Source organism: Somniosus microcephalus, chromosome 29 (assembly GCF_052327205.1).
Source record: "Somniosus microcephalus isolate GS21.2 chromosome 29, FLI_Smic_1.0, whole genome shotgun sequence".
Lineage (NCBI taxonomy): Eukaryota > Metazoa > Chordata > Chondrichthyes > Squaliformes > Somniosidae > Somniosus > Somniosus microcephalus.
This window is the reverse complement of record NC_141015.1, coordinates 3460876-3581987: the sequence shown is the minus strand read 5'-3', so window position 1 is coordinate 3581987 and position 121112 is coordinate 3460876. Positions and strand designations below refer to the sequence as shown.

Genomic DNA, 121112 nt, shown 5'->3' with positions numbered 1-121112 from the left:
CAGTATTAATTTAAACATTCGTTGACCCTCGTTGGGTGCATTCAGTGTTAATTTAAAACAGTCATTGGGTACATTCGGTATTGATTTAAACATTTTTAGCGTATATATGCTATGGGTGTGCTCGTTAGTCACTCAATGTTCCTCAGGTTGTGACATGTTGTTACATATTGGGCACCAAGATATGGTCTGTCTCCCTCCCCCAGGACTATTCTTAATTTTGACAGGTCATCCAATTCTTTGAAATCTGGTGTTGTAAGGCTGAGCTTGTCAAAATATATGTTCTCTCTCTCTCTCTCTTCCAACAACAACATGCCCTCAAAAAAAGCCTCGGCACCGCTGTGCACTTCAGCTAGTATACTTATAAAACACCTTGGGATTTTCCTTAATTTTGCCCGGCAGTGTTTTTTCATGCCCCCTCTTCGCTCTCCGAACTTATTTTTTAAGTAACCCCCTGCACTTTCTATACTCCTCTAGGTCTTTCACTGTGTTAATTATTTTGTATCTGTCAAAAGCGTGCCTGTTTTCCTAATCCATTCTTGTATATCCCTTGACATCCAGGGTTCCCTTGGATTGTTGGTCCCACCCTTGACATTTATGGGAACATGTTGGCGTTGTACACTCTCAATTTAATTTCTGAAAGAATCCTACTACTCTGATGTGGATTTTCCTAGAAGTAGCTGACCCCAGTCCACGTTGGCCAGATCCTGCCTTATCATATTAAAATCATCCTTTCCCCAATTTAGAACCTTTATTTCCGGTGCATCTTTACCCTTTTCCATGACTACCTTAAATCTCACCGAATTATGATCAATTTCACCCAAATGCTCTCGAACTGACACTTCTCCCACTTGCCTGGCTACATTCCCTAGAATTAGGTCCAATGCTGCCCCCTCTCTTGTAAGACTTTCTACATGCTGGGTCAAAAAGCTGCCCTGGATGCAATTTGAGAATTCCACACCTTCTAAGCCTTTCACACTCTGACTATCCCAGATAATCTTTTGGAAGTTGAACTCCCCTACTACTATTACACTATTTTTTCTGCACTTCTCTGAGATTTGCCTACATATCTGTTCCTCTATCTCCCCTGATTGTTTGGGGGCGTATAATGCACTCCCAGCAATATGCTTGCCCCCTTTTTCTTTTTAAGTTCTACCCATATGGCCTCATTAGCGGAACCTGCTAAGATATCGTCCCTCCTTACAGCAGTAATTGACTCCTTGATTAATATTGCGACATCCCCTTTTACACCCCCCTTTGTCTCGCCTAAATATTCTAAACCCCGGAATGTTGAGCTGCCAGTCCTGCACCTTCCTCAACCATTCCTTTCTGATAGCAAAAATATCTTACTTCCATGTGTTCATCAACAGCTTCAATTCATCTGCCTTTCTCGCAAGACTCCTTGCATTAAAATAAGTGCCATTCAGCCTTGCCATACACCATTCTGCCGTTACATACTTGCTCTGCCTTCCAGGCTGACTTGTATTTGCCTCTATATTTGTCTGTGCCTCACCCCCTACTGCAGCTCCACTCCTTATCTATTAAACCTGACAAGTTAGCTTAAACTCCCGCCCCCCCACCCAACAGTATGAGCAAACCTCCCCACAGGATGTTGGTCCCATTCCGGTTCAGGTGCAACCACTCCAACTTGTACAGGTCTCACCTTCCCCAGAAGCAGACCCAGTGATCCTGGAAACTAAAGCCCTCCCTCCTGCAACAACTCTTTAGCCACGCTGATAAGTTAAATTAATCACATACGGCCGTACAAATGCCTTGCAAAGCATGATGGACTAGTTGACATGGGTTAAAAGTTTAAATGTAAAAAAAACTGATGCAGGACTATTGGACTGCAGTAGAAGTAGATAACCACACTCAAGGTGACATAAGATAACTGGTGTAGCAGTCTCATGGTCACTATCTGTTGAAAGTTCGCCCACTTATGTCTAAATAAAATGTGAAACTTAAGCAAAACTCTGTAAAAAAACAAGTAACTCACGGAACGCGTGATTGTCTAGTTTAATGTTTTCCCATGACTTGCAATGTATGAAAATGTATAAATGTTGTAACTCCGTGGGTCTCGGGGCTCACTCTTGGGGAGGCATACTTGTGTGCAGACACAAAGGGTTTCTCAGAGTGAGTCCAGGTACCGGATTACCTTAATAAAACTTTACTTATTTTACAGTTTCTGACTTTGTGTATTATTGAGAAAGTGATAGACTGACCGGCGTGTTTAGTCTCCTAAAGCATCGAACCCTGATCCCCAAGGTAGGGGTAGATCCTCCTCATTGACGGCGAGGAGTTAACAATTCTGGCGACGAGGATGGGATTCCAAAGGACTGCGGTCTAAATCACAGCGGTCTAGGCTGACGAGTCGCTTTCAGACGACTGAGCAGAAGTGGCCACAGGTAAGATTTTTACCTTTTTGCTCTGTCTGTTACGAAGTGACTTGGTGCAGTCGCTTGTGATCCTGGTCTTGTGCCGACGGAATCCTTTAGGTAGGAATTCGGGAGATAACACTTTCTCAAAGTCAGACTAAATGTTAGGTTAAAGTCCTTTGGGTTTGAGTCCCATAAATAAAGAAGGTTCGAGTCCTTCGAGGAAAGGGTTAGGCACATTAAACCAGTTCGAGTCCGGAGAACTAAATCAAGTACGTGCTAAGGGCGGGAATATGGGGGCAGGAAATAGTAAATTGACGGAGATCGGGGGTCCCAGTTTGCCTCTTGGCAAAGTAACGCCCAAGCGAAGGGAATATTGGGCCAGAAATTCCAGGCCAGAAGCGTGAGTGCGGTCGGCTTACTCACGCTTCTGGCCGTTGGAAATGCCGGCGTTCAGCATGAACAGCGCATGCGGGGAACGCCGGCATTTCCAGACCTCGAGCGCGTGCGACTGCACAGGCAGCGCTTGCGCAGTGAACTTCGTAGATTTCATTCATGAAATCCGTGAGGGTAAGTCCTCAGAAGTTACACTTGAAAAAAGCAAGTGTAAAGTGGTTCATTGGCTGCGGAGGAAGATATATTTTATCGTGGAGCTTTTGAAATGCAATATTTTTGTTTGGGAAAGGGAGGGAAGTTATTTTAAGAAATTTTAAGTAAGTTTAAAAGTTTAAATTTTTTTTTTTAAAAGGGTTTTCAGAACGGTAGGTAGAAGGAGCAATTGTGGCTGTGTGAATGGAATGTGAGAATGAGTTATGTATGTATGTCCACATATATTCCTTTACGTATATGTATGTATGTTTTATATTCCTTTACTAGTGTGTATGAATGTATGTTTTTAATTATGATTTTCCAATAAGTTACTTTCTCTGAAAGTCATAATTAAATAATACATTCATACACATAAGTAAAGGAATATATACATAACACGCAAAGGAATATATACAGACATACATACTTTCAGAAGCTCCACGATAAGAAATATCTTCCTCCGCAGCCTCTGTAGCAACTGTACCCATGCTTTTTTCATGTGTAAGTTGTAATGACTGGACCTCACTGAAAGCATTAATGAAAGCGGCGAATTATACTGCGCACGCGCTGCCTGTGCAGTCGCACGCGTTCTGCCTCTGAACCCCTTCGTTCAGAGGACAGGAAATGCCGGTTTTCCCCACATGCACTGTGCATGCTGAAAACCGGCATTTCATCCGGCCAGATGCGTAAGTACCCCGACCGTACCAGCGCATTTGGAAGGGAATTACTGGGCCAACATTTTACATGTCAATAAAATAAAAAATTTAACAATTGCACGACTTGCCCCCTCGCATCTGCGACTGAGGGTCCAAGGAGGTGCATTGCGCAAGAGGTCATCATCGGACGTATCCTCACACTGTTCCCTTTGGGGAGCTGTATGAAGCGGTGTAAGGATTTATGGCCGTGATTAACGCTCATTCCGTGACCGTAACCATCTTTGAACCAGCCATTAGGGTGGTTAGTCCTATGGCGGGAGGGTTTTACGGGCTCCCACAACCCATCTGAGGGGGGGGGTGCCACCAACACCCACGGACGCAAGTATCCCGCTGGATGTCCACCCAAAATTTAAAGTTGGAGCTCCGACTCCACTTGCCGGGACTGTCTGGAGTGGGGTTCAAAACCCTACTCCTTCTGGCCCAGCGGCGGGGATGCTTACTGCTACGCAAAAGGCCCACTCCGCACAAAAGGTGACACCCATACGTTTCCTGCGCCTTTTCCCTCCCCGTGACTGGAGCCCTATGCTGCCATTTCACGTTGCTAATCAGATTGGGCCTTTGTCATAGCGGTAGGATCCCCGCCGTTGGGCCAGATCAGGGTAGGGTTTCGAACCCCGCTCCAGACAGTCCCGGCAAGTGGAGTCGGAGCTCCGGCTCTAAATTCTGGGTTGACATCCAATGGGATATTTGCGTCCGTGGGTGTGGGTGGCCCCCCCTCCTTGTATAGCTTGTGGGAGCCCGTAAAACCCTCCCGCCATAGGACTAACCGCCCTAATGGCTGGTTCAAAGATGGTTACGGTCACGGAATGAGCGTTAATCACGGCCATAAATCCTTCCACCACTTCATACAGTTCCCCAAAGGGAACAGTGTGAAGACACGTATGACGACGACATTGCTAAATAAATAAATGGAATTAAAAAAATTCTTTTAGGGCTTTTAAAAGTCTTTAAATTGCTTTAATTCTCTTTAAAACTACTTCAGATTACTCAAAATAATGTAAACATTTAAAAAAGTTTATAAAAGTTATCAAAATCTTCAAAAAACTTCCAAAAACCTATTTAAACTGCTGCTTTGCATGTAAAAAAGCAAAGCAGCTTGACAGAAACATTGGGGGCGTGTCCAGTGAAACTGAGACCTCAAGGGGCGTGTCTCACTTGCACTGCACGCTCCTAGCTCCGCGCTGGCTGCACTCCTGGGCGGCGTGACGTCATACGCTGCCCGGGATTCTTCTTTCAGTTTCTGGAAGTGCAGGCGTCCCTGGAGCTGATTGGCAGGAGCGCGGGGTAAGTGCAAATACGGGGCTTGCACGCGCTGCAAGCCCCGTTCTGGAATTTCTGGCCCATTATTGCAAGATGAGTTTGGTGCAAAAATCCCCAGACAGGCTTAAAGCAGAATGTAAAGCCGACAATTTAAAACTGAAACAAGATCGTGAAAAACAAAAATTAGAAAAAGGTATAGAAGATCGAAAGGAAGGAATGTACCCGATGGCTGAGAAATCGGCTAAAGCCACGAAGGCAGCTGCGGATAAAGTAGAGCAGGATATGTTAACTATGAAACAAGCTTTTGAACAACTGCCATACGATGAAGCATCAGAGGATGATGAAATTATTACCCAAACGTTGGTAAAATTGGGGGGGTTATTGGTTTCAGCTCAGCCTCGGCAACAACAGCAACCCCAACCATCTTCACCAGCACAGTCACTGTCGGTGCAGTCACCTCGGCAACCACTTCCCCCACCATACAGTCACCCTCCACTACCCAACAAATCAAATAATCCATTTCTTGGGTTATCTAATTTACCGACCCCACCAGTGTCAGCAGGACAAACGATCCCATTAGGAGGCCATTTTCCATTACCACAAGCTCAAGCCACCCCCTACTTAAACTCTCAAAATTTAGGGTCTGACCCTCATGTGACCCCACAGAGGCATGCTCCCCGTGATGTTAGTTCCCCTTTGATCCCACAATTTTCACCCTATGTAACTCCTACTGCATTGGCTCCAGGAGTCAATCTTTCCCCTGGATCTCCACAATATGATCCCTCACGTTATACGGACCCTAATGATTCCACCAATCCCGCTCCTCCCTTTGCTCTCTTGGCACCCTCAGGAGCTCAAATGGCCCCTACTGGTGGAACCCCAACTGGTACTCCTAACCACGGGTCCCCAGCGACACCATGAGGACGGTCCCGAGGACACGGAGACCCTACAATGGTCCCCATTAGGGAATACCCTAATGGATTGGGGCGTACGGTAGAACTGTATAAACCAAGGTCACCAGGAGAATTGTGTGCTCTCAGAAAGGACTGCCCAAATTTAGAAACCGAGGGAGCAGAAAGAACATGGGATTGGTTACAACAAACGGTTGTAGCTTATCAGGGAAATGCAAAAGATATGTGGGACTTGATCGCACATTGCCTAACTTGACCACAATTTAATGCTGTTAAGATGGAATTAGGAGACACCTCATGGACAGACTTTGAAATAAGTCATTCAACAAGTGCGGTTACAGACCGACAGAGAATTGATTATTTGGGAGATGCATTTAGGGATGGATTGAAGATGAAGATGAACTATTCTAAAATAATAAATATTAAACAGAAGAAAGAGGAACGGATAGAGGACTTTGTTCAGCGATTCTCTCAGGTCTATAGCAAGTACTCAGGAGATGCCGATTTTGATGAAGACGAAAACTCTCCTCAGTATAATGCCTTGATTCTGTCTTGCCTTAAACCTGAAATTGCCTCTGCCTATAAATTAACCACTGAAAATTGGGAGGAGAGAACTACAAATGCAATTCATAAACGGCTTGTACAGGTTGAAGAAAGTTTGGGAAAAGAGGAAAAAGAGGAGAAAGACAGTAAGGGAGAGAATAAAGAGACAATGTTTGCCCAGGTTCCCAAGCAACAGGGCCCCCAGACGAATGCGGCATGGGTTCCCCCAGCCAACTCTGGATGTTTCACTTGTGGTGGTCCTCATCATTGGCAAAGGAATTGCCCGTCCCGACCACAAAACGAATGGTCATTTCAAGGGGCAAGACCACATTTTAATCCAGGCCAGAGAGGCAGGGGCAGGGGAGGTTTCAGAGGACGTGGCGGACATAGGGGCAGAGGAGGTTACACTCAGGATGATCAGGCCTGGCAATCTCGACAGGAATGTTGGAATGGCGGTCAGTCCACACAGGAACCATTGCCACCCCCACCACCACCGGCGACCCCACATTATGAGGGAGGTGCGTGGTATCACCATAATAATCAGTTTTGACAACCCACACCCTCGGGAACCTCGAGTGATACTGACGCCACATCACTAATAGGCAAACAATTTCTCCAACTTACAGCGAATGCCAAGTTGGAGCCATATGTATTTTTACGGATCGAAGGACAAGGTTTGTCCTTTTTAGTGGATACCGGAGCCACATACTCATCCATCTCAGGGAAGGATTTGGATATCCCTGGTACAGGAAAAGTTAAAAATCTTTGGGGCTTCTCAGGAACTATGGTTACTAATGAAATCTCAAAAGAAGTAAAGGTGGAAGCAGCAGGCATCGTCACCCCCCACCAATTCCTAAAAACAAAGGGTATAGGCCTAGAAATTGGGTTTTGGCTTAGCCAGGGCTTTAGCGCCGGAAGTTAGTGCCGGCGCTAAGTCCCCCTGCGCGCGCCAAAAATTCAGTAGCGCCGCGCCCAAACGGCTGCCGGCGCTACTGAAGGGTGTTAGCGCCTGGAAAAGGGCGCTCACTGCCGTTTAGCGCCGCAATTCCGGCGCTGCGGCACCCGATGCGGTGCGGCAAGCTGGGGAAGTGCAGGCCTCCTCCTTCCATTAAGGAGGAGCTGCCTGCACCCGGCCGCGGCCCGCGCAAATCTGTTTAAAAATGAGCCCGGCACCTCGGACAAGTGCCGGGCTTGCATCTGTTCCGGGGGGCGGGGGGGGAGAAGTCCGGGGAGGGAGCTGCGGGCAGGCGGCCGGCGGGAAAGCGGCCGGCCGCCGCGGGGCCTTTAATGCGCCGGCGCAAACACATGTTGGACTCTGTTGCCAGAGTCTTAGTTGCGGCTGCCACGGGCGAGGCGGCCGCAACTGAATTTCGGCGCTGGGGCCCGTCGGCATGGCAACCGGGACGCTGCGCACACCGATGACGTCATCGGTGCCGGCGCAGCGCTACCGGTGCAACGCCGCTTTAGGGCCCCAGGGAATTTTTCAACTGGCCATAACTCTGGCGCTAGTCCCTCTAGCGCCTCAAAAGCGGCGCTAAGGCGAGTGAATTTCTAGGCCATAGAGTTTAATGTCCTCGGCCGGGACCTGTTGTGTAAATTGGGAGTACTGATTAAATGTAATAAGGAAGGATTATCAATTGATCAGGAGGAAAGGAGTCCTATGCTTTCCCAAACGGAAAGGTATTCTCCGCAATGGTGGGCTTTGGACTTAGGAGAGGATGAGAAAGAAACGCTTGTCCTGTCCCTTGGAGCACTGTGGTGTAAAACTAATTAGTCACAAGTTTTTACGGAACAAATAAACCCGAGATCACCTTTATATTGTACGCTAGCATATGATAAAACTGGGAAGGATCAGGTTCTGGAAGATTTTTTCAAGCCTTTCATTGAAACACAGCATATTCTTGAAATCTGGGGATACTTTGTGGGAAGGGAAGGAACTGCCGCCTGGGTTCAGCTAGCATCAGGAGATACGAGTCTTTACCAGCAAGATTGTAATAGGGCCCCCCATATCACCCTGCATGTCAACCTAGGTTTTTCAGCCAAAGATCTCGGGCCTATGGTTCAAAGAGTTCTGTCGAAACTACCAATCGATGCTGAACCAGGATTTCACCGGCTAGATGAGCACACTTTCGTTTGGTTATGCGATTGGCCCTACTCCTTGCATCGATCCTCTCTCATTACCCGGATCGATCCACGGTGTGGTAAACCACCTTTATCGTTCACTATCGTTACACTATGGTTATCACTGTTATATCGTTACACTATGGTTATCACTGTTTACACTGTTGTATCACTACACGAGGTCGCCTCTTGTCACACTGTTATACCTGGGCTGACCACTGCTGACTCCGCCCATGGCTCCACCTACCTGCCCAGGTATAAAGGTGGTCGACTGGCTGGTATTCCTCCTTGTTGGATCCGATCACCCACGAGGGTGGGCTCTGTTATTTAGCCAATAAAAACCTATAGTTACTTTCTTAACTCGTCGCTTTTCATTGGATGAATTGATAGGTATATCAATTTTATTAGCTAAATTTTAAAATGTCGTTACCTGAGCAGCCAAACGACCAGTCAACGGAGCAGCCAAACGACCAGTCAGATGCCCAGCTACAACAGCCACAGCAGCCGGCCTGGCTGCGAGCCCTCCGACCACCGTACCTGGATCTAAACCCACAGGCAGCAAACTCAGCCCTCGACTTCGAACACTGGCTGAGCTGTTTCGAATCCTACCTGGGAGAATCCGGCGTGCCTCAGAGATCCAAGCTAAGAGTTCTGACCGCCCAAGTGAGCCCTAAAGTATTCGCACTCATCCGGGACCTTACTACATACGAGACCGCCATCAACCTGCTGAAACAACAGTACCGGAGCCCGGTAAATTCCATGTATGCCAGACATCTCCTAAGATCCCGCCCGCAACAGCCAGGAGAGTCTGTAGATGAATTTTTACGGGCGCTACAAACACTCGGCAGGGACTGTGACTTTAAAGCGGTAACGGCGGCAGAAAATACTGAAGATAATATCCGCGATGCCTTCGTGAAAGGCCTGCGGTCCGACTACTCACGGCAAAGACTGCTTGAAGCAAAGGACCTCAACCTGAACACAGCTGCAGCCCTCGCTCGCTCCCGAGAAGTGGCCCATCGGGACCTCGAGGCGTACTCCAGGTACTGTAATTCGCGACCCTGGGACTCGGGACCGACCCCGACCGCAATACCCCTCGCAGCACCGCCCCTGGGACCTACCTCAGCGTCGGCGTCCCGGACCCGATCGGGACCGCCACCCCCGGTACCGGCTGCAACATCGGACCCCCGCGATCGGGCCGCCGGCTGCTTCTTCTGCGGCCAGGCGAAACACCCGAGGTCGCGCTGCCCTGCGAGAAACGCGACTTGCTCCAGTTGCCAGAAGAAAGGCCACTTCGCTAAGGCCTGCAGAGGGAGAGCCACAGACACCAGCAGTGCCTCATGCGAGCTGTGGGGGCGGCCATCTTTCATCAAGGCCACAGATGCCAGTATCCCCTCGTGTGAGTCGTGGGGGTGGCCATCTTTGATCAAGGCCACCAACACCAAAACTCTGATGCACCCCACACACCTCATTGTAACATGCTGATATTCCCCACACCCCTCACTGTAACACTCTGATATACCCCACACCCCTCACTGTAACACTCTGATATACCCCACACCCCTTAATGTAACACACTGATATATCAAACACCCCACACTGTAACACACTGATATATCCCACACCCCTCCATGTTATGCACTGATATACACCACAACCCTCACTGTCATACTCTGATATATCCCACACACCCCTCAATGTAATACTCTTATATACCCCACATCCCTCACTGTAACACAGTGATTTATCCCACACCCCTCAATGTAACACACTGACACATCCCACTGTTACACACTGATATACCCCACACTCCTCACTGTAACATTCTGATATACCCCACATCCCTTAATGTAACACAGTGATATATCTAACACCCCACACTGTAACACACTGACATATCCCAACCCCTCCATGTTACACACTGATATACACCACAACCCTCACTGAAACACACTGATATACCTCAAACCCCTCACTGTAACACTCTGATATAACCCACACCCCTCACTGTAACACTCTGATATAGCGCATATCCCTCACTTTAAAATTCTGTTATAAAATACTCCCCTCAAAGAAACACTTTTGCAAAAACCTCCCCCACTGTAACACTCTGATATTCCCCAGATCCCACACAGTATTACTCTGACATTCCCCACACCCCTCACTGTAACACTCTGATATTCCACACACACCTCAGTGAATGACTGATATGCACCACACACCTCACTGTAACACTCTGATATACTGCACACCCCTCAATGTAACACTGTGATGTACCCCTCAACCCAGAATGTAACACTCTGTGGTACCCAACACCCCTCACTCTAACACATTGATATACCTCACACGCCTCAATGTATCACTCCGATGTACCATACACCCCTCAGTGTTGCTCTCTGATATGGCCCACAATCCTCATTGTTACACACTGCTATAACCTACACCCCTATCTTTAACACTGATAAACCCAACAACACTCACTGGTAGACTCCGATACATAGAAACATAGAAACATAGAAGATAGGAGCAGGAGTAGGCCACTCGGCCCCTCGAGCCTGCTCCGCCGTACAATGAGATCATGGCTGATCATCCAAATTCAGTACCCTGTCCCTGCCTTCTCCCCATATCCCTTGATCCCCCTAGCCTTAAGAAATATATCCAACTCCTTCTTGGATATATTTAATGAATTGGCCTCTATTGCCTTCTTTGGTAGAGAATTCCACAGGTTCACCACTCTCTGGGTGAAGAAATTCCTCCTCATCTCTGTCCTAAATGGCTTACCCCTTATCCGTAGACTGTGACCCCTGGTTCTGGACTCCCCGACCATCGGGAACATCCTTCCAGCATCTAGTCTGTCTAGTCCTGTTAGAATTTTATAATTTATGATGAGATCCCCTCTCATTCTTCTAAACTCCAGTGAGTACAAGCCCAATCGACCCAATATCCCCTCGTACATCATTCCTGCCATCCCAGGTATCAGCCTGGTGAATCTTCGCTGCACTCCTTCCATGGCAAGCACATCCTTCCTCAGATAAGGCGACCAAAACTGCACACAATACTCAAGATGTGGTCTCACCAAGGCCCTGTACAACTGCAGCAAGACATCCTTGTTCCTGTACTCAAACCCTCTCGCTACGAAGGCCAAAATACCATTTGCCTTCTTAACCGCCTGCTGCACATGCATGCTTACCTTCAGCGACTGGTGCACAAGAACACCCAGGTCTCTTTGCACTTCCCCTTCTCCCAATCTATTGCCATTCAGATTATACTCTGCCTTCCTATTTTTGACACCAAAGTGGATAACCTCACATTTATGCATGTTATATTACATCTGCCATGCTTCTGCCCAATCACCCAACCTGTCCAAATCATACTGGAGTTTCTCGGCATCCTCCTCACAGCACACACTCCCACCCAACTTTGTGTCATCTGTAAACGTGGAGATATTACATCTAGTTCCCTCATCCAGATCATTAATATATATTGTGACTAGCTGGGGTCCAAGGACCAATCCCTGCGGTACCCCACTAGTCTCTGCCTGCCACTCAGAAAAAGAGCCGTTTATTCCAACTCTTTTCTTCCTGTCTGCCAACCAGTTCTCTATCCAAGTCAATACCTTGCCCCCAATCCCATGTGCCTTAATTTTAAACTCTAAACTCTTATGCGGGACCTTATCAAAAGCCTTTTGAAAATCCAAATACACCACATCCACTGGTTCTCCCTTATCTATTTTACCAGTTACATCCTCAAAAAATTCCAGTAGATTAGTCAAGCATGATTTACCTTTTGTAAATCCATGTTGACTTTGTCCAATCCGGTCACTTTTTTCCAAGTGCTCTGCTATTACATCCTTTATAATGGACTCTAACATTTTCCCCACTACCGATGTCAGGCTTGCCGGTCTGTAATTCCCTGTTTTCTCTCTACCACCCTTTTTGAACAGTGGGGTAACGTTAGCTACCCGCCAATCCATGGGTACTGTTCCAGAGTCTATCGAATTCTGGAAGATTACCAGCAATGCATCTACTATTTCTAGGGCCACTTCCTTAAGTACCCTAGGATGTCGATTATCAGGCCCTGGGGATTTATCGGCCTTCAATCCCATCAATTTCCCTAACACCATTTCCCTACGAATATTGATTTCTATCAGTTCCTCCCTTTCATTAGACCCTATCCCCGACCTCTTTGGGAGGTTATTTGTGTCCTCCTTTGTGAAGACAGAACCAAAGTATGTATTTAATTGGTCTGCCATTTCTTTGTTCCCCATTATAAATTCCCTAGACTCTGACTGCAAGGGACCTACGCTTGACTTCACCAATCTTTTTCTCTTCACATATCTATAAAAGCTTTTACAGTCAGTTTTTATGTTTGCTGCAAGCTTACTCTCATTCTCTATTTTCCCCCTCTTAATTAATACCTTTGTCCCGCTTTGCTGAATCCTAAACTGCTCCCAATCCTCAGGTTTACTGCTTTTTCTGGCCAATTTATATGTCCTCTCCTTGGATCTTATGCTATCCCTAATTTCCCTTGTTAGCCACGGTTGAGTCACCTTTTTTGTTTTATTTTCATGCCAAACTGGGATGAACAAATTCTGTAGTTCATCCATGTGATCTTTGAATGTTTGCCATTGCCTATCCACCGTCAACCCTTTGAGTGACATTCCCCAATCAATCCTACCCAACTCGCACCTCATACCATCGTAGTCTCCTTCATTTAAATTCAGGACCCTAGTTTCTGAGTCAACTATTTCACTCTCCATCTTCATGTTACCCCCTACACTCCTCACTGTAACAGTCTGATATAACCCACAATCCTCACTGTAACTCTCTGATATGCCCATACCACTCACGGTAATACACTGACATACCACACACCACTCACTGTAACAGCTTGATATACCACACACCCCTCAATGTAATACTGTGATATACCCCACCCCCTCACTGTAACACTCTAATATTCCCCAGACCCCTCACAGTAACACTCCGACATTCCCCACACCCCTCACTGTAACAGACTATTATACTTCACACCCCTCAATTTAACACTCTGATATACCACACATCCCTCAATGTAACACCTTGACTTATCCGATACCCCTCACTGTATCACACTGATATTCCCCACACACCTCACTGTAACATTCTGATATTCCCCACACCACTCACTGTAACACTGATATTCCCCATATGCCTCACTTTAACACTCTGATTTACCACACACCCATCCATGTAACACACTGATATACCCCACATCCCTCACTGTAACACAGTGATATATCCCACACCCCTTCCTGTAACACACTGACATATCCCACTGTAACACACTGATATACCCCACACTCCTCATTGTAACACTGATATACCACGCACCCCTCACTGAAACACACTGATATACCTCACACCCCACACTGTAACACTCTGATGTACACCACACCACTCACTGGAACACTCTGATATTCACCACTCCCCTCACTGTAATTCTGATATTCCCCACACCCATCAGTGTAGCACTCTGCTATACCACACACCCCTCAATGTAACACTGTGATGGAACCCACACCCCTGACAGTATAACACTGATATACCCCACACGCCTGAATGTAACACACTGATATACTTCACATCCTCAGTGTAACATTCTGATATACCCCACACGCCTCACAGTCACACTCTGATATACCACAGAACCCTCAATTTAATACTCTGAAATACCTCACTCCACTAACTGTAACACTCTGATATACACCACACCCCTTACTGCAACACACTCCAGTACCCAAACCCCTCACTGTAAAACTGATATATCCAATAACACTCACTGGTAAACTCTGATATACCCCACACCCCTCACTGTAACACTCTGATATTCCCCACACCCCTCACTGGAACACTCTGATATTCCCCAGACCACTCACTTCATCACTCTGATATTCTCCACACCCCTCACTGGAACGCTCTGATATTCCCCAGACCCCTCACTGTATCACTCTGATATTCCCCACCCCCTCACTGGAACACTCTGATATTCCCCAGACCCCTCACTGTATCACTCTGATATTCCCCACACCTCTCACTGTAACACACTGATATATCACACACCCCTCAAAGTATCATACTGTTATATCCCACACCAGAGACTGTAACACTGTGGTTTACACCACACCCCTCACTGTAAAACTCTGATATACCCCACAACCCTCACTTTAACACTCAGTCATACCACACACCCCTCAATATAATACTTTGATACACAACACCACCTTACTGTAACACTCTGATATAACCCACACCCCTCACTGTAATACTCTGATATACTCCACACACCTCAATGTAACACTCTGTTATACCACAGATAACTTCAATGAAACACATTGATATACCACACCCCCTCACTGTAACACTCTGATATACCCCACACCGCTCAGTGCAACACACTACTATAACCACACCCTTCACTGTAACACTGATATACGCAAGAACACTCACTGTTAAATTCTGATATACACCACCCCTCACTTTAAAACTCTGATATACCCCACACCACTCACTGTAACTCTCTGATATACCGCACATCCCTCACTTCAACATTCTGTTGTACCACACACCCCTCAATGAAACACTTTGATACACCCCACCCCCTCACTGGAACACAATTTCACAATTCACAATTCAAATCGCTTTATTGGCATGATAAGTTACATCTTATGTTGCCAAAGCATCAAAATACATTTATGGTTTAGCACATAAACGCAGTTCTATTCATACAGTGTATAAACAGGTATATCCCTGAGTGTATAAATATACATTCGCATTGTTTATATATATTCTTTTCTTAGTTTACTGGTTGTCCCTCTGTTCATGGCAAGCTGTAACATCGTGTGCCACCAGTGTTATACAGCTTCTCTCCTCTCCCAGTAGGAATGGGAGTTTTTGGTTGTCATTCAGATTTCTGAAATCAGGGCATATTTGTGAGAATTTTTGGTAGAAATTCTCCCTGATGCCCTGATATTTTCCACAAGCTGTGAGGAAGTGCATCTCTGTCTCCACCACTCCCTGACTGCAGTGAGAGCATATCCTGTCCTCTCTTGGCAGCCTGGTCTGCCTGTGTCTGCCTTTTTCGATCGCTAGGCTATGTTCGCTAAGTCTGTACCTTGTCAAGGTTCTTCTCAGTTTGTTATCCTTTACCATGGTCAGGTAATCAGCTATGTTGTATTGTCTGTTTAGGGCCAAGTAGCAATTGAGTTTGCTTTGGGTTTTTGTTGTTTCTGCCCAATGTGTCAGATATTTTTCCTTTTGCTTAGCGACGATTGTGTTGGGTCGAATTCTTTGTGTTACCCTGTCACTGTCCTGGGGCTGGTTATTGTTAGTATTGTTAGTAGTTACTTCACTGAGTCCCAGGACTAGTTGACTGAGGGTATTCTTCTTTATGGTCAGCTCTTGGCATTTCAGGGCGTCGTAGTGATAGCATTGGGAATTGCTCATTTGTAGGTGATTCCAAAATTTGGTGGCTCTTTTTTGGATAGTGATTATTAATGGATATTGGCCTAGTTCTGCCCTGCATGCATTGTTTACTGTTTTCCTTTGAGTCCGGAGGATACTTTTACAGAGTTCTGCATGTAGGATCTCAATTGGGTGTTTGTCCCATTTTGCAAATTCTTGTTGAGTTAGCGGTCCCCATACCTCACTGCCATAGAGTGCAATTGGTTCAATTACTGATTTGAAAATTTTGAGCCAAATGCTAATTGGGATTTCTATTTGGATTGATTTTTTGATGGCATAGAAAGCCCTTCTTGCTTTCTCTTTCAGTTCATTCACAGCCAGTTTGAAGTTTCCCGTAGAACTGATTTTTAAGCCCAAGTATGTGTAGTTAGTGGTTTGTTCAATTTTGGTTGTTCCTACTGTGAAATTTATTTTGGGTCCCTGATGTTTGGATCTTTGCTGGAACACAAGGACTTTGGTTTTTTGGGGATTTATTGTCAGGGCCCAAGTCTGGCAGTACGACTCCAGCAGGTCCAGGTTTTGCTGTAGCCCCTCTTTAGTAGGTGACAGCAGAACCAGGTCGTCTGCATAGAGGAGGAATTTAACCTTGGATTCATATAGGGTGAGGCCGGGTGCTGTAGATTGTTCAAGTAGTTTTGCCAATCCATTTATGTAAATATTAAAGAGTGTCGGTGAGATTGGCGAGCCCTGCGTCACCCCCCGCCCCTGTGGGAAGTATTTTGTTTGTTTGTCTCCAATTTTAACTGCACATTTGTTGTTTGTATACATTGATTTAATTACATCATATGTTTTCCCTCCTACCCCACTTTCGATAAGTTTCAGGAATAAACCGTCATGCCAGATGGAGTCGAAAGCCTTCTGGAAATCTACAAAGCATGCATAGATTTTGCTTTTGTTATGGTGAACGTGTTTGTCAATTAGGGTCTGTAGGGTGAAGATATGATCGGATGTTCTATAGTTTGGCAGGAATCCAATTTGGCTTTTACTCAAGACATTGTGCTCCTCAAGGAAGTTTATAAGTCTTTTGTTTATGATGCTACAGAATACCTTCCCCAGGTTGCTGTTTACACAGATGCCTCGATAGTTGTGTGGGTCGATTTTGTCCCCACTTTTGTATATGGGCGTTATGAGTCCTTTGTTCCAGATATCAGGGAAATAACCGACACTCAGAACCAAGTTGAAGAGTTTTAGGATAGCCAGTTTCATTTTGTTGTCTGTGTGTTTAATCATCTCGTTTAGTATGCCGTCTGTCCCGCAGGCTTTTCCTGGTCGCAGGTCCTTGAGTTTTTCAAGAAGTTCTTTTTCTGTTATTATGGCGTCCAGCGGGTTTTGGTTATCTTTTATGGCCATTTCTAGCTTTTCCAGTTTTTTGCATATTTGGTGTTGCTCTGGTCTTAGTGTGTTTTTCTGGTATAATTTTTCAAAGTGGTTTACCCATGTGTCCCCATTTTGAATGGCCAAATCGTCGTGTTGTTTTTTGTGTAGTGTTTTCAAGTTTTCCCAGAAACAATTGGAATCAATGGATTCCTCCATGGAGCTGAGTGTATTCTTAATATATTGCTCTTTTTTGGTTCTGAGTGTGTTTCTGTTATTGTGTTAGTGTCTGACAATAAGTAAGGCGTAGTTCCTCGTTTTCTGGATGTCTGTGTTTTTGGTTTGATATTTTTCTAAGTTTTTTCCTCATGTTATGGCAATCTCGGTCAAACCATTTTTCATAGTTTTTTGTTTTGGGTTTGTTCTTGCGAGCTTTCAAGTTTGCATTTGTTGCCAAATTATCAAAAATATTGTTTAGTTTACTAACTGCCCGGTTTACGCCTTCTTTATTGTGAGTGTATATGTTATCCAGAAAGGTGTCTAAGAGAGCTTGAGTTGATGCATTGCTAATTGTTTTCTGGTATTTTTCCGTGTCGTTTTTGGCCCATCTGTACGATTTTTTGGTGTTGTACAGTTTACTGGGTTGTGTTTCTATGTTGTTTGTTTCTGTCTTTTTGAGGAACATAGTAATTTGACTGTGGTTTGTGGTTTGACTGTGAATGCTCTGAAAGAGGATGGGTCTAAGTCTGTAATCATATAGTCTACTGTGCTGCAGCCAAGAGGTGAGCAATAGGTCGATCTTCCTAGGAGGTCTCCTATGAACCTACCATTGACAATGTACAGACCCAGGTTTCGACAGAGCTGTAGTAGCTGTTTTCCGTTGGTATTTGACTGCTTGTCGCAGTTATGCCTGTATGGAAGGGAAGGGATGTCAAAGTGGTTATTCCCAAAAACGTAATTGTTTCCCTGATTATTGGTGAAGTCTGGTTCTTCGCCCGTTCTTGAATTGAGGTCCCCACAGATCAACACGTTCCCCTGGGCCTGGTATTGGATAATTTCCCCCTCCATGTTGGAGAAGGTGTCCTCTTTAAAGTACGGGGAATCGATTGGAGGGATATAAAGTGCGCAAATGTAAACATCTTGGGTGTTTGAGATAATCTCCCTCTCAAGTTTGAGCCACATATGGTTTTCGCCCTTTTTTATAAATTTGATGTAATTCTTAAGTTCTGTTTTAAACCAGATCAGTATGCCTCCGGAGTCTCTGCCTTGGGTTACACTTGGTAATTTATTGGAGGGGACCACCAGCTCAGTGTACCCTTGGGGACAGCCAGTGTGTCCTTTTCCTTTATACCAAGTTTCCTGTAAAATGATAATATCTAGGTCTTTAGTTTCATCTATGAACTCTGGGGTCCTACTTTTCACTTCTCGCAGTGAAGAGCGTAGACCTTGGATATTCCAGGTCGAAATATATAAGGATTTCATGTTAAGTTTGATCTTTTACTATGATAGGTTAAAGAGTGGTACGTGTTTGTCGTGTCTAAGTGTGGGAAAAAAAAGATCACATCAGTTGTCTACAAAAGTTAATACAATTTGGTTACAGTTCTTTCTATTAATTAGTCCTTGATCCATAAGGCGGAAGTAGATGCTGCTGCACATCTGCTTATTGTCTCTTAATGGATTGTTTCTGTCTGAGGTATTGCGTACGTCCTGTGCATCTCTCCCTCTGTCTGGCTGGGAGCAGTCCTATTCCCCTGTGGGACAGGAGTGGTGCAGGTCTGATATTGTTGTTTTGCATGGGGATCCTCTCTGGTCTCGGTTGGTGTGTTGGTGGTCCTTGTAGTGTTCCTGATATGTACCCCGCTGATCTCTGGTGGTCGGGGGGGGTCCTCTTGGAGTCTGGGTATGGACCCGGTTAAAAGCGACGTCCTTCAGGGCTTTAGCAAAGATCGATATTCTTTGCCTTTGGATGTGGACGTGGTCGTAAAGACATTCCTCATCGAGGGTGGGATGTTGGGCCAGGTGTACGTTGTGGTTTGATTCGCAGTCTCTTGCTATGCTGGCATTTATCTCATGAATTGTGTTGTTGTTGAAGTCTGTTCTCGGCAATATTGTGGAAACAGTGATTCTAGTGTTTGGAAATGTACTGCTTGCTTTCCTAATCATTGCTCTGAGCGATGTTGCTACTTCTTTCTGTTGGGTCTTTAGGTCATTTGTGCCCGTGTGTATTATTATGTGTTGGGGGGAGCCTAATCTGGCTTTGGTCAGCCATCCCATGGCTCTGTTTGTTGTTGGGCACCAGATCTTTTCTACTTTACTTCTAGGGAATAGCTTTTTCTCCCATAGAAATTTCCCATTTGAGTCTATGAGTATTACGACGTCAGCCTTGTTTGTGTTTACTGTCTGGTGGCTTTCGCTTGGACTCATAGTGTGTGTGCTGGGCTGGGGTGTCTGGTGTGTGCGTACCTCTTGTGAGCAGCCCGCTTGTGGTTCCACGGTGGTGGGGGAAGATTGCGAATCAGTATGCTGGTCGGTCTGTGTGGCACCCCTTGTATTGTGTGTCTGTTGCTTTTGTTCTGTGTGGGAGTGCAGCCGTTCCGTCCGGCTCTGTCTTGTCTTATCTCTAGCCTCTGGTTGCTGGTCTAATGGTGTTATCTCTCCTCTATGGCTCTCTTCTTTTTCCTGCAGCTCTTTCACCTGATTCCTAAGTAGATTCACCTGGTTCTCAAGTAGCTTCAGCTCTCTCTTGTGTCTCTCCCTCTCCTGATTTTGATCGTCATTCATTTTGAGGAAGTCCTCTCTAAGTTTAACCATCTCTATCTCTAATTGATTAAATTTATCTTTTGGTTGTATCTGGCTGTGTGATCCCGGGGTATGTGTCTGGTCGGCCCTGGAAGGCTCACTCACTTCCTGGCTAGGCTGGTCGGCGTTGGAGGGCTCACTCACTTCCTGGCTATGCTGCTCTTCTCTTGGTGAGCTGGGAATGGTAGGGGGACTATGTGTGGCTTCCTCCCTGGTAGTTATGCTGGGGTTTGTCAGTTGTATCGTGTGGCTGTGGTTCCCCGGGGTTAGTGTCTGGTTTGAACTGTGTGGCTCGTTCACCTCCTGACCAGGCAGATTTTCTCCTGGTAAGTTGTCAATGTTGGGGGGAGTGCGGGCCACTCTGGGGCTGTTCCTTCCCCCCTTAGTTAATTTTTTCAGTGTCCTGAAGGCCGTTGCAAATTTGTCGAGGTTGCCTTGCACTAATATTGTTCCGGTATTGTACGCGTTGACCGTCGTAGTTGAACTGTCTCCTGGTGTGTTAATTTTCATTATGGACCCATTTGCGGTATTATCTAGCTTAACATTGGTATAGTGTGATTTTATTGCTGTGATCCAAGCCACTGGCTGATCTGAGTAGAAAATGAGGTTACTTTTTGTCCCATTGTTGTAACAGTCAGCAAAAAGTGTTTCTGGTTTTTCTCTCATCTGCTCATGCTTGATCGCTTTTATAGCTTTTTTTGCGGTGTTGGGGGGAATCTGGAAGCGGGGCTGTTGTGGATCTTCTGATTCGCTCATTTTTGGTAAAGTATTGTTGATCTTAGAATAAGCTTTTCTGGGGCCCCGGGTTTGGTGTTTCCCTCTCCCTGTTCGCGAACTTTCCCGGTCCCCCTCTCCGACCCCGTGGTCCCTAGGCGTCTGCTTCTGGGTTCACTCTTCTCAGGTCTGGATCTGTGAGCCGCTGTTTCCCGGTGCCTTCGGGCTGTTCCCCTCCCCCTCAGAGGTCTCTGTGCCTCTGTCTCGGCCTGGCTCCTCGGGCCTTTCCCTGGCTTCAGTCTCCCTCCCTGGGCCCTGTACTCACAGTCTTGGTTTGCTTCTGGAAGCCTTCTGGTTGCTCCCCTTCTCCTCAGAGGTCTCTGGGCCTGGCTCCTCGGGCCTTTCCCGGGCTTTCTAGCCCAGCCGCCGCTCGGGCTGTGCCTCGTTCGCCGTTCGGGTGCTGGACTGCGGTCGTCGCTCGGGTGCTGGACTGCGGCCGTCGCTCGGGTGTTGGACTGCGGTCGTCGCTCGGGTGCTGGACTGCGGCCGCCGATCGGGCCGTGTCTCGTTCGCCGCTCGGGCTCCCCGAGGCACCTTGTTCCGGCTGCCGCTGCGTCTCCGTGCGGCCTCCCCGATTCACCTCGTTTCCCGAAGCGGCCTCCCCGAGTCTCCTCGCTCCGGCTGCCGCTGCGTCTCCGTGCGGCCTTCGCGCCTCGGTTCCCGATGCGGCCGAGTCACCTCGCTTCTGCTGCTGCTGTGGCCCCGTGCGGCCGCTGTTCTTTGGTTTGTATATTTTTTTTTTCCCTTATTTCTTTTTTTTCTTTGGCTTTTTTTTTCTAATTTCCTCTTTTTTTTTCCTTTGGTGGTCTCTTTGGTGGTCTTTTCCTTCCTTACTTAATCTTGACTAAACTAAACTTAAACTTAACTAAACAAACTAAACTAACTTAACTAGAACTAAATTTAACTTTAAAACCTTTTTAAACTTGAAATGAACCTTTTTTTCCCCCACTTTAAACACTAAAAACACTAAAAATTCAGCAGCCCATCTTCAGCGTGTGTATTCACTCTGTCTGGCTGTCTGGCACACTCTGATATTCCCCAGACCCCTCACTGTATCACTCTGATATTCTCCACACCCCTCACTGTAACACATTGATATACCACACACCCCTCAAAGTATAATCCTGTTATATCCCACACCAGAGACTGTAACACTGTAGTTTACACCACACCCCTCACTGTAAAACACTGATATACCCCACACTCCTCACTGTAACACTTTGATATATCACACACCCGTCGATGTAACACTCTGATAGTCCCCACACCCCTCACTTTTGCTCTTTGATATACCCCACACCCCTCATTGTTACACATCGCTATAACCCACACCCCTCACTGTAAAACTCTGATATTCCCCAGGCCGCTCACGGAAAAACTCCGCTATTACCCTCACCCCTCGCTGTTACACACTAATATACTTCACACCCCTCAATGTAACACCCTGATATATCTGACACACCTCAATGTAACACTGTGATGTACTCCACACCCCTGAAAGTTAAACACTGATAAACCACACACCCAGGAATGTAAAACACTGATATACCTCACACGCTCAGAGTAACACTCGGATATACACCACACCACTCAATGTGACACTCTGATATAAAACACATCCCTCAAAGTAACACTGTAAAACTCTGATACACACCACACCCCTCAATGTAAAACTCTGCTATTCCCCACACCCTTCACTGTAACACATTGATATATCCCACACCCCTCATTGTAAAACACTGACAAAACTCACTGTTACACATTGATATACCCCACACTCCTCTCTGTCAGATTCTAATATACCCCACACCTGTTACTGCAACACACTCAAATACGCACACCCCTCACTGCAACACTGATATACACAAGAACACTCACTGTAAAATTCTAATATACCCCACACCCCTCACTGTAACACTCTGATATTCCCCACAGCACTCACTATAACTCTCTGATATACCATACACCCCTCAAAGTAATACTCTGATATAACCCACTCCCCACACTGTAACACACTGATATACCCCCACCCCTCACTATAACACACTGACATATTCCACTGTTATGCACAGATATACCCCACACTCCTCACTGCAACACTGTGATATACCCCACACCCCTAACCGCAACACACTGCTATGACCCACACCCCTCACTGTAACATGATATAAGGAAGAACACTCACTGTTAAATTTTGATATACCCCACACCACTCACGGTAACACTCTGATATACCCCACACCACTCACTGTAACTCTCTGATATATCCAAGATCCCTCACTGTTGCATGCTGATAAACCCACCCCCCTCAATGTAACACACTGATATACACCACAGCTCTCACTGTAACAATCGGATATAATACACACCCCTCACTGTAACACTCTGATGTACCGCAAATCCCTGACTGTAACACGCTGTTATATCACACACCCCTGAATGAAACATTTTGATATACTCCACCCACTCACTGTAACATTCTGATATTCCCCAGACACCTCACTGTAACACACTGGTATTCCCCAAATCTCTCACTGTAACACACTGATATACCACATACCCACACTGTAACACCAAGATATACCACACACCCCTCAATGTAACACCCTGATATATCCCACACCTCTCATTGTAACACTCTGAAATAGACCACACCCCTCAATGTAACATTCTGATATTCCACACACACCTCAGTGTAACACTGATATGCACCACACGCCTCACTGTAACACTCTGATATACCACAAACCTCTCAATGTAACACAGTGATATATCCCACACCCCAGACTGTAACACTCTATGGTAACCCACACCCCTTACACTCACATACTGATATACATCACACCCCTCGCTGTAACACTCTGATATGCCCAACACCCCTCAATGTAACACTCTGATATACCCCACGCCTCTCACTGTAACACTCTGATATGCCCAACACCCCTCATTGTAACATTCTGATATTCCACACACACCTCAGTGTAACACTGATATACACCACACGCCTCACTGTAAACACTCTGATATACTTCACACCCCTCACTGTAACACTGATATTCCCCACACCCTATAATATAACACTCTGATATACACCACACGCCTCACTATAAACACTCTGATATACTTCACACCCCTCACTGTAACACTGATATTCCCCACACCCCATAATATAACACTCTGATATACACCACACGCCTCACTGTAACACTTTCATATATCCCACACCCCTCACTGTAACACACTGATATATCCCACTGTTACACACTGATATATCCCACACTCCTCATTGTAACAAATTGATATATCCCACACCCCTCACTGTTGCACATGGTATATTCCACACCCCTTATTGTAACACACTGTTAAATCCAACACCGCTCACTGTTACACATGGTATACCCCAGACACCTCACTGTAAAACTCTGTTAATACCAACAGCACTCACTGTAACAGTCTGATACATCCCACACCACTCACTATTACACTCTGATAGACACCACAACCATCTGTCATAACACAAACAGCTCACTGCAACTCTCGGATATATCCCACAGCACACTATAACACTGATATTCCCCACACCCCTCGCTGTAACACTGATGTACCCCAATCTCCTCACTGTAACACTCTGAAATACCCCGCACCCCTCACGGTAACACACTGACATACCACACGCACCTCACTGTAACAGCCTGATCTACCCCACACCCCTCACTGTAACTCACTGATATATCCGTCATTCCTCACATTTGCACTCTGATATACCCCACACCCCTCAATTTAACACTCTGATATTCCCCACAACACTCACTGAATCACTGATATAACCCACACCCCTCACTTTAACACTGATATACCCAACAACACTCACTGTTAAACTCTGATAGTAATAATCTGATATACCCCACATACATCCCTGTAACACTGATATTTTTCATAGCACCCTGATATATCGCACACCCCTCAATGTAACACTGTAATGTAACCCACACCCCTGACTGTAACACTCTGATATTACCCACATCGCTGACTGTAACACACTGATATACCTCACACCCCTCACTTTTACACTCTGATGTACACCACACCCCTCAATGTAACACCCTGATATATCACACACTCCTCGCTGCAACACTCTGATGCACCCAAGACCCCTTACTGTAACACTGATATGCCCGAATCACATCAATGTTACAATCTGAAATACCCCGCACGCCTCATTGTAACTCACTGATATACCCGATACTCCTCCTTGTAGCAGCCTGATCTACCCACACTAATCACTCTAACAGTCTGATTTATCCCACACCGCTAGTTGTAACACTCTGATATAGCCCACAGTTTTCACGGTAACACCCTGATATAGCCCACACCCCTCACAGTATCACGCTGTTATATGCCACGCCCCTCACGATAACGATCTGATATACCCCATACCCATCACTGTAACACACTGATATAAATCGCACCCCTCACTGTAACACTCAGGTATTCCCCACACCCCTCAGTGTAACAAACTGATATACCCCACATCTCTCACTGTCACAATCTGATATACCACTCACCCCTCAATGTAACACTCTGATATACCCCACACTCCTCGTTGTAACGCACTGATATATCATCCATCCCTCACTGTAGCACACTGCTATACCCCACACACCTCACTGTAACAATCTGATGTACCTCACACCCCTCACTGTAACACTCACATATACCACACACACACGAACTGTAACACTCTGATAGTCCCCACACTTCTCACTGTAACATTGTAATGTAACCCACATACCTGACTGTAACACTCTGATATAATCAACACCCCTGACTGTAACACTCTGATATACCCCACACCCCTCACTGTAACAAACAGATTTTCCACGCACCCCTCACAGTAACACTCTGATATGCCACACGCCCCTCAATGTAATACTCTGATATAGTCCATGTCCCTCACTGTAATACTCATATTTACACACACATTTCACTGCAACACTCTGATATATTCCACACCACTCACTGTAACACATTTATATCCAACAACACTAACTGTTTAGATCTGATATACCTCACTCCCCTCAATGTAAAACTCTGATATACCTCACACCCCTCACTGTAACACTCTAATGTACCGCACATCCCTCATTGTCACTCTCTGACATACTACACACACCTCAATGTAACACTCTCATATTCTCCATACGCCACGTTGTCACACACTGAAGCACACTGGTATACACCACACCCTTCACTCTAAATTCTGATATACCCTTCACCCCTCTTTGTAACACTCTGATATACATCAAACCCCTCATTATAACCCTCTGATATAAATCACACCCCTCAATGTAACACGCTGATATTCCCCACACCCCTGACTGTAACGCATTGACATACCTCACACCCCTCACTGTAACATTCTGATATTCCACACACACCTCAGTGTAACACTGATATACAACACACATACTCACTGTAACACTCTGATATTTCCCACACCCCTCCATGTAACACTCTGATATACATCACCCCCTCACTGTAATACTCTGATATGCCACACACAACTCGCTGTAACACTCTGATATACCCCTCACTGTAACACTGTGATATACCCCACACCCCTGACAGTAACACAATGATATACCTCACACACATCAATGTAATAATCTGATATACCCCATATCCCTCACTGTAACACTCAGATAAACCCCACACCTCTGACTGTATCACTCCCACACCCCTGTCTGCTGCACTCTGGTATACACCACACCCCTCAATTTAACACTCTGATATTCTCCACAGCCCTAACTGTATCATTGATGTAAGCCACACCCATCACTGTAAAACTCTGATATTCCCCACACCCCTCACTGTTACTCTCTGATATACCTCACACCCCTCACTGTAAGACACTGCTATTACCCACACCACTCACTGTAACACTGATGTACCCGAGACACTTCACTTTTAACCTCTGATATACCCCACACCCCTCACTGTAACTCTCTGATATATCCCACACCCCTCACTGTTACACTCTTGTATACCCCAGCCCCATCACAATAACAGCACAGCCCTCAATGTAACGCTGTGATATACCTCACAACGTTCTCTGTAACACTTTCATATAACCTACATCCCTCACTGTAACACTTTGATATTCCCCAGACCCCTTACCTTAACACGTTTATATTCCCCACACACCTAACTGTAACACACTGATACATCCTCACACCCCTCACTGTAACACTCTTATATATTCCACACCCCTCACTGTAACACAATGATGTAGCTCACATCCCTTTATGTAACACTCAGATATTCCCACACCTCTGCCTGTAACACTCTGATATTCCCCACTCCCCTCACTGTTACACTGATATTCCACACATCCCTCACTCTAACACTCGGATATTCCCCACACCCCTCACTGTAACACACTGATATACCTCACAACCCTCACTGTAACACTCTGAAATACCCCACAATCCTCACTGTAATCTTCTCATATACATCACACCCATCACTGTAACACTCTGATATACCCCAATCTCCTCACTGTAATACTCTGATATACCCACAAACCTCACTGTCACACTCTGATGTACCAAACAACCCTCAATGTAATACCTTGATTTATCCCACACCCCTCACTGTAACACACTGATATACCCCACACCTCTAACTGTGGCGCAGGGATATACCTCACACCCCTTTCTGTAACATTCGGATATTCCCCACACACCTCACTGTAACACTGATTTTCCCCACATCCCTCACTGTATCACTCTGATATACCACACACCCTCAATGTAACACTCTGATATAACCCACACCCCTCATTGTAACACACTGAAATATTCCACACCACTCACTGTCACACTCTGATATACCCTACACCCCTCATTGTAACAGTCTGATATTCCCCACATCCATCACTGTAACACACTTATATAAATTACACCCCTGAATGTAACACTCTGATATACCCCACATCCCTCAATGTAACACTGCGCTGTACCCCACACCCCTCAGTGTAACCATCTGATATACACCACACCCATCACTGTAACACACTGATAAATCCCACGCTCCTCACTGTAACTCATTGATATATCCCACTGTTACACACTGATTTTCCCCACACCCCTCACTGTATCACTCTGACATACCAAACACCCTCAATGTAACACTCTGATATAACCCACACCCCTCATTGTAACACACTGAAATATTCCACACCACTCACTGTAACACTATGATATACCCCACACTCCTCACTGTACCACTCTGATATATCCCACACATCCTCACTGTAACAGTCTGATATTCCCCATACCCATCACTGTAACACTCGGATATACATCACACCCTCACTGCATCACTCTGATATACCATACACCCCTCAATGTAACACTCTCATATGCCCCACCCCCTCACTGCCGCTCTCTGATATACCACACATACCTCAAAGTAACACTATGATGTACCCGACACCCCTGAGTGTAACATTCTGATATACCCCACACCCCTCAATGTAACACTGCGCTGTACTCCACACCCCTCAGTGTAACCATCTGATATAGACCACACCCATCGCTTTAACACACTGATGTACGCCACACTCCTCACTTTAACGCTCTGATATACCCACACCCCTCAATGTAACACAGATATACCCCACTCCCCTCATTGTATTACACTGACATATTCCACACCCCACACTGTTACAAACTGATATACCACACACTTCGCAAAGTAAAACTCTGATATAACCACACCCCTCATTGTAGCAGCCTGATATATCCCTCACTCCTCACTGTAACACTCTGATATATCCTACACCCCACACTGTAATACACCGATATATCCCACACCCCTCACTGTTAAAAACTGATATACCATACACCTCTCAAAGTAACACTCTGATGTAACCACACCCCTCATTGTAGCAGCCTGATATATCCCACACCACTCACTGTTACACTCTGATAGACGCCACAACCCTAATGAAACACTCTGTTCTACCACTCACTGATCACTGTGATACACGGATGTACCCCACACCCCAAAATATAACACTTAAAACCTCCACAGCCCTCAAATTAACACTAATATATAACAATCTCCTCACTGTTACACTCTGATATGCCCCACACCCCGCACTTTAACACACTGATATACCCTACAACCATCACTGTTACAACCTGATATACCCCACATCCCTCACTGTAACACTCTGATATACAACACACCCCTCAATGTAACACGCTGATATAGCGCACAACCCTCACTTTAAAACTCTGATTTTCCCCACACCACTCCCTGTAACACTCTGATATTGACCACACCCGTCGCTGTAACACACTTAGATACCTCAGACCCCTCACTGTAACACTTTGATATACCACACACCCCTCAATGTAACACCCTGATTTATCCCACACCCCTCACTGTAACACACTGATACACCCTTACTGTAACACTCTGAAATTCCCCACACCCTTCACTCTAACACTGATATTGCCCATAACCCACGCTGTATCACTCTAAAATACCACACACCCCTCAATGTAACACACAGACGTATCCCACACCCCTCACTGTAACACTCTGATATTCCCCAAAACCCTCACTGTAACACATTGATGTAAACCACACCCCTCAGTGCAGCAGACTGACAGAGCCCACACCCATCACTGTAACCCTCTCATATATGCCACACCCCTCACTGTAACACTCTGATATAACTAATGAATTTGCTGGGGCCCAGAGCCTCCATCTTTGTGCGGGGCACTGGGCCCACCATGTTTGTGTGCGTCGCGGGTGCCGCCATCTTTGTGCAGGACCCAGGCCAGCCAATTTTGTCCAGGGCACGCTTGCCGTCATCCTTGTGCGGGACCCGATACCAGCCACCTTTGTGTGGAGCTGGAGGGCCAGAGCCGCCATCTTCGTGCACGGCGTGGGCGATGCCATCTTTCTGCGGGGCCCCGAGCACCACCATTTCCCTGGGGGGGGCGAGGGTGCCGTTATCTTTGCGCAGGGTCACAGATTCGCTATCTTTTTGCAGGTCCTCAGTGCCTCCATTATTGTGCAGGGCACGGGAGCCGCCAATTTTGTGCGGGGCCCAAGAGGCGCTATCTTTGTGCAGGGCCCCAGGGCCACAATCTTTGTCCGGGTCCCAGATCCGCCATCTTTGTGATGGACCCACAGGGGCGCCATTTTTGTGCTGTTCCCCAGAGCCGCCATCTTTGTGTGGGTCCACAGAGCCGCCATCTTTGTTTGGGGCCCCAGACCCGGCATATTTGTGTGGGACCCACAGAGCTGCCATCTTTGTGTGGGTCCCCATGGCCGCCATCTTTGTGTGGGTCCACAGAGCCGCCATCTTTGTTTGGGGCCCCAGACCCGGCATATTTGTGTGGGACCCACAGAGCTGCCATCTTTGTGCGGGTCCCCATGGCCGCCATCTTTGTGTGGGTCCACAGAGCTGCCATCTTTTTTCGGGGCCCCAGACCCGGCATATTTGTGTGGGACCCACAGAGCTGCCATCTTTGTGCGGGTCCCCATGGCCGCCATCTTTGTGCTGAGCCCATGAGCCATCATCTTTTTGTGGGTCCCCAGTGCTGCCATCTTTGTATGGGCTGCCACAATATCAGGCCCTGTGAACTCTCAACTCTCAAGCTGCAGAGTCTCTGCTTCTTCTCATCTTTTAATGTATTTTACAAACAGAGTAAAGGGGTATTTCCCCACATTCTTCAACTGCTCTCTGAACTTAGTCTGGGTCACGGCATAAATCCCAGTGTTTGTGCAGCAACTCAGCATCTGCAGCATGAATCCCAGTTCCTGTACATAATCAGGTAGAAATACAGACTGATACCCCAAATAATACATCCGGTACCATATAGAGTACACCATAAACATTGCCCATAACAGGATGAAATTGCCCGTTATAACAAGCAGTAAAATGATGGATTTCCTGCGGCTCTCCATCTCTGGGTCTCTGGGCCTCTCTCCAATGCTGGGACCCCGGAGTCTCCTGCGGGCTCTGCTGACCACTAAAATATGTCTGACGGTGACAGCATTGAGCAGCAGAATCACAACAAATGGGACACATGGGGTGATAATATAATGAAGGAGCTCGATTGTTCCCCAGACCCGTGATTTCCGAACATCCATTGTGACATCACAGAACCAGGGGGCGTTCCCAAGCCAATACCGACCTGTGAATATAAAATACCAGGTGATGTCCTTTAAAACGCTCAGCACAGTCACTGTTCCCAGAACCACAGCCGCCGTTTTCTCGGTGCAATATTTAGTTTTCAGTTTCTGGCAACAAATGGCCACAAGTCGATCGAAGGTGAAAGTGACGGTGAACCAGACAGAACAGTCTGTGGCTGCGAACAGCAGGACGGCGTGGATATTACACACATGGACGGACAACACGAAATAAAATTGTTCACTATAAACAATCGGAATGTGCCTCAATATCAGGTCGAGGATAACGACCAGTAGATCCGCCACTGCCATGGCCACCAGGTAGTGAGTGACACATTTGGAGAGTCCGCACTTTCCCTGAGACAGAATCACAATCGTCACCAAGTTCACTGTGAGGAGGGGCAAAAAACAAGGAAATTATACATCAGACTAGGAGCAAAAAGAGCAGTTTGATGGAATTCGGGCTGAAATCTGCAACCCATTAGCGACAGTTACTGATATAATCTAATTCTATTACCTGTGGAGCTGAATATAGGTTTTATTGTAAGAATAATCGAGAATACATTGTGGAAACAATAAATGCAATGGGAATAAATACAATATGAAAGTAACAAATGTTTCATCAATGAAAGATTAAATGTTTGATCTATATTTAGCCCAGCAGACAAAAGCACTGCCCGAGGTACAAGGGACACAAAGGATCAGAACTGTTCAGGAAGCCATCATGTCCCAGGATCATTCAGCATTTGGAGCGGTGCAATTCTCTTCTGTGCCCCTATGTTAGGGATGGGGAATTAAAAAAAAATTTTTTTTATTCATTGATGGGATGTGGGCGTCACTGGCTGGCTAGGCCTGCATTTAGTGCCCATCCCTAATTGCCCTTGAGAAGATGGTGGTGAGCCGCCTTCTTGAACCGCTGCAGTCCATATGGTGTAGGTACACCCACAATGCTGTTAGGAAGGGAGTTCCAGGATTTTGGCCCAGCGACAGTGAAGGAACGGCGATACAGGTCCAAGTCAGGATGGTGTGTGGCTTGGAGGGGAACTTGTAGGTGGTGATGTTCCCATGCGTCTGCTGCCCTTGTCCTTCTAAGTGGTAGAGGTCACGGGTTTGGAAGGTGCTGTTATAGGAGCTTTGGCGAGTTGCTGCAGTGCATCTTGTAGATGGTACACACTGCAGCCACAGTGCGCCGGTGGTGGAGGGAGTGAATGTTGAAGGTGGTGGATGGAGTGCCAATCAAGCGGGCTGCTTTATCCTGAATGGTGTCGAGCTTCTTGAGTGTTGTTGGAGCTGCACTCATCCAGGCAAGTGGAGAGTATTCCATCACACTCCTGACTTGTGCCTTGTAGATGGTGAGAAGGCTTTGGGGAGTCAGGAGGTGAGACACTCGCCGCAGAATTCCCAGCCTCTGGCCTGCTCTTGTAACCACAGTATTTATATGGCTGGTCCAGTTCAGTTTCTGATCAATGGTAACCCCCAGGATGTTGGTAGTGGGAGATTCAGCGATGGTAATGCCATTGAATGTCAAGGGGAGATGGTTAGAATCTCGCTTGTTGGAGATGGTCATTGCCTGGCACTTGTGTGGTGCGAATGTTACTTGCCACTTGTCAGCCCAAGTCTGAATGATGTCCAGGTCTTGCTGCATATGGAGACGGACTGCGTCAGTATCTGACGAGTCTCGAATGGTGCTGAACAGTGTGCAATCATCAACGAACATCCCCACTTCTGACCTTATGATGGAGGGAAGGTCATTGATGAAACAGCTGAAGATGGTTGGGCCTAGGACACTGCCCTGAGGAACTCCTGCAGTGATGTCATGTGATTGAGATGAATGACCTCCAACAACCACAGCCAAATTCCACTTGGTTTCCTGCCCCTGGTTAGAATATCCATTATATTTTGAACTGAAAGTGAATGCAAGAGCAAAATACAGAAACTTCCACCTTGGCATTTAATAATTACAGGCTAATTTATGTAAAATGTACGGGTGTAATATGACAATGCTAAGATAATAAATACAAGTGCACTGCGGTTATATAGATGACTGCACTGCCCGAAGTGTTTCGAAGATTGAACTTTTACATATTTGTTGAAATACACAAATTTTAGCACATTGAAATGAAGATTTTCCAAATGACATTTATAAGAATGGACTCTGAATTAAGACACGTATCATTGACCAGCTAATGTCCCACTAAATGCATTTATCAGTAGCGAAATCAGACGACTTATCTCACAGTCAAAGTGTCACCGAATGCTTCTGTAAAGTATCTGAACACAAATGGAAGAGATTTATCTTTGTACTTTTTCAACTGTTGTTTCGATCTTGTGCAGAGAATATTAGGCAAGAAGGTATCAAAGGATTCTTATCCTCAGTACTTCAGTTACAATCAGCTGGGATTGTTTATGCTGCAGTACAGCAGGAGGCAATAGAGAATCACTCGGGGTCTCACTGAGAGATCCACTGAACCGTGACAGATGGCCATGGGATCCAATTGTAAATTCAAAACAATGATTAGAAATAAATGTATTGAAATCTGGCTGAATGAACATTTTGTGAGAATGTAAATTATCCTTGTAATCCTATTTTAACCATCAGAATGTAGGAGTCTCTGCACTCCTAACAAAGAATCTATAACTTACTGGATGTTAACAAACTGAATTTATTGTATAAGAACTTTGCAAATCAATAAACTACAGGAGAAGCTCAAAACAGGTCTTTTCTCTTTCAAGCCACACGAGGACTGGCTGGCTCCGCCCTCTACCTCTGACGTCATGACGTCATCACGTTTCCCGCCAAAGGGGACGTCACGTGACCCACGATGTTGTCGATCTAGCTCTGTTTAACCAGAGCCAACTTGAAAGGTAATAACATTGGTTACAGACAATTAATGCTAGAGGTAATAACATTGGTTACAGACAATTATGTAAGTCCCTTAGTGGTTTTGCCACAAGAAGCAGGTTAACTAATGCAGAACTGGAGATGGTGGGAAAGGAGACACTGACAGGAACTGAATGATTAGTGGATATTTCAGGCATTTAAAGATCTGGCTGTGATCTGCCAGGAATTGTTCCTGTGAGTCTGTAAGTAACCATACCGAGCATTAGGTGAAAGCAAAAGCAAAACACTGCGGATACTTGAAATCTAAAATGAAAACAGAAAATGGTGGAATTATTCAGCGGGTCAGGCAGCGTCTGTGGAAAGAGAGAAACAGAGTTAACGTTTCAGGTCGATGAGCTTTAGCCCTTAGGTGCAAAGCCTCGTAAACCAAGAAAGTGTGGCAGAGCCACCAAGGGACACTTATATCGATGTACATAATTATCTGTAACAGAATGAATCTGTTGTGGCGACACGCCACCACTGGACATAATCCGCTCACGGCGGCACAGACAGTCTAAGCAGAAGCCCCCAGCCGGGGGCCCTTTCCTCCAGCAACTTGTTTCCCGCAGGGACAGGCTGCCGGGAGCACTTCCTGTCTGGGAAGTATTTAAGTGGATGCGCGGGCTTTTCTAGTTCCAGTTTGTCATGTGGTTGGAATAAAGCAGTTGTGTTTTCAATAGCTCTGGTCTCGCCTCCCACGTTTGCCGCGGTATCTCAACACTGGTGACCCCGACGCTCAGGACGAATCCTAAGCTAGCATGGCGGATACAAACGCAGTCACGGTTAAATTACCAGACTTTTGGGAGAACCTCGCCGAAGCCTGGTTCGTTCAAGCTGAGTCCAGATTCCGGCTGAAAGGCATTACAGTCGACGCCACGAAGTACGACTGCCTCGTCGCCTCGCTCACCTACGCTACAGTCCCCAAGGTTTGGGCAGCGCTGCAGAATCCACCAACAGAGGGCAAGTACGAACATCTGAAGGTTGCGCTACTTAAAAAATTTCAAACGTCCTCTTACCAGCGCCACTGCCAACTCCTGGACCTCCCCGGCCTTGGTGATGCTTCACCATCAGACCTGCTTTCCCACATGCTGTCCCTCTCAGACGACAAAAACCCCGGCGCCCTTTTTCGCACGCTTTTCATTCGGCAGCTCCCCGCCAGCATCCGCCCGCTCATTGTGGAGTCTGACTCCACGGACCTGAATGATATAGCCGAAAAGGCCGACCGGCTGCTCTCTGCACAGGCCGCTCGCGACGTCGCGCCCGACCTCACGGCAACGACCACGCGGTCTTCCCGGGCCGCTAGACCCGACCACCCTACCACTCCGGGTCACTGCTACTACCACACCCGTTTTGGCGCTAGGGCTCAACGCTACACGCCACCGTGTACCTTCAAACTCCCCCCCGCACCGGCCCCCGCGATGGCCGCGGGGCAGAAGGAGCCCCTACTGTACGTCACTGACGACAGAACCAACCGCCGATTTCTGTGCGACACAGGGGCCCAGCACAGCATCACCCCCGCCTCCGCCCTCGAGATCCAACGCGGCACACGGGGTATCACACTGGCTGCAGCCAACGGCTCTGAAATCCGCATATATGGCACCCGCATGGTTACGCTCGACCTCGCGGGCCGCCGCTACCGCTGGGAGTTCCTCACAGCCAAGGTCCTCTGCCCACTCATCGGCGCCCACGGCCTCCTTGTCAACATTCCGAGGCACCGCCTCGTCGACATCAACACTATGGCCCCCATCCCCGGCGCCTTTACCCCGGCCCGTTCGGCCGGCCTGACGACCTACTGCCTCGCCACAGCCACGGATGACTACTCGGCACTCCTAGCTGAGTTTCCCGCCCTCACTAACCCGACCTTTTCGGCCAAAGCCGCCAAGCACGGTGTGGAACACTATATCCCCACCACCGGCCCCCCAGTTTCTGCCCACGCCCGCAGACTCAACCCGGCCAAGCTGGAAATCGCGCGGGCCGAGTTCACCACCATGAAACAACTCGGCATCATCCGCCGCTCCAGCAGCCCTTGGGCCTCGCCCCTCCACATCGCCCCCAAGCCCGGCGGAGGCTGGCGCCCTTGCGGGGACTACCGCCGCCTCAACGACGCCACCACCCCCGATCGATACCCGGTGCCACACATCCAGGACTTCTCGGCCCGACTGGCCGGACGAACCGTCTTTTCCAAAGTCGACCTGGTGCGCGGTTACCACCAAGTCCCCGTACACCCCGCGGACATCCCCAAAACGGCCGTCATCACTCCATTCGGCCTGTTCGAGTTCCTGAGGATGCCCTTCGGCCTCAAGAATGCAGCACAGGCTTTCCAGCGCCTTATGGACTCAGTCCTCTGGGACCTGAACTTCCTATTCGTCTATCTAGACGACATTCTCGTGGCCAGCTCCTCCAAACAGGAACACCTCGAACACCTTCGCATCCTGTTCGGGCGCCTAGCCCAACACGGGCTCATCCTCAGCCCGGCGAAGTGCCAATTCGGCCTAACCGAGATCGATTTTCTCGGTCACCACATCACCCCTGCTGGGGCCGTCCCCCTGCCCAACAAGGTGCAGGCCGTCCAGCAATTCCCCCGCCCCACAACCATCAAGGGCCTCCAGGAGTTCCTCGGGATGGTGAACTTCTACAACAGGTTCATCCCCAGAGCCGCAGCCCTCATGAAGCCCCTATACGACTCCCTCCGAGGAAAATCCGGCAAGATGGACGTAGCCTGGACCACTGACACGGCAGCCGCCTTCGACGCCACCAAAAACGCGCTCGCCGACGCCACTCTGCTCGCGCACCCGAGGGCCAATGCCCGGGTCGCGCTCACCACCGACGCCTCCGACCACGCGTTCGGGGCCGTGTTCGAGCAGTGGGTCAATGGCGCGTGGCAGCCACTTGCCTTCTACAGCCGCCAACTGCGCCCCCCGGAGGTCAAATACTCCACTTTCGACCGCGAGCTTCTCGCACTCCACCTGTCGGTCCGCCATTTCAGGTTCCTCCTGGAAGGCCGCCCCTTCACCGCATATGTGGACCACAAGCCACTCACATACGCGATGGCCAAGCACACCGAACCCTGGTCCGCTAGGCAGCAACGCCAGCTCGCGGCCGTCTCCGAGTTTACTACGGACATTCAGCACGTCTCCGGTAGAGACAACGTGGTCGCCGACTGCCTTTCCCGTCCCGCCGTCTGTGCGAATCACCTCGCGGTCGACTACGCACAACTAGCAGCGGCCCAGCTCATGGACCCAGACCTCCTCTCGGCGGCTACCAGCCTGCCAGGGCTACGCCTAGCCAAGGTCGCGCACGGGCCCGAAGCCACAGCAGTCACGTGCGATGTCTCACTCGGCCAACCCAGGCCGGTCGTCCCTGAGACCTGGCGCCGCCGCTTTTTCGATGCGCTCCACGGGCTCTCTCACCCGGGTTCCCGCGCATCCGTCAAACTCCTCTCCAAGCGCTTCGTCTGGCGCGGCCTCAGCAGAGATGTTCGGACTTGGGCCACCTCCTGCCTCGCCTGCCAACGGGCTAAGGTACAGCTGCACACCAAAGCACCCCTGGGAGACTTCGAGGTACCCAGCCGCCGCTTCGACCACGTACACGTCGACATCGTCGGTCCCCTGCCGCCATCGCAAGGCCAAACTTATCTCCTCACGATGGTCGACCGCTGCACACGCTGGCCTGAGGCAGTGCCGCTGACCTCCACCACCACAGCCGACATCGCCAGGGTGTTCGTTAACACCTGGGTTGCGAGGTTCGGCGTACCGGCCGACATAACCTCCGACAGAGGCGCCCAGTTCACCTCCGGGCTGTGGACGGCCACAGCACGCAACCTCGGGGTGATGCTCCACCGCACCACGGCGTACCACCCGCAGGCCAACGGACTTTGTGAATGCTTCCACAGGTCACTCAAGGCCTCACTCCGCGCCGGCCTGCAGGACAGTACCTGGACTGACCGCCTACCGTGGGTGCTACTCGGCCTACGCACTGCGGTCAAGGAAGACCTCCAGTCCTTGGCAGCGGAGTTAGTCTACGGACAACCGCTGCGCGTCCCAGGCGAATTCCTTCCGGAGCCTACCAAGCCTTGGTCGGCCGAACAGCAGCGGCTCGACTCTTTCTCTTCCGCTCAGCAGTTCGCCCCACTTCCGGTCAACCGACACGGCGAACTCGCACCTCACGTCCCGCCAAATTTACAGCAGGCGCGCTTCGTCTTCGTGCGACACGACGCGCACCGCGGGCCCCTGCGACCCCCGTACGACGGTCCGTACGAGGTACTACAAACCGGGGACAAGGACTTCAAGCTGCGACTCGGCGACAGGGTCGAGACAGTCTCCATCGACTGGCTCAAACCAGCACACACAGAACCAGGGGAACAGGTCCCCATGGCCCAGCCTCCAACTAGAGGCCGTCCCCCCGGCAAGCCAGCACAGCCGGCGGCGAACCGCCCGACCCAACCAACCAGACCGGCGACCACTCAGAGCTGCTGCGGCAGAACCATTAGACCACCGTCACGACTCGTCCACTCCTCCTAAGCGGATTCTGGGGGGAGCTCTGTGGCGACACGCCACCACTGGACATAATCCGCTCACGGCGGCACAGACAGTCTAAGCAGAAGCCCCCAGCCGGGGGCCCTTTCCTCCAGCAACTTGTTTCCCGCAGGGACAGGCTGCCGGGAGCACTTCCTGTCTGGGAAGTATTTAAGTGGATGCGCGGGCTTTTCTAGTTCCAGTTTGTCATGTGGTTGGAATAAAGCAGTTGTGTTTTCAATAGCTCTGGTCTCGCCTCCCACGTTTGCCGCGGTATCTCAACACTGTACCTGTATTTGTTTTACTACATGTAAATAGCACGGTCCCTAGAGGGTTAAGACCAACCGCGATGATGTCACCACGTGGGTCACGTGATGTTCCCAACGGCGGGAAACGTGATGATGTCATGACATCAGAGGGAGGAGCTCTCTCAGTCCTCGTGGAGCCAGCATTGAGCATAGACCTGTTTGTTAGTTCTCCTGCGTTTGATTGTTACTTCTGCAAAACAGTATTAAACTTCATTTGGTTAACAGGCTGACTCGATCTCAGTCTTTTGATTAGGAATCTGACAATTCCTACAGTGGTGACCCCGAACTTTCGTGAACGATCTTCGCGGAGGAAGCGACGCGCAACGAGATGATGGAAGCAAACGCGGTGGCTTTGAAGCTCCCTCAGTTCTGGGAACAACAGGCGGCCTCCTGGTTCGTGCAAGCGGAAGCTCAGTTTGAACTGCGAAACATCGTGGCGGATCAGACCCGTTACCTCTACGTGGTCTCCGCACTCGACGGCTCCACGGCTTCAAGGATCATCAACCTGCTTGAAAACCCCCCGGTTGACGGCAAGTACAAAATGCTAAAAGCGCGGTTAATTCAGGTTTTCGGCCTCACGAAGGTGCAACGTGCACGCCGTTTACTTACGCTGCCCGGGTTAGGCGACTCCAAGCCATCGGAGTTAATGTGCCAGATGCTCACACTCCTTGGCACCGAACCGCAATGCTTCCTCTTTCAAGAGTTGTTTTGGAGCCAATTACCTGAGCAGGTACAGGCAGCCCTCGCAAGATCGGATGCTACGGATTGCGTCGCACTTGCCGCTGAAGCAGACACCATTTATGTGGTCACACAGCAGAACTGCGCTGCCACGAGGCGAACCCCCCCTCGTGGATCCCGCCCCGATGCCTCCATTGCCCGGCTTGTGCTTTTACCACGCCCGTTTCGGTGCGAGAGCCAGATGCTGCCGGCCTCCCAGCCTCAACCGAGGAAAAAACACCAGCGCCAAGTCTGGGAAAGGAAGCCCGAGCCTGAGGGTTGTCCCACGGCCGCGATGGCGATCGGCGATTCCGGGAAGCTCCTTTATATTACTGATTCCATCTCCAGCCGGCACAGGGGTGCAGTGTAGCATCCTGCCCACCTCCGTCCTCGACATCTGGACTGGGAGGTGTGGTATTCCCCTCCAGGCCACCAATGGCGGTGCTATCCGTACTTTCGGTAAACGGCGAGCCCAGGTGTGTTTCGGCGGACAGTGTTTTCAATGGGACTTCATCACCGCCAAAATCTCGCAAGCCATCCTCGGCGCAGATTTTTTATGCGCCAACAGCCTTTTGGTGGACGTGAGAAATCGCCGTCTGATTAACGCGGTCACTTTCAACTCCATCCCTTGTTTCCGCAGCACAGTTGTGTCGCACACGGTCTCCTGTGCTACGCCCACGCCTAATGAATTCACTCGCCTGCTCGGGGAATTTCCGGAGCTAACCAAGCCTACTTTCTCCTCATCCACCGCCAAACACAGCGTGGAGCACCACATCGCAATGACCGGCTCTCTGGTTTACACATGAGCTCGACGCCTGGAACCCACTTAACTCGCGGTCGCTAAGGCAGAATTCGCCGCAATGGAGCGGTTGGGGATTATTCACCGGTCGAATAGTCCCTGGTCCTCGCCACTCCATATCGTCCCGAAACCCGGTGTCGGATGGCGGCCATGCGGTGACTACCGACACCTTAATGACGTTACAACTCCCGATCGGTACCCAATACTGCATATACAGGATTTCTCCACGCATTTGGCGGGAAAGTCAATATTCTCAAAGGTCGACCTCATACGGAGATACCATCAAGTGCCTGTACATCCCCAAGACATCGAAAAGATGGCGGTCATTACTCCTTTTGGCCTCTTCGAATTCCTCCGGATGCCGTTTGGGCTTAAGAATGCGGCGCAGGCGTTTCAGCGTCTGATGGATTCGGTACTGCGGGACCTTCCCTTTTTATTCATCTAACTTGAATAGATTCTGATCACCAGCTCCACCAAAGAGGAACACATCTGCCAGTTGCGCACCCTCTTTCGCCGCCTCCATCAACATGGTTTGATAATCAACCCGGCCAAATGCCAGTTCGGCCTACCACATATCAACTTCTTGGGCCACCGCATCACTTCGGAGGGTGCAATGCCGCTTCAGTCGAAGGTAGAGGCGATTACAGCTTTCCCATGGCCGCAATCCATCAAGGCCCTCCAGGAGTTCCTGGGTATGGTAAATTTTTACCACCGTTTTGTTCCCAGGGCTGCTCAACTTATGCAACCACTCTACGAGACTCTCAGGGGAAAGCCGGGTAAAGATCCCATGGTTTTGATGCCCGAGATGGACTGCACCTTCAGCGACGGGAAGACCGCTCATGCAAACGCAACTATGTTGGCACACCCACTGCCGGGTGCAACTATCGCTCTCACGACCGACGCTTCGGAGTACGCCATAGGCGCCGTGCAAGAACAGTGGGTCGGCGGCACGTGGCAGCCACTGGCGTTTTTTAGTCGCCAACTACGACGTAATGAGCGCAAATACAACACGTTTGACAGGGAGTTGTTGGCGCTGTTTCTGGCTATCCACCATTTTCGATTTTTATAAGAGGGACGCCACTTCACCGTGTTCATGGATCACAAGCCACTGACGTTTGCTATGGCCAAGACCGCCGAACCGTGGTCGGATCGATAGCAGCGACAACTTACCTTTATTTCGGAGTTTACTACCGACATCCAGCTCATGGCTGGAAAGGACAACGTGGTGTCTGATTGTCTTTCGCTAGCGACCATCCAAGCCGTTCAGCTGGGGATTGACTATTCCCAACTGGCTGCTGACCAAGCCACTGATCCGGAAACACAGGCTTTCCGTTCCGACTCCTCCTGCCTCCAGCCAGCAGATGTGCAGTTCCACTCAGCAAGCACCTCCGTGCTCTGCGACGTCTCCTTGGGGGATCCCCGCCCAATCGTTCCGACCTCCTGGCATCGCAAAGTTTTCGATGCCATACACGGACTTTCACATCCTGGTGTGAAGGCATCTCAAAGATTACTGGCATCTAAATTCGTCTGGAGAGGGATGCGTAAAGATGTTCATGACTGGGCTAACACCTGCGTCGTGTGTCAAAAATCTAAGGTTCAACGGCATGTAAAAGCCCCCTTGGCCACTTTCGAAGTGCCAGAACGCCATTTCGACCATGTCCACGTAGACCTCGTTGGGCCACTTCCGCCGTCACAAGGGTTCACACACCTCCTGATCATGGTCGACCGCACTACAAGATGGCCAGAGGCGGTTCCTTTGGCGTCTACTACCTCCGCTGATGTCGCCAGGGCTTTTATCTCCTCGTGGGTCGCACGTTTCGGTATCCCATCAGATATTTCGTCGGACCGTGGTCCACAGTTTTGGTCTGGACTTTGGAATGCTGTAGCCTCAGGCTTGGGCACCAAGCTCCATCGCACCACGGCCTACCACCCGCAGGCGAACGGGTTGTGTGAGCGTTTCCATCGGTCGCTAAAAACGTCGCTAAGGGCCACCCTTCAGGGCACTGCATGGGTAGATCGACTCCCGTGGGTTCTGCTTGGTTTGTGCACGGCGCCTAAAGAAGACCTGCAGTCATCTTCCGCGGAACTGGTGTATGGCCAGCCACTCTGGGTGCCGGGCGATTTCTTGCCATCGCCAACTAAGCCATGGTCTGCGGTTGATCAACTCAGCGCCCACCGAGAAACGGCCGATTCCTTTAAGCCGATTCCGACGTCAGACCACGCCCTTCCTTCCTCTCATATTCCAACGAAGTTTGTCTTCATTCGCCATGATGCCCATCGCGGTCCACTCCAGCCTTCTTATACGGGCCCCTTCCGGGTGCGGGAGGCAGGCGACAAGAGTTTTTTGGTCAACATCGGGGGTAAACCCGACTACATTTCGATTGACCGCCTCAAGCCCGCGCACCTGGACCTTGACTGGCTGGTCGAAACTGCACAGCCACCACGCCGTGGTCGACCACCCGCTGCTACTACGTCTGAAGGGATCATTCAACCTGTCAGCCCATCTGCCGCTCAACAAATTCCTCTCCGGGAATATAAGAGTCATTCGAACAGACTTGTCCGACCTCCTCTTCGATTGACTTTCACTGTTAAAGACAATTCTAGTGTGGCGCATGTGGCAGAGCCACCAAGGGACTCTTATATCGATGTACATAATTATCTGTAACAGAATGAATCTGTACCTGTATTCGTTTTACTACATGTAAATAGAGCGGTCCCTAGAGGGTTAAGACCAAATGTGATGACGTCACCACATGGGTCATGTGACATTCACAACGGCGGGAAACGTGATGACGTCATGACGACAGAGGGAGGAGCTCTCTCTCTCAGTGCTCGCTGAGCCAGCATTGAGCACAGACCTGTTTGTTAGTTCTCCTGCGTTTGATTGTTACTTCTGCAAAACAGTATTAAACTTTGTTTGGTTAACAGACTGACTCGATCTCAGTCTTTTGATTAGGAATCTGACAATTCCTACAACAGCATTCTGCTGATCTGATACTAAAGTTCAGTGTAGATAGCAGACTGAAATTTGCTAAATAAAGAGTCCCCTCCAATAAATTTGCTTGATTTGAATATAGAACATTTGAATCTTGGTAACACGATATCACCTTCAGAATCAATAGCTGACAGCAGCGCGGATGGGATGGGGAATGACAAAGAGAGAAACACAGTTAAACACGGGGGAAATGTTGCTTGGTAAGCACCTCCCCTTAGCTCCTTTGGGGGAAGGTAAAGGGGCACAAGATAGCGACCGAAGGCGGCTATTTTAGCACCGATCGCAAAATTGGACAGCCATTTTGCACGGGTGCTAAAAATTACTGCCAAGGTTTTCTGCACCCGCAGATCATTGCGTCATGCGAGCATGCAACGCCCCAGTAGCGCCCCAGTCCAGATATTGAGTCGCGCCCCTGGCCTTAGCACCTGCCACTAGGAACTACAGGTAGAGGGAAACGTTTTCACATCGGGAAGGGGCAGGGGGAGCGTTGTTTAAAGACGGCCGTTTCCTGGCTTCTGGGATGAAGAAGCACATCATCGAAAGCATCTCGCAACCCCCGTTGCTGGGCAAAGCTGCAAAGAGTCAAATCAGAAAACATATAAAGTAACAATAAAAAAAGATATGTCACAAACTCTGTATCGTTTATTCAGGACAAACAATTAGAAACAAACCCAATAATTCATGAACTAACAAAACTCATTCTCACAACAAGGAGATAAAAGGCAAACCAGTAAACCAATATAATAACAACCTTGAACTTTCCCCACAAACATTACACCAATTTATTTACAGATACTACTGTTGAGCCTTCGAGAGTGACCTCCATCCCCTGCGCACTTCCGCTCTTCCCAACCTACTGCCCCTCCTAATGTGCCCCCAGTGGCTGCAGCAAGGCTGGTGGAAGACTGCTCAATGCTGGATCCAGAGATTGCCTTGTATGTCGGCTTCGACCAGCACTGGGTCTGGAGGGCCCGGCTGCAGACTGCACCAAATCTGCATGGGCGGCAGCAGTCTGGGCTGGCTGTGTTGCAGTGGTGGGAGCAGGAATGCTGTCATCCTGAGAGAGGGCAGCAACTACCTGGTCGACAGACACACTGCCACTCCCCCGGGGCAGAACCTCATCATCTGGAACAAATTGCTCCAGTGCAAATTGCTGGCCTGCTGCGGTATCGTGATATCCCCGGGGAACTGTGGGCAACCGAGCGAGGATGGCAGCATTCAGTGCTTGCGTGGCATCAATCTGAGACTGCATGAGAGCAATCTGAGACTGGATGGCACCAGCCAATGACTCGATTGCAGCACTAAGCCTTTGCCTTGCGGGCCTGTGTTGCAATGGATCCTGCCACCTCACCCATTACATGTGGCATGGGCTCTGGTTCACCACGGTCTCCCTGCAATTCAAGCAACCTCTGCTATGATGCAAGGATGGTTTCAAGGTTTTGTGCATGGATGACAGCTGTGCTAATGGCGGACTCCTCCACACTCCTAGCCAGTCCATCCATGCTGTCGAACACCCTTGCCATTTCACCCATCAGCTCAGTTTGCATGCTCAATGACCGTGTATCGATGGCCGCAATGTTGAGGTCCTCACCTGAGTTCTGTGCAGCAGAACGCACGCATCTACTCAACCTCCGGGGAGATGGCTCCCGAGCTTCCCTTCCACCATGGCATTGCTGCAGCCCGCTTCGTCCAGGATCTTCGCATTCATCAGTCCCAACCCCCTGCTCCCCTCCAGGGAAGGCGTGTCCCCAGTGTCTGATGTGTCACGCTGTAATGAAACCTGTTTGTCTTGTCTGCATTCGTTTTGCACTCATGTATATTACCCTCCCCCACACGGTGTATAGTTTCACTTCCTCTTTCCTGACTAACCTGGGAGGTTCCAGGTCTTGGCTCTTGGCTCCACCCCTGACTTCTCTTACATAAAGATCCCAGGATCTGTATGACTCATTCCTGCGAGCCAGTCAGTGTGTTGAGATGTTAGCTCTGATCTTAGTGATTAAAAGCCAACTTGTTAAAGTCTATAACTTCTAGTTTTGTGGTTATTGAAGGCACATCAATTTTAATCACTAAAGAATACTAGGATGGATCGACTCCTAAAACCAGATCGTCTGGACTTGGATCCACATTCTGCTGAAACATCAAATCAATTTGGACACTGGCTCAAATGCTTCGAACTCTTCACGAGGGCCTCATCCGCTAGCGAGGTAGATAAACTGAGTCTACTGACTACTCGCGTTAATCATCAGATTTATTCATTCATCCGGGACGCCACCTCTTACACGGAGGCCATCACTATCCTGAAGGCCCAATACCAGAGGCCAGGAAACAAAGTGTACGCCAGACATCTGCTGGCTACACGCAGGCAGCGACCTGAGGAATCAATGGACGATTTCTTACAGGGCCTAAAGGACTTGGTCCGGGACTGTAACTGCAAGGCCGTGATGGCCAACGTGTACTCTGACGAATTGGTCCGCGATTCCTTCATCACGGGCCTCAAATCGAATTATATCCGGCAGAGACTGCTGGAGAAGGAGGTCCTGGACTTAAAAAAGGCAGTGGCCACTGCGCGATCGCTGGACGTGGCCCAGAAAAACTCTGACTCTTATTCTTCTGGCCATGCGGCCCTCACCGCCTTGTGCGCGCCGAGCGGGCCGCCATCTTGGAATCAGCCATCTTCCCCATCCAGGTCTCAGACCAGCTCTACACCGCCGGAGTCCCCACACAGAAGTTCACCCAGGAGTCCTACTACAGCGGCAATGTCTCGAGGCCTGAAATGCTACTTTTGCGGCCAGGCCAAGCACCCCAGACAACGATGCCCAGCGAAGGACGCTACATGCTTCAAATGTAAGAAAAAGGGGCATTTTAGCAAAGTCTGCAGGGGGAATCCGATTTCCAACTCCGTCACCGCCTCGTGCATGCCGTGCGGGCCGCCATCTTAGGATCCGCCATCTTTTCCCGACTCAACGGCCGCCCAGGGCCCAACAGTGGCTTCGATTACGGTGGATCAATCCAGGCCACACCCGTTGACAAAATCCATGATGGACATACAGGTAAACGGGAATTTAACGAAATGTTTAATTGACTGTGGGAGTACCGAGAGTTTTATCCACCCTAGCCTGGTACGGCGGCACTCATTAACGGTAACCCCTACACGGAGCAGAATTGCTATGGCTGCTAAGCCCCACACTTCGGACATTTTGGGCTACTGTGTGGTAACACTGACTGTAAAAGGCACGGACTACAAGGATTTTAAACTCCTCGTGATGTCAGAACTCTGTGTTAATGTAATCTTGGGCCTGGACTTCCAGTGCCACCACGAAAGTGTCACGCTAGCATATGGCGGGTCCCAGCCGCCACTCACAGTCTGTGGCCTATCAACCTTAAAAATCAGCCTGCCCTCTTTATTCGCTAATCTCACTCCGAACTGTAGGCCCATAGCGACCAAAAGTAGACGGTACAGTCTGGAAGACAGACACTTTATCAAGGCGGAAGTGGACAGACTCCTGCGGGAAGGCATTATTGAATGCAGTACCAGTCCGTGGCGTGCCCAAGTAGTCATAGTTAAAAATAGCGAAAAGAAACGGATGGTAATTGACTACAGCCAGACTGTTAATATTTATACCCAGCTGGACGCCTACCCTTTACCCCGCATATCAGAAATGGTCAACCAGATCGCGCAATAACGAGTCTTCTCGACTATCGACCTCAAATCCGCGTATCACCAGCTCCCCATTAGAATGGAGGACCGCCCATACACCGCCTTTGAGGCGAACGGACGCCTCTACCATTTTCTCAGAGTGCCCTTCGGGGTAACAAATGGGGTCTCGGTCTTCCAACGTGAGATGGACCGCTTGGTTGACGAGAATAAACTACAAGCTACCTACCCCTATCTGGACAATGTCACTATCTGCGGGCACAACCAGCAAGACCACGATCTAAATCTTGCGAGATTTTTAAAAACTGCCCTAAAGCTGAATCTAACCTACAACGAAGACAAATGTGTCTTCAACACAACCCGTCTCTGTATCCTCGGCTGTGTGGTGGAAGATGGGGTAATTGGACCGGACCCTGACCGATTACGCCCCCTAAAGCAACTGCCCCTGCCACACAATCCCAAAGCTTTAAAAAGGTGCCTGGGATTTTTTTCGCATTATGCCCAATGGGTGCCCAATTACTCTGATAAGGCCCGACCCCTCATTAAATCGACGTCCTTCCCACTATCAGCTGAAGCTCGGGAGGCTTTCACCCGTATCAAACAGGACATTGAAAGGGCTGCACTGTGTGCAGTGGACGAAAGCATTCCCTTTCAAGTCAAAAGCGATGCGTCAGACTTTGCTTTAGCTGCGACCCTCAATCAGGCTGGGAGACCTGTGGCATTCTTCTCCCGAACCCTTCAGGGACCTGAAATCAGGCACTCTTCTGTCGAGAAGGAGGCACAGGCTATAGTGGGGGCAGTGCGGCACTGGAGACACTACCTAGCCGGCAAACGTTTCACCCTGCTCACCGACCAGCGGTCGGTGGCTTTCATGTTTAATAACAAACAAAGGGGGGAAATCAAGAATGACAAAATACTCAGGTGGAGGATTGAACTATCCACGTTCGACTATGATATTATGTACAGGCCGGGAGCCCTTAATGAACCCCCAGACGCCCTATCGCGGGGAATGTGTGCCAGCATTCATACGGACAAATTACAGGGTCTCCACAACGACCTCTGTCACCCAGGGGTCACCCGACTATACCATTTTATAAAGTCCCGCAATCTGCCCCACTCCATCGAGGAGGTCAGGGCAATGACCAGAGCCTACCGCATCTGTGCAGAATGCAAGCCTCGTTTCTACAGGCCTGACCGTGCACACCTTATCAAAGCCACACGGCCATTCGAGCGCCTAAGTCTGGACTTCAAGGGACCCCTTCCCTCTGCCGACCGTAACGTATACTTCCTCAATATCACCGATGAATATTCCCGCTTCCCCTTCGCCATTCCCTGCCCAGACATGACCAGTGCCACGGTCATCAAGTGTCTCGGTAATCTATTCTGCATGTTTGGCATGCCGAACTACATACACAGCGATAGGGGGACGTCATTTATGAGTGACGAACTGCGCCAGTTCTTGCTCTCAAAGGGGAGAGCCACTAGCAGAACCACTAGCTACAACCCCCGGGGTAATGGGCAAGTGGAAAGGGAGAATGCTACTGTTTGGAAGGCTGTCACGTTAGCCTTAAAGTCAAAAGGCCTTCCGACCTCCCGCTGGCAGGAAGTCCTCCCAGACGTGCTCCACTCCATAAGGTCTCTGTTATGTACAGCCACTAATGCTACCCCTCACGAAAAGATGTTCATTTTCCCCGGAAATCCACCTCGGGCATATCTCTACCCGCGTGGCTGACGTCTCCGGGGACAGTACTATTGCGGAAGCACGTGAGAGGCCATAAAACGGACCCCCTTGTGGAAAAGGTACAGCTCCTCCATGCAAACCCTCAGTACGCCTATATCGAATACTCTGACGGGCGCAAGGACACTGTTTCCATAAAAGACCTCGCTCCCTCGGGGAGCGGAGAGAACGATGAGAGACTACCCAAGGAAGACCTACACCAAAAAGAGACAGGACGCCCAGAGGTATCAATACCCAACTTTAACCTGGAGGACACTGCAGATAACCTGGAAGACACTGCGGAGGCCCGGACAGCGGAGGAACCAGAATCCACTCCCCTAGAGGCACCCCAACCGGCTTTGCGCCGATCACTGAGAACCGCAAAACCTCCTGACAGGAAATACCACCCCGATGGACTAAATCTAAAGAAGGGGTGAATGTAATGAAACCTGTTTGTCTTGTCTGTATTCGTTTTGCACTCATGTATATTACCCTCCCCCACACGGTGTATAGTTTCACTTCCTCTTTCCTGACTAACCTGGGAGGTTCCAGGTCTTGGCTCTTGGCTCCACCCCTGACTTCTCTTACATAAAGATCCCAGGATCTGTATGACTCATTCCTGCGAGCCAGTCAGTGGACGGCGCTATATAAATGCAAATCTTTCTTTCTTAAAAGATAGAATCATGGAATAGTTATTATGCAGAAGGAGACCCTTCGGCCCATTGAGCCCATGCCAGCACTCTGCAAGAGCATTCAACAAGTTCCACTCCCACGCCCTTTCCCGTAGATCTGCATTTTTTTTCCTTCAGGTAATTATCCAATTCCATTCTGAAGGCCATGATTGAATTTGCCTCCGCTATGCATTAAGGCGGTGCATTCCAGATAAGAAAAAAAAGTTTTTTCTTATGTCGCCTTTGGTTCTTCTGCCAATCACATTAAATCTGTGTCCTCTGATTCGAGACCTTGCCACCAATGGGAAGAGTTTCTCTCTCTCTACTCTGTCCAGACCCCGCATGATTTTGAGCACCTCTATCAAATCTCTTCTCAACCTTCTCTGCTCTCAGGAGAAGAACCCGAGCTTCTGCAGTCTATCCACATAACTGAAGTACCTTGTCCCTGGAACCATTCTTGTCAATATTTTCTGCATCCTCTCTAAGGCATTCAAATCCTTCCTAAAGTGCGGTGCCCAGAATTGGACAAAATACTCCAGTTGAGGCCGAACCAGTGTTTTATAAAAGTTCATCATAACTTCCTTTTCCTGTACTCTATGGTTCTATTTATGAAGCCCAGGGTCCCGTATTAACGATTTGGAGGAGGGGACCGAGTGTAACATATCAAAGTTTGCAGATGATACTAAGATGGGAGGGAAAGTAGTGAGTGAGGAGGACATAAAAAACCTGCAAGGGGACATAGACAGGCTAAGTAAGTGGGCAGAGATTTGGCAGATGGAATACAATACTGGAAAGTGTGAGGTTATGCACTTTGGCAGGAAAAATCGTAGAGCAAGTTATTATCTTAATGGCAAGAAACTGGAAAGTACTGAAGTACAAAGGGATCTGGGGGTCCTGGTGCACGAAACTCAAAAGGTTAGTATGCAGGTGCAGCAAGTGATTAAGAAGGCCAATGGAATGTTGGCTTTCATTGCTAGGGGATAGAATATAAAAATAGGGAGGTATTGCTTCAGTTGTACAAGGTATTGGTGAGACCGCACCTGGAATACTGCATACAGTTTTGGTGTCCATACTTAAGAAAAGACATACTTGCTCTCGAGTCAGTACAAAGAAGGTTCACTCGGTTAATCCCGGGGATGAGGGGATGGACATATGAGGAGAGGTTGAGTAGATTGGGACTCTACTCATTGGAGTTCAGAAGAATGAGAGGCGATCTTATTGAAACATATAAGATTGTGAAGGGGTTGGAGCGGGTGGATGCGGGGAGGATGTTCCCGATGATGGGTGAAACTAGAACTAGGGGGCATAGTCTTAGAATAAGGGGCTGTTCTTTCAAAACTGAGATGAGGAGGAACTACTTCACTCAGAGGGTGGTAGGTCCATGGAATATGCTGCCCCAAAAAGCTGTAGATGCTACATCATTACATAAATTTAAAACAGAAATAGACAGTTTCCTGGAGGTAAAGGGAATTAAGGGTTACGGGGAGCGGGCAGGAATTTGGACATGAGTCTAGGTTCGGATCGGACATGGCCCTGTGGGTAGCGGAGCGGGCCCAGGGGCCGTGTAGCCTGATCCTGCTCCTATTTCGTGTGTCTAATTCTGTTAGATTCAGGAGATGGTTCTGTGATAGTAGATTGGCGGTTAGGATCAGATCAGCCATGATCTTATTGAATGGCGGAGCAGGCTCGAGGGGCCGATTGGCCTACTCCTGCTCCTATTTCTTATGTTCTTATGTTCTTATGTATGCTTTTTTAACCGCTTTCTCAACCTGCCCTGCAACCTGTAACGATTTGTGCACATGTACCCCCAGGTCTCTCTGTTCAAGCACCCGTTTTAGAATTGTACCCTTTAGTTTATATTGCCTCTCCTCATTCGTTCTACTAAAATGAAACACTTCACATTTTTCTGCGTTAAATTTCATCTGCCCTGTTTCCGCCCATTCCACCAGCCTGTCTATGTCATCTTCAAGTCTATCACTATGTGCCTCACTGTTCACTATACTTCCAAGCTTTGTGTCATCTGCAAATTTCATAATTGTGCCCTGTACACTGAAGTCCAAGTCTTTAACATATATCAAGAAAAGTAGTTGTCCTAGAATCAACACCTGGGCAACACCACTCTATATCTTCCTCCAGTCCGAAAAACAACCGTTCACCACTACACTCTGTTTCCTGTCAATTAGCCAATTAAGTATCCACGCTGCCACTCTCCCTTTATTCCATGGGCTTCAACTTTGCTGGCAATCCTATTATGTGTCACTTTATCAAACGTCTTTTTGATGTCCATGTAGACCACATCAACCATATTGCGCTCATCAACGCTCCCTGTTAAATCATCAAAAAACACGATCAATTAGTTAAAACACGATTTGCCTTTGACAAATCCATACTGTCTTTCCTTAATTAATTAATTTGCCCAAGTGCTTGTTAATTTTGTCCCGATTATCGTCTCTAAAAGCTTCCCAACTACCAAAGTTAAACTGGTTGGCTTATAGTTGCTGGGTTTATCCTTACACCCGTCATGAGCAAGGGTGTAACATTTGCAATTCTCCAGTCACCTGGCACCACACCATATCTAAGGAAGATTGGAAGAGTATGGCCACTACCTCCGCAATTTCCACCCTTACATCCCTCAGCATCCGAGGATGCATCCCATCTGCTCCTGGTGACTTATCTACTTTAGGTACAACCAGCCTTTCTAGTACCACGTCTTTATCAATTTTTTAGCTCATCTAGTATCTCAACTACCTCCTCTTACACTATGACTATGGCAGCATCTTCTTCCTTGGTAAAGACAGATGTAAAGTATTCACTTAGCATCTCAGCCATGCCCTCGGCCTCCATTCGTAGGTCTCATTTTTGTCACTTAATCGGCCCCTCTCCTCCTCTTATGACCCGTTCAATACTTATATGGGTATAGAAGTCTTTTGGATTCCATTTTGTTTGCTGCCAATCAATTTTCATACTCTCTCTTAGCCCGTCTTATTTCATTTTTCACTTCCTCTCTGAACTTTCTCTATTCAGCCAGGTTCTCACTTGTATTCTGAACTTGACATCTGTTATACGCCCTATTTTTCAACTTCCTCTTACTCTCTATCTCTTTCGTCATCCATGGAGCTCTGGCTTTGGTTGCCCTACCATTCCATCTTGAGGGAATGTACCTCGATTGTACCTGAATCATCTCTTCTTTAAAGGCAGCCCATTGTTCGATTACAGTTTTGCCTGCTAATCTTTGTTTCCAATTTACCCGGGCCAGGTCTGTTCTCAACCCACTGTAATTGGCCCTCCCCCAATTAAGTATTTTTACTCCAGGTTTCTCCATGTACTTTTCCATAGCTAATCTAAACTTTATGATACTATGATCACCGTTCCCTAAATGTTCCCTTACTGACACTTGCTCCAATTCACCTACCTCATTCCACAGAACCAGATCCTGTAATGCCTTCTTCCTCTTTCGGCCAGAAATGCACCAACCAAGAAAGTTCTCTTGAACACACTTAAGAAATTCTTCCCCCACTCTGCCCTTTATACTATTACTATCCCAGACTCTATTAGGCTAATTGAAGTTCCCTATTATTACAACAATATATTACTTCTACCTCTCTGTAATTTCCCTGCGAATCTGCTCCTCTATATCCTTCCCACTAGTTGGTGGCCTATAGAATACACCCAGCAGTGAAATGTTACCTCTATTGTTTCTCAACTCTAACCAATTAGATTCTGTCCCCTCCAGGACATCCTCTCTCTCCAGCACTGTTATATTCTCCTTAATCAATACTGCTACCTCACCTCTTTTATTTCCTTCACTATCTATCTCAAACATCTTATATCCAGGAATATTTAGACCCCGCTCCTGCCCTTTTTAGAGCCAGCTCTCTGTTATCGCCACAACATCATTTTTCTTTGTGGGTATTCGCGCCTGCAGTTCACCAACATTATTTAACATGCTTCGTACATTTACACACATGCACTGTAAACCTATCTACCAGTGTCTGCTGTGGCTCAATTAGTAGCACAGTCACCTTTCAGTCAATGAATAGTTGTGGGTTCATAGTCCTACACCAGGGACTTGCGCATATAAATCGAGGCTGACACTCCGGAGAAGCACTGAGTGAGAGCTGGATGTGCCGTCTTTTGGATGAGATGGTAAACCAAGGGTGGACCGAAAAGATCCCATGGCATTAGTTCGAAGAAGAGTAGGGGAGTTATCACTGGTGTCCTGGCCAATATTTATCCCTCAATCAACATAACAGAAACGGTTTATCTTGTCATTATCAGGTTGCTGTTTGTGGGAGCTTGCTGTCTGCAAATTGACTGACGCGTTTCCCACATTATTACAGGGACTACACTTCCAAAGTACTTTATTGGCTGTAATGCGCTTTGAGACGTCCAGCGGTTGTGAAAACCCGCTATATAAATGTACGTTTTCTTTATTTTATCTTATCAATAGCAAAATACTACGGCTGCTGGAAATCTGAAATAACAACAGAACATGCTGGAAACTCTCAGCAGGTCAGGCAGCATACGTGGAGAGTGAAACAGAGTTAATGTTTCAGCTCTGTGACCCTTCGTCAGAACTGGAAAAAGTTGGAGATTTAACAGGTTTTAAGCAGGTGTCGGGGCAGGGAAAGGGGGGAGGGAGGAATGAACAAAAGGGACGGTCTGTGATAGGGTGGGAGGCAGGAGTGATTAACTGTTGCAAATGGCGATGGCAGAATCATTTTCGGTTTCTATCTTAGACCTTCTTGGATTCTCTCTTAGTCTGACCCAAGCTAACACCATACTATTTCATACTCTACTGCTGTCTGTGTCTCCCAATCATTTGTGCACCTTGTTTCTTCTTTCTAATGCCACATCCTGGTGCCCATCACCTGGCAGATGAGTTTAAACCCTCCCCAACAGCACTACATTTCTCCTCAATGCCCCATGAATATGTTGGTCCCAGGTCTGACCTCCACAAGAACCGGTCCCAATATCCCAGGAATCTAAAGCCCTCCCTCCTGCACCATCTCTCCAGACACACATTCATCAGGTCTACCCTCCTATTTCTATACTCACTAGCTCGAGGCACCAGGAGTAATCCGGAGATTACTACTTTTGAGGTCCTGATTTTAAATCTCTTTCCTAGCTCCCTATTAACTGCCTGCAGGATCACATCCCTCTTTCTACCTATGTTGATGATATCGATATGGAACACGACCTCAGTCTGTTCACAGTCCCCTCTGAGAATGTCCTCCAGCCATTCAGTGACATCTTTGATCCTGGCACCAGAGAGGTAACATATTAACCTGGAGTCACATATGTGGCCGGAGAAAGGCCTGTCTGTTCCACGAACTATCGAATCTCCGATCACTATAGCTTTCCCAATCAACCTCCAAACGCCACCTACAGCTGAGCACCCCGTGCTAACGTGGACTTGGCTCTGGCTGTACACCCCAGAGGAACCATCGAATACCGGTTACAGAGTGAGATGCACTCAGAGGACTCTTGCACTAGCTACCTGGTCCTCCTTGTCTGCCTGGCGGTCACCCATTCCCTCTCTGCCTGCACACGCTTATGTTGCGGGGTGACCACCTCCTGAAACGTGCTATCCATGGAGCTCTCATCCTCACAGATGCACCGCAGTGACGCCAACTGCTGCTCAATCTCCGAAACCCGTGGGAAGTGTGCTGGAGTTCCCACATGGCATGAGCTGTGCATTCCACGGGACTGACGTGCGTTTACACACATGCCTCTATTTAATAGACTATTAATCAAACTCAAGAGTTAACAACAATCACCATCTACTCACCAATCTTTTATAGCGCCTTCCCTTGTGCTGACTTCACTTACCTCGCTCCTTGTGCTACCTCCCGGCTCCGGGTTCTCTGGCATACCTTGATCAACTGCCGCTCCTTCGCTCTCTCCTCCTTCCCCCTCTGCTCTTAATTCCTGGTCTCTCCAAGTTCACAACTTTAGCATTCTGTTTAGAATCACTCCTTTTAGAACCACTGTGCAGACAACTGAAAAGAATGGATTTCCCCACACTTGTTCTCTGACTTATTCCATACCATGCCATCAGGTTTAAAAAATAATAAATGGTCGTAAACGGTAGGATCTGAGAGATGATCCCAGTGATGGAAAGATGGGACTCGCCTACATGATATTGCTCCGGCCTCAATCCAGGAATTTCATTCTCAGGACTGCCTAGATTACACTGCTCCCGCCTCAGTCCAGGAATGTCATTCCCAGGGCTGCCCAGATTACACTGCTCCCACCTCAGTCCAGGAATGTCATTCCCAGGGCTGCCTAGATTACACTGCTCCCGCCTCAATCCAGGAATGTCATTCCCAGGGCTGCCTAGATTACACTGCTCCCACCTCAGTCCAGGAATGTCATTCTCAGGACTGCCCAGATTACACTGCTCCGGCCTCAATCCAGGAATGTCATTCTCAGGACTGCCTAGATTACACTGCTCCCGCCTCAGTCCAGGAATGTCATTCCCAGGGCTGCCCAGATTACACTGCTCCGGCCTCAATCCAGGAATGTCATTCTCAGGACTGCCTAGATTACACTGCTCCCACCTCAGTCCAACAATTTAATTCCCAGTTCATTTCTCTATTGCCTGAAACTAGCACAAGAACAACATGTTTCCAAAGAGTGATCTTACCAAGACAAAAATGTCATGGTGTTTGAATGAGGGGAAGAGTAATGAAAAGGAGCAAATGGTTGATACCAAGGAATCAAAGGAAAACACTTAAACTATTAACCAATGATATAAATACAATGTAAAGTCCTCAATACTCCATAAACACGCTGGAAACATTGCATTCTCGCATAGTCATACTCACAAGATCATACTTATCAGTCAGCATTCCCGGCTCCTGCATCACCATCCTAGGGTCTACACAGACCCACCAGAGTTGGGGGCACAGGGGTATACAGTCGGGATGGAGGAACCCTGTGTGTCCTCAACATTGCTACGGATATGATGAAGTATCATGGCTTCCAGTAAAATGGGCAAGGTAACATCCTGCGGATTGCCACCTACTGCCCTCCCACAGGTGATGAATCGGCACATCTTCATGCTGAACACCAGTTGATGGGAGCACCGAGAGCAGAAAGGGCGCAAATTACACTCTGGGTCTGGAGGGGGAAGCTTCAATGTCCATCACCAAGAGTGGCTCGGAATTACCATCATTAACCGAGCCCTGAAGATCACAGCTGCCAGACTGAGATTGCAGCAGGTCCTGGGAGGACCAAGATCGGAGAATAGCCTGCTTGACCTCATCCTCACAAACCAATCTACCTACTGCATTGGCATCTGTTCATGATGTTATTGGTACTGCACAATATTTGTAGAGAATAAGTCTCGCTTTCACTCTGAGGACATTGTCTATCGTATCATGTGCCACTACCACGGTGATCAATGGAAATTAGACAGAGCCAAGCGATCCCACAACCAACAAATCAGACTGTTTCAATACTGTCATGTCCTGTTGCGAATGGCAGTGAACAATTAAACCGTTTCCCCATGGCCCTGAAAATTTCTCCTTTTCAAGTATATATCTAATTACCTTTTGGATATAGTGCTTTTCACCACCCCTGGATGTACCAAAGCGCTTTATAGCCAATGAAGTACTTTTGCAGTGTTGTCACTGTTGCATTGTAAGAAAAGCGCAGCCAATTTGCGCACAGTAAGCTCCCACAAACAGCAATGTGATGATGAACAGATAATCTGCTTTAGTGATGTTGATTGAGATAAATATGGCCAGAGCACTGGGATGAACTCTACTGCTCTTCTTGGATATAATTCCATGGGATCTTTTAGGTCCACCATAGATACCAGACAGGGCCTTGGGTTAACGGCTCATCCGAAAGACAGCCACTCCTACAGTGCAGTGCTCCCTCAGTACTGCCCCTCTGACAGTGCAGTGATCCCTCAGTACTGCCCCTCTGACAGTGCAGTGATCCCTCAGTACTGCCCCTCTGACAGTGCAGTGATCCCTCAGTAATGCCCCTCCATCTCTGCAGCGAACCCTCAGTACTGACCCTCCATCTCTGCAGAGCTCCCTCAGTGCTGCCCCTCCATCTCTGCAGCGCTCCCTCAGTAATGCCCCTCCATCTCTGCAGCAAACCCTCAGTAATGCCCCTCCATCTCTGCAGCGAACCCTCAGTACTGACCCTCCATCTCTGCAGCGCTCCCTCAGTACTGCCCCTCCCTCTCTGCAGCGCTCCCTCAGTACTGCCCCTCCCTCTCTGCAGCACTCCCTCAGTACTGCCCCTCCCTCTCTGCAGCACTCCCTCAGTAATGCCCCTCCATCTCTGCAGCGCTCCCTCAGTACTGCACCGGAGTCTCTGCAGCGCTCCCTCAGTGCTGCCCCTCCCTCTCTGCAGCGAACCCTCAGCACTGCACTGGAGTCTCTGCAGCGATCCCTCAGTACTGCACCGGAGTCTCTGCAGCGAACCCTCAGTACTGCACTGGAGTCTCTGCAGCGAACCCTCAGCACTGCACCGGAGTCTCTGCAGCGAACCCTCAGTACTGCACCGGAGTCTCTGCAGCGAACCCTCAGTACTGCACTGGAGTGTTAACCTAGATTGTTGCACTCAAGTCGCTGGAATTGCACTTGAACCCACAACCTTCTGATTCAGAGCCAAGAGTGCTACGACCTTAGCCTACTGAATCTGCTTCCATCAGACTTTCAGCATTCATTGCACATCATAAAAACTCACTGCATGACCAAAGTTCTTCTCATCTGCCCTCTGTGTCATTTACCAATTAAATTATATCTGTGCCATTTTGGTAATGACATGGCAAGTAGTGGAAACAGTTTCTCCTTTCTTACTGTATCTTTCTGAACACTTCTATTCAATCTCCCTCTAGCATTCTCTGCTATAAGGAGAACAATTCCAACTTCTCTCGTCTCCCCACATAACTGAAATCCCTCATCCCCGGTATCTTTATGATAAATTCTCTCCACAAAAGTGGCAGACAATGACCACCTCCAAAAAGAAAGAGTCTAACATTCTCTACTTGACAATCAACGGCATTTCTATCGCTGAATCCTCCACCATCAAAATCCTAGGGGTCTCCATTGATAAGAAACACAACTGGACCAGCCACATAAATCAGTGGTTACTACAGCAGGTCAGAGGCTGGGTATTCTGCGGCGAGTAACTCACCTCCTGACTCCCCAAAACATCTCCAACACCGACTAGGCACAAGTCTAGAGTGTTACGTATTACTATCTGTAGACAGAAGGATGACCTGTGGGCAAGACACTATTAATTCTAATAACTGTTTAAACATTTTTGAATATTAAGGACATGTATACATATTACAACTAAACGTCTGGAAAATAAGCAGGTTCTAAGCCATCATATTCAGTACAAGATTAGAATCTGTGAACGAACATTAATGTTCAAATAATCTGTAAGGACTGATATGAGAATTTCCAGTCGGAATTTCGGATTTGATACCGCCCGCTTTGTGCCTCCGCCTGAGAGAAATCCCTAGGCTCTTTTGTTTGCAGTGCTTTGTCTCTTTAAAAAGCCTGTGTGAGTGGGCCTGTCTCCTTAAAAAGCCTGTGTGAGTGGGCCTGTCTCCTTAAAAAGCCTGTGTGTGTGGGCCTGTCTCCTTAAAAAGCCTGTGTGAGTGGGCCTGTCTCCTTAAAAAGCCTGTGTGAGTGGGCCTGTCTCCTTAAAAAGCCTGTGTGAGTGGGCCTGTCTCCTTAAAAAGCCTGTGTGAGTGGGCCTGTCTCCTTAAAAAGCTGGTGTGACTGGTCCTGTCTCCTTAAAAAGCCTGTGTGAGTGGGCCTGTCTCCTTAAAAAGCTGGTGTGACTGGTCCTGTCTCCTTAAAAAGCTGGTGTGACTGGGCCTGTCTCTTTAAAAGCCTGTGTGACTGGTCCTGTCTCTTTAAAAAGCCTGTGTGAGTGGTCCTGTCTCCTTAAAAAGCCTGTGTGAGTGGGCCTGTCTCCTTAAAAAGCTGGTGTGACTGGTCCTGTCTCCTTAAAAAGCCTGTGTGAGTGGGCCTGTCTCCTTAAAAAGCTGGTGTGACTGGTCCTGTCTCCTTAAAAAGCTGGTGTGACTGGTCCTGTCTCCTTAAAAAGCCGGTGTGACTGGTCCTGTCTCCTTAAAAAGCCTGTGTGACTGGTCCTGTCTCCTTAAAAAGCTGGTGTGACTGATCCTGTCTCTTTAAAAAGCCTGTGTGACTGATCCTGTCTCTTTTAAAAGCCAGTGTGACTGGTCCTGTCTCTTTAAAAGCCGGTGTGACTGGTCCTGTCTAATGAAAAAGCCAGTGTGACTGGTCCTGTCTCTTTAAAAGCCTGGGTGACTGGTCCTGTCTCGTTAAAAAGCCGGTGTGACTGGGCCTGTCTCTTTAAAAGCCTGTGTGACTGGTCCTGTCTCTTTAAAAAGCCGGTGTGATGTAATGTATATACCTTTAAGGGGGGAACTATCTTTTACAGCTCATGTATACTACAGTACCGGCAGTGACCACACCTGTATATAGCACTGAGTAGTAATCTGTACAGATCAGTTCCCGTGTGAGCCACGTTGAGTAAACACCTGTTGTACCGTTCTCCTGCAGTCTTTGTCTTATTATACACGGACACAACATTGGCGACAAGGCAAGTTCGAACCTACCTGCAACTCTGCATCACCTCCCGGGGATTCGTTCCTGGAGGTCAGTGGATTGGAGGTCAAGGCCAGAGACTCGGGCGTCGACCACGGGCAACCGCCCAGTCATCCAGCAGAGACTCGAGAATTGCAGGGGAGGCTGTCGAGAGCCAGGCTTGGCTTTCCAGTCGAGGTGGTCCAGCGAAATGGGCTGGCAACAGGTAGTGCGCAGACCCTTCCTGGACAGCGGCGGGCTAGAGCCCGACCGAGCGGCACAGCAAAGGGCCGAGCAGCATCGACGGGGGAGAGAGAGAGAGGGCAGAGCGCACAGGGCACCGCCGTTGTTCAGGGGCCGAGCAGCGTCGAAGAGAGGGAGAGAGAGACGCGCAGAAACCCGCGAGGTGCCGCCATTGCCACGAGGACCGCCGAGAGCAGCATTGGCAGCAGCGCAGGAGAAGCGCGCGAAACCAACAGGGCGCCGCCATTGTCACGAGAACAGCCGGGAGTGGCGTTGGCAGCAGCGGGGGAGGAAGGAAAGCACGGGATACGCCATTTTAAGCCATTGGGAGACGCCATTTTAAACCACACCCAAAATGCCGAAGAGTGGCAGTATCACCGCATTTGATAATGAAGTCGAAGATTGGACTACATATGTCGAACGAATGGAGGTATACTGCAAGGCAAATGAGGTGTCAGATGACAAGAAAGCGTCGGTATTGTTAAATTTAATGGGTGCAAAGACGTATGGTTTATTACGAAATCTAGTAACCCCAACAAAGCCAATGGAAAAGAGTTTTGAAGACATAGTAACGATACTACAGGAACATTTAAACCCCACACCGCTGCTGATAGCAGAAAGATTCAAGTTTCACAAACGGAACAAGCATAAGGATGAAAGCAATGCTGATTATTTAACAGAACTGCGCAAACTATCGAAACACTGCCAGTTTGGAGCGGGACTGGCAGATACCTTAAGGGACAAGTTTGTGTGTGGGCTTCAAAGTGAAGGAACCCAGAAACGGCTTTTATCTGAAAAGGACCTTACGCTGGAAAAGGCTTTCAGCATTGCGGTATCATATGAAGCAGCAGCACAGGGCGCTGCAGAGATACAACAGAGACCGCAAGAATATGGCACAAACAAAATGTCATATGGAACAGAGAAGTGCTATCGCTGCAGCAGAACAACACACGACCAGAATGATTGCTGGTTCAAAGACAAAGTGTGCAGACAGTGTGGAAAAGTAGAACACATAGCACGAGTCTGCAGGTCGGGAAAGAAAACCAGCAATAAGAAACCTACCAAAGAAAAGTACAAGAAGGTACATAAGATGACGGAGAATAGTTCAGATGAACAAAAGAGTGTTAACGACTCCGAAAGCAGGGAGCTGTGTTGTCTGAAACTACATAATGTGATCACAACGGAGGATCACCGAACCGTTTGGGTCACTCTGAAGATAGGAGGAGTCCAGGTAAAGATGGAATTGGACACAGGATCAGCCCTAACAGTCATAAACCGACGGGACTACGAGCGGCTATTCTCACACATACCCTTGAGAGAAACAAAAATTATTTTGAAGATGCACAGCGGGCAAAAAGTCTACCCCAAAGGAAAAATAAGGGTGACCGTTATATATAATGGTAAGGAAATACCAAAACTAGACCTGTATGTATTACAAGATGGAGGACCACCATTACTGGGACATGAATGGATCTGGAAAATACAACTGGATTGGCATTCCATACAGGCACTGACTGTGGCTGACAAAAAGGATGACGACGTCACATCTGGGCGACTGTCAAAGATCCTAACTGATGCAAACGAAGTGTTCCAGCAAGGACTCGGAACACTAAAAGGCATGACAGCGATGATTAAAACGGAAGAAAACGCAAGCCCAAAACTTTTTAAGGCCAGACCGGTACCTTATGCGATCCGCCCAGCCGTCGAAGCAGAGCTGGAGAGTCTGGAACGTTCAGGTGTACTGTCCAAGGTAGACTGGAGTGAGTGGGCTACACCCATTGTCCCTGTGATGAAAAAGTTGTTGAGCAGCACGCCTGGGGAACCAAGGAAGGTTCGCATCTGTGGGGTCTTTAAGGTAACAGTGAACCCGGTCCTTCACACAGTACAATGTCCACTTCCGCGGATTGAAGATATTTTCACCTCGCTATCTGGAGGGAAACGCTTCACTAAGATTGATCTGGCCCAGGCGTATCTGCAAATGGAGGTAGAAGAACCATCAAAAAAATACCTCACAATCAACACCCATAAAGGTCTCTACCAATACAACCGGCTGGTATTCAGGGTAGCATCAGCTCCGGCTATTTGGCAGAGGGCAATGGAACAAGTCCTGCAAGGGATCCCAGGGACCCAGTGTTATTTGGACGACATCCTGGTCACGGGCGAAAATGACAGTGATCACCTTGCCAACCTGGAGCAGGTGCTCACTAGATTGCAGGAATATGGGCTCCGAGCTAACCGCCCCAAATGCGAGTTTTTTAGAAAATAGATCTCGTATTGTGGCCACGTTATCGATAAAGAGGGGTTACATAAGTCCCCAGAGAAGATTGAGGCAGTGGTCAAGGCTCCAGCACCGGAAAACGTGTCACAACTGAGGTCGTTCCTCGGGCTGGTAAAATACTACCATAAGTTCTTGCCAAATTTGTCTACAACACTACACCCACTGAACACCCTACTGCAAACTGGGGTGCCATGGAAGTGGAGTGACGAATGTAGATGAGCTTTACAGAAGAGCAAAACACTAATCACATCGAAAGAGGTATTGGCCCATTACAACCCAGCATTACTGTTGGATCCGTGGTTCAGTGGATATGCTATTATTCAATAATCACACGGATGCTGTACATTACAAATAACAGGTCTTTACTGGAGGAGGGTAATCTCTAGACTGGGGGTACAGAGGCATGCGCAAAGCTTATATACCGGTGTGGTCACTGCCGGTACTACAGTATACAGGAGCTGTAAAAGTAGTTCTGACTTAAAGGCACATACACTACAATTCCTCCCCTTTTAGATTAGTAATACCCCTAATATTCAAATAACAATTAACATTTTTAACATGTACATTAAACAACAACAGTCCATTTATAGATTCAGTCTTTGGGGTGGCTGCCTGACCCTTTCGGGATAGCGCCTTTCCAGAGGTACTTGTTCTTGGTGCAGAGGCGATTCTGACCCCTTTTCATCGGGTAGTTCATCGGGTTCCACTGCTACTGGGTCTGAAGTAGATGCTACCGGTATGTCGGGGTCATCCCCAGGTACTCGAGACATGGGGTTGACGCGTTCCTGTGATGCTAAGGTCAGATCGACGTGGTTTCTCATAATGTTCTCCCCGACATCCACTGTGTACATTAATGGCCCCTGCCTTGTACATATCATTCCGGGTTGCCACTTCTCTGTTCGATAGTCACGGGCCAAGACTGGTTGCCCTACATTGAAGCTCCTTGTCGGCTTCTCATTGATGTGCTGGAATTGTTTGTCCTCAACATTTCTTTGCACATTTGGTCTGAGCAAGTCCAGACGAGATCTCAACCTTCGGTTAAAGAACATCATGGCCGGGGTCTGGTTGGTAACTGCATGTGTCGCGTTTCGGTAGGCTAATAAGAAATGTCCATCTTATGCTGTAGTGGAATTTCATCGTCGCACATGGCCTTTATCGCCATCTTAAAGGTTTGTACGAACCTCTCAGCCAATCCATTTGTGGCTGGATGATATGGGGCGGATGTGTAATGCCTTACCCCTTTCCTTTTCATGAATTTTTGGAACTCATCGGACACAAACTGTGGTCCATTATCAGAGCAAATCTGCTCTGGCAAACCGTTTCTGGCAAATATGGTCCGTAGGACTGCAATCGTTTTCTCGGTAGTGGTTGAAGACATTTTTATCACCTCAGGCCACTTTGAATGAGCATCCACTGCTATTAAGAACATTGATTCCATAAATGGACCAGCAAAATCAATATGCACCCGTTGCCATGGAGAGGAGGGCCACTCCCATTGGGTGTAGAGGGGCATGTGGTGGTGCATTTTGGACCTTCTGGTATCCTAAGCAGCTCTTAGTTAGGTCTTCGATTTGTTGATCGATTCCCGGCCACCACACATAAGCCCTAGCACGGCTTTTCATTTTCACTCCCCCCAGATGACCTTCATGTAGCTCATTTAGCACTCTCTCCCTTAACTTGGGTGGAATCACCACTCTGGATCCACACATCACTGTCCCCTGGCATACTGACAGCTGTTCTCTTCTGGATGAGAATGCTGGCAACAGTGATTTGCCATGTGTTGGCCATCCCCTCACCGTCAATTCATATACCCATGACAGCGTCGGATCATTGCGGGTCTCCTTCTCTATATCCGCGTTTGTTACTGGCAATCGTTCAATTATTGACGAATAAAATATCTCGATAGGGTCCACTGCTGGTGCTTCCTCCACAGTAGGCAATGGCAGGCGCGATAGCCCATGCTGTTTCGTGCCTTTATATTCTATTTCATATTGATTCACCCCTAGAAACAGGGACCATCTTTGTAACCGCTGTGCAGTCATCACTGGAACGCCCTTCTTAGGATTAAAGATGGAGACAAGTGGTTGGTGGTCAGTCAGCAAGGTGAACTTCTGCCCATGCAGATAGTGGTTGAATTTTTATACTCCCCATACTAGGCTAAGGGCCTCCCTGTCAATCTGGGTGTATTTGTGCTCGGCTAAGGTTAGTGACCGAGACGCAAAGGCTACTGGCCTCTCCAACCCGTCTGGGAATTTGTGCGACAGCACCGCTCCAATACCGTAGGGTGATGCATCACATGCCAAACGAATTGGTAGTGCTGGGTTGAAATGGGCCATCAATTCTTTTGATGTGATCAATTCTTTACACTTCTGGAAAGCTCCTCTACGTTCGTCATCCCACTTCCATGGTACCCCTGTTTGTAGTAGAGTGTTCAGCGGGTGTAATACCGTAGACAAATTTGGTAAGAACTTGTGTTAGTAGTTTACCAGCCCGAGGAACGACCTCAGTTGTGACACATTTTCCGGTGCTGGAGCCTTGACTACTGCCTCAATCTTGTCAGGGGACTTATGTAACCCCTCTTCATCGATGACGTGGCCACAATACGAGATCTGTTTCTGGAAAAACTCACACTTGTGGCGATTAGCTCGTAGCCCATACTCCTTTAATCTGGTGAGCACCTTCTCCAAGTTGGCGAGGTGATCACCGTCATTTTCGCCCGTGACCAAGATGTCATCCAAATAACACTGGGTCCCTGGAATCCCTTGCAGGACCTGATCCATCGCCCTCTGCCAGATAGCCGGAGCTGAGGCTACTCCAAACACCAGCCGGTTGTATTGATAGAGACCTTTATAAGTGTTGATTGTAAGGTAATGTTTCGAAGCTTCTTCTACCTCCATTTGCAAGTACGCCTGGGCTAGATCAATTTTGGTGAAGCGTTTACCTCCAGATAGCGAGGCGAAAATATCCTCAATTCGTGGAAGCGGATATTGCACCGTATGAAGGATTGGGTTCACTGTCACCTTAAAATCCCCACAGATGCGGACCTTCTTTGGTTCCCCAAGCGTATTACTCAACGACCTCTTCATTACAGGAATGATGGGTGTAGCCCACTCGCCCCAGTCCACTTTGGACAGTACTCCTGAACGTTCCAACCCTTCCAGCTCTGCTTCAACAGCTGGTCTGATCGCATAAGGCACTGGTCTGGCCTTCAGAAACTTTGGGCTTGCATTTTCCTCTATTTCTCTATTTTAATCATTGCTGTTGTTCCTTTTAGTGTTCCTAATCCCTCCTGGAACACTTCTTTTGCGTCAGTTAGCATTTTTGACAGTCGTCCAGGTGTGATGTCGTCATCCTTTTTGGCCTCAACCTTCAGTGCCTGTATGGAATGCCAATCTAATTGTATCTTCCGGATCCATTCACGTCCTAGCAGTGGTGGTCCTCAATTTGGCAATACATATATATCCATTTTAGGTATTTCCTGGCCTTTATATGTCACTTTCACCCTTATTTTCCCTTTGGGGTAGACTTTTTGCCCAGTATACGTCTTCAAGACAATCTCTGTAGCTTTCAAGGGTATGTGTGAAAATAGCCGCTTGTAGTCTCTTTGATTTATGACTGTTAGAGCTGACCCTGTGTCCAATTCCATTTCCACTTGGACTCCGTCTATCTTGAGTGTAACCCAGATAGTCTGGTGATCCTCCATTTCGGTTACCTTATGTAGTTTCAGACAACCCAGCTCCTTGCTTCCGGAGTCTGTGTCACTTTTCTGTTCATCTGACCACTGTCCATCACCTGGTGTCCCTTTTTGTACTTCTCCTGTGGAGATTTCTTACTGTTGGTTTTCTTCCCAGACCTGCAGACTCTTGCTATGTGTCCTGCTTTCCCACACTGTCTGCACACTTGGTCCTTGAACCAACAATCTTTCTGGTCATGTGTTGTTCTGCCGCAGCGATAGCACTTCCCTGTTCCATAGGACATTTCATTGGTGCCATATTCTTGCGGTCTCCGTTGTATCTCTGCAGCGCCCCTTGCGACTGCTTCGTGTGATACTGCCATACTGAAAGCTTTGTCCATCGTAAGGTCCTTTTCTGATAGAAGCTTTTTCTGGGTTCCTTCACTTTGTAGCCCACACACAAACTTGTCCCTTAACGTGTCTGCTAGTCCCGCTCCAAACTGGCAGTGTTTCGATAGCTTGCGCAGTTCCATTAGGTGCTCAGCATTGCTTTCGTCTTTGTGTTGGTTCCTTTTATGGAACTTAAATCATTCTGCTATCAGCAGCGGTGTGGGGTTTAAGTGGTCCTGTAGGATTTCTGCTATGCTTTCAAAGTTCTTGTTTACCGGCTTCTCTGGGGTTATTAGATTTCGCAGTAACCCATAAGTTTTTGCACCCATGGAATTTAACAGAACCAGTGCTTTATTAGCATCTGGCACTTCATTCGCCCTGCAGTACACCTCAATACGTTCCACATATGTCGCCCAATCTTCGACTTCATTGTCGAACGTAGAGATACTGCCACTCTTCGGCATCCTTGGGTGTGCGTTAATTATCACCAATGGCGCCTCCCGCACTTCCCCTTCTTCTCTGCTGGCACAAAATGGTGTCTCCCGTGCTTTCATTCCTTCCCGCGCTCGCCCTTCTTCTCCGCTGCGGCTTCTAAAAATGGCGTCTCCCGCGCTCTTCCTTCTCTCCGCGGCTCAATGGCATCTCCCGTGCTCTCCCTGCTTCTCCGTGGCTCAATGGCGCCTCCCGCACTCTTCCTTCTTGTCCGTGGCTCAATGGCGTCTCCCCTTTCTTCGCCCCGCGGACCGTGTTCAGCCTGTGAGCACTGGCTGTGCTCTGCGCGTTCTTCTTTTTATATTTTTCGACGCTGCTCAGTCCAGAACCCGGCTGTTTCTTACCCTCTCTCTCTCCGGTTTGTTTTATTTTCCTCGCTGCCACTCAGTGTTCAACCCCCGGCTGCGCCCTGCGCTCTTCACCCTCTGTCTTACCCCGTCGACGCTGCTCGGCTCTCTCTCCACCGTCGGTCAGCTCCAGCTGCCGCTGCTCGGGAAGGGTCTGCGCTGGACCTGTTGTCAGTCTCTTACTGCTCATTGTGGCTGGGGAACCAAGCCCGGCTCTCCACAGCCTCCCCTGTGAAGTTGGATCTCTGCCTGACTGCTGGGCGGTTGCTCGTGCTCGACGCCCCTGTTCCTGGCCTCGACTATTTTTTTTTTTTCTGTTGCAGGTAGATTCGAATCGACACTCGTCGCCACTGTTGGATCCATGGTTCAGTGGATATGCTATTATTCAATAATCACACAGATGCTGAACATTAACTAATAACAGGACTTTACTGGAGGAGGGTAATCTCTAGACTGGGGGTACAGAGGCATGCGCAAAGCTTATATACCGGTGTGGTCACTGCCGGTACTACAGTATACAGAAGCTGTAAAAGCACTTCTGACTTAAAGGCACATACACTACAATTACCATTTCGGTTGGCATGTGATGCGTCACCCTACGGCATTGGAGCGGTGCTGTCACACAAATTCTCGGACGGCTCAGAGAGGCCAATAGCCTTTGCGTCACGATCACTAACCTCAGCCGAGCATAGCTACGCCAAGATTGACAGGGAGGCCCTCAGCCTAGTGTGGGGAGTGAAAAAGTTCAATCACTATCTGCACGGGCAGAAATTCACCTTGCTGACTGATCACCAGCCTCTTGTCTCCATTTTTAATCCAAAGAAGTGTGTTCCCGTGATGACTGCGCAACAACTACAAAGATAGAGCCTGTGTGTCTGGTCCTGTCTCTTTAAAAATCCTGTGTGACTGGTCCTGTCTCTTTAAAAATCCTGCGTGACTGGTCCTGTCTCTTTAAAAGCCTGCGTGACCGGTCCTGTCTCTTTAAAAGTCTGTGTGACTGGTCCTGTCGCTTTAAAAAGCCGGTGTGACTGGTCCTGTCTCTTTAAAAATCCTGTGTGACTGGTCCTGTCTATTTAAGAAAGCCTGTATGACTGGTCCTGTCTCTTTAAGAAGCCCGTGTGACTGGTCCTGTCTCTTTAAAAATCCTGTGTTACTGGGCCTGTCTCTTTAAAGAGCCCGTGTGACTGGTCCATGCTCTTGTAAAAGCCTGTGTGACTGTCCCTGCCTTTTTAAAAAGCCTGTGTGAATGTTTCTGTGTCACTGGCTGTGGCTCCGCTCTCTTGTTTAGGTGTTCATTACATGTTATAAAATTAAACCCTTGAGCTCTTAAGAAGAGCCAGAATGGAGTTTTTTTTAAACAGGGGCCATGATTTTTTGGACCACAAGGGTGTTGATGGTGCAGGATTACTGAGACTAATTCTTTGATGCAGATGTGGCTTCACTGTGTTACGGAGAAACCTTTCCTGGAAAAGTAGTGTTAAAAATTGAAGCCATAGAAATCTTTCATTGCCTGCAGTGGAACTGAATATCAGTCACTGCGTGTAACGGGCGACCGATCCGATACCACCCATTTAGCGGCACCGCCCGAGTGGAATTTCTTGGCCCTTGTCTGCTGACGTCGCAGATATCAACTGTCACAGCGTGCTGACGAATTGGACTCAGACTTTGCCTCTCAAAGGGTTGGACTCAACCCATTCAGGGTCATTTGTTATCATCCGAGACAGATTGCTCGCAGGGTGGGGAGATATGAGCTATAACTAAAATTAATTACAAGCATTTCTGCCTCATCCAAAACTCTGTTGTCCGTGTCCTAACTCGCACCAAATCCCGTTCACCCATCACCCCCTGTGCTCACTGAGACCCGTTCACCCATCACCCCTGTGCTCGCTGAGACCCGTTCACCCATCACCCCCTGTGCTCACTGAGACCCGTTCACCCATCACCCCCTGTGCTCACTGAGACCCGTTCACCCATCACCCCCTGTGCTCGCTGAGACCCGTTCACCCATCACCCCCTGTGCTCGCTGAGACCCGTTCACCCATCACCCCCTGTGCTCGCTGAGACCCGTTCACCCATCACCCCCTGTGCTCGCTGAGACCCGTTCACCCATCACCCCCTGTGCTCGCTGAGACCCGTTCACCCATCACCCCCTGTGCTCGCTGAGACCCGTTCACCCATCACCCCCTGTGCTCACTGAGACCCGTTCACCCATCACCCCCTGTGCTCACTGAGACCCGTTCACCCATCACCCCTGTGCTCACTGCCCCGTGTCCTAACTCACACCCAGTCCCGTTCACCCATCACCCCTGTGCTCACTGCCCCGTGTCCTAACTCACACCCAGTCCCGTTCACCCATCACCCCTGTGCTCACTGCCCCGTGTCCTAACTCACCCCGAGACCCATTCACCCATCACCCCCTGTGCTCACCCCGAGACCCGTTCACCCATCACCCCCTGTGCTCACACCCAGTCCCGTTCACCCATCACCCCCTGTGCTCGCTGACCTACATTGGCTCCCGGTCCGGAAAGCCTCAATTTAAAATTCTCATCTTCATGCAGTGTTGTGGGAGCACCTTCAGCACACGGCCTTCAGCGGCACAAGATGAAGGCCCACCATTTCCCATGTGTAAATAAGGATGGACAATTAATTCAGGCCTTGAGAGTGTCACCCACATCCTGAGATCAAATAGTTAGAAATAATAAAACAGGAATACAATCAATGATTCTGTAATTCACTGATTTATACCAGGCGAGGCCTGTGATCAGAATCTTACTCCTGTTGCCTACACAAATTGCCTCACAACTTGGCTCACCAATTCTATGATTCTATGATTGCTACTGCCCATACTTTCCAATGTTTCTATCCTTTCAAAAGGTGCTCGATAAAGTCCCACATAATACCTAAATTGAATCCCATGGGGTTAAAGTGGCAGTGGCAACATGGCTCGGAAATTGACTAAGAGACTGAAAGCAGAGAGTAATGGTAAACGGTTGTTTTTCAGACTCAGTCTACACTGGTGTTCCCCAGGGGCCGGTTTTGGGCCCATTGCTCATTGCATATATATATCAATGCCATTGAATGGGGTATACAGCACATAATTTCGAATTCGGAAATGTTAATAAACAATGCGAAGGAAAGTAACAGACTTCAGGAAAACATAGACAGACTGGTGAAATGGCAACTGCATGGCAGATACAATTTAACACAGAGAAGGGTGAGAAGATACATGTTGGCAGGAAGTAAGAGCAGAGGCAATGTAAACTAATTGGTACAATGTTAAAGCGGGTGCACGATCAGACAAACCTGGGGAGTACTTACACAAATCTTTGAAGGTTGTGATAGCTGTTAATAAAGCATACGGAGTCCTTAGCTTTACAAACAGAGTCACAGAGTAACAATCACAGAGATCACAGATCACAGAAACCCCACAGTGCAGATAGAGGCCATTTCGGCCCATCGAGCCTGCACCGACACATATCCCACCCGATCCCCATAACCCCATGTATTTAATCCCCCTAACACTAAGGGTCAATTTATCATAGCCAATCAACCTAACCCGCACATCTTTGGACTGTGGGAGGAAACCGGAGCACCCGGAGGAAACCCACGCAAACATGGGGAGAATGTGCAAACTCCACACAATATCCAGGAATAAATGCTAACGTTTTATAAATCATTGGTTAGGCCCCATCTGAAGTATTGTGTCCAATTCTGAGCACCACACTTTGGCAAGCATGTCAAGGATTAGGGAAGGTGTAGAGGAGATTTACCAGAATGGTACCAGGGACCTGAGACTTCAGGTATGTGGAGAGACTGGAGAAGCTGCGATTGTTCTTTTTAAAGCAGCAAAGGTTAAAAATCATAGAATTATAGAATCATAGAAATTTATGGCACAGAAGGAGAACATTTGGCCAATTCTGTCTGCGCCGGTCGACAAAGAGCTATCCAGACTAATCCCACTTTCCAGCTCTTGGACCTTAGCCCTGTAGGTTACAGCACTTCAAGTGCATATCCATGTATTTCTTAAATCTGATGAGGTTTTCTGCCTCTAGCAAACTTTCTGGCAGTCAGTTTCAGATCCACACCACCCTCTGGGTGAAAACAATTCTCGTCATCTCTACTCTAGCTGTGACCTAACTAGTGTTTAATACAGTTCAAGTATAGCCACCATGCTCTTATGTTCTGTGCCTTGGCTAATAAAGCAAAGTATGCCATATGCCTTCTTAATTACCCTGCCTACATGTCCTCTACTTTCAGGGATCTGTGGACATACATGTTCCTCTATACTTCTCATTGCCCTTCCATTTATTGTATACTCCCTTGCCTTGTTAACCCTCCCCAAATGCATTACCTCACATTTCAATGACAGGATCGGACAAAGTCAACATGGATTTACAAAAGGTAAATCATGCTTGACTAATCTACTGGAATTTTTTGAGGATGTAACTGGTGAAATAGATAAAGGAGAACCAGTGGATGTGGTGTATTTGGACTTTCAGAAGGCTTTCGATAAGGTCCCACATAAGAGATTAGCGTGCAAAATTAAGGCACATGGGATCGGTGGCAAGGTATTGACTTGGATAGAGAACTGGTTGGCGGACAGAAAGCAAAGAGTTGGAATAAACGGATCAATTTCCGAGTGGCAGGCAGTGACTAGTGGTGTACCGCAGGGATCGGTCCTAGGACCCCAGCTGTTCATAATATATATTGGGCCAGAAATTCCAGAACGGGGCTTGCAGCGCGTGCAAGCCCCGTATTTGCACTTACCCCGCGCTCCTGCCAATCAGCTCCAGGGACGCCTGCACTTCCAGAAACTGAAACAAGAATCCCGGGCAGCGTATGACGTCACGCCGCCCAGGAGTGCAGCCAGCGCGGACCCAGGAGCATGCAGTGTAAGTGAGACACGCCCCTTGAGGTCTCAGTTTCACTGGATACGCCCCCAATGTTTCTGTCAAGCTGCTTTGCTTTTTTACATGCAAAGCAGCAGTTTAAATAGGTTTTTGGAAGTTTTTTCAAGATTTTGGTAACTTTTATAAAATTTTTAAAATGTTTACATTATTTTGAGTAATCTGAAGTAGTTTTAAAGAGAATTAAAGCAATTTAAAGACTTTTAAAAGCCCTAAAAGAATTTTTTTAATTCCATTTATTTATTTAGCAATGTCGTCGTCATACGTGTCTTCACACTGTTCCCTTTGGGGAACTGTATGAAGTGGTGGAAGGATTTATGGTCGTGATTAACGCTCATTCCGTGACCGTAACCATCTTTGAACCAGCCATTAGGGCGGTTAGTCCTATGGCGGGAGGGTTTTACGGGCTCCCACAAGCTATACAAGGAGGGGGGGCCACCCACACCCACGGACGCAAATATCCCACTGGATGTCAACCCAGAATTTAGAGCCGGAGCTCCGACTCCACTTGCCGGGACTGTCTGGAGCGGGGTTCGAAACCCTACCCAGATCTGGCCCAGCGGCGGGGATCCTACCGCTATGACAAAGGCCCAATCCGATTAGCAACGTGAAATGGCAGCATAGGGCTCCAGTCACGGGGAGGGAAAAGGCGCAGGAAACGTATGGGTGTCACCTTTTGTGCGGAGTGGGCCTTTTGCGTAGCAGTAAGCATCCCCTCCGCTGGGCCAGAAGGAGTAGGGTTTTGAACCCCACTCCAGACAGTCCCGGCAAGTGGAGTCGGAGCTCCAACTTTAAATTCTGGGTGGACATCCAGCGGGATACTTGCGTCCGTGGGTGTTGGTGGCCCCCCCCCCTCAGATGGGTTGTGGGAGCCTGTAAAACCCTCCCGCCATAGGACTAACCACCCTAATGGCTGGTTCAAAGATGGTTACGGTCACGGAATGAGCGTTAATCACGGCCATAAATCCTTCCACCACTTCATACAGTTCCCCAAAGGGAACGGTGTGAGGATACGTCCGATGATGACCTCTTGCGCAATGCACCTCCTTGGACCCTCAGTCGCAGATGCGAGGGGGCAAGTCGTGCAAGTGTTAAATTTTTTATTTTATTGACATGTAAAATGTTGGCCCAATAATTCCCTTCCAAATGCGCTAGTACGGTCGGGGTACTTACGCATCTGGCCGGATGAAATGCCGGTTTTCAGCATGCACAGTGCATGTGGGGAAAACCAGCATTTCCTGTCCTCTGAACGAAGGGGTTCAGGGGCAGAACGCGTGCGACTGCACATGCAGCGCGTGCGCAGTATAATTCGCCGCTTTCATTAATGCTTTCAGTGAGGTCCAGTCATTACAACTTACACATGAAAAAAGCATGGGTACAGTTGCTACAGAGGCTGCGGAGGAAGATATTTCTTATCGTGGAGCTTCTGAAAGTATGTATGTCTGTATATATTCCTTTGCGTGTAATGTATATATTCCTTTACTTATGTGTATGAATGTATTATTTAATTATGACTTTCAGAGAAAGTAACTTATTGGAAAATCATAATTAAAAACATACATTCATAGTAAAGGAATATAAAACATACATACATATACGTAAAGGAATATATGTGGACATACATACATAACTCATTCTCACATTCCATTCACACAGCCACAAATGCTCCTTCTACCTACCGTTCTGAAAACCCTTTAAAAAAAAAAAAAAATTTAACTTTAAAACTTACTTAAAATTTCTTAAAATAACTTCCCTCCCTTTCCCAAACAAAAATATTGCATTTCAAAAGCTCCACGATAAAATATATCTTCCTCCGCAGCCAATGAACCACTTTACACTTGCTTTTTTTCAGTGTAAGTTCTGAGGACTGGTAACTGGTAGAATAGATGGGGGAGAGCCAGTGGATGTGGTGTACCTTGACTTCCAGAAAGCCTTCGATAAGGTTCCACACAAAAGATTATCATGCAAAATTAAGGCTCATGGGATTGGGGGCAAAGTATTAACGTGGATAGAGAACTGGCTGGCGGATAGAAAACAGAGAGTTGGAATAAACGGCTCGTTTTCGGAGTGGCAGGCAGTGACCAGCGGGGTGCCGCAAGGATCTGTCCTGGGACCCCAGCTGTTCACAATATATATAAATGATCTGGATCAGGGAATTGGATGCAATATTTCCAAATTCGCTGACGACACTAAACTAGGAGGAGGGGTGGGCTCTGATGAGGATGTCAGGAGGCTACAGTGTGATTTGGACAGGTTGGGGGAATGGGCGGATACGTGGCAGATGCACTATAATGTGGATAAATGCGAGGTTATCCACTTTGGGGGTAAAAACAGGAGGGTAGATTATTATCTAAATGGCAATAGATTGGGAGATGGGGAAGTGCAGAGGGACCTGGGTGTTCTTGTGCACCAGTCACTGAAGGAGAGCATGCAGGTGCAACAGGCGATTAAGAAGGTAAATGCTTTGTTGGCCTTCATATCAAGGGGGTTCGAGTATAGGAATAGGGATACCTTACTACAGCTGTACAAGGTGCTGGTGAGACCGCATCTGGAGTATTGTGTACAGTTTTGGTCGCCCCATCTGCGGAAGGATGTTCTTGCCATGGAAAGAGTGCAACGGCGATTCACCAGGCTGATACCTGGAATGGCGGGAATGACCTACGAAGAGAGATTAAATAGTTTGGGCTTGTACTCACTGGAGTTTAGAAGATTGAGAGGGGATCTCATCGAAACATATAAAATTATGGCAGGCCTGGACAGGCTGAATTCAGAGAGAATGTTTCCAATGGCCGGGGAGCACAGAACCAGGGGCCACAGTCTAAAAATAGCGGGCAAATCATTTAAAACAGAGATGAGGAAGAATTTCTTCACTCAAAGAGTGGTGAGCCTGTGGAATTCCCTGCCACAGAGGGCTGTGAAGGCTAATTCAATAAATATTTTCAAGAGAGAATTGGATATATTTCTGAAGGCTAAGGGGATTAAGGGTTACGGAGAAAAGGCGGGGACGGGGTACTGAACTGGTAAGATCAGCTATGATCTCAGACGAAGATCAGCCATGATCTCATTGAATGGCGGAGCAGGCTCGAAGGGCCGAATGGCCTACTCCTGTTCCTATCTCTATGTATCTATGTATCTACCCTCACGGATTTCATGAACGAAATCCACGAAGTTCACTGCGCAAGCGCTGCCTGTGCAGTTGCACGCGCTCGAGGTCTGGAAATGCCGGCGTTCCCCGCATGCGCTGTTCCTGCTGAACGCCGGCATTTCCAACGGCCAGAAGCGTGAGTACACCGAGCGCACTCACGCTTCTGGCCTGGAATGTCTGGCCCATTAATGATCTGGACGAGGGAATTGGATACAATATCTCCAAATTTGCAGACAACACAAACCTGGGTGGGAGGCTATGCTGTGAGGAGGATGTCGTGAAACTCCAGTACGATTTGGACAGGTTGGGGGATTGGGCGGAAACATGGCAAATGCACTATAATGTGGATAAATGTGAGGTTATCCACTTTGGTGGCAAAAACAGGAAGGCAGATTATTATTTGAATGGCAATAGATTGGGAGAAGGGGAAGTGCAAAGAGACCTGGGTGTTATTGTGCACCAGTCACTGAAGGTAAAGCATGCAGGTGCAGCAGGCGGTTAAGAAGGCAAATGGTATGTTGGCCTTCGTAGCAAGAGGGTTCGAGTACAGGAACAAGGATGTCTTGCTACAGTTGTACAGGGCCTTGGTGAGACTGCACCTTGAGTATTGTGTGCAGTTTTGGTCGCCTTACCTGAGGAAGGACGTTCTTGCCATGGAGGGAGTGCAGCGAAGATTCACCAGGCTGATACCTGGGATGGCAGGAATGACGTATGAGGAGAGATTGTGATGATTGAGCTTATACTCACTGGAGTTTAGAAGATTGAGAGGGGACCTCATCGAAACCTATAAAATTCTGTCAGGTCTGGACAGACTGGATGCAGGAAGGATGTTTCTGATGGCCGGGGAGTCCAGAACCAGGGTTCATAGTCTAAGGATAAGGGGTAAGCCATTTAGTACTGAAATGAGGAGGAATTTCTTCACCCAGAGAGTGGTGAACCTCTGGAATTCTCTGCCACAGAGGGCGGTGGAGGCCAGTTCATTAAATATATTCAAGAAAGAATTGGATATATTTCTTGAGGCTAAAGGGATCAAGGGATATGGGGACAAGGCAGGGACAGGGTACTGAATTTGGATGATCAGCCATGATCTCATTGAATGGCGGAGCAGGCTCGAACGGCCGAATGGCCTACTCCTGCTCCTATCTTCTATGTTTCTATGTTTCTATGAATTCCATTTGCCACTTTTCTGCCCACCTGACGAGCCCATTGATAACTTCCTGCAGTCTACAGTTTTCTTCCTCATTATCAACCACACCACCAATTTATCTATCATCAGCAAACTTCTTCATCATGGCCCCAACATTGAAGTGTAAATCATTGATATATGCCACAAAACGCAGGGGACCTAGTACTGAGCCCTGTGGAACCCCACTGGAAACAGCCTTCCAGTCACACAAACACCAATCGACCATTACCCTTTGCTTCCTGCCACTGAGCCAATTTTGGATCCATCTTGCCACTTTCCCTTGGATCCCATGCGCGTTTACTTTTTTGACCAACCTGCCATGTGGGAACTTGTCAAAGGCTTGCTAATATCCATGTGGACTATATCAAATGCAGTATCCTCAACAATTCTCCTCGTCATCTGCTCAAAAATGCAATCAAGTTAGCCAGACATGACCTTCCCTTAACAAGTTCATGTTGATTGTCCTTGATTAATCCGCGCGATCTAAATGCCGATTTTTAGTGTCCTTCAGAATTTTTCCAACAACATTTCAACCACTGAGGTAAGGCTGAATGACCTGTAATTGGCAAATCCCTTTCTTTAAACAAGGTTAACTGTACTCCAGTCCTCTGGCACCACACCTGTCGCCAGAAGGATTGTAAAATGATGGTCTGAAGCTCCACTATTTTCTCCCTTGTATCTCTTAGTGGCCTGGGATAGATTTCATCAGAGCCTCAAGATTTATCCACTTTCAAATATGCTAAACCCCTTAATGTTTCCTATTCACCATGTTTATCTCATCTAATATTTCACACTCCTCCTTAAATACAATGTTTGCACCATCCCTCTCTTCTTTGAAGAGGGACGCAAAGTACTTATTAAGAACCTTACCCACATCTTCCACCTCCGCACACAGATGACCTTTCTGGTCTCTAATAAGCCCCATTCTTACCTTAGTTAGCTTCTTGCTCTTGCTGTATTTATGAAACATCTTTGGGTTTTCCTTGATTTTAATTGCCAATATGTTATCATGCCCTCCCTTTGCTTTCCTAATTTCCTTTTAATTTCAGCCTGCCCTCTCTATACTCCTCTTGGCTTTCTGTAGTATTCAGATCTCGGTATCTGACAAAAGCTTCCATTTTTTTCCCTTATCCTACCATATATGCTCCTTGACATCGACGGGGCTCTAGATTTTGGGGTCCCATCCTTTTTATTAGTTGGAACGTATGTGCTCTGAACCCTTACTATTTCCTCCATGAATGCCTCCCACTGCTTTGACTCTGATTTCCCTTGAAGAAGCTGTTTCCAGACCACTTGTGCTAAATCACATCTCAGCTTAGTGGAATTGGGCTTTCACCAATTGAGAATGTTTACACCATGTCTAGCTTAGTTCTTTTCCATAAGGGGAGACTGAATATAGATGCTGAATTTCATGATGAGTCTTGATAGAGTAAGTGAGTCTGTTCCCAATGGCAGAATGGTGGGTAACCAGAGGACACAGATTTAAGTTAATTGGCTAAAGAACCAGAGGAGAGATGAGGAGAATTTTCTTTATGCAGTGAGTTGTTGTGATCTGGAATGTACTATCTGAGTACGTGGTGTAAACAGATTCTATAGTAACTTTCAAAAGGGAATTGGATAATTAGTTGCAATTGTTACAGGGCTCTGGCTAAAGAGTAGGATAAACTAGATAGCTCTTTCAAAGAGATGGCATGGACACGATGGGCGGAAAGGCCTCCTTCCGTGCTGTACCATTCTCTGGTTCTATGAGCAGCAGACACAGAGAGAGAAGAGGTTGAGAGAGCGAGAAAAAGATAAACAGAAAAATAAAAATAGACAGAAAGATTGGGAGAGGTGCAGAGGGAAAGAAATTCAATTTAAAAGGGGAATGGGATAAATACTTGAAGGGGTAAAATTTGCAGAAATGTGGTAAAAGTGCAGGGACTGGGACTAATTGGACGGGTGAGGCCATAATGGGATGTGATCTTAAGGAGTAGAATATTAAGATTAAGGCATAGCCAGATCCGGAGCAAATGTTGGTCAGCGAGCACAGGGGTAATGGGCGAACAGGGCATGATGCATGTTAGGTTACGGGCAGCAGAGTTTTGGATGAGCCCTAGTTTATGGAGGCTTGTAACTGGGAGGCCGTCCAGGAGAGCATTGGAATAGTGGAAGCTGTATTTAACAAAGGCACGGATAAAGGTTTATGCAGCGGAAGGGCTGAGGCATGGCGGAGACGGGTGATATTGTGGAGGTGGTGGTCGGCAGGATTGATGATTCAGAGGATTACGGATCTAATTGCTGGATATAGAGACTTAACAGGGACACCAGCAGCAGCAAAGGGGGAGTGTAAATTAGAAGAGCAATAATACAGTCAGCAAAAGTTGGCAGAGTGAATAGGTCGACACAGAGACTTACCTGGTATGACAAAAGCAATAAGAAGTGGAAACTAACTGACAAGAGCAGTAATACAATTAACCATAATTTATAGAATTAGTAGCTAGATAGAGAGACTTACCAGGAACACCAATAGCAGCGAGGAAGGGATAGTAAAAGTGTTGCATAATCAGAAGTGTGTAACAGATCCGCATGTCTAATCCTAGATAATCATAATATGCAGAAAGAACGTCAAACTCCCAGATGAAACTCCTGCCCATTGTTGTGACATTCCAATCTACTAATCTCAGATTCCGACTCCCGCTCTGTGGAGCAGCGTGCTGATCCATGTTAATGCCGGAGGTGATGCTCTTAATGACACTATGGGATGACACATTGAAAGGAGTCCCTTATTAATAGAAGAGGGGAACCCTGCACTGATACAATTAGGATCCATGGAGACTGACATTAATTACAGTCACTGAACAAACAGCTTCAGTTAACCCCTGGAGACTGACATTAACTACAGTCAATGAACAAACAGCTTCAGTTAACCCCTTCCAATCCAACACTTTTTGTACCACTGTAAATAGAACATTTCCCCTGTCCTGATGGGCTGTATAAGGGTTGCTGATTGAAGCAATGGTGGAAATAGCGCAGGCGCTGGCCAGAATCTTCCTATCTTCATTGGATATGGTAGTGGTGCCGGAGGACTGGAGGGCTGAAAATGTTACAACCTGTTTAAATAACGAGAGGGGGATAAACCCTGTAACTACAGGCCAGTCAGCCTAACGTCGGTGGTGGGGAAACTTCAAGAGGCCATATTCGAGGAAAAATTATCTGTTATTTGTATTGAATCCGTGGAATCTTTTACATCCACCTGAGAGAGTGGATGGTGACCTCGGTTTAACGCCTCATTCAAAAGATGGCACCTCCAGCAGTGTCAGCCTAGATTTATGTGCTCAAATCTGACACAGAGGCGACTGTGATACCCACAGAGCCACAGCTGAAACATTACTGATAACATTTAACACACATTGGGAGGAAAAATGAGGAGTGGCCTGGGAGTTTATGTACACAAATCGTTGAAGGTGGCAGGACAAATTTAAAAACTGTTAAAAACCCATACAGGATCTTTGGCTTCATAAACAGAGGCATAGAGTAGAAAAGCAAAGACGTTAGGCTAAACATTTATAAGTGTTAGGCCTGAGCTGGAGTATTGTGTTCCATTCTTGGCATCAAACATTATGAAGGACATCACGGCCTTGGAGAGGCGCAGAGGCGATTTAAGAGAACGGTACCAGAGATGAGATGTTTCAGTTATATGGAGACACTGGAGAAGCTGAGATTGTTCCCCTTCGAGCAGAGAAGGTAAAGTGGGGGTTTAAACAGAGATGTTCAAGTGGTTGGGTAGAGTAAATAAGGAGAAACTGTTTCCAGTGGCAGAAGGGTTGGTAAACAGAAGACACAGATTGAAGAAAATTGGCAAATGATCCAGAGGGAAGATGAGGAGAATGTGTTTTACGCAGCGAGTTTTATGACCTGGAATGCACTGCCTGAAAACATGGTAGAAGGAGAATCAATGATAACTTTATAAAAAGGAATGGGATCAATACTGGAAGCGAGGGAGTTGCAGAGCTATGGGAAGAGAGCAGGGTAGCAGAATTAATTGAATAGCTCTATCAAAGGGCTGGCATAGGCAACATGGTCACCTTCTGTGCTGTATGATTCTATGATTCTGTGATAAAGGAAGGAATTGAGTCCTTATCTCATGTGTAGAGTCGAAGTTCTGCAGTTTCTCAGCCAGATTCTAATTGTTAATTATAATCTGATAGGGGGAAATCAGGATTGATACTGCATTTTCCACTCACTATCAGTAACAAACCCAGCACATGGGCAGCACGGTGGCATAGTGGTTAGCACTGTTGCCTCACAGCGCCAGAGACCCGGGTTCGAATCCGGCCTCGGGCGACTGTCTGTGTGGAGTTTGCACATTCTCCCCGTGTTTGCGTGGGTTTTCTCCGGGTGCTCCGGTTTCCTCCCACAGTCCAAAGATGTGCGGGTTAGGTTGATTGGCTATGATAAATTGACCCTTAGTGTTAGGGGGGATTAAATACGTGGGGTTACAGGGATAGGGTGGGTATGTGTTGGTGTAGGGGTTACGGGGATCGGGTGGGATATGTGTCGGTGCAGGCTCGATGGGCCGAAATGGCCTCTATCTGCACTGTGGGGTTTAAAAAATAAAAAAAAAATGAGTGCAAAAGACAAGATTGAAGCATTTGCAACCATCTTCATCCAGGAGTGCCAAGTGGATGAGCCATATTGGACTGCTTCTGAGGTCCCCACCATCACAGAAACCAGCCTTCAAGCAATTCGATTCACTCCACGTGATATCAGGAAACGGCTGAGTGCACTGGATACAGCAAAGGCTGTGGGCCCCGAAAACATCCTGGTTATCGAGCTGAAGACTTGTGCTCCAGAACTAGCCGCGCATCTAGCCAAGCTGTTCCAGTACAGCTACAACACTGGCATCGATCCAACATTGTGGAAAGCTGCCCAGGAATGCCTTGTCCACAAAAAGCAGGACAAATCCAATCCGGCAAGTTACCGCCCCATTAGACTACTCTAAATCATCAGCAAAGTGATGGAATGTGTCACTGAGAGTGCTAGCGGCAGGTACTCATCAATAACCTGCTCATTGATGCCCAGTTTGGGTTCCACCAGGACCACTCGTCTTCCGGCCTCATTACAGCCTTGGTCCAAACATGGGCAAAGGAGCCGAGTTCCAGAAATGAGGTGATAGTGACTACCCTAGACATCAAGGCAGCATTTGACCGAGTGTAGCATCAAGGAGCCCTAGTAAAACTGAAGTCAAAGGGAATCAGGGAAAACTCTCCACTGGCTGGCGTCATACCTAGCACAAAAGAAGATGGTTTTGGTGGGTGAAAGTCAATCATCACAGCCCCAGGTCATCGCTGAGGAGTTCCATTGGGCAGTGTCCTAGGCCAAACCATCTTCAGCTGCTTCATCAAAGTCCTTCCCTCCAACATAAGGTCAGAAATGTGAATGTTCGCTGATGACAGCACAGTGTTCAGTGTCATTCACAACTCCTCAGATAATGAAGCAGTCCATGCCCGCATGCAACAAGACCTGGACGAAATTCAGCCTTGGGCAGATAAGAGGCCCACAGACTTGCCAGGCAATGACAATCTCCAAAAACCGAGCGTCTTACCACCGCCCCTTGACATTAGCGGCAGTACCACCGCTGAATCCCACACCAGCAACATCCTGGAGGGTCACAAATGACCAGAGACCTAACTGGACCAGCCACATAAATACTGTGGCAACAAGAGCAGGTCAGAGGCTAGGTATTCTGTGGTGAGTTTCTCATCTCCTCACTCCTCAAAGTCTTCCCACCATCTAGAGTAAGTAAGTAAGGAGTGTGATGGAATACTCTCCACTTGTCTGGATCAGTGCACCTTCAACAACACTCAAGAAGCTCGACACGATCCAGGACAAAGCATTGCGCTGGATTGGCACCCAAGCCATCACATTAAACATTCTCTCCCTCCAGCATTGGCGTACTGTGGCTGCAGTGTGTAACATTTACAAGATGCACTGCAGCCACTCGCCAAGGCATCTTCAGCAGCAAAACACAAACACTCGATCTCTTCCACCTAGAAGGACTTCCAAGTTCCCCTCCAAGCCACTCACTTAGAAGTATATTGCCAATCCTTCATCGTCGTTGGGTCAAAATCCTGGACCTCCCTACCTAATAGCTCTGTGGAGTACCTTCACCACACGGACTGCAGCGGTTCAAGAAGGCGGCTCACCACTGTTGTGTATGTACCTTTAAGAGAATAACTGGTCTCAGACTGCAGTACCGGCAGTGACCACCCCTGTATAAAAGGCGCTAGCGAGCCTCTGTTGTTTCAGTTTCACGATTGACTTCCAGCAGTAAAGACTTGTTTTGTTCAACTCCTGCTGTCCGTGTCTCAATCATTCACGGACATAATACTGGCGACGAGGATGGGATACGAACCTACCTACAGTCTGCACCACCTCCTGGGATCCATTCCTACAGTGAAGTGAGCAGAGGTCGAGGCCAGAAAGAAAAGAAAGTAAGAGGCAGTAGAAACGGGCGTCGACCGTGGGCATCCGCCCTGTGTTTGCAGAGTTGAAGATTGCTGGAGAAGCTGTCGGAAGCGGGGCTGGTTCCTGTTGACGGTGCCTCGGCTAATTGGGCTGGTGGCAGGTAGTGCGCTGATCTTTCCTGGGCTGCGGCGGTCGCGAACTCGAGCGGGTGGTTTGCAACAGGGCCGAGCAGCATTGTCGGGAAGAAGAGAGAGAGAGGGTGGAGCACACAGGGCGCGGCCGGTGCTACGAAGCCGGGCTGCGTATAGACCCGCGAAGAGGGAGGCAAGAGTCCCACAGGGTTGTTCCACGACGGGAAAATAACAACAAAAGAAAAGAAATATTAAACGCGCAAGAAACCGCGAGGAGCTGCAGGTTGCAACGGGAACCATGGAAAGCAGCGCTAACAACAGCGGGGAAGAAGGCAAAGCGCGGGCGGCGCCATCTTAATCAGCAGGGAAGAAAGCAAAGCACGGGAGGCGCCATTTTGTTAAATCGGGGAAGAAGGCAAAGCGCGGGAGGCGCCATTTTAGATTTGCAAGATGCCGAAGACTGGCTGTATCACTGCTTTTGATAATACAATAGAGGACTGGACCACGTATGTGCAAAGAGTCGAGGTATATTTCGAGGCAAACGAAATAGTGGAGGAGAAAAAGGCATCGATAATGCTAAACGTAATGGGTGCTAGAACGTACGGCCTATTGCAGGACCTGATTACTCCAGCCAAACCGAAGGCGAAGAGTTTTAACGAAATTGTTGCTGTCCTACAGGAACACCTAAACCCTGCACCGCTGTTGATAGCAGAAATATTTAAATTCCACAGGAGAACTCAGCATAAAGATGAGAGCAATGCTGAGTACCTTACGGAACTACGCAAGCTATCAAAGCACTGCCAGTTCAGAGCAGGACTGGCAGATACCCTACGGGACAAATTTGTCTGTGGACTCCGGAGTGAAGGAACACAGAAGAAGTTACTCTCAGAGAAAGAGTTGACGCTAGATAAGGCTTTCAGCGTGGCAGTGTCATATGAAGCAGCAGCCAGGGGAGCTGCAGAAATTCAACAAAAACCACAGGAATACGGCACCCATGAAATGACACGGGGATTTGCAAAATGTTATCGCTGCGGCAGAACTAACCATGAACAGAAGGACTGCTGGTCCAAAGACAAAATATGCAGGCAATGCGGGAAGATGGGACACATTGCACGAGTTTGCAGGTCTGGGAAGAAGACCAGCGACAACAAAAAGGCGACTAAGGAACCGTACAAGAAAGTACAAAAGATGACAGGCAGTACACCCGAAGACCAGATGAGCGATAGTGAATCCGGGAACAGGAGACTAAGCTGTCTCAAACTTCACAATGTAATCGCAAAAGAGGATCACCGAACCATTTGGGTCACCCTCGCGATAGTAGGATCCCAAGTTAAAATGGAATTGGATACAGGATCAGCGCTAACCGTCATGAATCGACGAGACTACGAGCGGCCATTTTCACACATACCCTTGAGAGAGACATCCATCGTCTTGACGACGTATACGGGGTAAAAAGTATACCCCAGAGGAAAAATAAGGGTGCCTGTCGAATACAACGGCAAGGAAATACGGAAATTGTATCTCTACATACTGCCAAATGGTGGACCACCGTTATTGGGATGGGAATGGATCAGGAAGATAAACTTAGATTGGCACTCCATTCATGCAATGAAGGTGGACGGTAAAAAAGATGAAGACGTCACTCCTGGACGATTGCCAACAATCTTAGCTAACGCCAAAGAGGTATTTCAACAAGAACTGGGCACGCTTAAAGGCGTAACCGCCTCGATAAAAATAGAAGAGAATGCAGTTCCCAAGTTTTTCAAAGCAAGACTGGTACCATATGCAATTCGCCCAGCCGTCGAGGCAGAGCTGGAGAATCTGGAGAAGGCAGGCGTGTTGTCTAAGGTCGACTGGAGCGAGTGGGCGACACCCATCGTTCCTGTCATGAAGAAAACGTTAAGCAATAAGTCCTGGGAGCCAAGGAAGATTCGCATCTGTGGGGATTTCAAGGTGACGGTGAACCCAGTCCTTCACACAGTGCAATATCCTCTTCCAAGGATAGAAGACATCTTCGCCTCACTGTCTGGAGGGAAGCATTTTACAAAAATTGACCTAGCACAAGCATATTTGCAGATGGAGGTTGAAGAGTCCTCTAGGCAGTATCTCACGATAAACACTCACAAAGGTCTTTACCAGTATCATCGATTGGTATTCGGAGTAGCATCGGCTCCGGCGATATGGCAAAGAGCGATGGAACAAGTCCTGCAAGGGATTCCAGGGACTCAGTGTTACTTGGACGACATCCTTGTGACAGGTGAAGATGACAGTGAACACCTTAACAACGTAGAACAGGTGCTCACTAGACTACGGGAACATGGGTTGCGAGCCAACCGCCCCAAGTGCGAATTTTTTAAGAAACAGATATTGTATTGCGGCCACATGATTGATGAAGAGGGGTTACATAAGTCCCCTGACAAAGTTGAAGCGGTTGTTAAGGCCCCAGCGCCTGAAAATGTGTCACAACTGAGGTCATTCCTCGGATTGGTGAATTACTACCGTAAGTTTTTGCCGAATTTGTCAACAATTCTGCACCCACTGAATGCCCTGCTACGAACGGGAGTAGCATGGAAATGGAGCGATGATTGTAAGCGGGCCTTTCAGAAGAGTAAGGACTTAATCACTTCAAGGGAAGTATTGGCTCACTACAACTCAGCACTGCCGATCAGACTGGCGTGTGATGCGTCTCCCTACGGCATTGGGGCGGTACTGTCACATAAATTCCTTGATGGTTTAGAGAGGCCGATAGCTTTTGCGTCACGCTCGTTAACTTCTGCCGAGCGTAACTACGCCCAGATTGACAGAGAGGCCCTCAGCCTAGTGTGGGGGGTGAAGAAGTTCAATCACTACCTGCACGGTCAAAAATTTACTCTACTAACCGATCATCAACCTCTTGTCTCCATTTTCAACCCTCAGAAGGACGTACCGATAATGACAGCACAACGGCTGCAGAGGTGGTCCCTTTTCCTAGGGGCACACCAATATGACATCGAGTACAAAGGAACTAAACAGCATGGAAATGCTGATGGATTTTCACGCCTACCGTTGCCGACGGTGGAAGAAGAAGACCTTGCAGTGGATCCAATGGAGTTATTCCACTCGACCATAGTCGAATGTCTCCCTGTGACGAATGCAAACATAGAAAAGGAAACACAGAATGACCCGACACTATCACGGGTCTATGATTTAATAGTGAAGGGATGGCCAGCACATGGCGAACCACTGCTGCCAGCATTCTCTCCAAGAAGAGAACAGCTGTCAGTGTGCAGAGGAACCTTGATGTGTGGATCCAGAGTAGTAATTCCACCTAAGTTGATGGATAGAGTGCTCAATGAGCTTCATGAGGGTCATCTGGGTGGGGTAAAAAAGAAGAACTTAGCCAGAGCGTTTGTGTGGTGGCCGGGAATCGATAGAGAAATCGAAGAGATGACCAAGAGCTGTGCAGGATGCCAGAAGGTCCAAAACGCCCCACCACAAGCTCCTCTGCATCCATGGGAGTGGCCCTCATCTCCATGGCAAAGGGTGCACATTGATTTTGCTGGTCCCTTCATGGACTCGATGTTTTTAATTGCGGTGGATGCACATTCAAAGTGGCCAGAGGTAATAAAAATGTCCTCAACCACCACGGAAAAAACTATCACAGTTTTACGAACCATATTCGCCAGGAATGGGCTTCCTGAACAGATTTGCTCTGACAATGGACCACAGTTTGTGTCTGAAAAGTTCCGGAGGTTCTTAAAGAACAATGGTGTTAAGCATTACACATCTGCCCCATATCATCCAGCCACTAATGGATTGGCCGAGAGGTTTGTCCAAACATTCAAGAAGGCTATCAAGGCAATGTGTAATGAAGATATACCCCTACAACACAAGGTGGACAACTTCTTGTTTGCCTACCGGAATGCGACACATGCGGTTACCAACCAAACTCCAGCCATGATGTTCTTCAATCGAAGACTACGATGCCGCTTGGATTTGGTTGAGCCAAATGTCCGAAGAGATGTGGAGAACAGGCAGTTTCAGAATATGAATGAAAGGCCGACCAGGAGTTTTAAGATAGGTCAACCAGTTTTGGCCCGGGACTACTGCACTGAGAAATGGCAGCCAGGAACGATTTGTACACGACAAGGACCTCTCATGTATACCGTGGACATTGGGGAGAGCATTGTAAGACGCCATGCTGACCAGATTCTAGAGTCACTGGAAAACGTCAACTCCACACCACGATCTGATACACCTGGTAATGAAATCGACGTTCCAATTGCAGCTACCGCAGAACCGGTAATATTGGAAGCAGATGAACCAAACAACGACATTGATTCCGACTCAACATTGCCAGAAGAACCTGATACCCCAAAGAGGCATTATCCAGACAGAATCAGGAAGCCTCCTCAAAGACTGAACTTATAATTGCTTAAACTTAACCAATGTATCTAGCAACCGTAATTGTGATTGTAATTAGTTATCATTTAGTTGTTAAATGAATGTTATGTACTGTTTATCTAAAAGGGGAGGAATTGTTGTGTATGTACCTTTAAGAGAATAACTGGTCTCAGACTGCAGTACCAGCAGTGACCACCCCTGTATAAAAGGCGCTAGCGAGCCTCTGTTGTTTCAGTTTCACTATTGACTTCCACCAGTAAAGACTTGTTTTGTTCAACTCCTGCTGTCCGTGTCTCAATCATTCATGGACGTAATAACCACCACCTTCTCTAGCATATTTAGGGATGGGCAATAAATGCTGGCCTTGCCACCGATGCCCACAACCCATTAACCGAATTTAAAAAAATTACGGAGCAATAAATATTGCCATTGTCTTATTTTTATTTGTTTACTGATCCTTGTTTCACAATGATGTCCCGTGGCTGGATGGGGCTGATGAGCATTGTCATTCCCATTATAATCCGGAGTGGAGCCATTCTGTGTAGTGACCTGCAAACAGAATTGGTGGAGTATTTATTCTTTTACAGATTTTACCACCTGGACCTGTTTCTACCCTTCTTATCTGGGATCTGGATCAAGTACACCGCGGGGCTGGCTCGGTCTGTGATTGGGCAAACTCCCACCCACTTATGTTGAATGCATGTTCCTTTCTGATGAAGTTTAGGTACATGACCCGATCTCCTACCTGATACTCTGATACTCAAAAGGTCGGGACCAACGTGGTGCCGGTTCATCAAAAATTCCGGATAACCGAAAGCTATAGTAAAAGATATGGAGAGCTGACAGCTCCATAAAAAGCAACAAACCCTGTACTGCAGAACAATGGCCACAAGTTCCAAGCGTCTCTGTAGCTTAGCAACAGCTGCATCCACACCCTTGCACAGCAAAAGATGGAGGAACGCAAGTAGAATATGAAGTAAAACCTACTCCTGAATTTTGCTGGTTAACCGAGCTTTCCGGTTATTCAGGTGCAGGTAAATTGAAATGTTCCTGTATTCTATTTGTTGTTGGCTTTTCCCGGTGTGCTGAGCCACGAACTTAGTTGTTTCCTGAATGTGTTCTATCATAGACCCTAACCATTTCTGGTTGGCTGCCCCCTGGAAAAGTGGGGTGAGGGGTGGAGTGCGGAAGTGGGCAGGTCTTCTCATTAAGCGCCCCATTATAACCTGGAAAGCTGAAATACCTGTGGTACTAGGTGGGGTTCCTCTCATGGCCATCAGGCACTTGGGTAACATGCTAACCCACTGTATGGGTTGCTCCATACAAAATTTCCCAGCATGGTTTTATGGGCTTGATTTCCTCTCTCCACTACCCCTGATGATTGTGGGTGGTGCACCACATGCAATTTGTGGGAGAGTTTCCTGAGTCTCTGGGGTTCTGAGAAGATTTTCCCGGTAAAGTGTGTCCATTGGTTACTATTCACCTGGATTGGTATTCCCCAACTGCAGACCAGCTCACACAATAGCAGTTTTGCTGCTGTGAGGGCTGTGTTCATTCTACAGGGGAAAGCCTCAATCCAATTCGTGATTATGTCTAATGGGATCATTTAGCCCGAGGGCACCATGGCAAGGGGGCCTATAAAGTCTATCTGGATGTGTGTCCAGGGGCCGTCCGGGGGTGGCGTCCATTGTAACAGCGCCCGATTGGAATGAGTGCCCGTGTTATGCTGGAGGGATGAAAGGAACCTCTGTGCCCTGGATTTAAAGTTGCATTCATAGCCCGGGTACCAGGTCATGGCTGGTAATTTCTCTTGAGTACACTTTGCAGAATAATGTCCCCCCATGGAGTGGGCATGCAGTAAATCAAATAACTTATCTCCCATAGCTGTGGGGACGCAGGTGACGGAGCCACCCGGGGTACTGTTGTACACAAGGATGGGTGGCAGGGTGCCGGTCACATCCTGGTGAAGGGAGGTGAGCGGGCCCCACGGCGTTCTTGCCAGTAAGGGCTGACCCTGCTGGTGCCATGCAATAACGACAGAGTATGGGTCGTACATGGCTTGCAAAGAGGCTAGATCATTGACCGGGCTTGCAGTTGATACGTGTAGCGGGTCAGGTTCCTGGGATTTTTCCCCATAAACGGGCGTCTATGGCGGCATGCTTTGCTGCCTTGTCTGCCTTGGAGTTACCCCTAGCTAGTGGTTCAATAGAGCGGGAATACATCTTAACCTTGCCCATATAGACAGGTGCTATACGACCCCAAAGAACTGCGTCCAGAACCCGAAAAAAGACCGCGTGTTGCAAGGGTTTACTGTCGGTTGTGCACAAGATTTTCCAGGAATACAGGGGTAAGGACAGCAGGGTGTTGATAGCATAGACACTGTCGGACCAAATGTTCATACTTTCAGAACTGGTAATCTGAATGGCAGTGACGAGTGCTGAATGAGGGGTACATTTGTGCTGAATGTCCTCATTCAGCAAGATAATGGCGGACCCATTGCACAGATAACCGTCCTTGTGAAATGACGACCCGTCGATAATGGCATCCGGCGACTCCTTAATAAGTTCTACCTTGACCGAAGGGGTGCGGAAGTCCAGCGGAGGAAGGGGACATTCATGCGACGGTTCGTCTTACAGGAGATGTTGAGGCAGTAAGGTAGTTCCTTGCGACTGACCTCCAGGTCGCGCTGAGTCAGTTCCAATGTCCAATGCATGTCTCTCCGTCTCTGTGGTTCTCCGTCTGTTGGTCAGTCTCTGTCTGTCTGCCTCTCTCCTTGTCTCTGCATCTCTCAGTCTGCCTGAATGTCACTGTCTGTCTGTCAATGTCTGTCTCTCTAATTACGTCTGTCTCCATCTCTCTGTCTGTCTGTCTCTGTTTGTCTCTCTGTCACTGTCTGTCTCTCTGTCACTGTCTGTCGCTCTGCCTGGCTGCATCTTTCTCTACCTGTCTCTGTCTATTTGTAGATATCTGCCTCTGTCTGACTCAATCTGACTCTTACTGTCTGCCTCTGCCTCTTGTACCTGTCTCTGTCTGCCTGTCTGTTTCTTTTTGTCCGCTTGACTCTGTCTCTGTCTCTCTGGCTGTCTCTTTCTGTCTGTGTATGTATGTTTGCCTGAGTCTGTATGTCTTTCTGTGTCTCTGCCTGCCTCTCTCTGTCTGACTGTCTCTGTCTTTGTGTCTCTCTTTGTAGTAATCTGGGATGTAATGTTTAAGTTATCCACCAGATGGAGCCAAATATTAAGGTTTCACATTCTCCTGTATTTAAGGCAATGGGTCATGTATTCAATGTCCTGGTACACCAGTTTATATGGTAATGTGGCATTGCATTATGGGTATGACTCAGAGGTTGATCCTCCATCTTGGCTCGTGCAGTAAGAATTGTGTGCCTTGCCTCCAGCTTGTAAGAGATATGTTCCTCTGCTACACCGTGTAAATAAACAGTTGGGTTTGTTCCTAATGTCTCGCTTCTCTCAGTTTCTGACCTTACCACTCGGATATCACACTCTTAGTATAACTTTCTCTGTCTGTCTGTATCTGTCTGTGTCTCTGTTTGTTCTTCTGTCTTTGTCTCTATCTCTGTCTCTGTCTGGCTGACTATCTCTGTCTGCCTGTGCCTCCCTCTTGCAGTATTAATGTGTCTGTCTGTCTCTGTCTGAGTCTCTGCCTCTGTATGTGTCTCTGTCCATGTCTTTGTCTATGTTTCTGTTTGTCTCTGTCTGTCTGACTGTCTCTGTCTGTCTCTCTGTCTGAGACTGTCTCTCCCTGTGTGACAGTCTCTGTCAGCCTATCTTCTTGTGTCTTTCTGACTGTCCCTGTCTATCTGCGTTTTTCTGGGGATGGGGGTTCGTGGCTACAAGGAAAGGTTGGAGAAGCTCGATTTGTTTTCCTTAGCGCAAAGGAGGTTGCGGGATGAATTGGTAGAGGTGTACAAGATTATGACGGGATTGGATATGCTAGATAGGGAAAGGTTGTTCCCAGTAGTTGATGGTACAAGGATTGGGTGACACAGATTTAAGCTTTTGGGCAAGAGATACAGGAGGGACGTGAGGAAAAACTTTTTTATGCAGTGAGTATTGAGGACCTGGACCTCGCTGCTGACAGAAGTGGAGGAAGCGGGCACACTCAATGTTTTCAAGGGGAGACTGGATAGGCACTTGAGGGACATAAATTTGCAGGGCTTCGGGGATAGAGCGGGGGAAATGGGACACACGCACAAAGTGTGCTGATTAAGGTTGATGAGCTACAAACACAATTAGCTGTGTTGCAATAAGTTGTTGTGGCAATAACGGAAAGGTGGCTTAAAATGGTGAGGACTGGACACTTAATATTCACGGGTACAAGGTGTTCAAAAAAGAGAGGGAAATAAAAAAGGGAGGTAGGGTGGCAGTGCTGATTAAGGAAGTGCTTGTACTGTTGGAACATGAGGGTGTTCTTGAGGGGATAAGTACAGAATACATTTGGTTAGAGTTGTGATTTAAAAAGTGTATAATGACGTTATTGGGGTATTCTACAGGCCTCCATATAGGGAGAGAGAGGTAGAGGAGCAAATCTGTATGGAAATCGCAGAGAGATGCAGGAGCTAATATTGAGGAATTTTATTTACCCAAATATCGATTGGGATAATGCTAGGGTAAAGGGAAATGAGGGGGAGGAACTTCTGAAATGTGTTCAGGAGAATTTTCTTGATGAATATGTTCTTGGCCCAACTAGGAAGGAGGCATTGCTGGATCTGGTGCTGGGGAATGAGGTGGGCCAGGTCGACCAAGTGTCTTTAGGAGTACACTTGGGTACGAGTGAACATCGTATCATAAGATTTATAATAGCAATGGAGAGGAGCAAGGAACAATGCATAGTGTAACTTCTAAGCTTGATAGGGCTAAATTCAATGGGATGCTAAAGGATCTAGCCAGTGTAAAATGCAACCAAAGACTGACAGGAAAAACTGTATCTGAACAATGGGTGATATTTAAGGAGGAGATGTTCCAAGTAAATGCTAGGTACAATCCAACGAGAAGAGTCATAGTCATAGAGTCATAGAGTTATACAGCGCAGAAAGAGGCCCTTCAGCCCATCGTGTCTGCGCCGTCCATCAAGCCCTGTCCAGTCTAATCCCATTTTCCAGCATTTGGTCCATAGCCTTGTATGCAATGGCATTTCAAGTGCTCATCCAAATGCTTCTTGAATGTTGTGAGGGTTCCTGCCTCTACCACCCTTTCAGTCAGTGAGTTCCAGACTCCAACCACCCTCTGGGTGAAAAAGTTCCTCCTCAAATCCCCTCTAAACCTCCTGCCCCTTACCTTGAATCTATGCCCCCTTGTTATTGACCCCCCTACTAAGGGGAAAAGTTCCTCTTTATCTACCCTATCTATGCCCCTCATCATTTTGTACACCTCAATCAGGTCCCCCCTCAGCATTCTTTGCTCCAAGGAAAACAACCCCAGCCTGTTTAGTCTTTCTTCATAGTTGAGGCGCTCCATCCCAGGTAACATCCTGGTGAATCTTCTCTGCACCCTCTCCAAAGCAATCACATCCTTCCTATACTGAGGCGACCAGAACTGCACACAGTACTCCAGCTGTGGCCTTACCAGCGTTTTGTACAGCTCCATCATAACCTCCCTGCTCTTATATTCTATGCCTCGGCTAATGAAGGCAAGTATCCCATATGCCTTTTTAACCACCTTATCTACTTGATCCGCTGCCTTCAGGGATCTATGTACATGTACACCAAGGTCCCTCTGACCCTCTGTACTTCCTAGGGTCCTACCACTCATTGTGTATTCCCTTGCCTTATTTGTCCATCCAAAATGCATCACCTCGCACTTTTCAGGGTTAAATTCCATTTGCCACTTTTCCGCCCATCTGACCAACCCGTTTATATCGTCCTGTAGCCTGAGGCTTTCCTCCTCGCAATTTACCACCCCACCAATTTTCGTGTCATCTGCGAACTTACCGATCATACCTTTTACATTTTCATCCAAATCATTTATGTAGATCACAAACAGCAAGGGACCCAGCACCGATCCCTGAGGTACCCCACTGGACACAGGCTTCCAGTCACAAAAGCAACCTTCGACCATCACCCTCTGCCTCCTGCCACTCAGCCAGTTTAGGATCCAATGTGCCAAGGCACCCTGGATCCCATGGGCTCTTATCTTCTTGACCAGTCTCCTATGCGGAACTTTGTCAAAAGCCTTACTGAAGTCCATGTATACCACATCCACAGCATTTCCCTCATCCACACACCTAGTCACCCCGTCAAAAAATTCAATCAGATTGGTCAGACATGATTTACCCTTGACAAAGCCATGCTGACTATCCCCGATTAATCCTTGCCTCTCCAAGTGGAGACTAATTTTGTCCCTCAGAATTTTTTCCAATAATTTCCCTACCACAGATGTTAGGCTCACTGGCCTGTAATTCCCTGGTTTATCCCTGCTACCCTTCTTGAATAATGGTACTACGTTAGCTGTTCTCCAGTCCTCTGGTACATCTCCTGTGGCCAGAGAGGTTCTGAAAATTTGTGTCAGAGCCCCTGCAATCTCCTCCTTTGCCTCACACAACAGCCTGGGATACATCTCGTCCGGGCCTTGGGATTTATTAACTTTTTGGCCTGCTAAAACCGCTAGCACCTCCTCCCTCTCGATGCTAATATGTTCAAGTATATAACAGTCCCCTTGCCCGATTTCTATGTCTGCATCGTCTTTCTCCATAGTGAACACAGATGCAAAAAATTCATTTAAAACCCCGCCTACATCATCTGGCTCTACACACAGATTGCCACTTTGGTCCCTAATGGGCCCTACCCTTTCCCTGGTTATCCTCTTGCCCTTAATATACTTATAAAACATCTTAGGATTTTCCTTTATTTTGCTCGCCAGTGTTATTTCATGGCCCCTCCTCGCCCTCCTAATTTCTTTTTTAAGTATGCCCCTGCACTTTTTATACTCCTCTAGGGCTTCTTCCGTCTTTAGTCTTTTGTAACTGCCAAAAGCCCCCCTTTTATTTCTAATGCATTTTTGTATATCCCTTGTCATCCAAGGTTCCCTTTGCTTGTTGGTCCCACCCTTGACCTTTGCAGGAACATGTTGGCGCTGTACTCTCTCTATTTCCCTTCTGAAAGTCTCCCACTGTTTTGATGTGGATTTTCCTATAAGTAGCTGCTCCCAGTCCACTTTGGCCAGATCCTGCCTTATCATATTAAAATCGGCCTTCCCCCAATTTAGAACCCTTATTTCCGGGCCGTCTTTGTCTTTTTCCATGACCACCTTAAATCTCACCGAATTATGGTCACTGTCGCCAAAATGCTCTCCTACTGACACTTCCACCATTTGCCCGGCTACATTCGGGTTAGGTCCAGTACCGCCCCCTCTCTTGTAGGACTTTCTACATGTTGGCTCAAAAAGCTCTCCTGGATGCACTTTAAGAATTTTGCACCCTCTAAGCCTTTCACACTCTGACTATCCCAAATAATATTGGGGAAGTTGAAATCCCCCACAATTATTACCCTATTATTTTCGCACTTCTCTGAAATTTGCCTAGATATCTGTTCCTCTATCTCCTGCTGACTGTTTGGGCGCCTATAGTACACTCCCAGCAAAGTGCTTGCCCCCTTTTTGTTTTTAAGTTCTACCCATATGGCCTCATTAGAGGAACCCGCTAATATATCATCCCTCCTTACAGCAGTAATTGATTCCTTAATTAATATTGCAACACCCCCTCCCCTTTTACATCCCCCTCTGTCTCGCCTGAAGATTCTATTGATATACCTATCAATTCGTCCAATGAAAAGCGACGAGTTAAGAAAGTAACTAAAGGTTTTTATTGACTAAATAACAGAGCCCACCCTCGTGGGTGATTGGATCCAAGAAGGAGGAATACCAGCCAGTCGACCACCTTTATACCTGGGCCGGTAGGTGGAGCCATGGGCGGAGTCGGCAGTGGTCAGCCCAGGTATAGCAGCGTGACAAGAGGCGACCTCGTACAGTGATACAACAATGTGAACAGTGATAACTATAGGGAAACGATCTAACAGTGATAACTATAGTGTAACGATAGTGAACGGTAAAAGTGGTTTACCACATTCACCCCTTGTTTAGATTTGAGTCCGGCGGGGTGAAGTGTACTACCAGTTCTGGTATGTCAGTCTGTCCGGAGGCCTCGTAAGCCTGTCTGATCGTCGCAGCGGCGGTGTTGCGTTCTCCGGTGTTAATGCTGGCGTCTGCGAGGTAGGCGAAGGCTCTTGGGGTTCCGGCGTACCGTCTACCTGGGCTGGAATTGGGGGGGTGGTGGGGGGGGTAGCAGTGGTGTCTCCGGAGTGCCCGAGGGTGCGAGGTCTCGTAAGGAGACTGTGTCCTCCCGCCCGTCTGGGTATGCCACGTAGGCGTACTGGGGGTTGGCGTGCAGGAGGTTCACCCTCTCGACCAGGGGGTCCGTTTTATGGGCCCTCACGTGCTTTCGCAGCAAGACAGGCCCCGGAGAGGTCAGCCAGGTTGGTAGCGTGGTTCCCGTAGTCGACTTCCTGGGGAAAACAAACATTCATTCATGGGGGGTGGCGTTAATGGCAGTGCAAAGTAGTGACCGGGTGGAATGCAGCGCCGCCGGGAGGACCTCCTGCCAGCGAGAGGTTGGGAGGCCCTTAGACTTTAAGGCTAAGAGGACAGCCTTCCATACCGTCGTGTTCTCTCTTTCCACCTGGCCGTTCCCTCGGGGGTTGTAGCTGGTGGTCCTGCTAGTGGCGATGCCTCTCGCTAGTAGGAACTGACGGAGTTCCTCGCTCATGAAGGAGTCGCCCCGGTCACTATGTATAACAGTGATAACTATAGTGTAACGATAGTGAACGGTAAAAGTGGTTTACCACATCTATACCCCGGAATATTGAACTGCCAGTCCTGGCCCTCCCTCAACCATGTCTCCGTGATAGCAACAATATCGTACTCCCATGTGTTCAACAACAACTTCAGTTCATCCACCTTATTTGCAAGACTCCTTGCATTAAAATAAATGCCTTCCAGCCTTGCCATATTCCCTTTTGCCTTCACATATTTGCTCTGCCTTCCCAGCTGACGGGGACCCTTGGGTCAGAGCGATCATAACATGATCGATTTCTCACTCGAAATGGAGAGCGAAGAAATTGACTCAGAGACTAAGGTCCTGAATTTAAACAAGGGGAATTATGATGCCATGAGACGGGAACTGAGTAGGTCTGATTGGACAACGTTCCTGGGAGGACTGGAGGTAGATAAACAATGGCAAACATTTAAAGATAGAATGACAAAATTGCAAAAATTGTTTATACCAATCTGGCATAAAAGGAAATCTAAAAAGGTGACTCAACCGTGGATAACAGGGGAAATTAGAGACAGCATAAAATCCAAAGATAGGGCGTATAAAATAGCCAAAAAAAGCGCCAGAGCGGAAGATTGGGAACAGTTTAAGATAGAGCAAAGGAGGGCAAAGGGCATGATCAAGAGGGGCAAAATAGCTTACGAAAACAAGCTGGCGGAAAATATAAAAACTAACTCCAAAAGCTTTTATAAATATATCAAAAGGAAAAGACTGGTGAAAACCAAAGTTGGTCCATTGCAGTCAGATACGGGGGAATATATAATGGGAAATAAGGAAATGGCAGATCAACTAAATGCATACTTTGGGTCAGTCTTTACGAAGGAAGACACAAAAAACCTCCCTGGGATATCGGGAAAAATAGGGACATTGGCAAAGGAGGAACTGACGCAAATCAATATCTCTAAGGATATGGTGTTAAGGAAGCTAAAGGGATTGAAGGTGGACAAATCCCCAGGGCCTGATAACATGCATCCTAGGGTACTGAAGGAGGTGGCCCTAGAGATAGCGGATGCACTAAGGATGATTTTTCAGAATTCATTAGACTCGGGAACAGTGCCGATGGATTGGAGGGTAGCTAACGTTACCCCACTATTCAAAAAGGGGGGTAGGGAAAAAGCAGGTAATTACAGACCTGTAAGCCTTACATCAGTTGTGGGCAAAATGCTGGAGTCCATCATTAAGGATGAAATAGCGGAGCACTTAGCAAATGGGGACAGGATAGGACAGAGTCAACATGGATTTACAAAGGGTAAATCGTGCTTGACTAATCTATTGGAATTTTTTGAGGGAGTAACTGGTAGAATAGATGGGGGAGAGCCAGTAGATGTGGTGTACCTGGACTTCCAAAAGGCCTTCGATAAGGTCCCACATAAAAGATTAGCATGGAAAATTGAGGCTCATGGGATAAAGGGGAAAGTTTTGGCGTGGATAGGGAACTGGCTGTCAGATAGAAAACAGAGAGTTGGAATAAACGGCTCATTTTCTGAATGGCAGGCAGTAACAAGTGGGGTACCACAGGGATCTGTCCTGGGCCCCCAGCTGTTCACAATTTACATTAATGACCTGGATCAGGGAGTCGGATGCAGCATTTCCAAATTTGCAGACGACACTAAACTAGGAGGGGGGGTGGGCTCAGAGGAAGAGACCAGGAAGCTCCAGAGCGATTTGGACAGACTGGGCGATTGGGCGGATAAATGGCAGATGCACTATAATGTGGACAAGTGCGAAGTTATCCACCTTGGGTGCAGGAACGGGAGGGCAAATTATTATTTAAATGGCAATAGATTGGGAGAGGGGGAAGTACAGAGAGACCTGGGTGTTCTTGTACACCAGTCACTGAAGGCGAGCATGCAGGTGCAACAGGCGGTCAAGAAGGCAAACGGTATGCTGGCCTTCATAGCAAAAGGGTTAGAATACAGGAACAGGGATACCTTGCTGCAGCTGTACAGGGCACTGGTGAGACCACACCTCGAGTACTGTGTACAGTTTTGGTCGCCTCATCTGAGGAAGGATGTTCTTGCCATGGAGGGGGTGCAGCGGCGATTCACCAGGCTGATACCAGGAATGGCGGGAATGACCTATGAGGAGAGACTATGTAGTTTAGGGATGTACACACTGGAGTTTAGAAGATTGAGAGGGGACCTCATAGAAGTGTATAAAATTCTGACAGGTCTAGACAGACTGGATGCAGAAGGAATGTTTCCCTTGGCGGGTGAGAACAGAACTAGAGGACATAATTTAAGGATAAGGGCTAAACCATTTAGGACAGAGATGAGGGGGAATTTCTTCACTCAGAGAGTGGTGAACCTGTGGAACTCATTGCCACAGAGGGCAGTGTACGCCAGCTCATTAAATATATTTAAGAGGGAATTAGATATATTTCTACGGGCAAAAGGGGTTAAGGGTTACGGAGAGAAGGCGGGGACGGGATACTGAATTAAAGGATCAGCCATGATCTCATCGAATGGCGGAGCAGGCACGAAGGGCCGAATGGCCTACTCCTGCTCCTATCTTCTATGTATCTATGTATCTATGACTTGCTTTTTCCTCCGTATTTGGCTGTAAATCACCCCCTACTATAGCTCTACTCTGTATCCCATCCCCCTGCCAAGTTAGTTTAAAACCCCCCAACAGTGCTAGCAAACCTCCCCGCAATGATATTGGTCCCCCGCTGGTTCAGGTGTAAACCGTCCGACTTGTACAAGTCCCACCTTTCCCAGAAGCAGACCCAGTGATCCAGGAAACTAAAGCCCTCCCTCCTGCACCATCCCTTTAGCCACGCATTCATCTGTTCTATCTTCCTATTCCTATACTCACTAGAACGTGGCACCGGGAGTAATCCAGAGATTACAACCTTTGAGGTCCTGCTCTTTAATCTTCTACCTAGCTCCCTAAATTCTTGCTGCAGGACCTCATCCCTCATTTTACCTATGTCGTTGGTACCAATGTGGACCACGACCTCTGGCTGTTCGCCCTCCCCCTCCAGAATGAGCTGCAGCCGCTCAGTGACATCCTTGACCCTGGCACCAGGGAGGCAACAAACCATCCTGGATTCACGTCTACGGCCACAGAAACGCCTATCTGTTCCCCTTACTATAGAATCCCCTACCACTATTGATCTCCCACTCTTTTTCCTCCCTTCCTGGGCAGCAGGAGCACCCCCAGTGCCAGGAAGTTGGCTGCTGCTGCCTTCCCCTGATAAGTCATCCCCCCCAACAGTATCCAAAGCGATATACCTGGTTGAAAGGGGGATGGCCACAGAGGCCCCCTGCACTACCTGCCTGCTTCTATTGTTCCACCTGGTGGTCACCCATTTCCCTTCTGCCTGTGCAGCCCTACCCTGCGGTGTGATCAACTCACTGTACGAGTAATTCGCGACCCTCTCAGCATCGTGAATGCTCCACAACCCATCCACCCGCAGCTCCAGCGCCCCAAGACGGCCCGTTAGTAGCTGCAGCTGGATGCATTTCTGGCACACGTGTTGGTCAGGGACACTGGCAGCATCCCTGAATTCCCACATAGAGCAAGAGGAGCATATCATGGGGCTGGGCTCTCCTGGCATGACCTACCCCTTTAATCAATTTAAATTAAATTAATTCAATACCACCAGTAAAGTAAGCCTTACCTAGTCTCTGGAGACCTTTGTAGTCCCGCTCTACCGCTGAAGCACCCGCCGAAGCTCTGAGGCCTTGCCTCACCTAACTCCCTGACTCACCCAACTCTCAGCACTCTGTTGAAACCGCACGTCAAAGCCTGTTTTTATAGGCCCTGAAACAAAGACTTGCTGAGCCCAGCTACAGGAGAACCAGGTTAACCAGATTACTCCAGTTTCCCTTGTTAACTGCCTTCAGCTGCTCTGAGTTGTAGGACTTGTTTATCCCTTGTAAATAACAAGGCCACTCGTAGTTTTGAAATAGGACAACCAGTGTTGGCCAGGGACTATAGGGATGATAAATGGCAACCTGGAACAATTCGTGCATGACAAGGACCCTTGATGTACACGGTAGACGTTGGAGAGAACGTAATACGATGTCATGCTGACCAACTGGTGGAATCGAGAACAAGGGTCAACCCCATTTCTACGGCAGAGACACCAGTTGAAGAACTTATTGAGCCTGTAGCATCTACCTCAGGCTCGAACGTATTGGAGGATGTTAAATCCATAGGAGATCAAGTGGATGAGTCACCCCAGCAACGAGAACCAGAGACCCCTGAAAGGCGTTATCCAGCCCGGATCAGGAGGCCTCCTCAGACACTGAATCTTTGAACAGTTCTTGTGTGTAAATTGTACATATGTTATCCATGTAATGTTTAATTTGGGGTGTACACTGTTAAGCTAAAAGGGGAGGAATTGTAGTGTATGTAACCTGTACCACCTTAAGAGGATACCTTAAGGTGATGGACTACTTTTTGATGGCTCCTGTACATTGTAGTACCGGTGGTGACCACACCGGTATATAAACCCTGCGGAGCAAAGTGTATCTCAGTTCAGCCCTGACCCTCAATCACTAACGACCTGTTTAATTACTTCTGTAGTCTGTGCCCTGTTATTCAGCATAACTACATTTGAAAACACAGACTCAACACATTTCTTCCAGTATTTTCTCCTTTAGGCCCTCAAAACCCTTTTGCCCTCTCTTAGCCTCATCCGAAAGGGTCTGATAGAGCTTACTATCTACAGAGAAAAGCAACATTTTGGCACCTGGACTGTTTCCCCTCTCTCTCTCTCTCACTGTGTGTCTCTCTCTGTATCTCTCTACCTCTGTTTCTCCCTCTATCGCCCTCCTTCCCTGTCTCTCTCTCCATCTACACCTGTCCCTCTTTCTCTCTCTCTCTATCACCATCTGTCCCTCTCTTTCTCTCTATCGACCTCTGTCCCTATCCCTCTTTCTCCACCTGGCTCTCTCTCTCTCTCGCTATCTCTTCATCTGTCCTGGTTTCTCTCTCTTAATCTCCCACTGTCCCTGTCTCTCGCTATCTCACCCTCTGAACACGTCTCTCATTCTCTCTCCCTCTGACCCTGTCTCTTGCTCTCTCTCCCTTTGACTCTCCTCTATCTCCCTCTGAACCTGTCTCTATCGCTCTCTCTCCCTCTGTCTCTCTCTTCCTATTTCCATGTCTCTCTCTCTCTCTTTGCATTCCTGTCTCTCTGTCTCTCTATCTCCCTTTGACTCTGTCACTTGCTCTCTCTCCCTCTGACCCTGTCTCTCGCTCTCTCTCCTTCTGACCCTACCTCTTACTCACAATCTTACTCTGACTCTCTGTCTCTCTTTCTGTCACTGTGTCTCCCTCTGTCACTCTCTCTCTGTCCTAGTCTCTGTCTCTCTCTGTCCCAATCTCTGTTTCTGTCTTTCACCAAGTCTCTGTCTCATTCTCTCATAGAAACAGAAACATAGAAGATAGAAGCAGGAGTAGGCCATTCGGCCCCTCGAGTCTGCTCCACCATTCAATGCGATCATGGCTGATCATCCAAATTCAGTACTGTGTCCCTGCTTGCTCCCCATATCCCTTGATCCCCTTAGCCTTAAGAAATATATCTAACTCCTTCTTGAAAATATTTAATGAATTGGCCTCAACTGTCTTCTGTGGTAGAGAATTTCACAGGTTCACCACTCTCTGGAAATTCCTCCACATCTCAGTCCTACATGGCCTACCCCTTATCCTTAGACTGTGACCCCTGGTTCTGGACTCCCCCGCCATCGGAAGCAGCCTTCCTGCATCTAGTCTGTCTAGTCCTTTTAGAAATTTATAAGTTTCAATGAGATCCCCTCTCATTCTTCTAAACTCCAGCGAGTATAAGCCCAATCGACACAATCTCTCTTCATACGTCATTCCTGCCATCCCAGGTATCAGTCTAGTGAATCTCTGCTGCACTCCCTCCATGGCAAGAACATCCTTCCTCAGATAAGGCGACCAAAACTGCACACAATACTCAAGATGTGGTCTCAACAAGGCCCTGTGCAACTGCAGCAAGATATCCTTGCTCCTGTACTCGAATCCTCTCGCTATGAAGGCCAACATACCATTTGCCTTCTTAACCACCTGCTGCACCTGCATGCTTACCTTCAGTGACTGGTGCACAAGGACACACAGGTCTCGTTGCACTTCCCCTTTTCCCAATCTATTGCTGTTCAGATAATAATCTGCCTTCCTGTTTTTGCCACCAAAGTGGATAACCTCGCATTTATCCACATTATACTGCATCTGCCATGCCTCTGCCCAATCGCCCAACCTTTCCAAAGCGTACTGGAGTTTCTCTGCATCCTCCTCACAGCACACACGCCCACCCAGCTTTGTGTCGTCTGCAGACTTGGAGATATTACATCTAGTTCCCACGTCTAGATCATTAATATATATTGTGAATAGCTGGGGTCCTATCACTGATCCCTGCAGTACCCCACTAGTCACTGCCTACCACTCGGAAAAAGACCCGTTTATTCCAACTCTTTGCTTCCTGTCTGCCAACCAATTTTCTATCCAAGTCAGTACCTTACCCCCAATCCCATGTGCTTTAACTTTGCACACTAGTCTCTTATGCGGGACATTATCGAAAGCCTTCGGAAAGTCCAAGTGCCCCACATCCACTGGTTCTCCCTTATCTATTCTGCCTGTTACATCTGCAAAAAATTCCAGTAGATTAGTCAAGCATGATTTACCTTTTGTAAATCCATGTTGACTTTGTCCGATCCTGTCATTGTTTTCCAAGTGGTCTACTATTACATCTTTTATAATGGACACTAGCCTTTTCCCCACTACCGATGTCAGGCTTACCGGTCTATAATTCCCTGCTTTTTCTCTACCAACTTTTTTTAATAGTGGTGTTATATTAGCTACCCTCCAATCCATGGGAACTGTTCCAGAACCGATATAATTGTGGAAGATTATCTCACTGTCTGTGTCTCTCTCTCTTCCTCTGTCCCTCTCTCTCTCTCTCTTTTTCTCCTTGTTTCACTGTCTCTCTATAACTCTCTCTCTCTCCCCCTCTGATTCCTTGTTTCACTGTACCTCACTCTCTCCTCCTGTCTTCTTGTTTCACTGTACCTCTCTCTCTCCTCCTGTCTTCTTGTTTCACTGTACCTCACTCTCTCCTCCTGTCTTCTTGTTTCACTGTACCTCTCTCTCTCCTCCTGTCTTCTTGTTTCACTGTACCTCTCTCTCTCCTTCTGTCTTCTTGTTTCACTGTACCTCTCTCTCTCCTCCTGTCTTCTTGTTTCACTGTACCTCTCTCTCTCCTCCTGTCTTCTTGTTTCACTGTACCTCTCTCTCCTCCTGTCTCCTTGTTTCACTGTCTCTCTATAACTCTCTCTCTCTCCTTCTGTCTTCTTGTTTCACTGTACCTCTCTCTCTCCTCCTGTCTCCTTGTTTCACTGTCTCTCTATAACTCTCTCTCTCTCCTTCTGTCTTCTTGTTTCACTGTACCTCTCTCTCTCCTTCTGCCTTCTTGTTTCACTGTCTCTCTCTGCAAAGTACTTCAGAGCAAAAGGAGAAGCAGAGAATCAGTGTCAGTTCAGGAAAGGGATTTCCTCCCATTTTTTTTGAACATTTGCAATCCAGTCAATGTTGATAAATGAGCAGAAGTATTTCCCTCTTAATGCTCATTGACAATGATTTCCTATTTGTGCTCCAATAAACTGTTCAAAATCAACTGAATGCCCTTCGTGTCGCAGCTCAGGGAACTCCTGAGCGATAACTGCCTGCAGGTTTTAGACCAGAAGATTAAATGAGGCCCTGTCGGTGGATGTAAAAGATTCCTCTTACCGCTACTATAAGAAGTGCAGTTAATATCTCTCTTTCCAGACTTACTGCCCCCAGTCTCTCTCTCCCCCTGTCTCTCGCTCCCTCCACCCCCACAACTCTCTCACTTCATAGAATTATAGAATCATTAAAATTTACAGCACAGAAGAGTGCCATCCGGTCCATCCACTCTGTGCTGGCCGACAACGAGCGATCCAGCCTAATCCCACTTTCCAGCACTTGGTCAGAGGCCTTGTAGGTTATGGCATATCCAAGTTCTTTTGAAATGTGGTGATGATTTCTGCCTCTTCCACTCTTTCAGGCAGTGAGTTCCAGACCCCCACCATCCTCTTGGTGAAAACAATTCTCCTCAAATTCCCTCTAAACCTCCTACCAATTACTTGAAATCTATGCCCCCAGTTTATTGACCCTACTGCTAAGGGCTTAGCACCTTTCTATCCATACTATCTAGGCCCCTCATAATTTTTTATATATCAATTAGGTCTCCCCTCATCCTCCACTGTTCCATGAAAACAACCCCAGCCTACCCAATCTTTTCTCATAGCTAAAATTCCACAGCCCAGGCAACATTCTCGTAAATCTCCTCTGCGTCCCCTCTCTCCCCTCACTCTCTCTCTCTTTGAGGGCAGTTAAGAGTCAACCACATTGCCATGGGTCTGGACTCACATATAGGCCACAGTGAATGAGGACAGCAGATTGATTTCCCTGAAGGACATTAGTGAACCAGATGGGTTTTGTGACAATTCAGAAATTTCATGGTCACCATCACTGATTCAAGCTTTTTATTCCAGATTTATTTAATTAACTGAATTTAAATTCCCCTGCTGCCACGGTGGGATTTGAACTGCACGATCATGGCCGTATGGCCTATTCCTGCTCCTAATTATTATGCTCTTATTAACTCACTTCCTCCAGACCTCTTTCACCTCCCCACATGTTCAGCTCACGCTGCCCAACAATCAGCTGTTCCAGCGCCGGCGCATTAGGCCTCTATCATATCGATAGGGGACTATCAGCCGCGCTCTGCATTGTGGGTACGGGCAGCCGCCAGTGGAGCTCCCATCAGAAAGTTTATTTTTCTGATGCAATTGAGATTAGGAAAATAGGAACAGGAGGAGGCCATTCAGCCCTTCTAGCCTGTTCTGCCATTCAACTAAATCATGGCTCATTGTATCTTAACGCCATCTACCCACCTTGGTTTTGTGCTTCTTAATAACTTTGCCTAAAAAAAAAGTACCAAACTTTGCCTTGAAATTTTCAATTGACGCCCAGCCTTAACAGCTGTTTAGAGGAGAGAGTTCCAGATTTCCACTACCCTTTGTGTGAAGATGGGCTTTCTGAGTTGGGGGCGGTGAAAAGAGCTTTTGACTCTTTTAACTGCCAAATAGAACGACAGAGTCATCAATCTGAATCAATTTAACAAAGGTGCCCCTTCCCGGACAATAAACTCCAAATTATATGTAAAACCAAAGGAAATTTATTAAATTAAAACTTGATGTTGCTCTGTGTCTACAATGCACTCCAGTCCCTCCGGTGCCCACCTGTTGTGGAAGAAAAGCGCTTTTGGATCAGCAGAGGGTGCAGTGGCAATAAGTAAAATAAACCTAAACGTGAGAGTTCAGGGCACACTGGGACATGGAGAACGACATTACCACTCAAAGCACAGGCAGGTGGTGAGAGAATCAACACGCAGGAATAACCTACTTGACCTCGTCCTCAGCAAGCTACTTGTTGCAGATGCATCTGTTAATGGCAGGATTGGTAGTTCCTTGTAGAGACGAAATACTGTCTACACACTGAGGATGCGCACCATCGTGTTGAGAGGCACTACCACCATGTTCAGTGGGATAGATTCAGAGCAGGTCTAGCAGCTCTAAGTTGGACATCAATAAGGCTATGTGGGCCATCAGCTGTAGCAGAATTGAGTTCCAGCAAAATATGTAAACTCTTGGCCCTCAGTCCTCCTTCTCCATCAAGGCAGACAACCAACCCTGGTCAATGAGGAGAGTAGAAGGTCCAAACTGTCCAATTACCATCCTATCAGCCTACACTCAATCTGCAGCAAAGTGAATCATCAACAGTACTCTCCAGCAGCACTTAGTAACCAATAAGGGGTGGACGTGATGTTAGAGCTGTACAAAGCTCTGGTGAGAACCCAGCTGGAGTAGTGCATTCAGATCTGGGCATCGCACCTCAGGAAGGCTATATTGGCATTGGAGGGGCTGCAGCATAGATTCACCAGGATTATATCGCTGCTAATACGACTAAATTTCTTCAAACAATTCAAGCAAATTTAACAGATGTGACCTTCTTTTCTGGAAGCCGTATTGAGTATCTCTAATGGGCCCTTCTCTTCCCCGCTGATCATAAACAGCATCTCTTAGGATCCCTTCAAGGATCTTCCCTGTTCCCAAGCTCACACTGATGGCCCTGTGGCTCACTGGCTCTGATTTCTCCCCATTTTGGAAAGTAGGAACTACGTGAGCTACCTTCCAATCTCAGGGAACAATCCCTGACTCTATTGAACTGTTGAAGAGACGGAAGAGCGGCTCACAGAGCATCCATCCCAACTCTTTAACATCCTGGGTGGATATCACCTGGACCTGGAGCGCCATCTATTTTCAGATTTCCTATTGTACCCACGATGACAATCCCATTCTATTTTAATATTTATGATGTGATTGTCGACAGCACCTCCCACAGCTGGAATCTGAGCATCATCCACAGGAGTGTGAACTGATGCGAAATAGTCATTTAACAGCACTGCCATAACATGGAAATCTGTTTGAATTGGTCCTGAACTGTCTTTCAGTGGCCCTAAATCATCTTTGACAGTCTTCTGACTCCTGACGTAGCTGGAAAAGATTTTTCTATTATTACCACAATTGTGCAGCTTCTTCTTTTCCAAACATCTCTTAGCTTCGCTAATGGCTGCTCCTGCCTCCCTCAATTGTGGGTGGTATTTGTCCCTATTCTCCTGTAAACTGATTCCATCTTGATCTGAACTGGGTTCAACGTAAGACAGTTTGGGGAGTCAGGCATCATTCTCCACTAGACCTACACTGGCAGGTAAAACCCCAGACGGCTCCTTTGTGAAGAATCCTCTGTTTCCTCGCCATATATTTGTCAGGTTATCGAACCGCAGCTTTCTTATAGCCCACTCCTGGAGGCCCCACTCCCTGAGCCTACAACCTTCAGCAAGGTCAGTGTTGGCCTTCCGCAGCAGGAGTGATCCCAGAGTAACTGTCGGAATCGCACTCCCGCGGATGTTCCGGGTCATGTACTTTTAGTAATCATGGGGCTAGATTTTCAGTATAGACAGTTTTGGGGCGCTAACCTTAGCGCCCGCCCGAAGTTAGCGCCCGCCCCAAAGTAGCGCCCCGTTGCCGCAAATTCAGTGGCTTCGCCCTAAGAGAGTGGTGGAGCGCTAAAAGAGGCGTTGCACTCCTACCTTTAGGCGCTAAGCCGGCGGTCCAGAGGGATAGCGCCCAGGCGGGGCGCAGCACGGGTGCGGTCATTTTTGCACTGACAGCAGACCCCGTGGTGCCGACCAGCTCTTAAAGGGGGAAGGGACGAATTGGTCTGCTGCCACGCCCTGCACACTGCAGCCTTGCAAAGAGGCCTCAACACTACTGCTCAGCCCCAGGGAGTCATGGCAACGCCAGAGAAGGCCCGTCAGCGTGCCCTGCGCTTCTCAGAGGGTGATCTGGACATAATGGTCACAGCTCTGGAGGTGAGGCGCAAGATCTTGTTTCCAGAGAGTGGGAGGAATCCAACCCACCATGACTACACCAAAGCCTGGAAGCAGATCGCCCAGAGGGTGACGTTCACCGGCGAGGCCCCCAGGACCCACAAACAATGCCGTAAGAAATACAACGATCTGACCAGGATTGTGAGGGTGAGTAGCCTTTCCAGTCTCCTCCTCATTCTTGCATGTACACCTGACATGATGGGCAAAGGGAGCTGAAAGTCCTATTGGCCAGCCCTCAGCCAGCAGCATTGGGACAGTCATGAGCATCAAATGGCCATTCGGCACTCTACACTTTGGCCAAGCTATTCCACCATGGGAGGCAGTGGACAGTACATCAGGGCTTCACTCTGTCCAAGCTATTCCACCATGGGAGGCAGTGCACACTACATCAGGGCTTCACTCTGTCCAAGCTATTCCACCATGGGAGGCAGTGCACACTACATCAGGGCTTCACTGCGCACTTACAGCCCGTCCTTTCTCTTGCAGGCTAAAGTAGCGTTTAATCGCCAGGCCCGTGCCAGGGGTGGCCGCGCCAAGCTGCAGAAGCTCACTCGGCTGGAGGAGCGCGTGTGTGTGCTCATGGGAGCCCGTGTGATTGTCCCCACAGCGTGCGGTGTATCCGACCCTCCACTGCCCGGCAATGGTAAGGACCTCGCCTTTTGGCCCTCTCGCGTCGCACTGGCCCATCCGAGCTACCTCCTTTGCCACTGTCCCACCAATGCGCTGAATCCCACCAGTCCTAACTCCCTCGCTGACGCAGTCTCCTCACTCTGAAGCTACTCTTGTGCATTCCTGCTTTCAGCTGGTGACGACCAGGACCCTGAGGCTGCCAGTGACAGCACCTCCGACCAGGAGGAGGAGGAGGAGCAAGCCGGACCTTCGGGGGAACAGTCACGTCCCGCAGGAGAGGAGGAAATGCTTGACACCTCCTCACTGGACGAGTGCCTGGAGGAACTGTCGCAGGGCAATGCAGCTTCTGGGACCAGTGGCGTCCAGCCACCCAGCAGCCGTGCGCGTGGCCCGCGGCCTTCCCCCCAAAGGGGGGAAGGATCAGAGGGGAGTGCTGCTGCTCGGCACACTCGCCGTCACCAACGCGGCAAGGGTCCCCTAGTTCGGCCCCCTCCTCCCCAGCGGGAGAGTCGCGACTCCAGTCCGGACACCTTCACTTCGGAGGAGGTGCGGAAGCTGGATAAGATGGCCGACGACTCGGACCGGCGCCACACGGAGCTCATGAGCATGGTGGGGCGCATGCCTGAGGCCATCGAGTCGCTGGCGACCAGTGTGCGCGAGTTCGGGGCAGCAACTGCCGCGACTGGCCGCATGCTGACTGATGCCGTCAAGACCCTGGCGGATGTGATGCGCGCGCACACCAGGACCACAGGGCCACTCACTGCTGCCACACGCGCTGTCTCAGGCAGGCATCGCCAGGGCAGGCGCCGCGCTGGACCATCCCAGCAAGCCGCCCGTCGGCTGATTGCTGCGGATCCTGCAGTGCGGGCCCGGCCGAGTGCCACCGCGCCACAGCACCAGCCAGCGCATCCCAGACGCCAGCTGGCCCACATTGCGCCATCCGTCGCCGCCATTCCCCCTCTGGGGCGTCAACGGCAAGCGGCTGCAGCTGATGGTGGCCAGGCTCAGGTGCGCCACTCAGCAGACGGCCCCTCGAGGCCCAAACGCCGTGTAGGCCGCCCCCCAGCGGCATCTGGCGGAAGGGCATCTGAGCCTCAGGCGCCTTCCCCCAGCCTCGCAGCAGCCACTGGGCAGAGCTTGCGAAGGAGCAGCAGGCAGGGCAGGGGAGGCAAAATGCTGGCCAAGGTCTCGCCCTCGCGGGCCACTCAGTAGAGGGTGTGGCCAGCTTTCCTTTAATATGGCGGTGGCCATCTTTATTTTGCCCATGGTTGTGCTTTTGGAGGGCTTATTTTTTGCGTTAGGCCGACGTTGAGGCCCGGTTTCAATAAAGGTGGAGTGGCTCCTCCCCAGTTTGTGCGAGTGAGTCGTTTGTTGGGCTTTTTGTGGGGCCCGTTTATTGTTTTTGGGGATTCATGTGGGAAGGGCTTTTCATTTTTGTGCAATAAAAAATTATCTTTATTCATGCAGTCTCCATGGTTGTTCTTCTTAGTGTTTGTTGGCTTCGCCGGCTGAGGGCTTGCGGAGCGGCTGCATTCATCTTCCCTCATGGCCCCTGGCCATTCCCTGACAGGGGGCTTAGAAGTACCGTGTAATAAGGTGGCGTCGTGCGGCCCTTGGCCCTGGTCGCTCCCTCCTGGGAACGTACTCCTGCTCCTCCTCCTCCTCCTCATGCTCCTCCTGCTCCTCCTCCTGAGGTGCTGGTCCAACATCAGGTGGCAGTGCCTGAGTCCTGCGGATAGCCAGGTTGTGTAGCATGCAGCAAACCACCACAAATTGGGAGACCCGGTCCGGCGAATACTGGAGAGCTCCTCCGGAGCGATCAAGGCAGCGGAACCGCTGCTTGAGGACCCCAATAGTTAGCTCGATGATGTTGCGGGTGGTTTGATGGCTCTCGTTGTAGGCCTCTTCAGCAGCGGTCCTGGGCGCGCGAAGCGGGGTCATGAGCCAGGTGCACAAAGGATAGCCTTTGTCCCCGATGAGCCATCCTCTTGGGGAAGGCTGTGCCTGGAACATGTCATGCACAGTACTCTGCCGCAGGATAAAGGCATCGTGGCTGCTGCCTGGGAAGCTGGCATTGACTGCCATGATGCGCTGCTTGTGGTCACAGACCAGCTGCACATTCAGAGAATGGTAGCCCTTCCTGTTGCGATACTGCTCGCCATGCTCCAGAGGGGCCCGCAAAGCCACATGCGTACAGTCAATGGCGCCCTGCACCAAGGGGAATTCCCCGAGTCTGGCAAATCCCAATGCGCGCTGATGCTGGCTCTCGAGGGCCATGGGGAAGGAGATGAATTGGCTTCTCCTTCTGAACAGTGCTTCGGTCACGTGGCGGATGCAGCGATGCGCACCATACTGGGAGATGTTTGCTATGTCCCCAGCAGCGTATTGGAAGGAGCCGGTGGCATAGAAGTTCAATGCCACCGTCACCTTCACTTCCACCGACAGAGACGTCCTGCACCTGAGCTTTGGCCGCAGATCTCGGCGAAGCAGGTGGCAGATCTCTGCAATCACCTCCTTTCGGAATCGGAGCCTTCTAACACATCGCGCGGCACTCATGTTTAGGTAGGAGCGCTGCTGGCGGTATAGCCTGACTGGGTAAGGCCTACGTGGCCGACGCCTGTAGCCCCCTCTGCCTCTAGCCAGGGCTGCCCCTCTCACAATGCGTCTGCGAGCCCTATGGATATGGCGCTGCAGCTGCGCGTTGGCACCCCATGCAGCCCCCATCAAATCCTGGCAGTCTAATTTCCAAATGGCCACTTGCAGCGCTATTGCCTGAGTCCAAAAATACCTGCCTCTTGCTGCTTGAAACCAGTTAGCTATCCTCCTTGTTGTGTCTCCAGAAATGCGTTGCACAAGACTGTTTTCTGAAAAAAGGCTGGCCTTTATACTGGAGAGGACGTTCCCTTTAATTAGCGCCCCCCGGGGCCTGCACTGGTTGTGTTGCGTTCCTTTTTCCAAACGCTCCGGCCGCCCGCCGCACAATGGGGCGGTCCGACTGAAGTTTGCAATCGGGGCGGCCAAAGGGCGTTGCACGAGGATGTGACGTCATTTTCTGCGCGCGCATCCGGGCGGGCGCTAAAGTTTGCGCCGGCGCTAACGGGCAACTTAATTTGGGGCGGAGCGCAAACTGCGCTGCGCCCGGGCGCTACACGCATAGCGCCCGGAAATCACTTCTCTTAAGGCGCTAACTGCTGGCGCAAGCTACTGAAAATCTAGCCCCTGGTGTCTAACATGCACACATGAATATAACAGGGAATTACTGAAAACACGCTGTAGGTCCTTCTTTATCTGGAGGGGATAACTATGTTGTATAATTGTGCAAGACTATGCTAATGGTGCTTTGTGTTGGTGGAGTTCGGTCCCAGTCACTGTTTCCCTTTCAGTACCTATGCCAAGTGGTAATTCTGAGCTGTGAGCCAATACTGAAGGTGCTGTGTGATGGTAGGTTTCGGCCCCAGTCACTGTCGGCCCTCCAGTACCTTGCCAAGTGGTAATTCTAAGCTGTGAGTCGATACAGCGAGCTGCCAGCATTTTGGCCATGGGGAGCAGCACAGCCGCTGTCCCTGGCTGATTCTGTCTGGCAAAGCTGAGCCAATGGCAGCACAGCAACAACAACTTGCATTTACATAGCGCCTTTAATGTAGTAAAACGTCCCAAGCGCTTCACAAGCGTGTAATCAGTTAAAAATTGAAACTGAGCCAAAGAAGGAGACATTAGAACTGGTGGCCAAAGAATTGGCAAAGATTTTAGGGCCTCGGCAACTGAAGACAACGCCACCAATGGTGGAGCGAAGGGAGTGGGTTTGCACAAGAGGCAGAGTTAGAGGAGTACAGAGTTCATAGAATCCTAGAATGATACAGCACAGAAAGAGGCCATTCAGCTCATGTAGCCTGTGCCGGCTCTTTGAAAGACCTTTTCAAATTAGTGCCAATTCCCTGATATTTCCCCACACTGCACAAGATAAAAAATCATGGGATTAGGGGCAATATACTGGCATGGGTGGAAGATTGGCTATCTAACAGAAAACAGAGAGTTGGGATAAATGGTTCATTCTCGGGTTGGCAATCAGTAACTAGTGGTGTTCCGCAGGGGTCAGTTCTGGGACCCCAACTCTTTACAATCTATATTAACGATTTGGAGGAAGGGACCGAGTGCAACATATCCAAGTTTGCCGACGATACAATGATGGGAGGGAAAGCAGTGAGTGAGGAGGACATAAAAAACCTGCAATAGGCTAAGTGAGTGGGCAAAAAATTGGCAGATGGAATATAACGTTGGAAAGTGTGAGGTTATGCACTTTGGAAGAAAAAATCAAAGAGCAAGTTATTATCTAAATGGAGAGAAACTGCAAAGTGCTACAGTACAAAGGGATCTGGGGGTCCTGATGCATGAAACACAGACGGTTAGTATGCAGGTACAGCAGGTGATCAGGAAGGCCAATGGAATCTTGGCTTTTATTGCAAGGGGGATGGAGTATAAAAGCAGGGAAGTCTTGCTGCAGTTATACAGGGTACTGGTGAAGCCACACCTGGAATACTGCGTGCAGTTTTGGTTTCCATATTTAAGAAAAAATATACTTGCTCTCGAGGCAGTTCAGAGGAGGTTCACTCGGCTGATTCCGGAGATGAGGGTGTTGACTTATGAGGAAAGGTTGAGTAGGTTGGGCCTCTACTCATTGGAATTCAGAAGAATGAGAGGCGATCTTATCGAAACATATAAGATTGTGAGGGGGCTTGATCGGGTGGATGCGGTGAGGATGTTTCCACTGATGGGTGAGACTAGAACTAGGGGGCATAATCTTAGAATAAGGGGCTGCCCTTTCAAAACTGAGATGAGGAGAAACTTCTTCACTCAGAGGGTAGTAAATCTATGGAATTTGCTACCCCAGAGAGCTGTGGAAGCTGCAACATTAAATAAATTTAAAACGGAGATAGACAATTTCCTAGCTGATAAGGGAATTAGGGGTTACGGGGAGCGGGCAGGGAAGTGGATGTGAGTCTAGGTTCGGATCAGCCATGATCCTATTGAATGGCGGAGCAGGCCTGAGGGGCCGTATGGCCTGCTCCTGCTTCTACTTCTTATGTTCTTATCCTTAGCCCTGCTAATTTTTTCCAATTCATTTATTTACCCAATTCCCTTCAGAAAGTTACTACTGAACCTGCTTCCACCGCCCTTCCAGGCAGTGCATTCCAGGTCATAACAACTTGCTGTTTAATTTTTACCCCTCTTGTCACCTTCGGTTCTTTCACTAATTACCTTAACTCTTAATTCCATCTACCCTCCTTTATAACGTAACTTTAACTTGTTCTGTGCTGTATCATTCTATGGTGTAATGTTTGTCACATGTTGCTGACAGACAGAGAACAATGGATTGTTTACATCAGAAGCACGGAAAATATTTTTTAAAGAGCACAGGAGTATATTTAGGAACGTATGCAAACTAGAGAGAGCAGAGCGAGCGAGCTGGGAGATTGTTTGTCAAACCAGGAAACGCGACACTGTGAGGCCCCTGAACGGATTTCAATGTCCCAGACCCTGACTGCTGCTCACCCACTAACACTGGGACAGTAGAGGGACTGCGATGGTCTCTGTATTTAAATTAAATGTCAAGAATCACCAAGACTGTGTATCTCGAGGGATTACTGTAATCTCTACACACTGCAGTGTATTACTGATAGACCATTGCCTATTACTAACACATTACTGACATGGTAGGGATTTACCCAGTGAATATTCTCTCTTTAACAACCAGGGCTAAAAATTCAGTTTGGGGCGCCAAGCTCGCCTGGGCGCCGGAATTACCGCTGCGCGCGGAGCCACTTGCGCCATCGGGATATTCAGTTTCTGCGCCCCAAATGGAAGCCGGCCGCTAAACGAGGCTTCTCGCGCCCCGCTTGGGGCGCTGAAACTGAATATCGGCGCGCAAAGTGCCGCAGCGCCACCCGCTGCGGCATGGCACGCTGCGGTACTGCAGGCCTTCCTCCCACTGTTAAGGGGGAGGTGCCTGCAACAGCGCGATCCACGCTCGCGAGTGCCGGCAAATGAGCCCGGCACCAAGGAGAAGTGCCGGGCTCTCGGGAAACAGCCGGCAATGCCGCGGGGGGGGGTGTAGGAGGCCGGGGACGGAGGTGCGGGCAGGCGGCCGCCGAAAAAGCGGCCGGCCGCACATCCACCTTAACTCGCGCCACCACCGCCACAGGTAGGCCCCTGTGTACCGGTCGCTATTTGCGGCCGGCGCGGAAGAGGCGGCCGCGACCTAATATGGCGTTCGGGGCGGTAGCGGGGCGTTGCGCACACCTATGACGTCATCGGTGGCGGTGCAGCGCTACAGGCTAAAGCCACCATTAGCGCCCCGCTAAATATCGTGGTGGCTGCGGCCAGTGGCGCTAAAGCCTCTGAGTGGCCTCTTTGGGCGCAAACTGGTGGCGCAAGCAACTGAATTTCTAGGCCCCAGTGTCCAGTTAGCCTTGTATCAGTAGGAGGGGAGTTGTTAGAATCTATTATTAAGGACGTGCTAACAGGACACTTGGAATCTCACAATAAGATTAGGCAGAGTCAACACAGTTTTAGGAAAGGGAAACAATGTTTGACAAATATATTCAGGGTGTAAGTAGTAGATTAGATAAGGGGGAAAACAGTGGCTTTAATGTATTTGGATTTTATAATATTATAAGCTTGAATGAGATCACCTCTCATTCTTCTCAACTTCAGAGATTATAGGCCCATTCGACATAACCTCTCCTCACAGGAAAACCTTGCATCCCAGATATCTATCTGGTGAAGTAGGGATAAATAGGACAATTTTGGGATGATTGCATGTAACCAGTGGAGTGCTTGGGCCTCAGCTATTTACAATCTATATCAATGACTTAGATCAGGGGGCTGTGTGTAATGTGTCCAAGTTTGCTGACAATACAAAGGTGGGAAAGTAAGCTGTGAGGAGGACACAAGGTGGCTGCAAAGGGATATAGGCCAGTTAAGTGATTGAGAAAGAAGGTGCCAGATGGAGCATAATGTGGGGAAGTGTGAAATTATCCACTTTGATAGGAAGAATGGAAAAAGCAGAAGATTTTTTCAAAGGTGAGAGACTAGTAAATGCTGGTATTCAGAGGGATTTAGCCGTCCTTGTACACGAATCACAGAAAGTTAACATGCAGGTAGAGCAATCAATTAGGAAGGCAAATGGTATGTTCACCTTTATTGCAAGAGGGTTGGAGTAAGAGTAAGGCAGCCTTGCAGCAATTATAGAGGGCTTTGGTGAGACCACACCTGGACTAGGGTGTGCAGTTTTGGTATCCTTATCTAAGGAATGATATACTTGCCTCAGAGGGGATACACCGAATGTTCTCTAGATTGATTCCTGGGAAGAGAGGACTGTCCTATGAGCAGAAATTAAGTCGAATGGGCCTATATTCTCTGGAGTGTAGAAGAATGTGAGGTGATCTCATTGCAACGTATAAATTCTTAAAGGGGTTGACAGGGTAGATGCTGAGAGACTGTTATTTCCTGGCTAGCGTGTCTAGAACGAGGGGTCAAAGCCTTAGGATAAGGGGTCGGCCGTCCAGGACTGTGATGACGAGATTTGTCTTCATTCAGAGGGTTGTGAATCTTTGGAATTCTCAACCCCAGAGGGCTGCATTGCTCAGTCGATGGGTATTTTCAAGGCAGAGATCGATAGATATTTGGGCACTAAGGGAACCTGTTGAATCCGGGTATCTTTAGGTAGTGTGTCCTTCAATAAATCGACAGAGTCTGCAGAGGAACAATCAACAGGTGTTTACTGGATGAGGGTTGCTCCAAAACTAACAGTACAGATCCCTACTCAGGGTTTATATACAGGTGTGGTCACTGCCGGTACTACAGTATACAGGAGCTGTAAAAAGTAGTTCTCCCCTTAAAGGTACATACACTAAAATTCCTCCCCTTTTAGATTAACAGTACCATAACATTCATTTAACAATTAAAACTTTTAACATGCAACATTAACTGAAAATAGTCCATTTATAAATTCAGTCTTCGGGGCGGCTTCCTGATCCTTTCTGGATAGCGCCTTTCCTGAGTGTCTTGCTCTTGGTGCGGAGGCGATTCTGCCCCCCTGTCGTCGGTTGGTTCATCAGCTTCCGATGCTACTGTTTCTGGGGTAGAGGCTACCTGTATGTCGGGTTCATCACCAGGTATGCGAGACATGGGGTTGACTCGTTCCTGTGACGCTAGGATCTGGTCGACATGGCGTCTCACAATGTTCTCCCCAACATCCACTTTGTACATTAGTGGCCCCTGCCATGTGCATATCGTTCCTGGTTGCCATTTCTCTGTTCAGTAGTCGCGGGCTACATTGAAGCTCCTTGTCGGCTTCTCATTGATGTGCTGGAATTGCTTATTCTCAACATTTCTTGGTACATTTGGTCTGAGCAAATCCAGACGAGATCTCAACCTTCGGTTAAAGAACATCATGGCCGGGGTCTGGTTGGGAACTGCATGTGTCGCATTTCTGTAGGTTAACAGGAAATTGTCCACCTTATGCTGCAGTGGAATGTCATCATCGCACATGGCCCTTACTGCCTTTTTAAAGGTTTGTACGAATGTCTCAGCCAATCCATTTGTGGCTGGATGATACGGGGCGGATGTGTAATGCCTTACCCCATTCCTTCTCATAAATTTCCGAAACTCTTCGGACACAAACTGTGGTCCATTATCAGAGCAAACCTGCTCTGGCAAGCCGTTCCTGGCAAATATGGTCCGTAGGACTGCAATCGTTTTCTCCGTGGTGGTGGAGGACATTTTGATGACCTCAGGCCATTTCGAGTGCGCATCCACGGCTATTAAGAACATTGAGTCCATGAATGGACCAGCAAAATCAATATGCACCCGTTGCCATGGAGAGGAGGGCTCCCATGGGTGTAGAGGGGCATGTGGTGGTGCATTTTGGACCTTCTGGCATCCTGAGCAGTTTTTTTCAGGTCCTCGATTTGCTGATCGATCCCCGGCCACCACACATAAGCCCTAGCAAGGCTTTTCATTTTCACCCCTCCCAGATGGCATTCGTGAAGCTCATTGAGCACTCTCTCCCTTAACTTGGGTGGAATTACCACTCGGGATCCACACATCAAGGTCCCCTGGCATACTGACAGCTGTTCTCTTCTGGATGAGAATGCTGGCAATAGTGAGTCGCCATGTGTTGGCCATCCCTTCACCGTCAAATCATATACCCGAGACAGTGTCGGGTCATTTCGGGTCTCCTTCTCTATATCTGCGTTAGTTACTGGCAAGCGTTCAATTATAGTCGAATAAAATATTTCGACAGGGTCCACTGCTGGTGCTTCCTCCACAGTAGGCAGTGGCAGGCGTGATAGCCCATCAGCGTTTCCATGCTGTTTCGTGCCCTTATACTCTATTTCATATTGGTTCGCCCCTAGAAAAAGGGACCATCTTTGTAGCCGTTGCACAGTCATCACCGGAATGCCCTTCTTTGGATTAAAGATGGAGACAAGTGGTTGGTGGTCAGTCAGCAAGGTAAACTTCTCTGAGGGCCTCCCTGTCAATCTGGGCGTAGTTACGCTCGGCTGAGGTTAGTGACCGAGACGCAAAGGCTACTGGCCTCTCCAAGCTGTCTGGGAATTTGTGCGACAGCACCGCTCCAATACCATAGGGTGATGCATGACACGCCAACCGAATTAGTAGTGCTGGGTTGAAATGAGCCAACACCTCTTTTGATGTGGTCAATTCTTTGCACTTCTGGAAAGCTCGTTTACATTCGTCATTCCACTTTCATGGTACCCCCGTTTGCAGTAGGGTGTTCAGTTGGTGTAGTACTGTAGACAAATTCGGGAAGAACTTATGGAAGTAGTTCACCAGCCCGAGGAACGACCTCAGTTGTGACATTTTCCGGTGCTGGAGCCTTGACTACTGCCTCAATCTTTTCAGGGGACTTATGTAACCCCTCTTCATCAATAACGTGGCCACAATATGAGATCTGCTTCTGGAAAAACTCGCATTTGTGGCGATTAGCTTGGAGCCCATATTCCTTCAAGCTAGTGAGCACCTGCGCCAGGTTGGCGAGGTGATCAATGTCATTTTCGCCCGTGACCAGGATGTCGTCCAAATAACACTGGGTCCCTGGTATCCCTTGCAGGACTTGATCCATTGCCCTTTGCCAAATAGCCGGAGCTGATGCTACCCCAAACACCAGCCGGTTGTATTGGTAGAGACCTTTGTGAGTGTTGATCGTGAGGTACTGTTTCAAGGCTTCTTCTACCTCTATTTGCAGGTACGCCTGGGCCAGATCAATCTTAGTGAAGTGCTTTCCTCCAGATAGCGAGGCGAAAATATCTTCAATCCGCGGAAGCAGATATTGTACCTTGTGAAGGACTGGGTTCACTGTCACCTTAAAGTCCCCACAGATGCGAACCTTCTTTGGTTCCCCAGGCGTATTACTCAACGACCTCTTCATTACAGGAATGATGGGTGTAGCCCACTCGCTCCAGTCCACTTTGGACAGTACTCCAGAATGTTCCAACCCTTCCAGCTCTGCTTCGACGGCTGGGCGGATCGCATAAGGCACCGGTCTGGCCTTAAAAAACTTTGGGCTTGCATTTTCCTCTATTTTGATCATTGCTGTTATGCCTTTCAGTGTTCAGAGTCCCTCCTGGAACACTTCTTGTGCATCAGTTAGCATTTTTGACAGTCGTCCAGGTGTGACGTCATCATCCTTTTTGGCATCTACCATCAGTGCTTGTATGGCATGCCAATCTAACTGTATCTTCCGGATCCATTCACGTCCTAGTGGTGGTCCTCCATCTGGCAATACATATAGGTCCATTTTTGGTGTTTCCTTGCTGTTGTGTATCACGTTCACCCTTATTTTTCCTTTGGGGTAGACTTTTTGCCCCGTGTACGTCTTCAAGACAATTTCTGTATCTCTCAAGGGTATATGTGAGAATAGCCGCTTGTAGTCCCTTCGGTTTATGACTGTTAGGGGTGATCCTGTGTCCAATTCCATTTTCACTTGGACTCTGGCTATCTTGAGCGTGACCCAGATAGTTTGGTGATCCTCCATTTTGATTACATTATGTAGTTTCAGACAACCCAGCTCCTTGCTTCTGGAGTCTGTATCACTTTTCTGTTCATCTGAACTAGTCTCCATCACCTTATGTACCTTTTTGTACTTCTCCAGTGGAGATTTCTTGCTGCTGGTTTTCTTTCCCGACCTGCGGACTCTTGCTATGTGTCCTACTTTTCCACACTGTCTGTACACTTGGTCCTTGAACCAACAATCCTTATGGTCGTGTGTTGTTTTGCCGCAGCGATAACACTTCACTGCTCCATATGACATTTCATTTGTGCCATATTCTTGCAGTCTCTGTTGTATCTCTGCAGCACCCCGTGCGGCTGCTTCGTGTGATACTGCCATGCTGAAAGCCTTGGCCAGCGTAAGATCCTTTTCTGATAGAAGCCGTATCTGGGTTCCTTCACTTTGAAGCCCACACACAAACTTGTCCCTTAAAGTATCTGCTAGTCCCGTTCCAAACTGGCAGTGTTTCGATAGCTTGCGCAGTTCCGTTAAATACTCAGCATTACTTTCGTCTTTATGCTGGTTCCTTTTGTGAAACTTAAATCTTTCTGCTATCAGCAGCGGTGTGGGTTTAAGTGGTCCTGTAGGATTGCTACTATGCTTTCAAAATCCTTTTCCACTGGCTTCTCTGGGGTTACTAGGTTTCACAGTAAGCCATCCATTTTTGCACCCATGGAATTCAACAATACCAGTGCTTTCCTGGTATCTGGCACTTCATTCGCCTTGCAGTACACTTCTATGCATTCTACATATGTCGCCCAATCTTCGTCTTCATTGTCGAACGCTGTGACACTGCCACTCTTCGGCATCCCTGGGTGTGGTTAGACTGGCTAAAAATGGCATCTCCCGCGCTCTCCCTTCTTCTCCGCTGGCTCAAAATGGCGTCTCCCACGCTTTCCTTTCTTCTCCACTGCAGCTCAAAAATGGCATCTCCCGCGCTCTCCCTTCTTCTCCACTGCGGCTCACAAATGGCGTCTCCCGCGCTCTCCCTTCTTCCCCGCTGCAGCTCAAATGGCGTCTCCCGCGCTTTCATTTCTTCCCCCGCGGACGCTGCTCAGCCCTTGAACACCGGCCGCGCTCTGCGCGTTTTCCTGCGCGCCTCTCGTTGACGCCGCTCAGTCCTGAACCCCGGCTGTGCCCTGTGCACTCTACCCTCTCTCTCTTTTACCGTCGACGCTGCTCGGCCTTCCCCTGTGCCGTCGGCTGGCTCCAGTCGCCGCTGTCCGGGAAGGGTCTGCGCCATACCTGCTGCCAGCCCGTCTCGCTGGAGTCTCCGCCGGATGGTCGACGCCCATGCCCCTGTAATCGGCCTTCTTCTACAGAGTTGCAGGTAGGTTCGAATCGACTCGTCGCCAATGTTAAATCCGGGTATCTTTAGGTAGTGTGTCCTTCAATAAATCGACAGAGACTGCAGAGGAACAATCAACAGGTGTTTACTGGATGAGGGTTGCTCTAAAACTAACAGTACAGATCCC

At 48.2% G+C, this 121112-nt stretch overlaps 1 pseudogene; it reads right to left on the bottom strand.

Moving 5' to 3' along the window:
* Window positions 1–30281: 30281 nt before the first annotated feature.
* On the bottom strand, window positions 30282–79446 carry LOC147098200 (putative G protein-coupled receptor 139; annotated as a pseudogene).
* Window positions 79447–121112: the final 41666 nt, after the last annotated feature.